This window comes from Anguilla anguilla, chromosome 14 (assembly GCF_013347855.1).
Source record: "Anguilla anguilla isolate fAngAng1 chromosome 14, fAngAng1.pri, whole genome shotgun sequence".
NCBI lineage: Eukaryota > Metazoa > Chordata > Actinopteri > Anguilliformes > Anguillidae > Anguilla > Anguilla anguilla.
The window spans coordinates 15,370,754-15,514,932 of NC_049214.1; the positions used below are offsets into that span (position 1 = coordinate 15,370,754).

The 144,179-nt window shown below is 39.3% G+C and overlaps 4 protein-coding genes across 12 annotated transcripts; all 4 read left to right on the forward strand.

Moving 5' to 3' along the window:
• The first annotated feature begins 569 nt into the window (after window positions 1-569).
• On the forward strand, window positions 570-40,688 carry LOC118212674 (death-associated protein kinase 1-like). Of its 3 annotated transcripts, XM_035390829.1 has the most exons (26): window positions 570-726; window positions 1,328-1,491; window positions 13,376-13,597; window positions 14,947-15,085; window positions 15,482-15,611; window positions 16,174-16,222; window positions 16,307-16,333; window positions 18,207-18,359; window positions 19,149-19,194; window positions 19,339-19,428; window positions 20,057-20,149; window positions 23,803-23,922; window positions 25,231-25,329; window positions 25,631-25,729; window positions 26,185-26,283; window positions 26,595-26,792; window positions 27,115-27,312; window positions 27,812-27,910; window positions 31,077-31,154; window positions 31,512-31,734; window positions 32,564-32,749; window positions 33,370-33,567; window positions 34,056-34,194; window positions 34,556-34,676; window positions 35,416-35,604; window positions 37,153-40,688. In XM_035390829.1, the coding sequence occupies exons 2-26, from the start codon at window positions 1,403-1,405 to the stop codon at window positions 38,395-38,397; spliced, it is 4,329 nt and encodes a 1,442-aa protein (XP_035246720.1). In that variant the 5' UTR covers window positions 570-726; window positions 1,328-1,402; the 3' UTR covers window positions 38,398-40,688. The 3 variants fall into 3 exon arrangements, with proteins under 3 accessions (XP_035246720.1, XP_035246721.1, XP_035246722.1); XM_035390830.1 differs by lacking the exons at window positions 570-726; window positions 1,328-1,491; window positions 13,376-13,597 and having other exon boundaries at window positions 14,970-15,085; window positions 15,486-15,611; XM_035390831.1 differs by lacking the exons at window positions 570-726; window positions 1,328-1,491; window positions 13,376-13,597; window positions 14,947-15,085; window positions 15,482-15,611 and adding an exon at window positions 15,630-16,067.
• Window positions 40,689-41,621: 933 nt separating this feature from the next.
• On the forward strand, window positions 41,622-45,580 carry LOC118212152 (cathepsin L1-like). Its single transcript, XM_035389787.1, has 8 exons — window positions 41,622-41,775; window positions 42,545-42,680; window positions 42,936-43,058; window positions 43,171-43,323; window positions 43,552-43,776; window positions 43,892-44,060; window positions 44,410-44,527; window positions 44,696-45,580. Exons 2-8 carry the CDS (start codon window positions 42,555-42,557, stop codon window positions 44,793-44,795), a joined length of 1,014 nt encoding a protein of 337 aa, XP_035245678.1. The 5' UTR covers window positions 41,622-41,775; window positions 42,545-42,554; the 3' UTR covers window positions 44,796-45,580.
• Window positions 45,581-51,079: 5,499 nt separating this feature from the next.
• Window positions 51,080-58,050, forward strand: zgc:193801 (uncharacterized protein LOC564476 homolog). Its single transcript, XM_035391408.1, has 8 exons — window positions 51,080-51,254; window positions 52,612-52,810; window positions 53,022-53,212; window positions 53,835-54,011; window positions 54,167-54,322; window positions 54,838-54,975; window positions 55,904-55,996; window positions 56,214-58,050. The coding sequence occupies exons 1-8, from the start codon at window positions 51,240-51,242 to the stop codon at window positions 56,637-56,639; spliced, it is 1,395 nt and encodes a 464-aa protein (XP_035247299.1). The 5' UTR covers window positions 51,080-51,239; the 3' UTR covers window positions 56,640-58,050.
• mzt2b (mitotic spindle organizing protein 2B) lies at window positions 56,521-64,504 on the forward strand. 7 transcript variants are annotated; one of them, XM_035391413.1, is made up of 5 exons: window positions 56,521-56,659; window positions 59,115-59,348; window positions 59,486-59,637; window positions 60,633-60,770; window positions 62,931-64,504. In XM_035391413.1, the coding sequence occupies exons 2-5, from the start codon at window positions 59,164-59,166 to the stop codon at window positions 63,080-63,082; spliced, it is 627 nt and encodes a 208-aa protein (XP_035247304.1). In that variant the 5' UTR covers window positions 56,521-56,659; window positions 59,115-59,163; the 3' UTR covers window positions 63,083-64,504. The 7 variants fall into 7 exon arrangements, with proteins under 7 accessions (XP_035247304.1, XP_035247300.1, XP_035247301.1 ...); XM_035391409.1 differs by lacking the exon at window positions 56,521-56,659 and adding an exon at window positions 57,406-57,544 and having other exon boundaries at window positions 62,931-64,501; XM_035391410.1 differs by lacking the exon at window positions 56,521-56,659 and adding an exon at window positions 57,406-57,544 and having other exon boundaries at window positions 60,636-60,770; window positions 62,931-64,501.
• Window positions 64,505-144,179: the final 79,675 nt, after the last annotated feature.

The window sequence follows — 144,179 nt, forward strand, 5'->3', positions numbered from 1 at the left end:
CCAGCATCTTATCATGAGCAAGGTAAATGTGACTGTGTTTGGGGGCCGGACACAGAAAATGCATCCATTTGTTGTTCACAATAATAATCCATGCATCGATCCAACAGAGTCACAGGCAGGCTGGAGCCTGTCTCAGCAGGCAAAAGGCAGGAATACACACTGGACAGGTTACCGATCCACTATGGTCCACACACCATACACTCACACACTCACATCCCAAGGACAAACACTCTCCAGTTTACCTAACGTACATGTCTTTAGATAATAATAATAATAATAATAATAATAATAATAACAATAATAATAATAATAATAATAATAATAATAATAATAATAATAATAATAATAATGTATATGTTATCAAAATGCGAGCCCAACAGGTACATATGCTAAATTACTGAGAAATTTACCGTAGCTGGTATTCCAGCATCCGTTGGCATCTAGTGTGAACGTTACCGCTAAACGTTGAGTACCTATTACTGTTGAGCATTCTGAATTTCCTTCCGGCAAACGGTAAAATGCTGCCTCTCCAGGACTGAAATATCATTGCACTTAGTATAATATTATACACGGATTTATATGTATTCACACACCCACACACATGCAGAGCGGAACATCGGCATTAAAGCGAGCATAGTCTGTAGCTTACGTTATTCATAATTGTCCTTTTAAATTAAATGTGATGACTTCTTGTACCCACTGGAAGCTGTGCAGATTTTTCCAAAGGTAAATTTTCTTTAATGTTGTGTTTATGCCCTGCTGTGTTTACCTTTACAAGTTCTTATGGAGAGAAAACGTAAAACTTTGCTAGTATTTGTAATCTACCGAGTTGGCTACCAGCATTTTCACGAAGAAACATTCTTGTGTATGTTTGAGCCTAAGGCTTGAACAACAACCAATTTCCGATTTCCTTGAGGAAGCATGAAACATTTGGCTAACTGGGGCTTACAGAACTTACCCACTTCCAAATCCTCCTCTGTTGACAAGGCAACAACAAGCATGCATGCACCTTGGAGTGAGAAGTCATTGTGTCATTGATTGAATGCTGCTGTCCGGAAAGTCGCTGTTTAAACTTGATTTTTGAAAAGGCGAACTTGCGAGGTTTGTAGTGTTTCCAAAACTCCGCTGTGTTATTGGTGTAAAGTCACGTCAGTGAAGCGCTCTAGGGGGTGAAGCTGATTTCTACCGAGTGGTGGTTGCTCGCGCTTACCTTTTAATGATGATGCACTAGCTGCAATTCTTACTTTACATAGCATGTGTTCAATTGTTTTGCTATCATTTATACATATGCGTATGGTTATAACATTATGCAATTTCCCCCTAATAGACTAAAATGAGGGACGATTCTCTACAAAAATGAAAGGTTAAGAGGTTGAAAGATAAACATTGGTGAAATCGACGGATGCTGATTCGGGAATCTCGTTTCATCATGACACCATTCAGCCAAGAGAATGTTGAGGAATACTATGAAATTGGAGAAGAGCTTGGAAGGTAGGTGACTGCATGAGGCACAATAGGTTGGTTGGTCATTTAACAAGTGATGTCGTATACAATTGCCCGGTAGCATTGCTACTTACACTGTTACAACGTGGTATGTAAGTTATAGAAAACCCCTTTATATATATATATATATATATATATATACTGGGGGGGAGTTACTGTGAAAAAAGATACAGTACCAAAATGGACATCAATCATGTGTTCATCTCTGATATCCTTTCAAGCCAACATGACCTCAAGATACTGTTAGTGAAATGCAAATGCATTTCCTGTTTTGCGAGTATTTGCAGTGAAGAGGGAAGAATCTATTGCTAGTCTTCTAATCTTCTATCTAATCTTTTGTGACTATGCACCTCCTTATGAAAATGCACTTCCATTGACACAGTTTGATAAATATTTCTCTCATTAATTTGAACATTTTCTCCATTATGACAAATGACAGAAAAAGGTTATTAAAGTAGCCTGGAACTATTATTGGCAAGACTGTTGCAGTGTACAGTGTTGCTGTAATGTAACAATATTTACGTGTTCTCTTGGGTATCTGCCAACTGAAATAATTAAAAGGGATCTTGAGTGTCTTATTTGAATAGCATGAAAAAAAGTAAGAATTGTGCTTCCCTTGAAAAGGGTATTTGGTTTCAGATGTGAAAGGCAATACGTATAAGACCAATGACTTGAGATGAATCCCTTCTGGATATTTCTGTAGGATATCATAATCAGATTGCCAGTGTTAGATTGATTATTCATTATTTGTACTGCCTATTTATATGTCATACCTTTAATTAGATTTCTAATTCAATTGATTTGCATGCAGATTCGTAAAGAGTGGCATATGATCACAAACTCCACTCATTTCATGTTTAGTTTTTATTAACACTGTAGAGTATCATTTGAAGGAAGGATTAGAATGAACAGGCAATAGCAGGAACTCTTTTTAACTTTCATCCTACCTATAACTCTGGAAAGGTTTTATTATTATTATTATTATTATTATTATTATTATTTTTATTTTTATTTTTTATTTTTTAAACTGTTGGCCTGTTGTAACTTAAATTGATTAAAGTGATAGCATGCAATAAAGCTTGTCCTGCAAATGCAGTCAAGTAGTATAGTGGGAAGATAATGGAGAAAAGCTAGAAAAGTCTATTTACCAGATTATGATACAAAGGAAGCAGGTGCTTGTGCAAGTTACTTCCTTGATTTGCTAAACATGTGGCATGTACCATTAATAGGAGACGAGATTGGTATTTTGCCTTAGCTCTGTTTCTTTGCCTCACTGTACACCTTATGATTCCATGATACAGTCTGTATTACTTTAGCAAGTAAAGAGGATAGTGATTTACTGTTAAATACATGTGGACATATCACACAGTGTGTATAATACAGAGAGCCTCAGTTTTTGTGTGGTTTCCCTTCAATCAGAAGCCTGTTTACTCCTTGGAAACAAGGCATGTGGACTCCTTGGACAATCAGTGGCTTAATTACTCAGCTGCTGCAACACAAACCAAAAACAATCACACACTGTGTCCCTTCAGGACTGGAGACTGACAGCCCTGCTGTAAATGATAAGTAGGGACTATAGAAACTTCCTGACCATGTAACTTGAGAGACATGTGATCGCTGTTTTAACTCTTACTCTCAAAGTGTCACTGTAGGCACTTTAACCTTTTACACTAAACAAAAAGCACTTTAACACTTAAAAACATATTATAATAATTTGATGAACAGCACAGATACATTACAAGTTAGTGTTGAATGTTCTAAAATCATGGCTAATCTGGCTGTTAGTAGCCAGTATTTAGCATTTTGTTCCCCACGTTCTTGTTTTATTTGGGTTTTCACTCACACAATAGCACCAAACACCCCTTTGATTTGATGTAATGGGCCTCACTTTTCAGTGATGAAATGTTAAGGGTTGTGAGGAGTGTGCCACCAGACTCTGGGTTAAACACATAGTCCCTCTCCATGGGGCGGCAGTGCTCTTCATTTAGAGACAGGCTGTTTCCTGGGTGGCCTTTATAATGGAGTTGGGCTGTTGAATGAGATGTGGAGAATTTACTCACTTGGCATTCATGGCAATGTGTAATGCACCCACAGCTCCATCTGCAAATGCGTACACGGCACAAAAGCAGCATAGTGGCACCTTCATTTGCTCATGCCCGACCATATGACTGTGTGATTATTGTTTGCAATAATTTATTGAATTTATTGATTTTATTTTTTGTCAACGCAGAATTTTAATATGCTAAGAATATGAATTTGATTTACCAGCTGTACTCACCAGGGTATATGGTTGAAGTATTCATTTTCCCTCAATGAAATGTCCTTTTTTCTGACCTTGAAAAACAATTTGCTTGCACTGTTGCCCCATGATCTGTAAATTTCCTTATTTTAATAGTTTCCTACAATTTTTATAACTGGACTTCCAGAGAGAAAATATTATCAGTTACCAGTTAAGTATTAAAAGTTAATTTACCATAGCTAAATATAAAATGGTATGGGGTGTATAATTTTCTTATTTACTACTTATTTACTTATTTACTAGTTGGTTTTGAATAGGTTAGTATACAGGTTTGAGTTGATATCACTAGCTAGTGGAGTGCATGTAGAAAAAAAATCAGAAGTTTATGAACAGGAATGGACAGAACCACTGGCATTGCAGTTTTGGATAATTTGGAGGGTACAGTTATTTTTTTCTGGTGGCAGTAAGTAGTAGTATTTGTGTGAATATGTGTTTGGTCAGTTTATGATAATACCCCTTTCCTGAATCTGTTTGAGAATAGTATTTTACTCTAGAAGTTTATATCAAGAATATGTTCAGCAGAATTTACATTATTTTGAGACACACACTACACAGTGTTCAGCCATGGTACAACCTTTTTCTTTGAAGTGATTCTTTGATTTTTAAAAAATATATCTTTATGCACAGTTTGCTTCTTGCAACCTTAGGACCATGTGGAATATATGAAAACTGAATCAACTCTATTATTCACCTGTTACACTACATGGCCAGAAGCATGTGGACACCCGGCATCCAACATCTCATCCCAAATTATGGGGATTAATATAGAGTTGGTCCACCCTTACCTGCTATAACAACCTCCGCTCTTCTGGGAAGACTTTACACTAGATTTTGGATCATTGCTGCAGGGATTTTCTTCCATTCAGCCAGAATAGAATTAGTGAGGATGGGCAATAATTGGGGGACAAGGCCTGGCTCGCAGTTGGCTTTCCACTTGATCCCAACGGTGTTGGATGAGGTTTAGGTCAGGGCTCTGTACTGGCTAGTCAAGCTCTGTGCTGTAGTCAAGTTCTTCCACACCATTATTGACAAAAACATTTCAGTACGAACCTTGTTGTGTGGCCATGGGGTATTGTCATGCTGAAACAGGAAAGGGCCATAGCATTAATATTTTTCTTCACTGGAACCTAAGGGACCTAGCCCAAACCATGAAAAAAAAAGCCTCAGACCAAGGAGTGCCCAGATACTTTTGGTCAAATAGTGTATATCACTCTTCCCTGCCCTTAAATCTCTATGAAATGACACAAACTGGAGATAGTGGAACCTCACTTGTCAAGTTACTCTTTTATTTATTTATCAGTGCAGTCTTTACATCTTTTTAACCCATGACTCCTGTCGGCTCTGCTCATTATGAATTACATTTCCATTAAAATTCAAGGTGTTTATCATACGATGGATTTGCTCTGTTAATGATCTCTGCTTGGTCATGACTAATGAAGAAATCTCTACGATTACATGAAACTAGAATGCTGCTTCTGAATTTGTGATTGTTGTTGGAAGGCTAAACCCTCTTTGCCGAGTGAGCTGTAAATTCTGAAAGTGACAAGAATACATCCCCTAGTTCTGCAATTGGGATCCTCTTGCTTTCATGCACTATGTCTTGTAATCAAGCCTTTTCTCTTCAGTCCTTGGCATTAAATTCCAAGACTTTAATTAAATTCCCATTACATGCTGAGTACCTTTCCACATGTTTATATCAAAATGGGAAAACAGGAAAGGTCTTTTTTATTTATGACATTAGTGTAATCATTTAACATGATAAGAACTTTTGTGCATTGTTCCTCTAAATAAAATAATTGAGAGACAGTTGAAACAGTGTCAGTTAAAGAATGACAGTAGAGTTAAACAAAGGAGTTTGAAGTGAATTAGTGTGCTGCAATGACAGTTTTGTTGCCTGTGGAAAAATAAGAAAATAATCATTTAATCTTAATTGGTGAACACTTGAACAGTGATTATTCTGAGATGAACGCTAGGGGACCACAGATGTGGATGCTTAGTTTCAATGCACGTGCAAACTGTATTAGTTTTTTCTCGAGGAGATGATATCAGCATTTTCTGTATAGGTTTTGCTTTGGAAACACTGCCGTATATATAGAGCTGCATGTGCTCCTATTGACGCAATGCTTTGTGCAACAGAATGGAAAGGTCAGGTGACTATAAGGGCCTCCTGCACTGTTCTATGTGAACCATCAGCTGACAGTGCACACTTTTTTTCTCTTTTCTGGGGGGGGGGGGGGGGGGGGTGGCGGCTTAAATTGGTAGTTTTAATTAGCTACCAATACCTTATACAGGTTTGCTTTTATATTGGTTGAGAACAGATCCTACTGAAAACAAATGTTATTTTTATGGAAAATAATGTCTAATTATTATAGTACAGACAATTATTTCACACCCAGAAAATGTTCATAAAACATAGGCTTATAATGGTAATTATCAGGCTTAAAAAAGGGGACACTACATAATGGGGTCTGTGGAAAACCGAAAGGATCATCCAAATAATAACTACATGTGTATTTCACGTGGAGTTTTTGAATTTTATTTATTTCATATTAAATATAATTTTGTGATAGCAATTTTGGATTTTATCAGCCTGGCTAATTTAAATGCATCAGTGGCTTGCATCAGGCTTGCTGAGCATAAAGAGACAGCTGGTGACAAGAAAAATGTGAGCCAAGTGTCAACAAGTCAAAGTTTGTCACACTACATGTGTCTGAAGGGAACACCATTTCTGATGCCTTCTAGCACATTATGCACAAAACTCTTGTGGCAATAAATACCAAAGACTGAGACATTGCTTTTCAGCACTTAGCAAGCACTCTTATTTAGAACAACATACACAGGTTACATTTTACTTACAAAAACTGGGAACATCTGGATGTTTTGCTAAAGCAATTCAAGTTAAGTACTCAAGGTTAAAGGGTGCAAGAGCAGTTCCTCAGCAGGGTATCAAACCCACAACATTTAAGTAATAAGCCCAGTTACTTAAGTTTAAGTTAAGATTGTTTCTTTCTAGGATAACTGATTTAGATACTTATTGCCGATATATCATCTGATAACATCAAATTAAACTGAAGTCAGTTCTGAATTCAATTGTCTTTCCAGTAATTATTTTGTACATTAAATATGTTCAAGGAATCACAGTATAGCATTAAAGGAGTCATGCAAGGAATAGTTCCAAAACACACCAGTTAAAATAAATATATGAATAAGTTCACTATGTAAAGTGTGACTATGTATTTAAAGGTTTGGTGCTCCTGGCCACATGTAGATTGAATGCTCTATTTGTTTTAACCCTTGGCGTCAGGTATCTATGCACAGATGGCAGTACAACATACACAGAGGCTGGAATATGAGTGAGGTCATCTGCAAATACTCATGCCAGGCTAAGAGAGCATCTCACATAGACAAGTGGTATTTGAGAATTGGGAGGCGCTGATCGACAAATCTGTTCAGTCTGCACTTGTTCTGAATCGAAAGTGTTCCCACCAGCTTTGTAATTAGTGTATACCACCACATATATACTTTTTATTTTAATTTGCTTTTAGTGGTAATGATTCCCTGAAAATCACTTTGGTCAACTAGTTTCAGGCATGCCATTAGGGAATAAAATAACACTTATTTCCAGGCGCAGTGTATGAGAATGGTGGGGGAGATGAATCTTTCTCAAAACTAATATTTAGCCATGGTCTTTCTAATTCTCAGAAAAGATGTACTGAAATATTAATACTTGTGTGAGAGAGATCTTCCAAACTTGAGAAAAGAGGGTGAATCCAGTTCCTTACAATGTTGGGATATATGTAATGGTCAGTATGGTCCTTTAAGATTTTTAGTTTTTATTTGTGTATTGGTTAAAGGGTTTGGACTTTGCTTTGTGAAATGGGATGACATGAATAAGGTACCAATGCCATGTCAAAATAATTTTTAATGTTTTTATCTGAAATAGTTTGATTTAAGTTGGTAAAAAAAAGCTGTTCAGTATAATAATCATATTGCTTGAAACTGTTGTTGTGACTTGTATCACTTGCAGATTGCTCAGAATTCATTCTGAACTGGTCTGTACTTTCATATCAGTTTTTTGGCCTTTAAAATATGAACCAGTTTCATTTCTCCCTGGCTGAGGTTTCCTTTAGTCTTAATTTCTTAAGAATGAAAGAAATGTCAAAGCAGAGTCTCATTTCCTCACAATAGCAAGATGTCATCTGTAAAATCCACCATTTCCAGTTTCACATGGATCTGTGAGAAAATGTTAAATGATCAAATTGTTTTCTGCTTTTTTATTAACCTTTCTTGCTGTGGCTTGGTTACTTATGGGTAGATTTTCCATTTAGATTCACAGTAATTTGCTCATTCCAAAAGTTTCAACTCATTGAGATGTGGGGGTCAACCCTTGGCTTCTCAGTGTCAAGGGAAGAAGTAATGCAAATGCTTAGTTTGTAAAGCAGGAAGCAGCCAGCAGATTATTAGAAAGTCTTTTGTATGCAGCACATGCCATGGTTGCGGCGGTGCCTTATCTGTTTCCACATAGATTCTGTTCAATGACAAAGAGAGAGAGATTGGTACAGAGAGCTCAATAAGCAGGTTGATTTGTCTACTGTCTCCAAAGTGAGACTGGGAAGGTCCTTCAGCAGTACAGTACAGATACAGCTGACTCACTGGTGGTGTTATAGCATTGGCCAGCCGTTCATCTGGACTCAAGTACCAGTTTGATTGTTTCCTGGAACATGCATCCTGGGTCTTACTTTCAATTTGTCTGACCCCCTGAAAATATAGAAACACATTGCCTCAGTGACTTCTGTGCAACCCTGTTGCTTGAATTTGAAGTTCTCATCTTATCTTTAAATTGAGACCATGCATATTATGTCAAAGCCGTGTGATCTCTGCTCCCGTAAACTAAAGAACTGCTAGTGTTAATGCTGTTATCATATTTTAGATCTGTGTGTAGTGTGCTATGGTATGTAGTGAAATGTCAACAACTGTCATGTCTGGAGTTCACTACCCAAAGCCCCCCCCCCCAGAGTTGTTTACAAAAGTAGCCAGTCTGAATATCATTCACTAGCTTAATTTATAACTGAGCTGTGTATTATTTCATATATTAGCTGTGACAAGCTTAGAATTGTCACAATGTCATTCTTTCATAGGATTCATAGTTAATGGTACTGATCTGGGAGTAATCATTCAAGAGAGAGAGTATGTTCTGAAGAAAAAAAACAAGTATCTGATCATTCAAACTCATTATACACAAATGCTTTAGGCCTCGTTGTTCTGGACTATGATCAGATACTTGTTTTTTTTCTTCAGAACAAACTCTCTCTCTTATTCAGAGAGCCAGGCCTTAGGTGGTTAATGAATTAAACTCATTGTGATGGTCCATACTAAAGTATACTATCAGTGAAACTTCTTCTGCATCTTACTTTCTGGCTTTAGGGGTGCTCTGAAACCCTTAGCAAACGACAGATACTCCTGGGGACCTGCAAGCAAATTCAGTTCAATTATCTTCTTTTCAGTCTCTCTTAGTATGCTGCCTGCTAGATTTAGGCTCAAGAGGAGCTGTAGCCATGGCAACACTCACAATTTGTCAGTATTATTGATGCACTGTCATGTCATTATTAACAGCAGGCAATGTTTGATACAGTCATTTGGATATAATGGCGCTGGGATGCCACTGTGCCTTTTGCAGGAACTCCTTTGTATGATGCAGTGGGATCTTGTCATTGAGGAACCAATGTACTGTAATGCAGTTGTGTGCAGATTTTAACATTCCATAACTTTTTTTGGTAATGCCATTGGTTCACAGACTTACATGTAGAAATAAGAGAACTTTTTTTATATATAAGTGTGGGAAGACATTTTATTATTTATAAACTGAGTTGAAGACGTAGACATTTACACCCAGTGGACCAGGAATTGTCATTCTCTGAGGAGCTTACAAACTCCAGTGGTTACTTGATGCATTGCAGTTTAGTAAGCCTCTGGTGCCAAAAAGCAGATTTCCCCACTGAAGTCCATTCAAAACTACAAATTTACCCTGGCCAAATTAAATGACTTTGGACAACACATTCAAACTCTAAAATGTCTTCACACTGAAGTAATTACTCTCCAGATTTATTTAATTCAAAATTGGTCCACATGGTTTTATGTCACAGTGTGTGCACCTACTTACACAGTTACACCTGTCCATGAACAAATATGAGGCTGTGATAAAATCATCGATTGACTATGCTGAAAAAGCTCAAACTGGGAGAGTTGCCTGCACACTATACAGTCTATGATTATAACCACCAGGCTTTTCAACCTTACCTGGGTGGAGTTTTTTTCCATTCATTAAGTGCAGTTCAGTCTCTGTTGTATGTGTGGAGCTGACATTAATTTTATGGAGGTAGGAAGCTTCCTTGGGTAACAGTATCTGCTAAAGATAAATGTTGTGAAAAAGAATGTAATGTGTAGAGTGTAGACCTTTTTCCATAGCTAATTATTTAATGTCTGTTTGCAGACTGAGTGGAATAATAGCTTTGCCAGGATTAAAAACATGTTTTCTGTGTGGGAGGCTGCGTGCACCGGCACACTCCCTACACAAGTAACACTGTGGCGTAATTAAGTGCTTAACATCTCAATCATCACAGACTCTCACTTGAAGAAATTCCCTACAATTTGAAGGCAACATACATGTTTGACTATAATTCATGGGGCTTTGCTGACTGGTGGATTTCTGATCCGTTTGAGACATTTGACAATTTTGAACACAATGGAAAGCGATTTGCTGCTGCATTTCAAAGGGACTGACTGCATTGTGGCTTAAAACTGGCTCTCAGGGCATTTCCTAAGCGTTACACTAAAACAGGATCGTAGTAGAACAAGCATGTGTGATGACTCGCTTGTTTTTACCCTGTTATTGAATTAATGGGCAAGGCGGAGTAGCAGCATTAATGACGTGGATCTAATGTGTGAAATTCTTACCCCTCATGTGTTCTCTATACTTTCAGATGCAAAAAGGAAAATATTTAACTGTGAGAAATTCAGATTTCTAAGCAAACGTCAATGTCCCCAGTCATGCTATAGGACACAAGGTCTGCATCACTGAAAAGCTTCTGAGCAGGATATCAGAATTCAGTTAAATGTTACTGGTTAATAACAGCCTTAAGTTTTTGTCAGAATCTCAGATGAGGCTTTGACGCAAATGTTCTTTTTTGTGTATTAGCTTAATGAAACTATTGTAGTGAGTGTAAGAGAAGCCAAACTCTGCCCAGAGATAAACAAAGATTGTCTTTAGGGACACTTGACACTGTTCACACTACCCAGACCAGTGCCCTACTGCAACAAGTTCTTTCCAAGCACAAAACCCACACAATGTCCTGCGCAGAGCTGTGATTTGGCAAGGATGTAATTTGCCAGTTACTACTGAAACACTCCAACACCATGGCATTTCCGATTTAGGAGCAAAAGGACAATCTGACATTTTGATACGCACATTTGTGTCAGTTTAAGATGCAAGCAGGCCCTGAGAGGACCTTTGTGTTTTTGTTTTTTTTTACCCCCACTCAAACTGCCAAATTTACACAGCCACAGACTAGCTTCCTCTTTGTGGGCTGGTCTTTGGGCTGAATGTGATGTAATTTGCATTGCACCCTGGGATGTGGCTTTCTGGGACGATTTCAATAAGGAATAATGGCTAAGGCTGCCCTTAATACCGCCATGGAAACTGGCAGAGCAGAGGAGCTGCTGATGTCTTATTTACGGTTGTTACTGACAAAGTGGTCTTCGTATTCCCTGAATGGAAAGGGCAGCCTTTCATATACAAGCCTCTGCTCATTTACAATTGATTAGTCAAACAATTCCCCCTCTAATAAATAAAATGTGTACCCTTCAAGTAAAAACAAAATATGATCACTTCATAATTTATAATGATGGTATTAAAGTAAATGACATTTAAATCCATTTTTCACAATTTGGAACAATATGTCTTATGTTAACATTAAAGCACGGAGAATTTTAAAACATGATCATACGTCTTACATGGTAACATACAAAAGTTTGGTCCTTATTTATTTTTATATAGTTCTCATTTTTAGTTATGGGTGTTGCTTCTAAAGGGGACGTTTTGTCATTTTGTATAATTTACTGTTTCCAGATCATGACATAGTTGTTTCCCACCCTGATTTCGTTTTCCAAACATAGTAATGTGAGCATTGAGCCTTAAACTATAAAAAATGGGCCTGGGTGAAAATACAGTACGTGACTCCAGGAAAGGCAGCGCCGTTCATCCGATTAGCATGACTAAACTGTCCCCAGTGCGGTCTTCTTTCCTTCCTGCCATTGTTTGAGAAATATCCAGCTGCTTGTTTGGCTACAGTCATATTACAGCTTTAGAAATTCAAAAGGGCTCATTCCGTAAGTGGTACGGTCAGTATTGGTGCTTGCCACAGGTGGTCTTGTAGCCTGCACACCACAGGTTTGAACCTGACCAATGCCATTAGTTAATAATTGGGAGTCCACAGTGACCATGCATTTGGCTGTGATTTTCATGAGGTTTGGTGGTTATATAAGTCATTAAGGGCTCCTTGGGTTATTTCTAGCTGTTATTCTGTGTGACCTATAGTGTGGGATGAGTGCATTGGAGGTGGTCCTGCATTCAGTATAGTGCTACCTGCACAGGTGAAGGTGGCAGTGTAATGACTTGAACAAAGTTAGCCTGACAATGACAAATTGCAGGGTAAAAAAATGGAGTTATTATGATTCATTTGGTTCAAAATGTGGCATGATTTGTTTGCCTTGCTGAACATTTAAATATATCCTCATAAAAGATATGAACTTGGTTTCATAGCAAATTCAGACTGTATTCAGACCTGTTTTGTGTCCAGGTTACCGACATCTCTTTTACCTGCCTTCAGTTTCACTCCAGCTCTTTGGAGTGAATTACATACGTGTCTTATACTGTATCCCATAGTCCTTTGAATCACAGCTAAGGCTCCATATGCTGCTCCATAAGGCTCCATATAGTGCTCATTACTGTTGATGGGCTGGCATAACGTGGGACCGGGTGGGACCTTCACCATAGTGACAGTACAGACTGCATGAGGAGCACTCAACACTAAATGCAGTGTTTGTTTACTCTTTCTAAAGTATTTCACAGTTGACTGCACACTGGGAGTGTGTGCTTGTGAGAGACTGTGGTTTCTGGTTTCACAATGTAGCCATACTGGTGAGTCATGTGGATTATAGCATTGCTTTGGTGGTGACAGCCAGGAATGTTGAAAGTTGTATTTTGAAAGAGTTTCTGTTGAAATGCTTCATTCGAATGGATATATTGATATGGAAATCTAGAGACTGGGGTTGTGTTTGCCATTTTTGCTATGCATTGGGAACTGGAACCAGTGTTTTTTTCATTTATGGTTTTATTTATTGTTTGTTATTAAAAGTGCCACACTCAGCAATACTGAATTGAAGAAATCAGTCATTTTGTTGTTTATGCTATTTTTTTTGTTTTCTGTAATTGATTGACTGTTTTGTTTTTCTATTTTTTTCATTGATTATTTTTTTAAAAATAGGAATAGACCGTATGTTTGTGTTTTCCCACAGTGGTCACTTTGCAGTGGTGAAAAAATGCAGAGAGAAAGGCTCAGGTGTGGAGTTTGCGGCCAAATTTATCAAGAAGCGGCGTGGCAAGTCGAGTCGGCGGGGCGTGGCCAGAGAGGACATTGAGCGAGAGGTCAGCATCCTCAAGGAGATTCAGCACCCCAACATCATCACATTGCATGATGTGTTCGAGAACAAGGCCGAGGTCATCCTAATTCTGGAACTGTGAGTACAGCTGTGTGTTGCCTTGTCTGACACCATGTGTCATCTTCCAGCCAACACTGCATAATGGCAGCCCCAGCTTTCCATATTGGTTCGTAGTTGGGCCTTGACGCTTGAGCATGGTACTTGAATGCTTTAGTAAATATCCAGCTGTAGATATGGAAAATGAAAGATATGAAAGTGTCGCCTTGGATAAACCAAAATAACAAATACAAAATAATAAAGTAAGTTTGACTTCATGCAAAGTACATTTCATTAATGCATAGATTAACTAACCATTATATTATTTCTGTCATGGGTCAGACAGAATATTGTGTTGCAGTGAAAGTTGCTGTCCTTTCACTTACTCATTGACTGCTCAAGTTACTCATTGACTGCTAAGGAATCTTTTCTCTTTGTATTCACCACTATTCTGCAGTTGTGTCCATTAGAAAGGACCAGGGTTAAAAGAGATATAATTAGTTGCTGGGGGTTTGCCTCAAATCAGTTATCTCACCAGCTTATAATGTGGTTGAACCAGCTGTGCTTGTTGTAAGGGATTCTGGCTTTTCCTAGCACCGCATGGAGGAACCTTTTGATCAGCTGTCTGTGTTAAACCCATGAATGAGCATGGGTGATGCAGTCAAGACATTTTCTCAGATAACTTCCTGTTGGAAACCCCAAAAATGGGCAGTGTTTGTATATTAAGCCTAAGTGGCTATATATAGTGGACGTAATAGTGGCAAACGTTACAGGGTTTGACTAAAACTCACAGTAGCCTGAGACAAACATCAATAGCCTTGCTGACAGCCATGTACAGCGTGTGACAGTCACTGAATATGTTGAAAGTATCCACTAAATTGAATGTCTGTATTGTGGTTGGGTGGGAAAGAAAACATTGTCCCTGCATGTTGTCTTTTGTCCGGATGGCAGGTTGTTTGGAAAAGCCTTGGCTTAAATGGGCTTGTTATCACACGCCATTATCTTGTCACAGCTCCACAGCTGTTTTACTGCTTCTTAATCACAAGCCGCAGGTCCCAAGTACTTGCGAAAACTGTAATTGTTATTTTGTTACTGATGCCATCAATAAATAAGTTTGTTTTGCTTTGCTAATGTATGGTTTTCTAAAAACTGCTCTGTTGGAGAAAACTGAAAGTACTATGACAGTTTTTAAAGGGGTAAGATCCCAGATTGTTGGCTCTAGTGCTGATAGCTGTCTGATATCTCTGCTCACATCTTCAAAAGAACAGGTAAGTTTGCTTTTGAAAATATGGCACATAGTGCATAGTAATGTTGTGCCATGAGTGCCATGACTTAGAGCCCACCCTGAAATCTCATCTTGAGCACTGTCCCTGGTTCTCTTCTCGCCGTAGTGTGGCCGGTGGAGAGCTCTTTGACTTTTTGGCAGAGAAGGAGTCTCTGACAGAGGAGCAGGCCACCAAATTCCTGAAGCAGATCCTGGACGGCATCCTCTATCTGCACTCTAAGCAGATTGCCCACTTTGACCTAAAGGTACAGGACTGCCCCCATTCCCATGTCAAAGGTGCTTTATATTTTGCCTTGACTATGACTTCAGCAGACAATCTGTTACTTCACCATCCTTGCTTATCCCTGTCTTTAGCACTTGGTATTACATGGGACCACAGCACTAAGTACAAGCAAGTGTCATATCTTTTTCATCGTTGTCAGTGATTGAGTTAGCCATATTAGACTGAATATGTGTTTACCAGTGTCCTCCCAAAGAATCTGCCATTGTCCTTTCAGTCTTGTATATATTTGCCTTTTACAAGGCAAAAGAGCTTTGTTATTGACAAATAATGGTAGATAACACAGCAGGGAAGCCAACATGTGTGTAATCTCTCACTCCCTCCCTCCCTCTGTTTCTCTCTCTCTCTCTCTCTCTCTCAGCCAGAAAACATTATGCTGCTGAACAGGACTGCCCTTCACCCACGCATAAAGCTCATTGACTTTGGATTGGCCCACAAGATTGATTTTAGCAATGATTTCAAAAACATTTTTGGGACTCCAGAATTTGTTGGTTAGCGTTTCTCATTACTTGTTTGTCCATTTTTATTTGTTCATTTCTTTAAAAATAAATCTGTCAGGGTGTGCCGCCCTGGTGTTTTCGCCAGCCCTGTTTCCCTGGCGCAGGTTGTAAATTTTGGTGTGGGGGGGAGGTGAGAGAGATTGGTCTTGGCAGCACACAGGTCTGCTTCACAGCGCCGAGTCACTTCCGCCTGATCTCCCCAGGGCAACCTTTATGTGCTGCTGCAGAGAGATGTTCCTGTTTAGTTTAGGAGAGCACTGTCCTGCCGGGCTGCCTAATCCATCCTCTTTTGAACAGCGGCCAGCTGCACTACTGGGAATCACACAAGTGCGGTGTGACAAATAGACATCAGAGACACTGCCGTGGCCAGTGCCCAGCAAGTATGCTACTCTCTATTAGGGCCAGGAGTCGCAGAACTGATGCATCATACAGGATTACTTCATCAAAGTAATGCTATGATCTTGTAGATGACTTACTACCTTGCCAGTGCTGTGTTCCTCTGTGTCATTTTCATGATACATTCCATATACATTTCTTTGTATTGTGTTTGCAGCTCCAGAAGTGGTGAACTATGAGCCACTTGGCCTGGCAGCTGACATGTGGTGAGATATTCTGTCACTCCCTTGAACAACGATCAGATAATCAGCATTCTGCATTACTGTCATTTATTTTGTTTTTCATTGCAGGAGTGTTGGTGTGATCACCTATATTCTGTAAGTACAAACATAATGTTGTCATATTGAAGATTTATGTGAAAAATTTATTTGCAGAAGCTGTTAAAATGCATTAATTCTATGCAATTTCCTCTATGTCTAAAGTAGCACCAAATGTATTGTTAGAAATTTGAAAAGGCTGAACAGTATTCCCCAATAGTGTAATTAGGTTTCAGTGCATTTATGGTGACAATCTCTTCATTTTTCCATATTAAAAAATTGCATGTTTTATACCTTTTCCGGATAGTATTTCTGTAGCAATATCGATTCAGTGTGTTTGTGTTCTGTAATTGCTTCTCTATATGCTATTTTCCACTGGTGGTGATGCGTGCGACAAGTATTCAAATGTGATGGTGCACACACTGGAACATGCATGCCAAGTGCAAAAGAGCAAGCTTCTAAAATCCAAAAGTAGTCTTTAAAATTAGGTTTGTTGGTTGTCTTTTGGCAGTCTACTTTCTCCAAAATATGCTACTGCTTGATTATCTTTCAAGAAAAATAAGCACTCAATGTACAGTAATATCTTTGTTTCAAATGGAACTCTGGTATTCGAAATAAAAATCTTTTGTGACCACTAGTCACTGGAGATGCTGCCAAATTCATCAAAACTGAAAAAATGAATGATGGCCGCTTTCATATATGACCAGAAATGGAGTATTCACAAACTTTATGGAAATTTGTCATTTTAATATGATTAAATAGAATGTATGAATTGTAGAATTGTTACACTATATAGCATATAGAGATGTAGAACTTAAAGATGAATAACTTTACTAGCTGTAGGTTTATACAATGTATCTCATACATGAGATTGTCTCCCTTGAGTGACATCTTATGTACATTGTAAATTATTGTGTGTATTGATGTAGACCATAGGGTGCTCGCTTGCTTTTCCTAGCTGGGCATATGTGTAAACTTAAATGTTTATAGAACTTGTCATATTCCTGTCTCTGCACGAGGTTACAGTGCTGAGAATAACAAATCCACCTCCTGAAATCCGCTCTGTCCTCACCGGTATTCAGTTTGTTTTTTGAGTTATGAGACCCAGGGGTCATGTTTCACCGCTCTATCTATCTATCTATCTATCTATCTATCTGCCTGTCTGTCTACCTGTGTGTGAGTCATGCTGTCTTTCAGCGAGTAATAAAACATTTCACTTTCCCCTGCCCTTTGTGAAATCTTCCCACCCAGTCCACCTACTTCACAGTCACAACTGTAAAGGTAGAGCTAATCAGTTAGAGCAATCAGTTAGCATCACCCCATCTACCTTATTGCAGTCTAACAGTGTGAGTGAAGCCTTATCTCATTAGCAGCACTGGTTTTGATGGCTGACATGTTGCCCCTTTTCCACATTTGCAATTCTAATTCACCATGAGATATTTGAATCATTATGTTGTGGTTTGAGCAGTAATCTGTATTTGCTCCAGACTCCCAACTCTCCTTGTCTGGCACTTCTGCTTTTCTTGGCTGCCTGATTTCTTTTATGCTGAAATTACATTTGTATCATATGCTTGAGAGCAACGTGCATTTAATTGGATGACAGCAAGTGTGAAACTGCTTATCAGGGCATTTTTTTGGACTACTTAGAAATTCCTGCATATGGTAAACACCAAACACAGTCGACAGGATTGTAGCTGGACCTGCTGAAATAATTAGCTGCCTTTGACCTATCATCTTCAATTTCCTCAATAATTGCAATGAACAGATTTCACTGTTTATCCATTAGCTTCCCTGTCACTCATGTCCCACATTGTTAATATTTGCAATTGCTTTACCACTGAAACAACAAACAATGTTTTGACATCATTGTCTTGTCTGTAAAGCTTTGCTCCCCCACCCCCCATTTGAAGTGTTCTGTCGTCTCCTTTGACAGCCTGAGTGGTGCTTCTCCATTCCTGGGTGATAGCAAACAGGAGACGCTGGCCAATGTCTCTGCCGTGAATTACGAGTTTGACGAGGAGTTCTTCAGGAACACCAGCAGCCTGGCCAAAGACTTCATCTCAAAGCTCCTCATCAAGGACCCAAAGTATGCTGCCCTTTGGTGATTGAGGAATTGAGTGCCAACTGTGTGGATTGTAATTAATAATAATAATAATAATCTGCCAAACCTTCTAACTTTATTTGTATAGATTAATAAATATATTTCATGTACGGGAACAATTTTATACAATTGCAGTTGCATGCTATTGTGGAACCAATTCCTACCTTCTCTTGATACACTGTTATTATTCAGCTCATGTTAGTTTTGAGACCCCTTAAATGGATGAATTTAAATGTTACTGAGGAACATTTTCAAAAAGGATCCAAAGAATAACCAGAGAATGTGTGGTAAGCTCAGAACTGTGAAAGTGTTGCATAAATATTTCCATATTGCTGTTTCCTGTTTTTGGTTAGTCACAGGCCAGACATCATTGCTCCATAGGTTTGTTATTGGTTTGGAGGCACTCTCATTTCATCTTTATGTTGTGTGATATTGTGATACCATTGTTCATTAAAAGTGAACTGAAAATGGAAACACAGATGTTATTGTCTTTGAGGTTATAAAGTACAATACCATGGTTACCCTCAATGACTGTGAATGGACAAGATATTTTTATGTAATAATATACTTTATCTTTTAAAAGTGCTCAAAGACGCTTTAAAACAAAATCAAATACAATACAAAATCTATCTGAAGTCAAGAGATCAGTACGCAATTCTCCTCTTAGAGTCCACATGGCTGACACATAAAAAGCTAGATAGCCATTAGTGTAAAGCACCTGCTAATTCATCCTGATTAGATCTAAGTGTGGCTGTGTTTTGTGTGTTCCACCAGGAAAAGGATGACCATTCAAGATAGTTTACAACATCCTTGGATCAAGGTTGACCCTGTTTTTAAATGAATATATCTTGAGCTTATATTCAGTTTTTTTAAATAAATCACAATAAACAAATCATTGCTGTATCAAGAAAAAGAACATTTACAAAATAATAGCGTGAAAGTTTACTTTGCCCTCCTATTATAGCCAAAGGACACACAGCAGGAACTCAGCAGGAAGGAATCAGCTGTCAACATGGAGAAGTTCAAGAGGTTTGCTGCTCGCAGGAAATGGAAGGTGACTTGCCACTGTTTGCTCTTTGTATGTTTTGCACATTGGCTATGGATCATGAAAAGCTTTTCTGTTTTACATTTGTACATTTTAATAAACAAGCAAGATTTCAGTTTTTAAGTTCAGAGCTGTGTTTTCTGCCTGAAATGTGCAGTACTCCTACCAATTGCCTTGTTGGTGTTAGGCTAAACAGAACTGAGGTGTCATTACTGATCTTTCTACTGTAGAGACTGACTGACTATGAAATGTCATAAAAAGCCCCAAAATGTCCATCCTGTTGCTCAGTAAACACCCCCGAAACTCCTCCAGTTTTGCTTCAGCAAGGCGCACAAGTATTTGTGCTGACCTTGAGCATGATGTCATTTGTAGATCAGGAGTTTATCTTTTCAATGATGTCTGACAAGACAACAAACCAAAGGCTGCTAAAGCTTCTGGAACATCACTGGCTGAATGCGTATTAATTTCCCTTGAGTAGATTGTATTGTCAGAAAAATATGGTTCTAATATTCATATCAAGCAGAATATTTTCCAGAGCAAATATTGGAACACTGGTTAGTGGAAAATTCTCACACTGTTATGGACTGCTGCCAGCGCTAGTGAAATTACTGCTGGTCCATTCTCCCCTCTCCTGCAGCAATCAGTGCGGCTCATCTCCTTATGTAATCGCCTGTCAAGATCCTTTCTGTCCAGGAGCAACATGAGCATCTCCCGCAGTGATGATACTTTGGTAAGTGAAGGTGAATCAGTTCTTAGCTATGTCGGACTGCATTTATGTATATAATGACATTTGTCCTTCCAAGGATCTCAAAGTGCTTTATTGTGAGAGGAGGATAGGGGCTTACCACCATCAACAAAATATTGCACCAACTTGAATAAAGCATGGCAGCCCCTTTTCACTATAAACCCACTTTCTAATATTTCAGCTATTAATTATCTGTTATTCCATCTATTATTAATCATTTTATGCTATCAATCTATTCATTCAATATACTACAATATTTTTTTTCTTTTAAGATTAATACATTACCTAATAATTTTACTTTTAGTAACATTGCTATGTGATTGTTGGCAAATACAAAAATGATGTTGATGAAATAATCCAATTATTTTGTTTCCAAGTCAGTGATGTTAATAAAACTTGGCTGATACTTATGAATACATTTGCTTAACACAGATTCATTACATTCATCATTACACCCATTTAAACACGCTTCACATCCAACAATATATTTTTGGTACGAATGAAAGCATCTAGGACAGATGTTATTCTTACTAGTGGGTTGCACTGTACTACGTAATTAATTGCTTGTTAGTGTGTCTGGTGTATTTAGCAATCAACTAGCAACATTACTGTTTGTGTTGATAATTCCATGATGGCCCCTTTCACACATGAGAAAAAAGATGGCATGAAGCCAGTTTTTATTATTATTTTTTTGGCGGGTTTGAGTTATGTGTGAAACGGTCAGACTGACATTTTTGAGACCACCAAAAAGCTGCCTTCCGACCTAGTCATAAATCCTGCTTGGAGACACTTTTTTATGCTGTGTGCAAGGTACCAAATGTCATCTTCCTTGTCCATTAGGCCTACACGTCATAATCACATACTTCAATATTTTGTGGATTTAACCACTCCGAAACTGCCGGGAAGAAACTTTCACTAGATTGATTCTGTAATGTATTTTTTTAACAAAAAGTGCTGAGGAGGTATTTGTAGAAAGCTACGCAAGATAATTGTAGAACTCAGAAGAAAAAGTTCACAGTAAACTGAAAAAAGCTGTAAAGTAGTAAGCTGTAAAGTAGCAGTAAAAGCTGTGTCTGATCAAAGTCGTTATTACTTCTCTGAGGAAAATTACATGCTGTGCCACGTAATTCCATGCCAAACTAGCTCTTACATAATGGTGCCATTGAAGCCCTCATTTTGCCTGCCACTTCTCCTGACCATGGCCAGCTTTGTCAGGAGGCTAGTGTGCTTTGCTAGAAACTGGCGATATAATCTCTATTGCATAAGGGTGATTTTTAAAAAATAAGAAAAGTAGCAAAAAACAAAACTTCCCGTCCAGTTAGCCCAATTTTAAACATCTTAAACAGCTGATTGTGTGTTCCTTGCATTGCTTAGCAACGGAAGCAGTATGTGGTTTGTGTGTCAAAGGGGGTATGCTGGCATACGGATGGCTTCTTAGGCAGTGTGAATGCTTTAGAAACCAGAAATACTGCATTTCCCATGCCACCTTTTTGCCTACTTTTCTCTGTGAAAGGGGTTTAAGGGTAGCAATAACACTTTTATATATACGTGGTTGTGAATAAAAGATTAAAACAAATGATCTGTGACATCCCCATTAGAGCATAGCAGAGTAAGTATCTGAAGCTAATTTCAATAACCTGTATGAGGAGTTGCAGTTTCAATGTACAAAACCTCATCTGTAAGTATATTCCTGCATCACATGCAGAACCTTACTATGAAATGAGATGCAATTAAAATACCCTTTAATGTGTGAGTATCATATTTGCCTTCAAAACTAGTTAAAAAATAATGCATTCTTTGATTGGTCGTGCCCTTAATAAAAATCATAGGGGTGTAACCAAGTAATTTTGTGACGAAGCACAAGACAAGCTTTTTATACTTCACAGAATTAGGACAGACTTTTAAACTGCTAAATTTGCTCTTTGCCAAAGCAAGCCAAATTAAATGACCCTGGTCTCAATTCCACACCATTTTGAATGATATGCTCTTCTTTAAATGCTCAGTATTTCGAATATATGCATTTAAATGTGCATACATATTTGCATGCTTATATTTAATTGATAATATAGCATGCTTGCCTGTTTTAGGTATAGTGTATACCTCTGTGTAAGGTATTTTAGATCTTGTAACAAGATACATTTAAGTGAATTTCAGCCCATCTCTGTCTGTGGAATCTGATTAAAATCCACCTCCCCGCTGACAATTGGTCAATAATTTTTGATGTGAAAAGCGTTGCTTAAATTATTCTGCTTCAATTTAAAATGATTACTTCCCTCCTTAACTCGGGTTGATTTATTTAGGGGTAGAGATTTGGATGTGGAAGGATAATATATGTACTGATGGACAGTGGAATTTTTTAAATAGACATAGGAAGATCCTGTGACTATTGACAGGATGAAAGACGTGAAAATGAATCAGATTCTGCTCACAATGGGTACTGAGTTCATTACATAGTCATGAAAGTCATTTCCTTGATCAGTGTGTAAGGAAATAAACTTTGGTTTCCGAAATAAAGTTTCATAAACAGATTGTTTCAGAAAACAGATTGTGTAAAATGATTTGTAAAGTGTTAAATAAATGTGCTTATCTGCTTCAATGTAATCAATCTGCATAATGAAAATATTTGTTTCTGTACAGAAACATTAAACTTGTTAATAAATATCTCAGATCTATCTACTGTTTTAAGTGTTCATTATGTTCTTATTGCATAATTAGTGCAGTGCATGGATAAGGAATAGCTATTGTGTTTTTCTCATCCATTGGATAATATAGAGGATATAATGCTTGCCATATACAGTGCTTCAGTTAAATTCAAGCCAATCCCCACCTTCGATTTTACCTAAGCACTGTATATGGTAAAAAGGCTTAAACCCAACATCATTGGTTTACTGGGTAATGATGTTGATGTGTGTGCAGCTTTTGCCGTCTGTGGACTGTATATTTTAGCTGTACACTCAAGAGTCTGTTGTCCACTTCTCAAATCTCGAATATTGCTCTGTGAAGGTTACAGGCTGAGCCACATATCAGACTTCACAGACTAAAAGAAACATTGCTGCTTCTGGGACAATAACATTATCTAATTAACATTCTGAGTATGTAAGAAACAGGAGGGCAACAAATATTAAACCAGCATTAAAAATGACTGGTTATATATTGTTTATTCGATGCAATGTTATGTTCTTTGCATTGTAGACCAACAAATGTTTTCATCTGTTCCAAGTTAAAAAATTGAAACACTTTTTCTCATCACAGGTTGAAATATTATAAAATACTATTCATTTCAATTAGGCATTTAATATCCTGATCAAGAAGAAATGATGATTCACATTTGTATTGCAATACAATGCATCTATTTACCTATTTTGATTGTCAGTGCAATGCTAACTAGTATAGAGAAGGATATTTCCCCTCGATCCAGCAACATTAACTAATCAGCAGCTTTATCTTGACAGATATTAAACTGTCCTGTTAACTGTTAACATATCCTGAATGAAATTCAGCCCTGTTGAAGAAGTGTTAAGAAACAGGGTTTTGAGTCTAGAAGCAGTCTGGAGTGATGTGATTTGAAACAGATGTGAGAATAATGCACCTTGTATGAACATGTGAAAAAGTTAAATAGACCTGTGCTGTGTGTTCAGGATGAGGAAGACTCCTTCGTCATGAAGGCAATCATTCATGCCATCAATGATGACAACATGCCAGGACTGCAGCACCTTCTAGGATCCCTGACAAGCTATGACGTAAACCAGCCGAACAAGGTCAGAGTTCACAAACTATCTGAGATTCTGCAAACACAGCAAGGAAAACAAATTGTCTGTTAATCTGATATAGACTCTGCGTCTGGAAGACTAGCCAGGATTTTGAAGACCATTCTCCTATTACCAATGTTTAGTTTATACTTATGACTTGAAACTTGTTATTACAGGCCCTTGTTCTTTCAATTTATAGTGATAATTTATCTGCCTATAATAAGGTAAACAGCACTATCTTGAGATAGGTTACTTGCCCACAGATAAAGATTAATCCAGGAGTTCAGTGGTACCTTAACCTTTTCGTAATTATATTTTGCCTTAACATGCCTTAAAATGTCTATTGAATGTCCTGATTTGTTTTCTATGTCTGATGAATGTAGACTTCATTACCTGTTTACAGACAAAGTGTTTCACCTAGCTCAATTTGTGTTAGATGCTTACCAACAGCGTGCAAGGGCGCTTTATGTTTGATGTGTTTAAGGCACAAGCTGTGCCCCAGATATGCCTAAATTATGTATTATAGCTGTAAATGTCTAAGGAGCAGGATTGTGTTCATATTTGGGCTGACATTAATTGACATGAATGGAATTATATTACATTTGTTTTTTTCCGCTCTCATTATGCTATGTTATTGCTCTTGTTTGTTATTTTTGTAGTGTCTTGTAAGCCCATGTGGGCTGGGCACCTTTTGGTGCATGACACTTTGAAAAAATAAAAACCTTAAAAAAACCAAGAAAAAACAGACACACACTTACACACACAGAGCTATACTATTCTCTCTCTCTCTCTCTATATATATATATATATATATATATATATATAAATTAGCTAGCAAATAGCATTGTGCCATGTGAGAAATTAAAATGGTATTGATTTAACCATTGAAGTATATATGTATGGAATAGAGGCATTTCTATACTGTGGATGTGTCCAATGATGGAAAAGAGACTGTCGGCTTGATTGCTTTGAGGCTACAGTAGTATGCTTGTTTCATGAAATGAGCTCTGAACTCATGCATTTATTCATATGAAGCCATTCCCCCTTGTGTAAATTATTTAAATTGTTGTCTGTTAGAGAAAACATTTTAACCTCTTCTGAAACTGGGAGAACCAGCATATGACATTTAAAAAGCAGAATATTGCTGAGAAAATTAAATGATTTTTCCAATGAATTGATTTTGATGGAGCTGATGTTTGATGTGGACTGCTTTTCTGAACATGGCTGCTTGAACTATAACAGGGAAAACAGAGGGACAGGCAGCATGTAGTGTTTGATAGTGTAATATTTTGTGTGTTCATCTTGCCTGTGTTTCAGCATGGTACACCTCCTCTGCTCGTCGCTGCCGGCTGTGGAAACATCCGGATCATAGATGTGCTCATGACGAAAGGGGCAGAGATCCAGGCCCATGACAAGGTGCGCACTTTCTGAATGTGCACAGAACTGTTCTGTCATGTATTGCAGTGTTTTGTTTTTTTTTTACCATTGATTGCAGGTGGTATGGTTTGTCTTGCACTGAGATGCTCAACTAACCTTTGTCATCCTCTGCTCCATTTAGAGTATATTCTGCAGTTTCTTTGTAAAAATATATCATTGGTTAAAGCACAGGTAGAAATTAATACAAGACACTCATTACTGCGATGCAACTGCAGAAGCCATTTGGTCAACAGAAAGTTAGCAATCATGCAATGGACTAATGGCTTGTTCTGTTTTGCAGTCAGGAGCAAATGCCATTTGCTACGCTGCAAGAAATGGCCATGTGGAAACCCTGAAATTCCTGCATGGAAAGAACTGCCCTCTGGATACCCAAGATAAGGTGACCTCGTCACCTGCATATAGTACACACATAATATGCAGTCACAACACACCACATCAGGGTTGCACCAGAGATGTCTCCACTTGCAATTTATTTGATTTATCCCTCTTCAATAGGCCCAGGCTAATGTTTTGTGTGATTGCACCCTTTATCGGGTTATTTGTGGTTACCATGGATACGAATCAGGCAGCAATGCAGCTCGGTGATGATTCTAAGCTTTGTGTGCCTTGCTCAATGTGTGAACCAAACCAGTGAACACCTCTCACAATTATAAGACACTGCGGTACATTTCTCAAAATGTGTTTGCTGTCTATTGTCTACATTTGGGTCAAAGTGCGCAATTTAATGTTTAGTTTCGTGTGTAAGTTTGAAACTGTCCTCTGATTTCTTATGTTTCTTTGTTAGTATAGTAACGTATGGTTACAAGGAAGTAACACTCATTTTTTTTCTCCCAGTCTGGAGAGACTGCCCTGCACGTGGCAGCCAGGTATGGCAATGTGGATGTAGTCCAGTACCTCTGCAGTATTAATGCCAACCCAAACCTTCTAGACAGGGTATGTGCCTCCTTTGTGTCTAGAATCACATCAGTGCAAAGTGCTTCAACTGCACTTGTAATAAAGCTTGGCTAAAGCTAACCAGTAATCATATTGCAGATACTCCTATATGTTATTCAAACCCTTCAGTCTTATTCTTCACTATTATTCAAACTAGGTAGGAATATTATACACATCAATTTATATTTATTGCATTCAAATGAAGAGGTATCATTTATCGCTTGTGATTGCGCATAATGATGCTCTTGGTGGTACCGGTGTATAATTTTCTTAAGTGTGTGTGTGAGAGCCAGGGCTTACTCTCCTTTCAGGAACACGAGACGCCCCTGCATTGTGCGTCCTGGCACGGTTACGCCTCTGTGGCCAGGGCACTCTGTGAGGCAGGCTGCCATGTTGATGTGCAGAATCGGGAGGGGGAGAGCCCGCTCCTCACGGCCTCTGCCAGGGGCTTCCGGGATATCGTGGAGCGTCTGCTGGAGCACGGGGCTGATCTCAACTCAACAGACAAGGTAGGGCTCCTCTCTGTCTGCTGACTCCAGGAAACAGAACACCAGCAGCTGGAACGGGAGCACACCCGGACAGCCTGAGGTACACTCCTGATTGGATCCTTTTCATATCCCACACCACAGGTTTTGTATAGTTCACTCAATTGTGAATCACTTAGAGACAGAGTGAGATCACTATGTGAACCTTGCATAAAGACTAATTGCTCAAATGGCCTTATGGGACCAAAAGGCCATTGCGTGAGGGGCAGAAGGGCTTCTTGTTGATTCAGTGGTAGAGTGACCGAGCTGAGTGTAAGTAAGGGGCGGGTCTTCGTGTTTGTTTCAGGATGGTCATGTGGCCCTGCACCTGGCTGTGCGCAGATGTCAGACAGCTGTCGTCAAATGCTTGCTCAGTCACCGCTGCTGTGTGGATGTCCAGGATCACCATGGTAACACCCCACTGCACATTGCTTGCAAGGATGGCAACCTGCCCATTGTGTCATCCCTCTGCAGCAGCAGTGCTGCGCTGGACATCCCCAATAAGGTGGGTATATGTGGCCATCTTCAGTGAGTTGTAAATAGCTGAAATGATAAGTCATTTAACTCTTTTTCTACAGTGTAGTGCTGTTCTATCCCATCAAACCTCAGAAATAAAAATTTCATATGCTGATTTTTCTCTTTGTAACTTTCAGGTAAAATTATTTTGAAAACAGAATTGTTCTACCAGTAGTGATTTCAGAAGTGTAGACATGTTTTTGATTGCTGAATTTATCATCAAATTGCAGTTCAGTACTCTGAGCCACCAAATTTACATCCATATTTTCCAGACACTTCTGTTATTCTACATCTATGCTTCCTTCTTCTACTTTGGCAATATGGGATGATGTTGTACTTTTTTTTTGTGAAGAAAATTGATAATTAAAATAATAATTTCTCCATGCACTCTTTATTGTGTAATTGTGTTGGAATTATTTTACAATTTTTTTATAATTATTTTGCTTATATATATATTCTGATCATATGAGTCCTTTGTTTCCCTGTAGCATGGGAGAACACCTCTTCACCTGGCTGCGAACAATGGGTGTCTGGAGGTTGTACGATATCTTTGTGCTGTGGGTGCTAATGCAGATGCCATAACCAGTGTAAGTACCGCGTGTATTGATAAATTCAACCAGGCAGACCTCTGAATCGCAAAAATTGTTTTATTGAATGTCAGAACACGGGCATCCATCGTAAGACAGTTTGGCAAGAGCCCTACCTACACACAGAGAGTGCAGGAGGGCCTGAGGCCAATGACAAAGTCCCCAGGTCCTTTCCCTTAGATTATAACCAGTAACAGATACAGTAAACAGGTAACTGAGTGATCTGTTCTGCTTAATGGTTGCTGTCATTCACTCTGACACAGAAATCTCAGCTCATTCCCATACAGAAATTTCAGCACATTCTCTTACAGAGATGCCACCCCACTCTCACACATAGGTCTCAGCTATCACTTATAGAGATCTCAGCTCATTCTCCTACAGTTGAAGCCTGTTAATTAGAGCTGAGGGTGCTGTGTCACTGTAGAAGAAATTGGCACCACTCAAGCACCCACTGAAAGGAGAGCAGGTGAAGGTCCATGTGCTCTGCAGGTGAAGGTCCATGTGCTGCTTCTGTTGCAGCTTTCACTGCAACAGAAGCAAAAAATTACCAATTGGAAAGCAGTAGTGAAATTGCTTGTTGTTGTGACAAGCAGATGTTTGATGAGTATATAAAATGAAAATAAAAATTGTATTTCTTGACTGTAATAAAGTCTTGACAGGACCAAGGTCAGCTGCTTTTAAATGTTGTAATAGTGTAAATGTCATAGCGTATATTTTACGTCTTCAATATTGCGAGTATATTGTTATTTTTAATTAATTTTATATACTCTTTAGAATTTCAGAGACCTCATGTATATACACACACATACACATATATATATATATATATATATATACAATGGCACAAAGTGCTTGAATGTAAAGAAATGGTCTGGAGTCTGGGTGGGTTAAAATGGCAATGATGCCATATTTTCAAGGCGATGATGTTTCTTATTGAAACATCCCCTATGGTGCCTCCCAACCGATGCTGACACAACACCTTTAGAAATTAGCCCTGGATTTTTGCTACTATTGTATTTGTCTCATTATTCTTAGGCAATAACACTGTTTGCCTGTTCTGAGCTACATTTTTTCATGATGTACCTTTTACCTAACCTCTTGAAACGTTTTAGAGTACGAAAAATATGTTCAACGTTGCAATGCGGCTGATGCAGTAAGAGGTTGAAGGCTTTCTGAAGACAATGGGGAGGCAGAGCAGGAGTGGGAGAAGAGAGGGTGCATTTGGGAGAGAAAAGTGGACAGCTCATTCTGAACCCTGTCACTCACACAGTCACACTTCAGCGCACAGGAACTGGCAGCTGAGCTCTTTGTTTTATAACAGTGATAGACAGAGGAATAATTACGGTGTGAAGGGATGATTTCTGCTTCCTGTCTTGAACAATGTGTGTGTTGGGGAAATCATTCACTCAGTCAGTTTCAACAAAATGTTATGTATATTACCTTAATTAAAAAGGAAAAATAATTAATAAGGCAAATAATATTTTTATCAAATCATTGGTAAGTGTATTTATTTTGTGACTATATTTAACTGTGATTATTTAGCTGCTCAGATGTTACTTTGAAAGAGGGAGGCACTGCACTCCTGCTTTTTACACAACTCAGGAAACAAACCCACCATATTCTAACTGTCTTACACTTTAGTTTGACATAGATCTCCTTCTTGCAAATAACTAAGCTCTATTGTTTTCAATTTTAGAGTTTATTTGTGGATTTTACACTTATATCAATGTTGCATGGTTGATGCAGTGTTCATTCATCAGCAAATATAATAAAATATCAAAACTTGACACTGATCTAACATATAATCATTGATCATGAATGTAGAACAATATCAGCTGGAGCAAACTTGTATGGTGAAGAGTTCTCTTTTTACTTTAGTTATAAAAGATGGACAAGTGAGCAGACGTGTCAAAAGTACAACTTGTCCTACCAACCGGCTCAGCCATGTTAGAGGGTGTTTGTAAACTAGACCACCCAGAGGCTAATAAGGCAATAGACCTCAATATATCATTTTTGTATGAAATGAAATGATGCATTGCAGATATGAAACTTTTTCCTTTGACCTCTATCCAGTAAACGAGGGGGATACCAAGTATGCCTCTTCATTCCCAAGAGACCTGGTGAATTTAACTGTGTCTTTAGCCTTCATGATGTTCGTTCCGGTTTACTGAGTACTAAGAAAAATCTTAATATACAGAATGTCTGTATATATATATATATGTGTGTGTGTGTGTGTGTATAATAACAATTATATATAATAATTATGTATTTCCTGATGCAGAGCAAGAGGCAGGCATGGAATGTGAATTTAGTTTACTCATATTTTATTCATATCTGTATTTGATTGTGCATATAGTGGAGTACAAGTGTCTGCTGCAGTCTAAACATGAATGTGATATATCCAGCTGTCAGCTGTCAATTTTGTAATAGTGTAAAATTGAAGACACGCTATGCAGTTTTGCACAGGAAGCTGTTTAACAAACATGTTTTGAGTATGGAGTACACACTCAAATGTTCATTTTTCACCAGAGCTCTCTGTTAAAGCTTTTCATCTGATCACAAATAACTTAGTTATTCAATGCCTAACAGACCATTACATTTTTGCAGGTGTGGCCTTTTTAAAGTATTGGTCACTGGTGGTCTCATTTACGCACTAATGAACTAGTAGTATAATTTTGATCTTAACTTTCGGAATTTGTGCGATAATCAGTTTTTTTAAAATGGTTGTTGATTGTATTTTCTGATATTTCAATAACAGTAAAATCATTTTAGTGACATTTCATTTTCGAAAAGGTTCTGGAGAAGATAAAGCATTGTGGTAATAACTATTGATTTCTACAGGGCCATAGGATAAGCCGAGTCTCAGTGCAGTTTCTTAATATCTTTTTTTCACACCGCTCAGGCTGTGCATTCAGACACCCATTGCGATTCTGTAAGCATAGTGGGGGAAGCAAACACCTCTATTCTCATGATCGAGATCACAGCGAAAGTGTGACTGTGCTGCGCCATCAACACCTGGGCTGCTGCTTACCAAAGAGCAAATTAGGAGACGGCGAGCAGAGGGTGTGAGTGCGGTGTCTGATGCCCCTCACCCGTCTGTCGACAGGAACGCAGTCACATGCCCGCTGCCCTGTCTTAATCACATGTCTCCTGCTGCTCTCGACAGGATGGGAGCTCTGCCGAAGACCTGGCCAGGATGGCGCAGCATGAACATGTCGCCGCCCTGCTGGCGAAGCTTAAAAAGGTAGATGAGACCACCGAGTTAGAAGAAGTCTGGTAACACTCATTTTTATTCATTAGTTTTGTCTTCATCCATATTTTCCACTTGATTGATATTTAATTACAATGCATATGACTATTCCTGATACACTATGTTGGAATAAACAACATAGTGACAGTGACAATTGAGTATATACCTTGTGAGACATAGGAATGCCTGTTTCTTATACCAATCATATGCAATAGCTCACTTGTTATGGAGGTGCCACAACACCAGAGATGTTGGGATATTCAAGTGATTTAGTGCCACTCACATATGCTGAAACATTTGTCCATATTATTGGAGGATGTGTTTAATTGTTTCATCTGATTGGTCCCCCAGGATACGCACAAAGCCAGCTTCCTCCAGCAGCTGCGGCCCACACAGTCCCCTCAGCCCCGGGTAAAGCTCAAGTTGTTTGGGCACTGTGGGTCAGGGAAGAGCACCTTACTGGAGTCCCTCAAGTGCGGACTTCTCCGGAGCTTCTTCAGGCGGAAGAAAACCCGAATATCTTCCAACAACCTCACCCGCTTCCCCCCATCACCCGCATCCGCCACACCCACTGGTACAGTGCCGATTTCAACAAAGCTTCTCAGTCTCTTATTTATGTGTTACACTCTTTTGACTCATCTCTATGGTTTTGTGCATGTTAACTTGCTAAATGGTCAGAACTGGAGAGCTTCTGATATGTGCTCTTTTGAAATCAAAATAAGTCTATTATTGAAAAAAAAGACATAAGATTCTCCTGGTTCTCAGTTGGCATAAGACAAAAGACAAAAAAAGTCTAATAGATATGTGAGAACAGCAGTGACAGCTGTCCTTGTTCCTGTTGTAAAATCTCCCTGGTCTCAGCCTCCCTGTTCACAGTGATAGATCTGTCTGCCACAGTTGGCTCCCCACATTCTCCTCACTCCCCAGACGGCCCAGTTTGCTCAAAATAAAAGCGTATCGTTTAAGGAACAGTGATAAATCAACGGCTGCTAGACATGTTCAATGCTGCATGACAAGCACAGACTTGCTCCTGGGGTACTCATTCACCCAGTTCATCTCCAGTCCAGGACAAATGGGCTTTTTACATGTTATTACATCCAATTCCACTTTTGAGTCATGACTTTTCATGGATGGAAATGTACTGTTTTTTCTTTACCGAAGTGGGTAACTGACATTTAAAAAATTTTGAAGGTTGCATTTTAAATTTCTGAGGTTAGACTGCCCCCCATTGGTTAAAACTGGAAGTACATTTTTAAGAGTGCATTAAAAAATCCAGATCATGAGAAATGTTCAATGGAATGTGCCATTACTTCATAGCAAAATGCAAAGTATTTAATTTCCTGATTTTGGGGAGAAAAGGACAGGATTGTAAAAATGAACTTCGGGTTTGTGTCTTCGAGCAGTATCCCTGAGCATTTCCAGTTTATACCCGGGGTGTGAGAACGTGAGCGTGCGCAGTCGCAGTATGATGTTCGAGCCCAGCCTCACAAAGGGTGTCCTGGAAGGCTGTTCCCCCACACATGGCTCCCTCTCCACCAGTGATGATCAGTCCACCAAGGCCATTGACATCCAAAATGCCAACATTAACGGTGAGTGGCTCATCTGGGTCGAGCAGAGCACACAGGAGTCACTGTAAGGCTATACAGGATACAGAGGTATAGGAAAGCATACACCAAAATTATCAATGCCAGTGAACCTCCTGATTCATTATGAAGAGGTACCCTAATATTCAATATTTTGTAATTGGATTTGTAAAAAACGTATGTTACTACGGATGAGCATTTGGAATAGTTTGATATTTTGGTAATCTGTGTCACCCAGTATTAAATATTTCAAAAATAGACATTGTTTTTTTTTCTCTCTAAGCACTGTATGAATCTCCAGTTACTTCTATCTGGATAACAAGTCTGCAAAGAGCTCTGTGTCCACATTCAGGCGTGGAAATTAATGATACCAGGATCTGAATGCATATTAATGAGAAACAGTACAATGATTTTCCATAATCGTTTTTTAATTGACAAGCATTTGCATAGTGATTAGATGTCTAGAGCGCACTGGGTATTTGAATAAACCACAAATTATCACCACACACCATGTTATCATTCATCTACAGTTTGTTTCTTTCTTCCAAAGTGGAGGCCCTGCAGTTCTATGTGTAAAACCGTTGAGCACTCGTGATGATCTAAACGTTGTTGTCTTTGTCTATCAGGAGTGGGAGACTTCAGCGTGTGGGAGTTCTCTGGTAACCCAGTATACTACTGCTCCTATGATTACTTTGCTGCCAATGACATCACAGCGGTGCACCTGGTGCTCTTCAGCCTGGAGGAGCCTTACGAGACGCAGCTCAGCCAGGTCACCTTCTGGCTTAACTTTCTCAAGTCCATCCACCTTCCGGAGGACGACATTGGTGCGTATCTGTGAATGCACATGGTTTCCATCTACCCAAATCACCTCTCTCCTCGTGCTAAGTATGATTTTCTGATTAGCTGTACTACTGCTGGTTACACCATTGGTCGGCTGGAGAGGTCCAGCCATATACTAGGTTTTGACCTGGTCTTGTTTTTATATTTTCTGAATAGCACTGATAGACACATTGTTCGATCCAATGAACCTACTCAAGAGAGCCATCTGTAATTAAGCCGTAGTTGCTTTAAATAATAATGGATGATCTATTAGTTATGCAGGTATAGGAGAGAGCAAATTCATACCACTGTGTGTGAATTCTGGCTGAAAATAGAGATTTAGAACACTTTGTTTTTTTTGTTTTTTTACATTTATTGTATTCAGTTTGTCTAGCTGTAGCCACGTCCAGACATTTTTCTTTAAGGGACAATCTGTTTTATTTTGACTGTGTCATGTTTTCTGTCAGCTAATGGTGTGCTGCTTTGTTACCAGCCTTTGGTGGAAGGGTAAAGAACGCTCTTCATGTTGTGCTGGTGGCCACGCATGCAGACATTGTGAACGTGCCACGCCTCCATGGGGGGGAGTTTGGCTATGACAAGGAGGTGTCACTGTTGAAAGAAGTCAGAAGCAGGTGACTGATTATTACGCTGGAAGAAAATAATTTATTAACTGATATCCCAAACTTATGGATAATTCACAGTGTAACATGCATGGAATCATCACATTGAAGAAAATATTTAAATATAACCCAAGGTGATATGTTTAATTACACCACAGTATTAATTACAAGTCACCTGCGCTTACATGGTGAATTTATAAATAATATAAATGTCAAACTAAAGAGTTTCTCTGGGACTTATTTAAGTAGAATTATGGTTATGGTTTTTAAGTAATTGAAATTAATTTTATTTAATTTACATAGCAATATGATGTATTTGCTGTTGAGTGTTAAATTTTGGTTGTTTTGATAATCTCCTGCTATGTATTTGCAGGTTTGGGAATGATTTTCAGATCTCTGAGAAGCTGTTCGTGATGGATGCTGGAGCGTCCGCCTCCAGGGAAATGAAACTGCTCAGAAATCACCTGCAAGAGCTGAGAAGCGCCATTATATCAGTTAGTCCTCAACATGTCGCTGATTGTGAAAGTGGATGTTCTGCTTGTAAGCGTTGCTGTTGCAGGGAACATGTTATGACATGTCCCACACAGACTCTGTGAATGCAGGCCTGCTTGCTAACTGAGGGCTTATTATCTATTTTCTGTAGCGGGTTAATGCTCCTTATCCCAGGATCCTTTTATATAATGTTTTTTATATATGAAAATGTGCATATATGACGAAGGTATGTACAATAACACCACAGAAAGCCAATTCAAGGTGTCACCCTTTCACTAAAATCTTGCTCTGAAATACCAGATCCCTCCCCTGAGAACATAATTCTATCATTTCATAAAAGGTCTAGTATTCCAGTATTCATTCTTGTTTACATTAGTCATGAAAATGGCTTATTTGATCTAAATGCATAATATTTATCAATAATGTCTACAGCAGGGGTTCTTAACCCTGGTCTTGGAAGGCTGCTAATTTTTTTTTTTGCTGTTTCTCTCTACTTATTTGATCTGTTATAGCAGTTTGTTACACAGTTGGCTCACCTCACCTGGCTTCTTGGGTCTGAATTAGTGAAAACCAAAATTAGTAAAACCTACAGCCATCTGGGATCAGGGCTGAGAACCCCTGCTGTACAGGATGCTGGCAAAACGGCTATAACATGAGAATAGGGAGACCATTCCCCCTCATTGTACTCCAGTGAACAATAGGTTCAAGCTGGCTTTGTGCTAAAATCCCCTCTGTCCTCAGACGTGCCCACCCGTGACTCAGCTGTGTGAGAAGATTGCCTCAATCCTGCCCTCCTGGAGGAGGCTCAGGGGGTCCAACCAGCTGGTGTCCTGGCAGCAGTTTGTGCTGGATGTTCAGGAGCAGATTAACCCTTTGGTCAGCGATGATTCTCTGAGGGAGGTCGCCTTTCAGCTGCACAGCATGGGAGAGGTAACCAGTGCACATGTTGCCCTGACACACAGACCAAATACTTACCCTGACAGGCCTGACCTAATACAGTACACAAACAAGGGCGATAGCTTACTGTCCTGGTTTTACCACTAGAGGTCAGTGTTTACATATTGACCAAAAATGTCCTGCAGTTGGTGTGTGTATGTACTACTACTACTGCTATTTTATTAAAAAATTAATTCACTCATATTTGGTTTTATATTGTCACAGCAACAACAAAAGCAATAATAATCACCATTATTGTCATCATTCTGACAATAATGGCTTGTGTGTATATATATATAGGCACAGTTCTCTTGGCTGTTATTTTCTTTAAAGAAATTAAAGAAAACTGAGTTGGAGAAACATCTTCTGTTTGTACAACACTATTATATTAGAGGACTCTTAAATTTAACAGCGTGGACATATAATCCTTTCTTCCCTGACAGTCTGGAGGATTTGTGTGTATGTGATTGAACTCTAAACCTCACTTCCCTTCTGTGGACATTGTAGCTACTTTATCTGCCAGTTGTTTCCGTAATGCAACAGAATTCAAAAGGCAAAGACAATTCGATGTTCCCTAGAGGCAAATTTGCGAACAGCGTGTGAACATGACCTCAGGGTACCTTAGGGTGTGACAAGTACCAGGAGACCTAGAAATAGTAACTTGTTTACAGCTGAGCTGTATATAAGGAATTACATTACATTTGCTTAGCAGATGGTCTTATCCAGAGTGACTTACAAATGTGGAGCACATCAGCGTTAATCTCAAGAATGCAAAGGCCCAACATCACCAAGAAGGCACAGAAGGCCTATTTATAATCAATAAGTTACTCAAACAAACCAATCCAATTAGTCCAGTAAAGAAAAGTGAATTCCATTGTACAGCTAACCTATTTTTAGAGCTATTACATTATTATCCTGAAGGAAATAATAAAAAAGAAGGAAGATAGCTAAAGATGGGCAGGGGAGGCATGGTGCAGACGTGTTGGAAGTGTTGGATCTCCAGTGTGCAGAAGGGTTTATGCTGTCCTGATTACAGTTGTAAGAATCCCCTCAGGAACACCAAACAGCAGAAGTATTAGAGTGGCAAAGGAATGTGTGTAGTCTTACCAAGTACTACTGGAACAGGATTCATAACAGTCTTACATAGAAGGAGACTGCAAATGATCCGCCAGTATTGTAGTTCTATACGGATCGCTGTCTATCTTGGTAGATGCAGACGTGCTTCTATTTGGTGAGGAAGGAATGGATTTTCCAGACGTTGTACATGAAGGATCTGCACAGCACTCTTTGCAGAAATATTATGTATATCTAAGATGCATTTCTGAGATGTATGTAGTGCCTTGCATATAAGGAATATGTAGATGGTCTAGTAAGCTGGGTTATGTCACCATCGGTCGGCAGCAGCCATACACCCAGCCTTGGTACATCAAACATCATGTGACCCAGACCATACATCATATGACCCTGACCATTAATCATGGGACCATGAATGTGTATCATGTGACCCTGACCACACATCATGTTACCCTTTCTCCCAATCAGATCAATATTGCGCAGAGTGAAACGGTGCAGGACATGGTGCTGCTGGATCCACGCTGGCTGTGCAGCGGCGCTCTTGCCAGGATCCTTTCCGTTGACACACCCAAGGCCATCCACCACTACAGGGGGCGTTTCCTCCTGGAGGAGGTGCAGGGCTTGGTGGCAGAGAGCGATGTGGACGAGCTGCTGCAGATCCTGGATGCCATGGACGTGTGTGCCCGAGACCTCAGCAGCCCCACCATGGTGGACATCCCCGCCCTGGTCCGGACCAACGGGCTGCGGCGCTCCTGGACGGAAGAGGAGGACGAGGAGGTACTGGTCTACGGCGGGGTGCGCGTGGTCCCTGCAGAGCACCTGACTCCCTTCCCCTGCGGCCTCTTCCACAAGTTGCAGGTCAACCTCTGCCGCTGGAGCCACCAGCAGAAGCCAGAGGACGGTGACATCCGGCTGTGGGCTAACGGAGCCAGAGTATTGCACGGGCGCGCCGAGGCAGTGGTGCTGCTGGTCAACCACGGGCAGGGCGTGGAGGTGCGGGTGAGAGGGCCCGACTCTGACAGGGCCGGCTGCTACACTCTGCTGGACCTGATCTGCGGCATCATTGATGGCCTGTTGGCCGCCACGCTCCCGGGCCTCCTGACCGTGAAGCATTACCTGAGCCCCCAGCAGCTGAGGGAGCACCACGAGCCCATGATGATCTACCAGCCGCGTGACTTCTTCAGGGCTCAGGAGCTGAGGGAACACTCGCTCACCAACACCATGGGCGGCTACAGGGAGAGCTTCAGCAGTGTGCTGAGTTTCGGCTACACCCAGGTCTACCAGCAGGCCAGCCTGGGAGCAGACATCCACGCATCCGACATCAGCCCCTTGGCCAGGAGGAAGCTCTGCCGGCTCCTGGACCCTCCAGACGCTATGGGCAAGGACTGGTGCCTGCTGGCCATGAACCTGGGCCTGACAGAGCTGGTGGCCAGGTTCAGCACCCCTAATATAAATGGACCCCCTGGGGAGGGTGGCTTCCTTCCGAGCCCCACGGCCTTACTGCTGAAGGAGTGGAGTGGGCGTGCCGACAGCACGGTGGGCATTCTCCTGTCCAAACTGCGTGAGCTGGGGCGCAGGGATGCAGCCGACTTCCTCTTAAAGTCATCACCCGTGTTCCGGGTCAACCTGGAGGGGGCGTCACAGGATACCGATGCTCCTACCTTCAATGGGGGGACCTCCCATAACTCCATCAGTTCTGTCATATCCAGGTGAAAGGGCACAGTTTAAACATGATGCACAATCTAACTAAAACTTCCCTTTTCTGTCCATCTCCCATGTTGCAAAAAAAACCCTGTTTATTCACACTGCTACCATTCCTGTGATAAGCACAGGTTGTTCCTTCACCAGAAAAAACTGAAGAAAAATTCTGAAAAAAAATTGTGAAAACTGATGACCAATAGTATTTTTCTGTTTGAGTGTTTGTATATTTAACATAATATCTTAGCATATGGCTGTATAAATAAACAAAATCTATGACATTGAAAATATGACTCCAAGAAAATATTAACAGCTGTAATAATGTATGCATGTGTGTGTGAGTGCACTTATGCTCAGTGTTACAATTTTTGTGTCTTCAATCCTCATCGTCTGTAATGGTCAAAAGGTGGGTGTCTGAGAAGTTAGTTTCTATGTACAGCACACCCCTTGGTCAGGAGCAGTTTAGCTCCCTCCCTTTGACCACATAAATCTGTGTAAGGGCTTAGATACTCTAGATAGCTCTACTTCACCAATAAAATACACCCTACCCTCTGGATCAAAGATAAAGCATGTCCCACTGGTGTTATTATGCAGTATGCTTTTGTAAAAGACTGAGATAAGCTTTCAGGAGGAGTATTAATTCCCTTATAGTAGAGCCATGTTTTAAATTGCATAAGGAATTATAGCAAAGGTGCACAGTAAAGTTGAAAAGGCTGGTTAATTTTATATTGACACCCAGAACTTATCCAGTCAAGTTGGAACAGACCACATTGGTGATTCCTGTAAGAGGGTGGTCTCTTCTTCTGTGAAGCATGTAAAATGCACAAATTCCACGTCAATTAACCATTCAAAAGAACAAAACAAAATCCCTATATACTTTTAAAGATTTCCATTCTACGTGCTGGTGGTATAACTGACCAGCTAACACCATTTTTGATTGTTTTGTATTTTGCATAGTACAAGTACAAATCAAAAACTTAAATAGTAAATGTATGGACATTTTTTTGGGGGGTTGGGATGTTTTTTGGCATTTGATGCAATAAATGATGGTATGATACCATGCCTTAGATAAATACTCTATTCTGATTGGTTAACAAGCCTATTGGTTGTATTTTATTTGTGTATAAGCATGGTAATCCGGGTACTTTGCCTCATTACAGTTTTACATAACTTTCAGATTGTCCTCTTAGAAATCCTGAATTAAAAGGAAACATAATCATAGCAACATGTTATAATAGTTCATTCACAAAACCAATCTATTTATTACATTTTAAACATTCTCAGCCAACTAATGCTTGAATATTCACTTCTTTTTATGCTATATCATGTTTGGAAATATTATGGAATATTTTTTAAATTATTATTATTTTAATCCAAAGTGTACATCATGAAGTCATTTATAGTGTCTGTTTATAATGTATACTTATTAGTATCTTGTAAAAAAAAAAAAAATAGGCTTGAACAGTTGTGCTACTATATTTCATTGGCAGCACTTTAGAATGTTCCGACCAAAAGCAAATGTTTTTTTGTCAGTCAGGTTTTTCAGAAGTAAGAGGTATGGTCAAAATGGATAGGAGAAGCAGTGGATTGAGCACATTTGGAAATTTAAGTATATTCTTAAAACCCATTTGGAGTAAATCAAATCACAAGAAGAACATTGCTTTAAATGTTCCTTCTATTTTGGAAAGTTTGTGGCAGGATACTTTGGAGTCACGATAACTGAAAGCCAAATATCCAAAGTACCTGAAAACATTTTACTAGAAACAACCCCAATTTAGTAACACCCTCAAATTGATGTCACTTTCATTATAATCATTTCATATTACACATCCAGAATTCAACAACTCACTGTTATCACTAAAAATGTGTCATAATTAGAAAAGCAGCCCTTGATAAAATGTTTTACTCAAATAACAAAAAGTGCATTTCAGTAAGACCAAACAAAAGTGTTTGAAAGGGAAATCAGCTATAAATATTATGTAATTTAAACTATTTTCCCCTCAGTGGATTTACCAGTTACAGCAGTTTTTCAAATCCCTTGGCTTCAGGAAATTTTTGGAAGGCATCATCTTCAGGTTTGTTTTTGTTTTTTTTGTTCTGATATGGCAGTATTAACCAATCTAAGGAACAGGAAGCATTTTATTTAAGACGTGCATTTTTACACACAAGTCTTTGCACAAGACAATTGTTTTAAATATATAAAATATGTTATTTAAGCATGCAATGTAATTCCATGTCATTAATATTGGTTTAAACGTTAAAATATTGTACATTTTTATAATAAATTGTTTACCTGATTAGCTTGACTTTTTTGTTTTTTCTTTGAAGAGTTATAGAAATCATATCACAGACTGAGTAGTGTAATGTCAAATATAGCTAAAATAGCTACACATATTTCTAAAGGAATAGAATATAGTAAGTTCATGGACGTAGTTCATGTCATTGACTTTCCTGTCAACATTATTAACAGATGCCTGAAAACATTGTTTAGAGAACTGTGACATGCCTTAACGTGTGTACAAAATGGGGAATGAAAAAAAAACAAACAAGAACTGTGGGGAATGAGTATGCTTTCACCATATGGACAAAATGTTAAACTCCTTAACAGTATTATATGGAGGGTGATGTCAGAATAAAACAACTTGTGACATGACATGAGAGGGTGTTGTACGTTAGTCACCATTTCCCCCATCTGTCAGATGTTCATGTCTCGCTGAAAATTATGCTCTTAGAAAAAATATAAAGCCTATATTTTTGCCATTTATGTTGGGGGTTTGCATGATTTATTATGGAATTCCAAACAATAATCAATAATCATCTTCATGTGGAGTAGGCCCCTGTGTCAGGGTAGAATTGTAAATAGTTGAAGTCACATGGTGTAGTAATATTTAAATCATTATTAAGACACATTGGAAATGAAAATCATTAAATCTTATGGAAATTTGGTCTAATGATTAGTTTTGAAGCCACTTACATGTTCACTGTCTGTGATGTCCTTCAGTAAACTATTGTAGAGGCAACGTGTACTGTTTGAGAAGGCTCTGCCACCAACCTTAATCTTTCCTTCCATAAAAGTTAAATATACAAATGACTCTGGCGTTTTGCTATAGTTGGTGTCAAAAGATGGTTTGGTCCTACAACACCAATCAATCTTGAAAGCCATTTATGAAACAAAAGCATATAGTTACTGTAGGATGTTGCCGTCACGTGGAAAGCATGTATTTATATGGTGGAGAGAGATCACATGCAGGGATGAGTTTACATAGGGGCGGACCTTCATGCGACGAATGGTCACCTCACAGCCAATGAACAACACTTCTAGTGTACAGCGAGCTGTATAAGTTCAGAACCCCAACAAAACCTTATAATTTCTTCGGTCGAAGAAAACGTACGGTGGGTCGTGCTTTACATACAAACAATACATTGTAGGTATCACGTAGATATTTATTTCGGTGTACAATTTTGTGCACTGCTGATCTACAGCTTTTGTGTGTGTGATTTAAAAAAAATCATTTTGAAATCTATTCCTAAATAATTTTCTAATATTTAAGCAGCTATTTATTTAGTGTCATTACAGTTGTATGGACGCTATTAAAAGCTTTATTTTTCTTTGTTTTTTTTAATTCGGTTATATTTTTTCCAAATGTATCAAATGGCTTCTGTTGGACTTGTAATGGTCCGCTCCAGATTTTCGGAATCTTAGACTGGGAGTGTCTTCATGAAGAAAGTGATTGCAGTGTTTACATCTTGTATCAAGCTTGTTGCACCATAGAGCAAACCTGCATAAACAATGCAATGGATTGTTTTTTTTTTCTTCTTTTCTTTGCTTTACCTGGAGAAAGGGCAACTGTTTTTTCGCTAGCTTGCTAGCTGCCTAGCTGCAGCGCATCTTGTACAACAGCACATCTTGAATGTACATTAAAGAAATGGCTGAAGTGCATTCGTTCATATGTTAACTGTAAATATAATTCATATAAAACGGCGTTTGTTACGTGATGTATTTCGAAGGGAGAAGCATGTTTGGTGCGCGTATATTTTCCTGTGCCATTCTCCTGTATGATGTGTCCCTGCCCATACGAGCAGTTGTTTTGCAGCTAGGCCCTACCATTGCACTATTCATAGCACTGTGACATGGTTGATACATGAAACTCTCTCTCCCCAGTTGTGTGACCATGACGCTGTATTTGACGGTGTTTACACTGTACCTGAGTGCAGTGTTGGCTGCTCCTAATTTGGACCCTCTGCTGGACGAGCATTGGGACTCATGGAAAAACTGGCACAGTAAAAACTACCATGAGGTATGGCTTTCTAAACAGTGTTGGATTGGATGGTTACTGCAGTTGTATTGTAATGCAACTGGTGTTCATTAAATGTAGTCACAGGAGGCTCCTTTTTAACCTGAGGTTTATGACGAGGTAATGGGAGCAATATTGTATTTTTGTGTCACACTTGTGGTGATTGTTTATCCCGTAGCTTCGCTCAAATTTGGATGTTAGCCAGTCTTCTACTGAGTGACCACATGAAATATGAATGTCTGTTCAAATGTTTTGTAGAAGGAAGAAGGCTGGAGGCGAATGATTTGGGAAAAGAACTTGAAAAAGATTGAATTGCACAACCTTGAACATTCCCTTGGCAAGCATTCATTCCGTCTAGGAATAAACCATTTTGGTGACATGGTAGGTGGCATTTGTCATGGACAGAAAATCTCTGGACTACCAGCTATAGTACACATGGATAGTGTTGTGAAGAACTGCAGAAAGCAGCGACTTACGGTTATTGTTTCTACAGACGAATGAGGAGTTCAGGCAACTCATGAATGGCTACGAGCACAAGGCTGAAAGGAAGTACAAGGGGTCTTTGTTCCTTGAACCTAACTTTCTTGATGTTCCAAAATCAGTTGACTGGAGAGAGAAGGGTTACGTAACTCCTGTGAAGGATCAGGTAAGAACCTGGAACCTCCATAGACTGCGACCAGAAAAATTGCTTTAAAAGGCGCCTAACATTTACCCCAGCCCTTTCGGGTAGTGTATTACCTCACGTCTCTGTATGGTTCAGTGAAAATTACACAATAATACATACTACATTGTATTAGCCACTTATTATGATTTATGATGCCACTTGTTATGAAAGGCCATAAACTGTACCCTTTCTCCCCACACTGTTGCTCAGGGTCAGTGTGGTTCTTGCTGGGCCTTCAGTAGCACTGGGGCCATGGAGGGCCAGCAGTTCAGGAAGTCAGGCAAGCTGGTGTCCCTCAGTGAACAAAATCTTGTGGACTGCTCTCGACCTGAGGGGAACCAGGGCTGCAATGGTGGGCTTATGGACCAAGCCTTCCAGTACATTCAGGACAACAATGGCCTAGACTCTGAAGAATCCTACCCATACCTGGCAACTGTAAGTTTGTACTGCCATTAAAAGAACACCTATGTACCCATTTTTAAAGTGGAAAATGGAGGACGGGGGGTATGTTGTAATTGGCCGATGTATTATTATTGTCGTAATTTCCTAGGATGACCAGCCCTGCCACTATGACCCTCAGTACAACTCTGCCAATGACACTGGCTTTGTGGATATTCCCAGTGGGAAAGAACGTGCTCTCATGAAGGCTGTGGCTTCAGTTGGTCCTGTCTCTGTTGCCATCGATGCCAGTCACGAGTCCTTTCAGTTCTACCAATCTGGTGAGTATTGCAGCACTTTGTAGATTTTTCTTACTGAAATAATATTTTTTTATGAATCATAGCTGTAAGATGGCATGGTGCAGCAGTAATCCAAGGAACCCTGGCTAACCCTGTTTTGAAGGGAGGCCATTTGATTGCCACCATTTTTGACTTTCAGTCATAGTCTATTAATTATATGGCCCAGGCTTTAACTTGAAACTGCTGAATTCAGCCTGCATTCATGGTAAGCCAACTGAGGCATGAAGCTGTGCCAAATTGGTTGGCATGTCCAAAATTGTGAGCAAATTTGGGGATTTCTCCACGTGCTAATACATCTAACACAACCACTTGTCTGCTATCCACCTTGTAGGAATCTACTATGACAAAGACTGCAGCAGTGAGGAGCTGGATCACGGTGTTCTTGTTGTAGGTTATGGCTTTCAAGGCCAGGATGTAGATGGCAAGAAGTACTGGATTGTCAAGAACAGGCAAGTCAAAGTAGCAGAAATGTATATTAAAATTGACTTGAAGGGAATTCATTCCAGACTTCATGTGAAAGTGTTGTGCTTGGTCTCACTGTTGTGCTTTGTCATAACCACCACAGTGCTATCTTTGTATCTACTGTGCATTCAATGGTTGTTTGTCCTTCCTTGTAGCTGGAGTGAGAAGTGGGGTGACAAAGGATACATCTACATGGCCAAAGACAGGAAGAATCACTGTGGAATTGCCACAGCAGCAAGTTACCCACTGGTGTAAATGCAAAGATGAATTCAGTTTTAGGATATCGGAGTGGTTTGACAGGGCCGTACCAACATCCTAGCCTTAAAGAGGCCTGGGTACAAATGTAACCATGTATGATTAATGTGGTTTAATGAAACACTGTAATAGGGAATGTACGAAATTCTGCTTTGTTTTTACTGATTTTTATTTCATCATTTTATTTTTGTAGTAATTGCTGCTACTACTACTGCTACTACTACTGTAAGTCTTTAAATGTGAATGGCCTTTTTAATTTTTATAAGTGCAATGTAAAAATGTTCATTTTTATATATGTGTACCAATGGAATCTTTTATAAATGGATTTGTTTTATTATGTTGCTGCACATTTAAAATGGCAGAGGTGGTCCTTTGGCATTCCATTTACGAATTGCAGTACATTTGGATGGTGTGGACATTTTATTTTCATAAGAATGTCCCTTTTGTTAATTTGCACAATTGTTTTCATTCAGTGTACTCTCAAGTCAAAAGGCCATTTCAAATATCAGGGATAATCTGATGCCCGTATGCCTAGTTTTCACTGTGAACTATAAATGACCTGCATGTGTTGAAGCCTGATCGTATAAGTTTACAGGAATTATCTGTGCGCTCATAAGTGTGATTTTTTTCTGGCCCCTTTAATGGAGACACATTATTGTGGGATATGACAATTATATTGCAAGTGAGCTGTGATGCAGTCCATTGGCATTACCTGTTTGAATGTATTGACTCTCCGTTTCCAAGGAAATGTGAATAATACTAATAAAAACAAGATTCACAAATAAGTTCATTTGGCAGCAGTTTTTTTGTTCTTGTGTGTCCAGTATCCCCTTTTGTGTTTAGATGTATGTGGAGAAAATGTATTTCAGACATGAAATTATGGTATGGGAAAAATGGTTTGCTTTATTCTTATTATACTTATTCAACTGGTGACCTACTGTACTGAATAGCAATGCCTGTATCTGTATGATTGGATGGTGGTGTCATTACATTGACTATTGATATTAATAGAGAAAACTCAATAGAGGTTTTTTATTTGACATTACCCTGGTGTGCAGATGAACATTAAGCTGCCCACATCCAGCCATGCTATTTAACCTTACTTTTTTTTTCTTTTGTTTTTTTCATAATGGTAAACAGATTAGAATGTACAACAAATGGAGTCCATTGCTATTTCTGCACTATTTGCACCCAAAGGAAAGTGCCTGTGGTAAAGATAAGGTGCTCTATGTTGACAAATTATTGACAGCCAGCAGAGCTATAGAGCACGTGAAAGTCACAAATTCTATGAAGTCTTGTTAGAAGGTATGTTTTTATTATCGGTAAAGTAGGCTCCAGTTTTTTTTTATTTTTTATTTTTTTATTTTTTATAGGTGTAGTCACAACTGTTGTGAAACTGCAGGCTGTTGTGAGCTAGGAAGTTTTTTTTTATTTAAATTTTTATATGTAACTGAAAAGCAGTTCCTTGGACAGTTTATGGACGACACTGACTCCAGGTTATAGAATGCACGTGGTTCATTGACACACTGATACCAGGTTTGCAACACAAGCAAAATGGCGCAAGCACTCTCCGAGCCACCAATCTGCCTCTTGCCAGCTGCATGTATGTGTCTCCTCAGAATTCCTGGTCTCACTGCAGGTGAAACTGATAAAGGTTACTGCAGACTATCTACAGCTGCGGCTGCACGGCAACTTAACCACTCCCCCTGCTCTATGCCTGCAGCCAGCGCCATAACCACACCCCTCCTCCACAGTAATGGAGGCTAGTTCTGAAAGTCTGTATGGATAACGGTCACCAACGCATCTGCTGTACTGCCGATGTGTCTGTACAAGACAATACTTTCTCCTCTGATTTTATTGAACCTCGTCTTAAGATTTATAGGTCTTGGATCCTTTCTAAGACGCTGACATTTCCTTCACCTTAGCTGCATTTATTTATTTATTTATTTATTTATTTATTTATTTATTTATTTATTTATTTATTTATTTGTTTGTTTGTTTGTTTGTTTGTTTGTTTGTTTGTTTGATTGTTTGCCATTGCTACTCCCATGTTCAAGTTGACTGAAAGGCATGACAGATCAGATCGAGGAGAGCATTCCAAAAACAGTTAGGTCTGGGGAGGGGGCTGTGCTCACACTGGGCCTTCTCCCTGTGCCAGCAGCTCTATGCTGACACAGCACCACATGTACACAATAACTAAAGGCCTGCTCAGCCAGACCTGCCACAGCCATGTCTTCAGATACAGCAAGAACTCTCTGTTCTACAAAACAATCACGCCACTCACTTGTGAATGTTGATTTCTCAAGTGTGGGTAAGCTGTTCTCATATTACAAACCAATAGGCTCATAGTGTGGGGGAAAATGTGCTTTTTGTGGTTTTCAGTTTGAAGTTGGTGTATTTGAAAATGAGGGCCCCATTATTTTTGTTCTTTTGTTTAAAATATAAATAAAAAAACTACAAACCTGAGAATAGTACTTTTTTCCATGTGCATTTCTGTGCTCAAAGAATCTCATGTCATGACCATTTTACTTTCTTTGATAAATTGTGATTAACATCAGCGTGTATAATGTCTGCTCAAAGTTATTTGGCTTAGAATTAGTTAGTTCTCACAATGTTGTTTAATGCTTTTTAATCTTCATCTTGCACGATTTATATAGTATCCTGCAAAAATGATAAATTATGTGTATAGGTATGGTCTCTTTCTAATGTGTAGAGCAGCCCTGACTTAAAGTTCTTAAATTTTATTTTAGCTTTTATTACAACATAGTAAGTCCTCGTTATGCTTAATGTAATATGAATATGCAATAACTCGCCTGCTAATAAAGTTTTTTCAGGACAACCCTTTAACCTTTAGCACCTACAATACATATTGCTACATTTTATTTACAGCTAGTACCTTATAACCCTCTATTTTCAGAATTCAAAATCAGGGATCCAATACAATTTATAATATAAGCCACTGTTCCTAAATGATCCCACATTCTTGGCTGTAGCCAGTCTGCTCTAACAGTACTATTTGCATCAAACTGAAAAAAAAGCACTTCTTGGGTCCAGGAATGACAGCTGCTCATTGGTAAGGCAGGTAGGCAAACACTAAATAATAATCTTTTTTTTTTAAAAAGACCAATGCTGATCGACACCAGGACTTCATCATAGCTTCTTTGCTTATTACTTGTTAGCTTCAATTATAAAATTTTGTCTGTGAAATATCTGGTACTTAATTTGGGAAAAATCTCATTCCTAAATGATTCAAGCCTCACTTTTGCTTAATTAAATTAAACTTAAACTTGAATTAATTTAACTGTGACATATCTGATTCAGTCCAAAATATACTGTGTTTTCAGAAATGGGTTTTTTGGCAAATGAAAACAGCATCTCCACTTTAAAATGTGATAATTAAAATTATAGCTTAAAGATCTGTCCTTAGAATTGGATATGAAAGCAAATGTGTGCTGCTGTCATATGAATGCATGTTCAAATGAGCTCTTAACTAACAGTTAAGAGCCACAGTTTCATTTGGCTTCAAAATCAAATATTTTATTAACAGATTGATTAAATGAAACAGTGCTACAATTCATGAAGTGCAATGTGTAATTAAAAGAATTTGGCTGACATTAACTTATATAGTGTGTATCTGTATCATCAGACAGGCGGGACCTGAGTATGATGTCCTCACAAACCTGGTCGAAGTAACATGGTATTGCTGAGTAAAGTTATACTATGTGGAAAATTCTGCAACTGTGGCATAACCTACTCTACTGACCAATAATGAGTAACAAGGTTTGGAAACAGGACACTATAGACCACAGATGTCCACATGATCCAGAAATTTGGTACACATTGCAGTTTTCATCTATGTTTTGAAGAGCCACAACATGTGAAAAGAAAAATTGGGTTCACCTGAAACACGGAGGGAAAATTCTGCATTTACAAAACTGTTCACTCATTGAAAATGACAAACCCACATCTTTTCAGATTTTTCTTTGTTTTAGCAAGAACATTATTATTTTTCCAAACTATCCACCTGTTGTGCATGCTGATCAAAAACCTGAGAGCCCTATTTTGCTTGTGACCGAAAACCTAACCACAGAAAGTATGACTCACTAAATGTGTCTGAACAGGTTGCTAACATGGGGAACATGAGGTGATATTTGCTGAATGTATGCATTCTATGCTGGTACAGAGACATGAGTTTCTAGCTCAGCTTTTCCCATGCATTGCTTCCTCTGTAAGAAGCTAACTAAGCAAGCCCAGCAGCGTAGCTTTGGTGGTGTTGCCATCGGCGTGGGTCAGGTGATGCAATTGAAGAACAGTCATAAGCAGCGTCTATTCTCAAGTATCAGATTCTGAAATATGCCATGTGTTTGGTCATTCTGTAACACATCAAGCAAGTTCCAGTTTTGTCTGCTGATCAGCATGTTTCCTGTGGTTATGTTTTACTTTATTTAGTACATCCATCAATGGTGATTCTTTTTAAAATGAACAATTCATTAAAAAAAAGTTTAGTTGTTTTTGTGTTTGTACAAAGCCATAGTTTCGTATATTGTGCTGCATTTGAAACTACCTAGAATGTTCAGTTTCTTAAGTATGTTTAGACTGCATCCCTTCCCCTTGTCCCTGAGAAAATACATTCACACGCAGCAGGCAAATGAATAACATTCTGCCTGAGTGTTAAATGGATGATTTGTGTAGGGATGAATCAGATAAATCAAGTCAAATTGTCAGAAAAAAATTACTTTGTTAATTAGAGCAGCACTAATAATATAATAACGATAAGCATTTTACTACTGCAATGACTGTCCAGACTACTCCACACCATGTAAACTCTGACCTGTTCTATGACGGAGCGTAGCACAGTGGGTAAGAAACTGGGCTTGTAACTGAAAGGTTGCAGGTTCGATTCCCGGGTAGGACACTGCCGTTGTACGCTTGAGCAAGGCACTTAACCGAAATTGCTTTAGTATATATCCAGCTGTATAAATGGATACACTGTAAAAAATGCTATGTAAAAGTTGTGTAAGTCGCTCTGGATAAGACCGTCTGCTAAATGCCTGTAATGTCAATTTATCATGTAGTTACCATTCTACACAATGTAAACTCAGTGCAGGTTATATGTGTTATATGAATTACAATGTCATGTCTTTGTCCTTGTAATACTGAGTGTCTTACTACTGAAAATCTATGACTTCACACTATTATTTTTCCACATTAACTGTAGGATCCCCCATATTACCCTCGAGAGTAGAGACACCTGATGGTTATTATCAGAACAAACCATTTCCAGATTGAGAGTGAGATATCCAGTTTAGCAGCCAATTGACTCTCGTGTCACTTGCTGTAGCCCAAGCAGTGCTTGTGCTTCACCTAGTGGTGATAGATCATACATTACTTTCAAATAGCGCTATACAAGTACTGTATCTGTTCTGTTTTCCCGGGGCTAAAGTAGGATATCCATCCGTATCAATTGTTTCTTTGGTTTTTTCTTTTCTTTTTTCTTTTTCTGTACACAACCTGAGAAGTCTGCTACATTATGCTTGCCCTTAAAATGAGTGTTTGCAGTGTTTTGAATAATGCAGAACATAGGCTATAGATACTATTGTGAACCGTTTAAAAAAGTTAGGAGACACGTGCGTAGGTGAACATTAGTATGGGTGTAGGCTAATAACGAAATCAAAGATCTATATTTTTGCATGGAAAATGAACACAATTAATAATGTACTTTGAAACAAAATTCATAAGCAATAAGAAATCTCAATATGTTACATGCAATAACCACATGCCAATAAACAAATCTGCAATAAATTACGGAACGATGACGTTTGCATAAAAATCTGCACATAGTTACGTACGTTAGCAAAATTGACGAGCAAGTAATGTGCATTAGTTCATTCGGTTTTTTTATTGTCGGGCAATTCTTCATATAAACGTGGAATATTAAAGGCAGAAGTCCACACGAGCCGTAGAAATTGCTTTCCATGTTAAAATACAGCGGAACTGAGAAACAGACATTCATATGCTCAAACATAGGCTAGCCTACCGCTTAAAATCAACGCAAAATACGTAGTTACATTCGCTTACATTACGGCTCTGATTACGGCCAATACGCAATCATTACCACTGCTTTATACAACTGACTAACAAAATATACCCAACGCACTCATCGCTGATTTGCCAAGACACGACATGTGACGCTCGTTTGCCTTAGAAGTCGAATGCGTTGAGTTTAGGCATAAAAAAACGCCCAATCCTGTACGACAGTGTCGTAACCGCCGAAAACCTCCGACGTAAACGCCTCGTGAAAACCGTAGGTGAGAACGTGTGCATCCACCGATGACGAACAACACAGAACCTTTCTCAAATTAGCAATATGCTACAGTGTTTTAGACCAAGAACATGTCGTTAGAGCCTGATTTCTGGATTCTGTAGTAAAACCTTTTGTGGAAAATGGCGGCTTTTATCGTAAGTATGTGACTTGGTGCCTTAAGAACAGCATAGAGAGCTGTATAAAGTATTCGTTCTCCAATATTACCCGTGGACAAGCAAGGCCTCTTTGTTGTTACATTTAGCTTGGTGGCTACGATTCAAAGAGCAGTGGCATTAGAAGGAGGGTAAAATGTCTTGTTTAGGAACTTAGTATCTATGCATATCAACAGTAGTAAAATGCACCTATTATACTGCGCAATACATGCAGTTATAAACAAACTAGATCAGCAGACACTGTTGAAACTTAGACCCTTAATGGAGAGCGCAGTATTAGCCTTGCTACGTCAAAACAGTTCTAGTTGCAGGAGTAGGCTACTTGCAGATGCGTGTACTTGCCAGTAGGGGATAACGTTAGTTATGAATTTGCAGATTCCACAAGTTACTTGATTAAGTTTCTGGTGAGACTGTTTTGTACATTCTGATACAATTGCCCCCAAGTACGTTTTTGTTTGCATTGAAAGTACAATATTTCAGTGGAACGAGCCAAAATTTTAAAGGAAAAAAAAAAGAATAGGTATTACACAAAACGAGGGTCCAGTTGCCCCGTGAAAACTGTTGCATTTAGACCTGTCAAATGTATTAATTTTCCCTTCAATATTACGGAAATGATTTAGCTAGTAGTTGGTGTGTCTTCATTTGATTGTCCTGTAGCTAAGCATTTTGTGTCATGTTAGCAAAGACATTTATTTAGAGTTTGTGGGTTTTTGGTTACTGCTGCTAGTCCTAATTTGTAGTCGTGGGCAGTGGTGTCCAGAGGCCTGCGTCTGGCAGTCTTCATTTTCTCCATACCAGTGCTTTTTTAAATAGACAGTATCTCATTCACTTACAGGTGTCTGTTTTCAATTGTATCCATATATTGTTAATAAATAACCTGGTACCTTCATTTGTATGAGTGAATAGAAGTAATTCACATAATTAATACTGAAGGCTGTCTGTCTTACGACTCTTTTCATTCTTTGCATACATAAAATCCAGTGATTTCCCCTTGGGTGCAGGATATGGAAATTCTAGGACAGATATTAATAACCAATTATTTGGCCGATTCACTTACCGCAGTGTTTTACATTGTAGCACAGATGGAAAATGGCATCCGAAGTTTATTTAAGAAGCAGAAGAGCACAAACATCAATTTAGGAAAAATGTGACATTTTATTTCTATGATAGAATATTGAAATATAATTCCCTACACTGTCCTAAGTTATTTTCCCTTGAGGATTTACTGTATTCTAATTAATAAGAAAAAAAAAGAACATAATTTTTGTTGTCTGTTAACAGTGAACAAAATTGTGATGTTATGTGATGTAAAAAGGATTCCATCACTCTGCTGCTACAGGCTCATCCATCGGTGAGGATGAAAGGTACAGAGCACAACTACAACCCGGTCCTCTGCCAGGATGAGACGTGCTCGGCCAAGGCCAAAGAGAGCCACATGCACTGCCCGTTCTGCAGCATCACCGAGGCCTACCAGGACCCAGTCATCCTGCGGGCACACTACCGGGTCAAGCACGTGGACAAGGGCATCGATTTTGCTGGTGAGTTGCACCTCTAACTGACCAAAAACCAGCAACAGGGTTCTGTTTTTGGTGTAGGAGTAGGTAGTGGATTATTTTATTATTTAATTATGATAAACATGTTACTGAAGCCTATTCTTACATTCCAACATTAATTTTATCATAGATTTCTGAAATATAAGCACATGTTTTGGTCTAATATTTTCACGGTTGTCTCTTCCTTCCTCCTCAGGTTTGAAGGTACTGCGGTGCTGCAACCACTGCGAGATTGTAGGCACCATCAAAGGGGAGAAGAAATTCAAAGGAGCTCACTGGCACTGCTACCGCTGCCGAAACGGCTTCAATCGCCGCGACGAGGCCATCAAACACTACAAAACCCACTTTCGGAACCCACACACCACCTTCCAGATCCAGATCACCCAGGTTTGTCGCCAGGATTAACATTGGGGTGGGCTTCAATGTGTTTGACTTTCATTCCTCTTTAGCTGGTTATTTGCTCTCATGCAGAGTAATTCAGCATAAGTGACACTGGGCTTTGTTTTTAGCGTGTCCATTTAATCAGCTATTACTCTTTTAGATGTGCAAGAATAATAATTAAAAAAAAAAAAAAAAACATATCATAGTGGTACAGTAAACTAAATGCCACATGGACTGACCACCCATGCATTAATTGAGTATATGGTCTTACAAATTGCAATTCACAAATGTGTGCACATGAAGAACTGCAAAAATATAGTGCAGAAATCATCTGCAGCACAGCCAAAACAAAACATCACTGAATAAACTGATCTAACTACTGCAGTGCAAAAGTGTCATAATGAAGAGGACAAATTAAAAAGAGGCAATAGTGGAAGTTCTGTAATGGCAAATAGAAAATGCTCCAGTGATCAAAGCTGAATGCAGGGGAGTTGCTTGAAAACGTGAGGGTTGTGTAATAATGATAAAATAATGTGACCGTTTCGCAATGCTGGGACATTTTGGAAAAACGTTACTTTGTATTTTGTATGTGTTGGCGAGGTTAACCTCATTGTACATTTGTTCTTAGGAGGTAAATAGCCGACAGTATTACGAGCAAAGTGCGGAGGCGCACCCAAAGGCCTACAGTGGTCTTGCCATCGGTGCCGGCTCAAACGGGGATTATAGCGCCATCGGGCCTGTGCTGACTCAGACCATCATCGCCACGTCAACAAGCACCGACACCCTCCTTACCGAGGGGCCCAAGGTACATTGCATCTCTGCTGAACCAAACAGTCTTTTTTTTTTTTTTTTTTGTTAAGGGGGGGGGGGGGGGCGAAAATGTTTTTTTATTCATAATCACCAGGGTTGGTATTTTGGTGCCATTTTGAACATGCTGATTTCTGGGTTATTTGACTGAAGGACAGCAGTGTGAACAATGGGATTGCGGTGGGAGCTGAGGAGACAGTGGGGCTTTCCCAGCAAGCCACAGGCCAGCAGACGCTCGTCCTCATGGATCCTGATGGGGAGACTGGTAACCTGATATACGACACAGCAGCCGGTATTATTACTGAGCAGGTACTCTATTATGATTATGACCTTTAAAAGAAATGTTAAAAATATACGGCACACATCCTTATTAAGTTGTTAATTTGGTATTATTTCATTCATAACTATAATAGTTATTATAGTTATAGTTTAATGACAATATAGTATTCTAATTTAGAGAATTGTTATTGCCCAGAATAGGCAATCAGGTAAAAGAAATGGGCAGTAAATATAGAAAGTTTTAGTGTATGCGATGCAGTCTGTGAGCCTGCCACTCACTTCAGAGTCCTTTTATGAAGATTCTTAATGTTACATTACTCTTTTCATCTAGTAATCGCATTAGGCTACACAGTCTAAATGACAACGTAATTATCAAAAAGAGAATCTTTCTCATTCTTATCTCCTGAGCCTGTTTTGTTAAACAGCACAAATGATGAAAGAAGTGACAGACCAAGGATTGACCTATACATTGCAGTATGCTGTAGGTGCAGAGGTGCGGGCAGCATTCTGCAGGATTGTAGTCTGGCCTGTGATGTATGCTGCAGGGTGGAGAAAGCCTGGACCAGAGCCTGCTGCTGGAGAAACAGCTGCTCGAGCTGCACCAGCAGAACCAGGTCCTCCGCACAGAGAAGGCCGCCATGGAGAAGAGGCTCCGGGCCGAGATCCAGCGCCTTAAAGACCATGTAGGCAGCTGGGTTTAAATGACTGGGGCCTGTTCATTTGAGTTGGGTATGGCCATTCATGTTTTCAGGTGTTCTTCATCAAGGGATACTGCTAGAATTCTAGCCACCTTACCAAGTGGTTAGAAGTCAAACTCGTTACATACTATAAACAAACAAAAAAAGCTGCCTCAAATATGCAATAAGGAATGCAGGGGAAAAACTTAACTGCATTTACTTATTTATCTAGTCTTAATGAACACTTAAGACTGAAAGAAAAAAAATTGATTGCACTGGGTCCTTAACCTCCCATCATTTTCAGTAATGTCGTGTATAATATTCCCATGTTTCCTCAGTAGTGGAATGAGTTTCCTAGTTTTCTGAATAAAAACAACTAATTGGCCTTTTTCTGCTAGTCCCATTATTCATTTTTGCTTGCATATGGGGAGAAAAATAAAACAGTGAGCTCCATTATGTTTGGGACATATTATTTTTCTTGATTTGGCTCTGTACGCCACAGTTTTCCATTTGTAATCAAACAATGTCATGTGGTTAAAGTGAAGAGCATGAAGGAATAGTTTCACAGTTAAAGTGCACATTCTCTGCTTTTATTTAAAGGTATTTTCATACACTTTAGTTTCAGCATTAGTAGAAATTACAGCACTTTTTATGCATAGTCCCCCCCATTTCAGGGCCCCTTCACAGGTGTTTCTGATTAGTCAGATATGTTCAATTGCTTCCTTGGTGCAGGTACAAGACAGCTTTCAGTATCTGGTCTGGATTCTTGGCTTTTGATTGTTTTTGGAGTCTGTTATTGGCAAATCATGGGGGAAAGCTACACATATACATCCTCTTTTACTTGGCCTCTTGTTGCCTGTTTTTTCTTTTTTCTTTTTTTATTAAATACGTGAATGTGTGTGTTGGAAATTAAATGTCTCTCTGGTGCCCTCAGATGGCCAGTTTGGTGCAGGCCAACGTAAAGATGTTTGAAGAGCTGCAGTTGTACCGTACTTCAGAAAGCAGTGAACAGAAGATCAAAAAGCTTGTGAGTCTGTCCTTATGTGGTATGGGTAGATGTTTGTCCACTAAACTAGTGTCAACATAGTGAATTGTAGTCACATTAAATATGTTGTAGATGGCCGTAATTCTTTAGATAACCAACAAAATATGGCCATCATTCACTATCTCACTATATATGGTCTCATCAGCGGTGGTAGGGCAGAGTTTTTAAGTTGTAAAGTGGGCTTGTGCACTGTGCGCAGGTGGAAAGTCTGGAGGCCCAGCACCGCGAGCTGCTACAGACGCAGCTGGGCACCTTGAGGAAAGAGCTCCTGAATCGAGCCGGCACGCTTCCTGTCAATGGCCATGCCGAGGTTCTGCAGCTCAGCCTGCCCCCTGGTGGTGAGGAGGGGGAGGGCGCCATGAGCATCTCCTTCCTCAGCGAAGATCAGACCAGCGGGCCTGACAGCCAGCCTTCTGCCCTCACAGGACTGGAAATAGTTGAGGTGCAGCTTCAGCCCGACCAGGTGGACCCTGAGCCCAAAATAGAGAGCCCTGTCCCCGCCACAACTCCAGTCTACTCGGTGGAGGTGCTAGAGGGGGAACAGGACATGCTATTGGCCAAGAAACGCTCCCCTGAGGCAGAGCCACAGGAGGAGGAAAATACCAAACGACAGCGCACCACCTGAGATGGCAGAACCATAATACAGTCAGTCACATTCTCTCTGTCTGTCTCTCTTTCTTTCTTTGGCCTGTCTATCCAAGGCAGTGCTGAAGAGATCTTGCTAGAACATTTCAGTTCTAGATCATGAGGATGGCAACAGAAGCAGAAATATGCTATGAAAATGGACCTGAACCACACTGAAGTATCCCATATATGACTGTTAAGCTACATGCTATTCCACTGTACTGCCATTTAGCAGGGCAATGCTAACTGGACCCATTTTATATGTGCTAATATGGATGGTTTCCACTGGGTGAACATTACCTGGACCACAACCAAAACTATTTATGTTATTGTTTTTTTTTTCTTTCTTTTTTAAAAATTGATGCTGGCATTATGCAGACAGATTTTTAGTTATCCCTTTCACCTGAACCTTGAAGCAAAAACATGAAATCAACTCAGCTAAGAATTTTCCTTGATGTAGATCCATTGCAACAAAATTCATCCATTTGATAGCCATTGCAAATTATCATATGCATTTAAATTCTTTAAACCATAATTGCAAACTAAATATTCAGAATTTTAAAGCTACATTTTCAGTAAATTGTGTTAGCTATGTAACTGCCACTTGTAGTGCTATTTAGTACATGTAGGATTCAGCTCACATTTAACTGATGGCAGTGCTATATCATTAAACCAGACAAAGCTCCTGAGCACTGGAGATTATTTTATTTTTTAAACCTGCAGTTACGATTTCTTCAGATGTCATTCCAGACGTGCAGTTGTTGAACTGCAGTTTAAGGTTTTCGTTAAAGGAACAGAACTAACGAGAGTAAATGTCTGAATGAAGGAAAATACATTTTCTCTGCAAATTGGATTGGAATACTACCAGTGTTTTCCACTGATTTGTGCTGCTTAATCTGTGATGAGGTATGCTGCTTTGCATTCAGCTAGAGTGGGTGAATACTGTAAAAGACCTCGAGTGAGTTATTTTTTTTTCTGTTTTAATGAAGTGATCGAATGTTCTCAAAGCTAATCAAATACAGTTTTAATTTGGGAAATTACACCATTGGTAGTATCCAGAGGAAGATATACACGTTAATCTTTTAACAGACGCTTTTCGCCATAGCGCCCGAAGTGCATTTCGCATAGTGAACAAACACCGCTAGAAATAGGCCAAGTTACAATCGTATTGTAGCACAGTCAATGTGTAATGTGCATTCTTCAAGATTTGCAAGGTAAAAGGATAGAAGGGTACCAGTCAGGAATTTTACGTTCGATTTTTATTTTTAATAAAGATACAGTAAGTTGCAACTTTGCAGTTCGGAATACCTTGTGGACGCGCTTTTCCATTTTTGTATCTGAGAATTTTCGCTAATAGCTGCTATAGATGGCAAATACCTTAACAACACATTAAAATGAAAATGCAAATTAAACGCTTTGAAATTATTCTGTGTCATGTTTAAAGGTGTTGTAAACCTCGGAAAGAGTTGAGAGGGTGGAAGTAATAATGTGCTTGTCTTCCACCGGGGTATAAAAAATAGAAAATAGATCGGTTTCCTACCGGCAGTATTTTCTAAGCACACCGTTCAGAAAGACCCGCCCACCCGCTTCATTCCTTATGAAAGCTGCTATCATTAAGCTAGTCTTCTGAGCTCTCATCACAACAATTTTTTTTATATTTAATTGTAAAGTCTGTGAAGACGTTTGACGTGTTTTCCTAACTTAAATTTAGGTAGGTATCTAGATAACTCATTACCTAACGACTTATCTAGATGTTCTAGTGAAGAAAAAATGATGCTAACTGTCGCATGGCCAAATCCTAGCGGTACTAATCTAATGTTAGGCTAAGTTAGCTAGGTAGTCCGTGTTCTTTGCATTTGTAACGAAGTAACGGATGACTGTGTTGCTGTTAGCGAGTCTATTTTGTTTGCTGTGTAGTTACCTATTTTTTACAGTCTCTGGTAGTTACAGGTTAAGGTCTTGCACAGATGATAGTTTCAATATTGGCTAGCTGAACCCGTGACAGTCTGCATTTTCTCTGTACATGTAGCTAATTCGCTACGTTCACCAGGTAACGTTTGCGTTGAATTAACGTCGGTAGACTAGTGACAGTAGTATAACATGATTTTTTCTCACGGTTGTTTAAACAAACACCCGCAGCAAGGATTAGCTACGTTAGCTAAAGTAGACCATTGCAGTCATGTTGGGCTACGATACATTGATGGCTACGTCGGTAACTTGGCTAGTCACATCCTAATGGGGAAAATGTCCGTCTGTTCCAATTGCAATTCTGTAGTTAGAAACATGTTTGTTATTTGGTAAATAACGAAATAATAGTAAATAAATTGGCGATGGAAAGAAAAATAATGTTCGCTTGCTATATCATTTCACCCTACTTTAAAGTGCGTGGTTGAATTTTTGCCTAATTTTGGTCACGATGAGTAAAAGCCCATTTTCACTGACAGCACCATACCTATAACATTTTCTTTATTTTTAGCTTGTCGTCATTGGCCTTGTCTCCTCCCCTCGGATCTCCTCAGCCAGGTATGGCTCACCCCCAGCAGACCACAACACTGCCAACAGCCCCAGAATCCCCTGCTCTGGGTGTCACCATCAGCGGCAATGTTCAGAAATATGCCATGAAGAAGAAGAAGATCCTGAACACAGAGGAGAACGAGCTGTTCGAGCTGACGCAAGCTGCTGGGATTGCAGTGGACCAAGAGGTCTTCAAGTGAGTCAGGCCAGGCCAGCACATGCAGTCCAACCCACCATGGGCCTTCCATTTCAGTGTTACAACTTGCTTACCTTCACAGTTGCTGTAACCAAGAGCAAATGAGATAGTTATTGAATGTATGTTTCATTCTCCAGGATCATCGTGGATCTACTAAAAATGAATGTGGCCCCACTGGCCGTCTTCCAGACATTGAAAGCAATGTGTGCCGGGCAAAGGATTGCGGACACGTCAGCATCAGACGTCTCCACAGCGTCGCAAACGGTCACAGCCCCCACCGAGCCCAGAGGTCAGTCCCTGAAGCATGGGGGGGGGGGCTTGGAATAGATATGGAGGGAACGTCACAGCGTATATTGCAGACCGACACTCAAGACATTCGTACAGTTGCATCCTGCATGTGTACTTAAACTGTCTAGGTTCCAGTGAAGCTCTGGCATAGAAGAGGTTTACTTCTTTGGGCAGTAGGCTTAATGGTGATATTGAGAGCCTGTTGCATGAGATTTGCATTTATTCTGCGAGTAGATCTCTCATATTGTAAGTTAATTGTGTATATTGCCTGGGCTGCATACATTTACTCCTGCCAGACTTTGCATAATTAGTCTTTCAACAGAAATCTTTTCTCTTATTATTTGCCACTTCCATTTTGCAAACTCAAAAATATAGTTATCACTTTAGATGTCACTACTTGTAAAGATACTGACAATAGTAAAATAGAGGAAACTTTGGTTAACCAAACATTTTTCTATGATCAAACTTTGGATTTTAATGAGAAGCTTTCTGTCTGAAATCCCCGATCGCCTGTACAGAGTCTTTCTGTTTATAGGAGCTTGCTTTGCTTGTGTCATAGTCCTTTGCTTAAGATCTACCGCTCCCGTGCAGCTTCCTCCTTTTACATCATCTATGTTGTCTGCCTCAGTAGTGTTGCTTATAAATGTACCTGATTGATTTCACGAGCAGGCGATTAAGAATCCCTATTCATTCCATTCCAGAATGCTAGCTAAACTTTGCCTCACTTAGCCAGAATGAAAAGCTCATTAGGCCTTTTTGCAGTAGTCCACGTGGTCTTTGACATTACTTGTGCATGAAATTTGATAAAGCCAAAATGGAAGCGAGTGTCCTATAATTGGTATTCTAATGCCGAACACGCATTTCTTGTGTATTTCCTGACCGCGTATCACCGTCCGTGTGCGCTAATGTCTCTATTATTCTTCCTGTATGTGCACGTGTGTATCCTGGTCTCTGTGTTGTGTGTGTGTATGTGTGTTTCTTTTCCCTTTCCTGAAGTAGAGGACTCACTTGTGTCTGGCAAGAGCAGTAAAATCCCCGCACCTCTCCCCCAGCCCTCTGGCCTGCGGCCGGCGAGAGTAAACACAAAGATTGTGGTCTACAGCCCGGCCGACGCTTGCCCTCCTCTCTCTCAAGGTCCCCCTGGTTCCTTCCGCTTTACTTGCTGCCTGTTCTCTCCCTTCGCAGGTTGTGTTTGTTAGTTTATTTCCTGGGGTCACCTTTGTCTGCATCTCACCGGGCGCCAGGCACAGCCGCAGCTCCCAGCATGCTCAGCGCTGCTTTGTGCCGCTCGTTCTTTATTGGACATTTAAGGGAGACGGTTGACAACTTCTCTCGCGGAGACCTGGGGTAGATCTGGGTGTTCTTTTGATTTCAGATCATTGTGCGGATTGTAGTTATCACTTGTCTTTCACGCTCTGTATAATTTGCCATGAACTTACTTGATTTCACATGATGTTTCAATTATTGAAATGGCTGGGTTCAGCCAGACCTTCATGATAGCTGTGTGGAATTCACCAGGTTAAAGTACAGTGAGTATGAATAGGTTTTCTCTTATTGTTAATGAAGGTTGACAGATTCACCTTGCTCAGTTGTTATTGTGCGAGTTAGTTATTCTGACACCTCACCCCGTTCTCTATATCAGCCCGTCTAACACGCCATAAAGATACACAGTATTGTACTAAACAATACCCTGAAACTCAGCTTCATTTTATGCCAAGCAAATGGTTCACCATTAAAGCGGCTGAAATTCTGATTTCTTCCAAAACCTTCGCATCTTTGTGGGTGATGCCGAGCTGAGTTTCTCACAAAGCCCGTCATCAGAACTGAAAGTCGTACATTAGGCTGTGTTACTTATTAAAAGTTATGGTAAGATGTAGTGTGTGACGGCCTGTGCATGTCAGCGATACAGTGCTAATCTCCTGCCATTTCCTTCTGAACTGTGCTTAGTAGCTTTGGCAAGATGGCAGTGCCGTGTCAACTGCCTGTGGCTGTGGCTAACCTGGCTGTGTATCCAGGCTCCGCGGTGACACTTTGTCCTGTGAAAGTGATACTCCTGCTTGCCTTTGATGTGCTGTGCGTGGGACGGGTCCACTCTTGCCCAGTCCAGACCAGACCCTGTCATTCAGTAATATGCCACATCTTAACATGTGGCATATTACTGAACTGTACTTAGCAATGTGTATAGTTTTGTGAAGTCACAGTCCATATCATGTACCAAAACAGTGTGAATGTATTGTATGCATGGTTTTATAGCATTTAGTCCATATTTGGGTTTTCTCATGCTTTTCACCAAAGTTTGCTAGTTAAGAAAGTGGCAGGTCTTTTCTAGTGGTCAAGTATTGGAGACTGGCAATGGTTCTTCTGTGTTCCAGAGATAGAAGGAGAACAGATTCTCGAAACCACAGCTCATAGTAGGAAGGTCACCGCCTTCCCAGAGTCTGTGTTTGACTTCACCAGGTCATCACTGTTATCCAGCTCTCCTGTCATCAGTGTCTTTCACCTGTCTGCTGCTCGCTGCCACATTCTCATTTGCTGGCTCGCGTGAATGATCTTGTGTAAAAGCAAAGGCCTGAAGCATCAAAATGTATTGGGCACGTCTGGGTGTTTATGTGGAAATTAAAATCATTAACCACACTAATATCCATGGCACTCATTAGGTGGCTTTTTGTCGGGTATTCTAGATTACGAAAGATGCTCCGGCCATTACTAGGTTTATGAGCGCTAAATTCAGCTGGGGCACAGTTTGCATCACACATATTTTTATATATAAATTGTAGGCGCCAGTTTTGCTCTTGCATAAATTAAACCCGTGGGATTGGCTGTTCGTGTAATGAGACAAAATATAAACCATTAAATAGGTTATATCTTGAACTATGAGACTTGGACCAAGTTTTTCAACAAGGAATTTTGTGACGATGGCCCTGGCCTGTAATGCATATGAAGGCCTCAGAAAATCATGGATATTTTTGCCAGAGCCGAGTGCACATTTATTGTGAATTAAAACTCCTTCTATGGAAATTTGTAGAATACTACTGCCGCTGTATTGCAGGAGTAACTCTTTCCCCAGTATTTTGCTGCTCTGGGCCTTGTTTTTTCCTCAGGCATGTGGCTTGTTGCTTCTGAAATTAGAATCTCTGCTATCGGTGTTTGTTGGCCCCAGTCTCTGAATCTCAGAGACCGTAAAGCAGGACACGCGTGTGCTAGCGAGCTGAGTGTACACCTTGGTGTGCTTGCATTCTGGGGCGGGGCGGGACGTGCCTGGCTACGGAATAACGACCGGGCTCTTTTCCCCAGTGCGCAGCAAAGTGGGGCAGGGCCACGTGGAGAAGGGGGGCCGGGACGGGTCCAGCCAGCGGGTGCCCCGCCAGCCCAGCGCCTCCCGCGGCCAGAAGAGCGGGAAGAGCTCAGGAAGCAGCAGCTCATCATCACAGCTCACCTCCAGCTGAGGCCGCGCCCACAGCAACGGCTAAACGCTAGAGATCGGGACGCACTGGCACTAACCCAGAGGGACGTATCAGGACAGTTTGCATACGTAACCATGCTCTCTGCATTCTTCTAATCTTGTCTTTTTTTTAAACTCTCTTTTTGTGGTTACTTGGCAATTGCCTCTGACCCTCCTATAAAAATGTGGAAATTGTAAAGCGGATTATATTATTTTTTATTTATTTGTTTCCAATAAATGTGTTTTTATGGTTATTTCAGGTTATGGAGCTGTGAATTTTGTGCCAGTGTTTCCCCCTCACAGTGTTTCCCCCAGACTGAAACTGAGATGACCATATAAAGGACCCAATAACAAATGGGTGGGGTAATTGGGGCGGGGGTCGGGGGGGGGGAGCTTTTGTGTTGACCTCGGGTCAAGGTAAGAAATTGTACCAGGGCCACTTTTAGCATGTGTGTTAAGAAACCAATATGAATGTGCGGGGACAGATACGACAGTCATGATTTAAAATGAAGAAACATCATTACATATTCCAACCCTCTCACACATCAGTAGAACCCTTAATCGGTTCTTTTTATGGACTCTTGCGCTCTCTGACCAGGAGCAGCTAACCAGTGACATTTTGAATTCCCCAATATCTGGAAGAGCTGAAAAAAGACTGTTAGGTTGTCTGATACATGGCCAATGGAACAAGCGCACCTGAAAGGTGCACTTGTTCAGTAAGTTTGGCTTGCATAGACCTGAATAACCTTGCAGGAAGTTGTTTGCTGATAAAGTATGACGTCAGTGGCCTGAACATGGGAAAAGGCCATGCCAGGGCCAGTCTAAATGAGAAGTGGGAATCTCGCCTTGCTTAATGTGTAGTCAAGCTGTCACATAAAAGCATTCTGTCTTCTGATTTGCCTTTTAAATCTGTTGTCTGGGCAGCACATGTCGTCTTTAGCACAAAGTAAATCAAAATCCCATGAATCCACAGGTGAATTTTCCAGTTCCTTCCCCCTCCCCCCTACTGTAGGTACCCCATTTTTTCTATTTCATTTGTCTTTGAAATGAAGACAGTGTTCATTTTCCTTTTTACCCAGGTACATTACATTTTCATGGGATGTTAGGTGAAGGTTTCCCCCCCTAGTCTTATTTTAATAAACGTGGGCGGTCATGTTAAAAAAAGGTGAAAAGCTTCTCGAGCAGAATTGCTTGCACCTGTTGACTGTCTCTCACTTAATTGGGAGGGTTAATAGGAGATGCTGCTGTAGGTTAGCTAAGTTCACACACTTTCAGGTCACGCTGCACAAAATTTCCAGTAAATGTTTTGAGATGCTGAAATAATTGTTTATAAGTGCTTCTCATTCTTTTGGCTAAGATCAAGCTTTGAAATGCCCTGTACCTGAAAGTCTTCTAAAATAAATCGCCTGATGCATTTCCCTTATGATTGCGCTTTAAAAATCTTCCAAAACAAAATGTCTTTTCCTCTTTTTAATAAATTCAGTGTGTTCCGATCTCAACTTTTGCATACACCTTTATGCCACAGTAAGGGCAATCTATCCCATGATAGAGCATTCCACGAGTATATGAAAGCCAAGCCAGGAGAGTCAAGTCCGGCTCTGGCTGAATTGGCTGATGGCTCGGCTGAGTAGCGATGTTCACCTATCACAGTTCATTCACAAAACACCAGTCTATTTAAACAGCCTCCTCCTCCTCATTTGGCTGCTTCCTCCTTTATGCATGCTTGCTGCATGCTGCCAGTCTAAACCTGCTTCCTCCTTTGTGCATGCTTGCTGCATGCTGCCAGTCTGAACCTGCTTCCTCCTTTATGCATGCTTGTTGCATTCTGCCAGTCTAAGCCTGCTTCCTCCTTTATGCATGCTTGTTGCATTCTGCCAGTCTAAACCTGCTTCCTCCTTTATGCATGCTTGCTGCATGCTTCCAGTCTAAACCTGCTTCCTCCTTTGTGCATGCTTGCTGCATGCTGCCAGTCTGAACCTGCTTCCTCCTTTATGCATGCTTGCTGCATGCTGCCAGTCTAAACCTGCTTCCTCCTTTACAGTATGCATGCTTGTTGCATGCTGCCTGTCTTAACCTCCTCCTCGGTGGAGGTGTTCTGTCCATGCTTGCATGGATGGGCAGGAGGGCTTTCAGAACAGACCCATACCGCCAAACATTACTACTGCCTTTAAAGATTGTTAATTAAGATTCTAACTTTGACGACGGTGGTCCTGACTGAATAATATATTTAATTTTTATTATGCTCTTTATTTTACAGTGAGATGTGCTTTGCAGATGTGCCACATCCTACTGCTTAGTACAGTCCTGGCCCATGGTGTTTGCTTGAAATAAAATGTATTCCTTTGTGTTGCAATGACTGTCAAGCCCAAACAGCATCTCTGGTAGTTGTTGAGAATGTTGTGACTCTTGGAGAGTGTGAAAAGCAGAGCTGAGCATGCTTGTTTTCCCTGCTCATTTCATCAAAGACCCATAAGCCTTTGGCCAAGAACACTGTTGGGAGAGTGATACCTTTCTGGCAAAGGGCCAGTTCTCTTTATTTTCTTTTCCATTTTCGCAGTCAAGGCAGTTCAGAGTCAACATTCAGTTGGAACCCTGAAGAAATGTTTTTTTTTTTCTCTTTCCACGTCAATTCAGTGCACAGATCCGTTATAAGATAGAAGTTAAAGAACACAAGGTCTACATTTTGTGGATATTTCTTCCCCCCCTTTCATTGTGGTTGATGAATAAAATGTGTTTTTTTTCAGTTATTCAGACTACATTAATCACTTGGTGCTGTGATATAACCTTGAGGTAGATTAAAGCTTGGAAAGGAAAGCTGTCTCTTGAATCCAACCTCGTGTTCTACATAGATATGTCAACAGAATCCTACGTGTGTCTGTGTGTAGAATCTGAATCTGGTAGAGAAGGCTCAGGGGAATGGTTGCATACTCATATCTGTATGGCCATTGACCTCTTGAGCTTCTAAAGCTTGAACACGGTTTCCTTACAAAAGGGCATATACACATTTTAAGTGTTGTATAATGTCTAGTGGCATAAAGACTGTAGGTTATCGTATAGTGATATTTTCAAATACCTCTGACTGTACAAAGTAACTCTTCCCCAGACACCCGTGTTTCTATCCCCCCACAGCATTCAGCTGTTTACCATATAGTGCCTGTACATAATGAGTGTAAACAAATAACTGAATATATGTAGGAACTAATGAACCAAAATGGCATCATTGTACGAGTATTCTTCTATGAGTTATATTGTTATAATTATTTTATTTCTCCTCCCCTTTTCCCCCCGTATTTGGAATGATTAGCTGTACCTCAACTGTTCCACTTCAGGATCATGGCGGATCTGTGATGCACTTGCTCTCAAGCCAAATACTGTTTTACACAACTGAATTGGAGAACTAGCTGTGATTGAAGGAAAGGTATATCTCACCAATGACAAATGAGGCCTGTGGGTGTCCTGTGTTATTGCTAATGCAGTAGTAACCCAAAGAACATTATAAAATGTAACCCCGCCCCTGTGACTTGTAAAAAAAAAACCGCCATTGTAAATAAGAATTTGTTCTTAATGACTTGCCTGGTGAAATAAAGGTGAAATAAAAAACTGATTACTCAATGAATGATGTAGGAGCCCAGTTAAGTAGAACCATATTTAGTTATGGAGGTGCCATGTAACTGCTGCACATACGGATAGCAAAATAAACAAAGGAAAGAAAAAAAATGATGTAGTCTTTTGATAGGGTGTCGGCTCGCGACAGGTGTCCAATAAAGCCTCTGTGCACTGTGGTATAATGTTCTGTGAGAGGAATATGGCAAAGTCAATACAGCAAAGTCAATTAATGCACATTTAGTTGATGGAAGGGGAAAATGCCTTCTTGGGAGTCGTTCCAGAATATCCCATACATGCTTGAATGGGCTCAGGTTTTGTTACTGGGAAGGCCATAACACATGGATGGCAAGAGTGCTTTAAAATGTTGTGAAGGGAATCACTCATTACCATTATGAAATCATTAAGGTGAACCATGCCTCACAGCATTACAGAACAACCAGAACCCCTCAATACTGGGCCACATGTCTTTTTTTTTCTTTTTTTTTCCTTTTGTTTACTATTTCATATTTCACTGAAGATGAGTCGTACACGGTTGGACAACCTTCAAAAATGAGAAATGCTGAACATTAGCTGACTATTAGATTAACTATTAGGGTAGATGAACTATCAAAAGTATATGTTTGTTAGCATATGCAGATTGTTTTTAATATGAAACCATTGTGTTTGAGCAGAACCAACTCATGGTGCTGGTAAGGAGGTCAGTAATCTAGTTGATAAAGTGTGTATGCTTGTGAGTTTGTGTGAGGAACCTTTTCTGAGAGGGAGAAAGAGAGGTGCAGATGAAGTGCCTCTGACTAGCCAAGCGCGTTCAGAGGCAGGCTGGGGGTTTTATGCTGCGGTTTGTCATGTTTATGTGTGCCGGCCTTGCCCCTCTACGCTCTATTGATGGGCCTGATGGTGTAATTGATGGGGCTATATTGCTGTGGTATAGCAGGGTTAATGGGGCTTGACAACGCAAAAGGAGAGCATTGCATGATGGTGGAGGGGACTTAACCCCTTCCAGACATGCTGCTGGGTCTTGCTGCATAGAACCCTCTTCGTCCCCTGCACATGCACAGTGCGCTCCCCTACTTTCCTATAGGTCTAACAGACAGCACCCTCCTTTTATCTTGTGGACCTCTGCATTCCTGTGCTGGCTCGAGTTCACAGAATCTCAGTGCTTGCTTCACAAAGTCTACACTGAATTGTGTTGATGGTTATAATTTTAATACTGGGAGGACATTTCTCTGTTGCTCCCAGCTCCCATTGCTCCTTTTACTCTTCCCACAAAGTAGAAGGGTTCTAAGTGTGTGTGTGTGTGTGTGTGTGTGTGTGTGTGTGTGCGTGTGTACGTGTACGTGTATGCATGTGTGTGTGCATTTATTTTTTGCCAGCAGGGGGCAGTATGGCTCTAAATTTTCAGGGAGGAGGTGGGGGTGGAGTGTCCGGTGCAGTACGAAATGGGAAAGCTGTATTTCAACAGTGCAGAGCCTGACTGCAATACCAAACTGATATTAGAATATTTTAGTCTTACAGTAAATATATTAATCGGAACAGAGCGTGTAAAGGTGAATGGAATGAGGGGATTTGTTTACTAAATGTGTTCATATATTACAGCCATGTTTTATTAACATAATGTTAAATGAAGCTTTGATTGATTTTAACTCTGCTTTTAACTAAATGCAGAATTTACAATACTGTACATTTAAAAAATCTTACTAATGCAAGTTTTTTTTAATGTTTGGAAATAATTTTCCAGCACACAAACAACACTGCATCTGAACTTAGGCTAAATGTACTGGCTACATGGCAGCACAGTATACCCTATGGAAGCATACAATATATGAAATTTTACTTCAACCTATTTTGAATATCAAAAGAAATCTTACTCGATTGCTGACTTACTGTAAATGTATACTCAAAAATGCTACTTCTGCCAACTAAATTTTTGATCATTCATGATAATTTGTTGATAATTTCACATTTGGCAGCAATCACATAGAAAAATTGCTTGACCATTTTTGATGTGATCAAACCTGTCTTGCCAGTGCATATTTTCTTTCAGTCTTGAGTTTTGAGAATGTAGATCTGGGTATATCCAAAGCCTCAAAGTGGTTTTTGTTTTAGTACTCGTATTGATGAACAGACATATGAACTTGGTTACCTAAACATTTTATGTGGGTCCGTGTTATATAACTTGGTTACCTAAACATTTTATGTGGCTAATTGACAGAAAAGAGAGAGAGGGAGTGAGAGAGAATGTTTCTGTGTTGTGTGCATTTGTATATGGTCGAGGTTTTTGGTTTTTATGGTCAAACATTTGTGTATGTGTGTGTGTCTTTGTGTGTGTACAGTTATAAATGTGTTATTTTCTGACAATACCATTGAATTTTCAAAACCTTGTGACTAAATGGCTGATCAGACTCCATATACAGGGTGTTCTTCCTGGTTATGCTCTTGCAGGTACGTCCTTTTCCTGTGCCAAGTCTTTGTACTTCATTCAGTAGTAATCACTGTGTTATAATGCTTTTTACCTACAAATTAGAAACATGTAAGAAGAGCACTATATTCTTCATTGATCACTGGCAGTACCAACAGGCAAGCAACCCTGTCTTTACAGTGCCACATCTTTCAAAATTGTAAAATATATAGGATATAGCATATCACATGCATGGCCTTCTGTTGTATTTTGGCCTGATAATTGTGCCACTTATGTAAATAAGTGTTTGACTGGAACAAAAAGCCAGAAGCATTCAGGACCAGGATTGTCCACACTCATGCTACCTCATACCACTCCTGAATTACATGAGGTAAATAGGTGGTGCACCACTTAGCAAAGCCTTTGAAATCTAGGCTTTGCTGGGAAAAAAAAAAAAAAAAAAACACACACACAAAATTGCCATTCTTACAGTTTTAAATTTACTCCTGGGACAGGCTAAATGGCATGCTGTCTGAATGGACTGGATGATACTATAAACTGGTGATATTTGCAATGCAGTATCAGTTGCCATTCAGCTTTGAAAGATGTTTCTTTACTAGCATGCTCTGTAATGTGTGGAGGTTTAAATCTACCCATGATGCCAGTCCAGCACTGTGAGGGAAAAGTTATGTTTTCTTCATTTCTGCCCTCTGCCTCCAATAAAAGGCTTTGTCCCCAATGGACAGACTTCTCCGCTAAACTGGTGCCAGGGTGTCAATTGCTAGGCAAAAAGCAGATGTCTTTTCTTGAGTACATACCAGAGACAGGATGTCTCACAAGACCTATCCCGATGGCTCAGGGAGGTTTGTTACTTTATAAGCCAACATCACGGCTCCCTTTCCTTTTCTCTTTTTATAGGAGCGTGCTCTACAGTGTATTCACTTTTGCAGCTGGAGTCACCTAATCTATTGACTCATCAAGCCTCTCATTTGAGGATACTGCTATTCCACCTGGAGTCAGCGAACATCTGTTGACTACAGAACCATATTGCTCCGTAAGTATTTTAGGATAATTGAAAAATCTCTTATTTTTGTTTTGTTTATTTTCTCCTAGTATTTTCCCTTTGTCTCCAGCTCCATGGCCATTTTAATCTAGCTCTTTGGAGATTTGTATGGTCATTTAGAGTATCTCTGTCTCTCTCTCTCTCTCTCTCTCTCTCTCTCTCTCACCCTCCCTCCCCCTCTCCTTCCCTCCCCCTCTCCTTCCCACCCTCCCTCCAAAGGATGGTGCCTGAATGTGAACATATTTTCCTGCACATGCTCAGTAGCCTCCTTATCAGGATGCATTTGCTGATTGTCGGCCTGTCTCTCACTGTGAGTGACAGCTCCGGTGTTGCTTGTGAAATGGCTGATTTTGTCAGTGTTTGTCTGTGGGGCCTTATCTCCAGAACTTATATTAACTGCCTTGTCAGCTGGCAGAGCTAGTTCTCCCTTTTCCTCTCTTTTTCCATTCCACTCTCTTTGCCAATGCACCAATGTTTATTTAAAAACAGAGGAATTAGAGTCAGAGTCATCACCATTGGAAATAAGGCATCTGTTCATTTAAAAAAACTGGTGCAACTACAATTAGCACACACAAAATGTGACAAAAATAAGGGTCAGTGATTTGGGTGGGGCAAGACTTAATGCTTACGCATTTTTTGGGACTTCCAGTGCATGACTGCAACAAATTAGAAGGACAGAACATAAATGGATATGAATGACCTGATGTGATTTATCAAGGCTGACTATAATTGCAGGAAAAAACAATAGTGTATTGTGATGCTGGGGATAGCTCAACATGAGAGCTTTGCCATGACTACTGTAATTGCTGCTAGAATGAGAAGTCATCAGAATTAGAGTATACACTCTCAAAGGAAGAATGTACTTTCTACCTTGCAATGTCAGAATAAAACTGGCTAAATTCTGTGGGCTCACACAAAGTAATATTCAAGATATTTCATCCTGGAACTGCATACTAATCACACACTCGCTGTTCCAGTGTGCTGTCCCGTGTTTTGAATCAATACGCTAATGCTTGCCATATTAGTTGATGGTGTCACCACCTGCATATATAGTTTTAAATAGTGCCAGCACCATTTATATGAATATACTGTGGATATGTTTGTCTTCATAATTAGCATTAGTACATGCCCTGTTAAATTCACACATTTGTGGCCAGATTTTAAACTCTTTACTGCTCTTGTTAATGTTCGTGTCTTGCTAATTTGTGACAGTATGAGTAAATTCTCCTTGTAGTGCATTGTCAAACTAAAGCAGTTATTTAGAAAAACCCTAACACGACAGAAAATAATTTCAAAGAGTAAAGCATCTTCCCTCTTACTCACCTGCTTTGAAAATTGTCCTTGATTTCTTGCAGTATTAAATAATCAGCTGTCTCACTTCACCAATTTGCTGATTTTATCAATTGAACAGTTTTGGATTAAAATAGTTTAATTGATTTAACTGTGTACTGTTTATAAGTGAATACCATTGATGTTACATCATGGCTTGAGAATCCACTCATATAATTAAGTACAGTGACACTTTCAGTTCAAAATAACTTCAAAGCTTTAAATTCAACACCTTTGATGTCATTTTTTTTCTAAGATGTGAATTTTTAGCATCAATTATCCTCTCTTAAAATATACAGTCCTTCTGTAGAGCACACGGTTCATTCTTCACACCCTCCATCCTCTCTGTTTTCCTTTCCCACTTTGTCTTTTCTTCTATTTTGTCTCAACCCTTATACATTTCCCCTTGCGAGAGGACCTGTTCTTCTCTGCTGTTAGCCTGCTCCACAAATTTAAAACATTAGAATTGAACGGCAGAGCACAAAAGGCACACTGACTGAATAGGAAGTACACCTGTTTTAGTTGGCCTACTGAAGACCCTCATCATTCTATGTTTTTTATTTATTTATTATAAGTCACTATTATAAATATATAAAATTGGAACATAGATATTTATTTTGATGAGTTCATTTTTGTTAATCGGCCTCTGTCATTTAAGACATTTAAATGATCATTGATCATCATAACATTGTTGTAACAATAGGTGTCGGTAATTTTGTTATAGAAAATTTAGGCTCAATACTTAGATTTAGAACACAATAGAAAAAAAATTTTTTCCAAGGAGGAAATTCTTTACTGTACCATCCCAGTGTTACTGATGGACATGGCACTTCAGATGCCAGGCAGACAGAACCAAAACACACCGTGTGCACAGGCAACTTATGTGAGCTGTGAAGTCACAGCTGAGCTTGTCCCATGATGTTTGTGCCATGAACCATTTAAAATAAACGGTGTTTTTTCTTTATTTATTTATTTTTTAAAGGTGGCTTACAGAAAGCTCATTATGATTTTCTGTTTAGAATAAAATTAATTATGTGACTGACAGGGCCGCAGTGACTGATGACACAAACAGTAATGTCGTATCTAATCAGGGACAGATAATGAAGTGGGAAGTGGGAGGTAAAAGGATTTCAAAGGTAGAAAAATTTTGATTCAAACAAATGAGCTTCCTGTTCAGTATCATTTAAAGATCTTACATGATCAATTTTAAACTACTCTGTTCAATTAATGCCATGGTTCATGTTGTAATTGGATGCACCGTGCTGTAAATTGTAACAGAATAGGAATAATTGGAAGGAATTAGGAGTTTTGTATGAATTGTCATGTTTGCTCAGGTCCCTGGAAACCCAAGGAAACCAACTAGAGAAGGAGGCAAGGACAAGAATTTGGTATCCAAGGTTCCTGGAAAATATATGAAGATAAGGTTTATATAGTATACACAAAAAAATCCCGATTTCCATGAGAAGTGGCTGGTATGTGCAGCAGAGTTCATTTTTTCTTGTATGTATAGCTTTCAAATTCAAGCTGTGAAGAGGTTTAAGGACTGAATTTAAAAAGTAAATGCATGTTTTAAGTTCTGATAGTGACCAGGCAAATGCAGCATTGGATACAAGTTAAATTGCCATCTGTTTATTTATTTATTTATTTATGTATTGAGAACAACTGAACAACATCTTGTTAAATATGCATGTTGGATCAAAACCAAATACACCTGGATTCATTTTTGTAAGTTGCTAAATTTACTTTTCAATTTTTTGTGGTGCTCAGCAAAACCAGTCTTCCTATTTGCATGGTAATAAAATTCCAATCAACGTGTCAACCGGTTTTCATACATATCATAAACAATGACTTTGCAATGATCCATTGGAGTTCGAGTCAAGACGTCAAGAGTTCTATCTTGTGAACCAGGGTAATAAATATATCACGTGCTCTAATTGCCTGATTTATCATCCACAAATAATCATTTAAAAATATATATTTTTATGTGAACTATATTTCCATTACAAGTAATTATTTCTCTTGTCACAAGATATTTTCCTTCGCTGGCCTCTATTTCACACAAGTAAAATCACAAGTAAAATCCATCCCTCACCAAATGGTAAGGCACATAACTGATAACTAAAAAGACAAGTGGTTATTGAACTTTAGGAGGTAATAACAAGCAAATAAATTAAAAACTAAACAATACTTTCCAGATGCCACCACTATTGGTTCGATATTCCAGAAGTTTAAAATGACTTGAACTGTGGTAAACCTGCCTGGTAAAGATTGCAAGTGTGTCTTTCCCCCACACATAGTAAGGTCAGTGGTTTGGGAGGCCGGGACATCTTAAAGACACAAATTCTCAAAAACTATGTCAGATGCGAACTTCATGCCAATAGTTCCTTGGAAGTGTTGCAAATAAGCCTCAATTAAGGGTAATCAACAAAAATAAGCATCTGGAGTTTACAAAACTTTTTGATTGGAATCCCTTTTTATTGTCAGATGAGACCAAAATTTCATTGAATCGTGGTTAAAGTATTTTCCACGTTTTTATTCATCTGTATCAAGAGTTTGAATCTGTTGCTGTATATTTGCATGTGCTAAATCCTGCCTAAACATGTTATGTCTTGAAGAAAAGATACTAGCGTCTAGCTGAACGCTAGTGGAATTATAGCAGCAGTCTCAAAGCAGTGCTTCAAATGAAAATCTGATGTGTCTTTGATGTAAAAGAAGACAAATAAATTGTTGAATGGAGCAATGATAGTTTTTGTCCCCTTTTCTGAGGTACCAAATAGCAAAAACAAAAACCCAATATGCACTCAAATCTGAAGCACAAAAAACAAAAGGGACTGAACTGTATTGTGCACTGCATGTCTGCCCATGAAATTCTCTCCCCAAAGCATGGCAGACGGTGCCTTTATAAAGGACATAACAAAGGAAACTAGAAACACTTTGGTGGATTTCTAATCAAGAATTTATCCTTTGTCAAGTCCACCCCAAAGTCCTGTCGTCTTGGAAACAGTGCACAAGCTGTAGGGTTTATTGCAGGCTGTATTTAAATATAATAAAATTCATCTCCAAAAAAATAGTATTTTTATCAGGAGACTTTCAGGTGCACGATGGCCACATCACATTGTTGCTATCATTGCTGTTTATCTTATCTGTGGTTAGCTGTCTTGCATGGCTAGCACCAGCTTCCGCTCACTGATGGAAGTGTTCGCTTGGCACACAGTTGAAAAGTGGTAAAAAAAAAAAAAAACAACAAAGGGAGCAATCATTAAAGATAGTAATCATTGATTTCTGTCTGACTTGCAAGTAACATGCTAGCTAAATTAGATCATTGACAGCGTTCATTCAAAATAATTGACGATATAGCTTGCTAGCTAGCTGGCTTACATCATTAATAAAATTAGCCAAATAAGCTGTTACATTGAATGATCTAGAGTTGGCAAATTCTGCACACTAATGAACAAGCAAAGCTATGAGCCAATTTAGTATTTTAAATCTGCAACCTATTTATATCAATGAAATGATGGCACACACACACGTATACTGTATATATATATATATATATATATATATATATATATATAAACGCACACACACAGTACATGGCCAAAAGTATGTGGACACGTGACATCCAACATCTCATCCAAAATTATGAAAATGAATATGGAGTTGGTCCACCCTTTGCTGTTAACAACCTCTACTCTTCTGGGAAGGCTTTATATTAGACGTTGTAGCATTGTTGCAGGGATTTCCTTCCATTCAGTCAGAAGAGCATTAGTGGGTTTCCAATTGATCCCAAAAGTGTTTGATGGGGTTGAGGTCAGGGCTCTGTGCAGGCCAGCCAAGTTCTTCCACACCAATCTCGACAAAACCATTTCTACATGGACCTCACTGTGTGCTCAGGGGTATTATCATACTGAAACAGGAAAGGGCCTTCCCCAAAGTGTTGGCACAAAGTTGGAAGCACAGAATCGTCTAAAATGTTATTGCATTATGGTTTGCCTTCACTGGAACTAAGGGCCCAAGCCAAAACCATGAAAAACCACTCCAGACCAAGGGGTGTCCAGATACTCACTTACTTACCAAAATCAATTACTTGGAACAACAGTAAGAAGAAAGAGAGCATTGCTAAAATATCTGTTAGCAATTTTAAGTGGTTCGCGACCCGTCACACAATTAAAACATCACACACAGGGCTATATTTCCAGCTACCATTCACACGAGTAAGCTGTTTGCTGTAACCCGTTAGTGGAATAAATTTTTTGTTTTGTTTTGTACAGTTGTATATATCACTTAGTCGTGGTTAATGTTGCCATACTCGTTAGTAATTTCCTTAAGCTATTTGAGTACTTTCTTTAAACTTCTTGCTGGCTAATGGTAGCTTTCACCAGGTTGAAAAGCCACTAGGCTAGCTGTGACTTAACATTCGTAGCAGTGTTCACTTGCTGTTAGCAAAACAATTATATTGGTTGGAAAGCGGGATCGGAATTTGGTGGATCCAGTGTTGTTTGAGAGAGAAATGTGATCGTATAAAAATGTACAAGTATTAAACGTCAGTTTAAATCACAGACTGTGACAGGGACCGTTATATGAAACTGCCATTCATTTTTTCCATAGAGAATCTATGCTTTGATCTGGAAATCCACTGAAAACCTGGTGTTAGCTAAGGGGGAAAACAAGGGCATTTTGGCACAGGCTTTTATACGTTTTTTTGTTTGTTTTTATTGTAATCATTTAAAAATGTTTTGCAGCTGTTTGTGAATGCAAAAAAGTATTAGAACAACACATCAGCAAATAATTCACTGGTTTTAGTTTCCTGAACCTTTAACACCAATTTCTACATAAAAGTGCGGCCAGATTAGTAGTCAGCTACTTAATCAAAAGGCTAATGAATGTACATCTGTTTGTTTTAAAGCTATATTCGTTTTAATTGGTGGTGTCATAGCAGTCTTATTGAAAAGGTTTAATTAATTTAATATGACAAAGTTTTGATTACTTTTTGGGCCATAATCATTTTTATGGGATGGATTTAGCTGATAATGCTTTAGTGAAGTGAAACCTATGTCTCTCCTCTCAAATCTATGGGACTGACCTCTCTCATATCTCAACTGTCATTATAGGATCACACTTCCCTTGTGTCCAAAGCAGTGGACCAATGCTTCCTTACTCTCCTGGACTGCCCAGCTTGTCTCTGACACAGCAGGGTTCTGCACCCAATTTCACCTGTTACATGTGAATCACTGGTCTTACACCCTGTGTGCCATCATCTTCCCTGCTCTCTGTCCCCAGAGGTGTTGATTTCACCACCTTTATGGAAGGAGAGGGAGGTCAGAAAAGGTGCATGTGGCTGAAAGGCACTTGGGCGCCTTCCTCGGTCATGCTCCCGTTATGCCAAGTGATCGTTTCAGAGGGTTCCTTGCCATTTTCTTCTGCCTGACATTTGGAGGTGCCATGTCAATCAGTCATCACAGTACATGTCAAACCATAAGCCATCAGTTGCAGAAACAAGGTGAGAGAGTAGTTTGCCTTCATCAGGCGGAAGCAGTCGGACTCAGCTGAATGCATCTCTGGTATCGCAATCCATGTTTATCAGACTGGCTATGCCTCCGACACTCACAGGAAGTCCCATCTCCATTTGTTTCTTTTTTTTATCAACCCAGTTTACAGCCCTGACTGAAGCATACTGAGACAGGCTGGCTGAGAATATAAACATGGCTTTTTTCACTTTATTTATTCAGCGAGAGCTGTTCAGACTACAAGTGGCAGCTGTTTGTGAGTGCTGTGTTCACACCTCTGACATACCTCCACCCCCTCCTCATTAGCACGGTGTGCTGTCAGGTTAAATAAACAGGCAGCACTTTACAGGCTTAAATGTTGTTTCTTGGTATAAGGTGGCAAAGGACAAATAAGTCAAGGCAATAAATCCACTTGCATGGACAATATTAAATGTGAGCTCTAGGCTGCACCAGAGAAATAAAGGGGAGAGGGAGATGGAGAGAGTGAGTCAGGACACGGCTGTTATGAAAAGCAATGAACGCAGATGGTTAGCAGTGGCACTGAAAGTTGGTCCACAAGTGCCACAAGATATGCAGGTTTTTGTTAAAATCAGCATTGAATTCAGACCCACAAAACAATTTGGGCTGCGTTATCTGTGTAATCATCTTCTAATTTTTCTGTCTATTGCTGAGTAACTAAGAAACCCACTAGACCCTGTGGCTCTCCAGTACAGGGGTTTAGGACCACTGGATTAACACATACAGTGCTTACACATGAGACTTGTAAATCTGCATGTAATTGACTCTGGCTATACACATATGTACACTAAATAAATAAATAAATAAATAAATGTTTGATGCAATGCACAAATTAAGGAGCATTTCCTATCATGTAACTGGAGCTCAGAATCCAAATGGGAAATAATCATTTCAATGGATATTTTCTTCACAATTTCCATCTGCATTTGAGTGTGGTATGACACTCACATATTTACCAGTACTGTTTAATTCTAGAGGCAAATGTGAACATACATTTGCGAAGATGTACATGGCGCATCTGTTGAGTGATGACTGTGTGTCACTTGCTGTGGTGCTGCCAGGTCTTTGTGTGACCCAGGAGGGGTGCTGTGTCATCATTAGGGGTCTCTGAGCTGGAGGATCAGTCAGCAATCAATCCCCTCTGTACATGTTTGTTTAGAGAGATCTGTGTGGAGCTTGCTCCTCAATCAATCTGTCCCAATCTGTCCCTCTTCAGCATTTTACACATGGTGATCAATGATACTTCTCATTGGTTCTTACTAAGGTTGACAATATCTGACAGGACTGCCCCCACACATGTATGCACACACACATACACACACAGAAAGAGAGAGATATTAATGAAGACTGTACGTTTTGTTCCCGTTCTGAGATACTCTAGACCAAGCTAAACTGTAGAGCCTTTTTACACTGAGGATAAAGAAACTGGCAGGAAAACCTGTTATAGCAGTTTCAGATATTCATGTTGACAGGATTGCTATAGAATAATGAACCAACAATGATATACAATGAAGTCTTGAACCCATAGACATCACCAGACGCTGGTGTTTCTTCCCTGGTGATGCTCTGCCAGGCGTCTACTGCAGTCTTCAGTTCCTGCTCGTTCTTGGGGCGTTTTGCCTTCAGCAAGTGAAATGCATGCTCAGTTGGATTCAGGTCAGGTGATTGACTTGGCCATTGCAGAACATTCCACTTCTTTGCCTTAAAAAATTCTTGGGTTTCTTTCACAGTATGCTTCGGGTCATTGTCCATCTGCACTGTGAAGCGCCGTCCAATGAGTTTTGAAGCATTTGGCTGAATCTGAGCAGATAATATAGTCCTATACACTTCAGAATTCATCCTGCTGCTTTTGTCAACAGTCACATCATCAATAAATACAAGGGAACCAGTTCCAGTTGCAGCCATACATGCCCACACATAACACTACCTCCACCATGCTTCACAGATGAGGTGGTATGCTTTGGATAATGAGCAGTTCCTTCCCTTATCCAGACTCTTCTCTTCCCATCATTCTGGTACAAGTTGACCTTTGTCTCAACTGTCCATAGGATGTTGTTCCAGAACCGTACAGGCTTTTTTAGATGTTTTTTTGGCAAACTCTAATCTGGCCTTTCCATTTTTGAGGCTTAACAGCAGTTTACATCTTGTGGTAAACCCTCTGTATTTACTCTGGTGAAGTCTTCTCTTGATTGTTGACTTTGACACAGATACGCCTACCTCCTGGAGGGTGTTCTTGATCTGGCCAACTGTTGTGAAGGGGTTATTCTTCACCTGGGAAAGTATTCTTCTGTCATCCACCACAGTTGTTTTCTGTGGTCTTCCGGGCCTTTTGGTGTTCCTGAGCTCACCAGTGCGTTCTTTCTTTTTAAGAACGTACCAACTAGTTGATTTGGCCACACCTAATATTTTTGCTATCTGTCTGATGGGTTTTTTTTCAGCCTAATGATGGCTTGCTTCACCGACAGTGACAGCTCTTTGGACTTGATATTGAGAGTTAACAGCAACAGATTCCAAATGCAAATGCCACACTTAAAATCAATTCTAGACCTTACTTGTAAATGAAATGATGAGGGAATAACACACACCTGGCCATGGAACAGCTGAGCAGCCAATTGTCCAATTACCTTTGGTCCCTTAAAAAGGGGGGGACCACATATAAAAAGTGCTCAAATTCCTACACCGTTCACCCAATTTGGATGTAAATATCTTCAAATTACAGCTGAAGGTCTGCACTTTGAGCTCATACAATACTCATTGTTTAATTTCAACATCAATATGCTGTGGTAGACAGCTAAAATAACAACAACTTTGTAACTCTGACAATGTCCAAATATTTATGGACCTGACTGTGTGTGTATATAAATATATATATATATATATATATATATATATATATACTGTAGTCAGGGGAACTGGTTTCTCTCTAGCTGCATTGAGTTCTTCCTGTAGTTGTGGTGAAATATCACAATGGTTTCTTTTGCTAGACACCACAAGGTATTTGTCTACTGCCTTCCTGGTCTTCTCCTGTAAACATATTGCCCATCAGCTAGACCCTGTACGGAACACTGCACTTAAAAATTTTAAACTTCTTTGCAATTTCTCTCAGGCAATAACTTTTCAAATATTTTCACTTGGCCCCGCACATCTAAGCCTACTGCCTTCTTCTTTGCAATATTTCTTGTGCCTATTTGACACTAAATGATTGGACCAATAATTTTTAAAATTATAATTAAAGCCAAAGGAGACTATTTTGAGGAAAGTTTTGTCTAAGATTTGTCTAAACTCGTCTTTTTGTGAAATTGGTAGAAATTGAAAAAAGTTTATAATTTGATATTCAATGCATGCACATATATTCATTGAATTCTTCTCAATTTAAGATCTTTTAAAAACCACAGGTGACCTCGCGGCAAAAAGGTCTTTGGTCCAAATCCCAGCCGGGGCCTTTCTGTGTGCAGTTGGCATGTTCTCCCCATGTCCCGTGGGGGTTTCCTCCAGGTACTCCAGTTTTCTCCCACAGTCCAAAGATATGCAGCTTAGGTTAATTGGAGAGTCTAAATTGGCCATAGGTATGAGTGTGTGAGTGTATGGTGTGTGTGTGCCCTGCGATGGACTGGCAAACTATCCAGGGTGTATTCCTGCCTCTCGCCCAATACACAGCACCTCCCATGACCCTGACCAAGAATAAGTGGATACAGATAATCATTGCTTATTTGTCACAATGTATGGTTTCAGATTTTTAGACAAACTATAATATTAGACAAAGGGAAAATAAGTAAACACTTTAAAATTGTCAGTTCATTTATTTTATAAAATAAAGCTGTCAAACATCCATATCACCTATGTGAAAAGGTAATTGCCACCTTAGTTATTCAATCAACCAATTAGCAAAATTTAATTGATAATTACATTCAGCTGATTGAACACAGCCAGGCTTGATTGTAGCCAGCCTGGTTGATTCTACATCATATTGGTCATATTGAACCTTACCATCAGAATGAAGTAGTTGCCACACAGTTTCTACAAGCACACTATGTCATGATCAAAGGAAATTCCAGAAATAAACTTGAAATATATCAGTCTAAAAAGGGTTACAAAGCCATTTCTAAGGCTCTGGGACTGCACTGATCCACAGTGAGAGCTATTATATATTCAAATGGCGAACACTTGGAACAGTGGTGAATCTTTCCAGGAGCGGCTGTCCTGCCAAAATTTCTCCAAGGGTGCAGCGACAACTCATCCAGGAAGACACAAAACATCCCAGAAGAGCATCCAATGAACTGCCAACCTCTCTAGCCTAAGCCAAGGTCAGTGTTCATGACTCCGCAATAACAAAGAGATTGGGCAAAAATGGAATTCATGGGAGAGTAGCAATCCATGAATTCTGCTCTGTACCAGAAAATTCTTAAGGACAATGTCATTTGTCAGTGAGATGAAGCTGAAGCATAATTTGGTTATGCAGCAAGACAATTAATCTAAACACAAAAGCAAGTCCACATTTGAATGGCTGAATAGAAATAATATGAAAGTTCTGGAGTGGCCTGTTAGCAATAGGTTTGGCTGAAGTAGCCAAACCCACTAATTAGACGGGTGTCCACATACTTTTGGCCATGTAATATATATACTGGGCACATTCATCCATCCATCCATCATCTATACCCTGAGCAGGGTTGCGGGGGGTGCTGAAGCCCATCCCAGCATGCACTGGGCGAGAGGCAGGAATACACAATGGACAGGCCACCAATCTATCGCAGGGCACTACTGGACACATAACTTTTCTAAATACATGTACTGTGCATATAAAAGTTATTTCGCTTTTTTATTTGTTTTCACCTGTCTGCAGTATGCAATTGGCTGCTGTGTGCAGATGTGTTTTGGGTAGGGGGCGGGGTGAGACTTGATAGCTCATATTTTTCTTGTGAAATTATCAAATCATTAAATTTTTTTCTGCCAAGATACATGTAAAACTAACAAGCTTCACTGGTGATAAAATATTCCCAGAGAGGAACTGAATATTCCTCAAAATCAACTTACTGATTTATCTGTGATTATCAAGTGTTTTTTTCTGATTTTCAGTGCTAATACAAGAGATTTGTACACTTACAGGACTGAAGATAATTGGACTAACCAGCCTGTGGTCATAATATATTGTAAACTGTAGAAGCAGTAGGAAATCGTAGAAGCAGCAGAGAGAAAATGCATGAGTGTGTTGTGCTACGTCAGGGATGTCAAATTCCAATCCTGGACAGCTGCAGGCTCTTCTGGTTTTTGATGTGTTTCAGCAATGGTGATCAATTGTCATAAAATGTCATTTATTGGCTGAAGAGTCCAACTAGCTGCTGACTGAAAGAAAACCAGAAATACCTGCAGATATTGTGGACCTCCAGGACATGATTTGGACACCTCCATTCTAGGGCAATGTAAATCCATTCTGGTCCTTCCATCCATTGTATATGGGATTACAATTGACCCATTTAGGTGTGTGCATTGTAATTAATTCCAGACATGGTTTTTGGCCTTGAAACAATTGAAAACAGAATTTAAGTGCACATTGTTCTGAACAAGGCAAAATTTGAATGGTGTTGATAACTTAAGGAACATGGCCGCAATTTAAAAAATTGCATACTTAGCATTGTAGCCCATTGTCCTTCTGAGAAAATACAGAAAAATCTTCTCATGAAGCATGAATCTGATTAACATGCAATTTGGTAAATTAACACTTCATTCAACTGCTGAACTAAATTAAGAAGAAGTGTCTATGTTCAAAAATGGCAAAATGTCAACCATGTACAGTATATTTAGCTAAGCATTCACTGCTAAGCCACAACCCTGATTCTCGATACAATTAATTCCAGGCTTGGTCTTTGGTATTGAAGGCAAAACTTGAATGGTGTCAACAGCATGAACGACATGGCTGCCAGTAGGGCCGCCATTCATTGGTGTTCTGGGATGTTCAGGTTTATGGCTTGCTGGACATCAAAATATAAATCCATGAAAATGGATGGTGTAGTTAGGACACGGTTTACTTGCAACAAGTCAAATTTAATTGTGTTGATTGCTTGAAAAATATGACTGCTATAAAAAATGAATATTCAGCTTTTTCAAACATTTTTTCCATAAGTCAGATCATATGACATTTGGAACATGAACTCTTTGTTCAACGAGCATGGACATGGCTGATTGCACCATCATGTTGCAGTAGCTGCTTGGATTCTGGAATTGCTACTACTATTATTATTATTAGAGAAAAATGTATCTATCAACTTTCATCCAATCCCATGATACCTTGCTGGTATTTATTTGGCATTTAACATTTCACGATTGAATACCTCCTCAGACACGTGGTATATAACTCTATCTTTCACTTCCTTTCTCCCATCCACTCCTTCAAGGATCCAGACACTACAATATTTTTCATGTCTGTTTCAGACTGTGGAGTGGAGAAATAGACAACCAGACGATACTGTGAAGCAGTCCCTCCAGTTTCTGTAATGTAGATATGCACTGATTAATGGGCTCATACCTTCAATAGATGAGGGCCTGTGATTAGAAACTATTTCTTTGGCCAATTAATATGTTAACTATTGATCACCCCCAACTGGAGTGTGTCTCAAGGAATTCTTATTTGTACTTTCCCCAAACATGTCTGATTTCAGAGGCTCTGCAATGAGGAGCAAAGTGTCTGATGTCACAGATTCAAAGTAAAAGTTCATCACACTGTATCTCACTTCATAGGCCATTAATTAAGGTTAGTTTACAAACAAGGCAGAACAGTGGGGATTTAATTGTCTACCAATTACAAGGATTTTCAGGAGGTGTTCGCCATTTAATAATTTAAAAAAACACTTCAGATGTGTGCTTGTTTAGTTGTTAGGTACAAAAATATACTTTTGTATTGTTTATCTGTCAAATTAGAAGGATTGTATAGACATTCCTAAGTACTTTAAACTTGCTACCCTAAATAGATGATGCCAAAGGCCTTTTTTCCACATTCTGAATGAAGTTTAGTTCCAGAATTAGTTTCTGTTGGTATATTCCCTTGTGTTTTTGTTTGTCTGTGTTCAGCTTTCTGTGTCCACATCTTTCTGTATGGAAGTGTTTGCCCGTGTCTACTGTGGCTGCTTATGTGTCTTTACGGGTGTTCTCCACAGCCTCTTGAGGTCTAATTTTTATTTTTTTTCACACTGAGCCAAGATTGCCCCCACCCCCTGCTTTCTTCACCTCTACCAATTTAGAAAGTCTGAAAGAGGATTCCAGAAACATGTGCCAGGCAATTAAACCTGTAGAGTACGAAGGCAAGATCTGATTAGTGTGATTTGACTGCCTCCATCCTGCTGAATTACTGAAGTTGCACTTAATACACCTGCTCTGACATATGGAGGCATCTGTGTCGTCCACACTGCGCTTCATAATAAAAACAACCTGCACAGACGTCTTCAAACACACCCCTCCCCCCAATCAGCAGAGTGGTAAAGTGCACGCTGTATGTACTAGACCCATACACATACACTTTTTTAAAATAAAGTGAACGTTACGCTAAGTGGATGCTGCACTTGTCTGATCGCTTTTTCTGTTCTAGGGAAAGATGCAGTTTTTATGTATGTGGTTGTGTATTTATTTATAGGTAGGTGTGCGTGTGTGTGTGTGTGTGTGCGTTCTGTGTGCAGTGTTTTTCTGCTTTGTGTGTAGCCTATACATCTCCAGAGAGAGAGAGAGAGAGAGAGAGAGAGAGAGAATGGGTGCATGTGTTATTTTCTTATGTTCATATGTATTGAGGAATAGATGTGAAACTCTGGCCCCATACCATGCCCCTGCCTGGTGGGCATAAAAGCCCCACAGCCAGCCTCTTCCTCACCCTGCGTGCTGTAATTGTCGCTGGCCGTGTAGAAGCACACTGTGTACCGTCTGGTCCCACAGAAGTATTAGCCCCCTGATGGAAAAACGGCATTGTGCTGTACACTGCCTTGGCTTCAACAAAACCCCAGCTGTGACAAGATGGTGGGACTTCCCCAATCCTTCTGCAGTTATCTGAACCTGCAACAGCCCTCAACCGAAAGACGATTGTAACATTGACCTCTCCAGACATCCACAAACAGTCCACACTTCCTGCTGGAACCACAAAATAACAGCTGGGGTCTTTGGTCTGGTATGGTTTATGTCAGTACTGACAGTTTTCAATAATTTTCCGTCGCCATTAAAATTAATATCAAAGCTTTATACACATTATATGGTTAAATGCATTGGGACATTTGTTTCAGATTGGTTGTTTTTCCTCTGCACTAATCAAATTAAGTTTCAAATCAAACAATCACTATGAGACAAAATTCTCAATGTCATTTATTTCATGTGTTTCTTTAAACAGACATTGACTGATATTACAACAATGCCATTCAATTAGTTATGTCCCCCTATCTCAAGTCAGCATAAGTACTGGGACAAAGTGAAGTTTTGAGAAATTTATTGACTTGCAAGGTCAGTATTTCATTGCTTACCCCTTATATTTGATGACTGTCTGCAACTCATGGACAAGACTGGATTCATGATGTGATCCTTTCAAATGCTCTGCCAAGCTTTAACTGCTGCTTCTTTCAGTCGTTGTGTGTTTGCTGGGTTTTGGACTTCAGTTTCCTTTTGAGCAAATGAAAAGCATCTTCAGTGAAATTTCAATCTAGGAATCTACTGGGCCACACAAACACTTCTACCTTTTCTTCCTAATAAGCTCCTTGGTTAAGTTTTCTGTATGCTTTTGGGTCTTTGTTTTGCTGCACTATAAACGTCCATCCAATTACTTTGGTGGCTTCTTTCTGAATATTGGTGGACAATATGTTTCTGTACAATTAAGCTTTCATTCTGTTTCTGCCATCAGTGGTTACATCATCAATAAAGACCACTGAACCAGTTCCAAATGCAGCCATACAGGCCCAAACATCACACTACTTCCATCATGCTTGACAGATGAAGCAGTCTCTCTTTCTCTCTCTCTCGCCTCCATAATTTCCATCTCTCTGTCTTCTGCGCAATGTCCTGCAATACTTGTATGTATGGAGATTGTTAGTAATGACTGAAGCTGACCATTTAGTATTTTTTTAAAGCTCCAGTAGTTAGTTTCTTCTTTAGGACATTCCATTCTGTTGCTTTGGAATGCACAAACAGTGTGCAATATCTGTAATTGATTTTTTTTCTTTTTCTTTAATCCTCACAATAAGCTTCTGTGGTTGTCAGACTCAGTTCTCTGGCCCTCATCTACGGTTTTTGTGTCTTGTTCTTTTAGATTACAAAGTAGACTCTATAAACATTTCCAAAGGATATCACCCATGCCCTCACACTCACAGCTTTCCATTTATGAATAATATGGTAAACCTATGAAATTTGGTACAGCTTATGGTCTTTTTTCCCAATACCCATGCTAACTTATAATTGTGGGCCTCATTGAATGCCATTGTAAATGTACATTTAGAAAAACACATGAAATAAATGCAGACATTGTGATTTTTGCCTCACAGTCATTGTTTAATTTGAAAATACAACCAACGTGACACAAGTGCTCCAATATATTTGCATTTAAGCAATAAGGCACGAGAGGCTGTGCTATATTGTGAATATAGTCACGGTAAAAGAGTGATGGTAGGCACAGCGCAAAGTGAAGTAATATCATTATGTTATGGCCAAATAAAAAAGACACCAAAGTGCAATACATGCGATCATATTGAAAATACAGTAACATTATTCCACCAAGTAATACAGTTCTATAACATTACTGAATGGTTGCCAAGCAACACAACATGGGGGAAATATTAACACAAGTTAGCTATTGCCTCGAACCATGCATTTCTGTGGGTCAGTGGTTAGAGTAGCTACCTAGCTAACTTTGCAAAGCAACATTAGATGTAGAACGAGGGGACATAAATGGAAATGAGCAAAAGGTAAATTCCTCACAGATATTAGGATGCATTTTTCAGTGTATAGTCAATGTGTGGAATAGCCTGCCAGGTCATGTAGTAGAAGCAGGATACTATCTAGCCTGCAGGTCATTAGAGCACAAGGTACAATTTAGTTGAGAAAATGGCAAGCGTTGTTGGGCTGAATGTTCTCGTCATTATGCCATGCTATGTGTAGACTGCTTTCTACATAGTTTACATAAGCTTATTGGAAACAATACATGAGTCCAATCAATCTCTGGACATGGAGCCTAAAATTATTGTTTGTGTGGCAATTGAAAGCACACAAGATAATATAATATCAAAGTGATTGTTAAGTGGCTGAAAATAGTTGAAATAACCATTCATTATTGCAGAGGGATGTATCCACTAAACATCCACCAAATATCTATTCAAAGTGACGTCAATAACTATCATAACACATGTTTCAAATCAGGCATAAAATCCATATTGAAAAAAACCTCAGGATTGTATGGACATGGTCGGCAGTGCCTCGGCATCCCTCCTCCCAAATGGCCCCACCCATAAAAACACACGTGGCCAAACAAACACACATGAGAGATATGCAAACGGTATCCCCAATGCTCAACAGCACCAAATGCAATGCCTAAAATTTACACAAAGATCTCACAATTCTGTGGCATTCCAGTTTTGCCTCAAACTATCGAAGAAGATATGCAATCAGACTAAAACATTTATTGGCCATTACATCAGGTCCTTCATAATGTCATGAAGGACCTGGACCCAACATCTCACAGCACAGTAATAAAGTCTATACGTTTTCATCAGTTCCACACATAGGAACTGATGAAAATGTATAGACTGATATAAGTCAATATTGTGATGATGCTTAATACATACCATAGTAACCCCATACAATATAGTCTGAAGCCATTCACAGTTTTACCTTTACAGTCATTTAACTAATGTACAGTCTAATTAAAGTCACTTTAGCTAATATTAGCTAAAATTCTTGCTTACTCATTTTAGCAAACTAACATAACTTCTCATGAGATTTTTAGTAGTAGTTACATTACACCCTCACATACCTGCTTAGACTCGACAAGCAGCCTACACCTTTCTTACTTGTCAATCACTCTACTATATATCATTAGAGACCAAACTGAATTATTACTTAAAAAACAATAGTATTTTAACTGATAGTCAGCATGGGTTTCGCAAGGGGAGGTCATGTCTAATGAACCTCTTAGACTTATTTGAAGAGGTTACATTTTTCTATGACCTGAATCAGGCCTATGGCATAGTTTATTTTGATTTCCAAAAAGCTCTTGACAAAATGCCACATGAGGGGTTTATAATAAAATTGAAATCAATAGAAATCACATGAGTCAAATCAGACTGTGTGTGGAATTGGTTGCACAAAGTGTCATAGGAGATAGGAGAAATTGCAGCTGAGCATGTTCCTCCATTTTGCACTGGACTATGCTACAGAAAACAAATCAATAATAATAATAATAATAATAATAATAATAATAATAATAATAATAATAATAATGAGGAAAAAATTGACATAAACAAGACATAGACAAAGCAACCACAGATGACAGACATGAACATGGGCTCAACAACCATGGGGAACAAACACATGGATAGACCTGACACAAACTCATTCACTTTTTCCACCATCTCCATCTTTCCCCCCTAATTTCTTCCTTCCTTCCTTCTTTTGGTCATAATAATAATAGTGTAGAAAAAAAAGTAGTCAGCTGTGATGATGATGTCATACATAATAAAAAAGTCAAAACAGCGAAATGAATATAAAAAATTGTTTGACTGTTACTAATACCAGACATAATAATGGAGACAGTTGAGAGAGAAATGAAGAAGAAAGACATGAAGAAGGCATATGTGGGAGAGAGGATGAGATATTTTTGTCATGTCTGTATGTGACATGGGATATGAAACATGTTTAAGTAGTATGCCGGAGGGATTTGGGATAGGTGTGAGTGGTGGAGTGTGAATGTGTGACTGTGTTTTTGTGTGAGAGTGTTTGTGTGTTTGTACAGGGGGTGTACCATGTGATTTGCAAGATATATATTATAGTGCTTGGAATTCAGGCATTTGAAGTTTTAAATTTAACCAGATGTTATCAAATTCAGTCATTTTGTTTTTCGAAGAAGGGGTAATTTATTTAATTGATTAATAGTTCATTAGAAGATTTTTGCATTGTACACTATTTATGCTGTCTTTGGATTTCCTGTTTAGAAAGGTAGTTTTTTGGCAGTAGTGAGGCAATGTGAGGAAGTTTTACAATTAATTGTATTTTATATATTATTATAAAATGGGTAGTTGTGGTCCAGGATTCTCATTGGTCAATATAGTGTTCTAGTGATGCTATAAAACACGATATAGTAGCAGCTATGATGTGACACACCTGTTCACCTTACTGTGTATAATCAATAAAAATGTTTAGTCAACAAACAAAAATGCCAAGTTACTCATACATACAAAAATACATGGCCAAGTTACATTAAATATTTTAGGAAACATTGAGTAGCATTGCTTCAGAATTCAGCTTTTCTAATTTATGTGAGCTAAGATAACCAATATTGTTGGTTGTAACTTTGCCTCATTTGGATATTGATACTTTTAATGGCAGGCCTAAATTTTGCAAGTTTTAATTAATGACATAGACAGTGCTTTGTATGTGTGAACAACTTGACATTTTTGTATGTTGAAAATGTTATTTGTTAAGATATCATTTCTTTTTTTACTGTGTTTGTTAGGAGTAACTGATAATGCACATATACTTATGAACCATACAAAAATTAAATCTAGAGAGAGACTTGCATACACATACATACATGCATGCAAAACCACATACATTCTAGCTAAAAGAAACAAATAGGCATGGATTCAGTCATTTTTCCTTTACCATGAATTACAAATAAATTTAAGTTGTTTGTCATATTTTTAAATTGACTTTCTGTAAGTGTTTTTAATAGGGTATTGTATACATGATAGACCAACTAATTGTTTGTATATTAGTAGACAATCTATAGGTCTAGTTATCATTCATTTAGAAACATGGCGTATGCAAGGTAGCTGCAGTAGCCAAGTAGTTAAGAGAAACGCCGCAGCGGCCAATTTGGCTGTTGTCACTTTATGAAAATAAATAAACTTGCCATCATGAAACTCATATGGATACCCATCGGGACTTTTACAAAACATATGTATTGAACATTCTGATATAATATGAATTTCAATATTCCACAAGGGGCTAAAGTTCTAAACACTTACTTAAATGGCCATGAATGGTCAAATTGACCATAATTTATCTTACCTGTATGCTGGGTCATATCGATGCTACATGTAATGTTGTTGCTGCAGCCCCACAGAATAAGCTGCTTGTTGGGCAAAGCCTGCAATAGTAGTCTGAGGTTTTAGGGCCAACCTAGTAGTCATGTAGTTGTCAGGTAGAGTCATGAACAGGGTTGGGTAGCAAAACCAGGTAGCACTATGGCACCTGTTCCCATATGACCGGTACCAAATCGCAATGCAGATTTTGGTGCTTAATTTTGGTGCCATCTTCACTAACATCACACTTGCTCTGTCAACTTAGTCAGTGACAGCAGGTGCAGTTAGCAAGCTAACTAACGTTAAACTCAATCAAAATGTTTCCTTGTTATTTTAAAGAAGATAGAATACTAGTTCAGGTTTCAAAAGTATAATTTTAACATGGAAATCATCTAAATATAAACGATACCCATCCCTAGTCATGAAACGATATTATGTGGGGTTTGTGAGATGATAAAGAATGCATTATAGAATTTTCCACATCAACTATAAAGCTGCAAAAGCAATGGTTACATTTTTTTGGCAATGATTAATTAGTAAGCAAGCTAGCTTCCCCACAAAACAAAGATGGCAACTGCAAAGTACTGGCAGCGGTACTTCCGGCTTGGTAAGACGTTCCTACGAACACAATTGGCAGTGTTCTCGGGTGGGAAGCCGGTGAGGGTAGGAGTCCTGATCGTTGCATTAACGACTCCTACTGGTTGGTCAGGATGCCTGTTCAGCAGGGAGGGGATCTGGTGGAGCGCGTTACACTCTCCCACTGAAACTCCTCGCTGTCAGGTGAAAAGAAGCGGCCGATGACTCCACATGTATCAGAGGAGGCATGTGATAGTCTATACCCTCCCCAGACCGACAGAGGATAGCGCATCGACCAGGACCGTGATACACCGGGAATTGGTATAATGACTAAATTGGGGAGAAAATGGGAGAAAATGGCAAAAAAAAGAAAAAAAATGTGTTCTGTTGGCTGAAATAGCATCACGTGTGCACTTCCTTATATGTCCATTTTGCCTGTGTATCCGAATATCCTACAACTGACCATTAGCTAAAAATCCAGAAGTCCCACCCTCCCTCGTGACTGTTGCTATGTACAACAAAAGGAGTCAGCTGATAGCATCCAGTTGGCTTGAATTACCTCAAAAAATGATGCATGGTTTTTGGATTAGTGGTGGGCGGAGCGATTCTTTTCACAGTATTGGTTCCTTCGAGTTGATACATGTAAATGTATCGAACCTTTCAAACCTCTCGAGTTTTGATACTTTGTCAGTTTCTCCGTGACACTCCGTTATAGTACATGCGCGTTCGACAGCCAGTGCCACACGCCCCACCAAACTTCTCTTCAATGCATTACCATTCATCATGTATAAGTTTACATTAATAAACATTAAATATTCATTTTAATACATTGTTTCTGCATCCTACTTGTATTTAGGTAGGCTATGTAAGCCCAATACGATGTTACAGAAATGTGACTTGACTACATCAATTTATCATTCTTCCTGGGCAAGTAGCAGACATCCTAGTTCGAGAGAACAGTTCATTCGATCTCGTTCAGTGAGTGCAGGCTGCCTGTCTCGAGTCAAGTCCGATTCAACTTGCTCATTCATTGACGTCCTATAGTTCGAGACAACGGTTCATTCGATCTCGCTCATTCATTGGTTGTCCCATTGACGTCCTATAGTTCAAGAGAACGGTTCAGTCGATCTCACTCATTCATTGGTTGTTCAGCTTGCTATGCCTTGAGCGCTGCACCTACCGTAGCAGGCAGCAGTTTTGAGTGGAAAAATACATGGAGAGTCCGATTCATGAGCACTCAAACGTTCGACAGGCTGACCCGGTACATACCGGACACTAAAAAGAGTCGTTCAAAAAGATTTGTTTGTTCATTTTCGCCCATCACTATTTTGGATGTACAATCTTTGAAAGTTGGCTTGATACAATCGTAAATAATGTATAGACAGGAAAACATCAAACTTTGGAAATACTGAAAAATGATTATCCACCTTTCGCTACCGAATAGTGGTTGGTATAACAATACTATGGCAAGGTTTAGAAAAAAAAAGTAGCAGCCCAAGAAGCGGTCGCTAATGTTAGCTATGCTTCTACAGCTACTTTGGTCTAACATTCACTACCTGTACGGCATTCATGCTACACTGTTTTGGGAAACTGAACCTACAAAGTCTAATTATATGCAGTACCTATCTATTCTGGCAACCCTATTTTCACTTACTTTCTCGTCTATCTTATCTTTTCTTTTCTCAGTGTATTATTTCTTATATTGTTTTACTAGGTTTTCCCTTCACAAGCATAACGACGCTGACAGGCTAATGTTAAGCACTTCACTGCATATCTCCTGTTTTGTTTTGTTAACTGCATTTGACAAATAATTTGATATTATTTAATCACTCAATAACCCATAGCTTACCTTCGAGCAAATGTGTGCCTGTCAAGGGTATTGACATTTAGCTGAGAGTTTGATCCACAAAGTTTCATTCACAACAGACGATTTTCCAAGGTTGTCTTCATCTTGGGGAACTGAATAAAAATACAATTCAGGAGAAGTGGCGTTAGTTTGCGTGAGTAAGCAAGCATTTTAGCTAATGTTGGTAAATGTTAGTTAATATTACCTCTTCTGTCTATTTTAAATCTCCAAACAAGAGATAACATTAGGCTCCATGTCCAGGGAGTGAGCAGACTCATGGTAAAATGTTTCCAATAAGCTTACATTAACTACTGTGTGTAGAAATCAGTCCACACATCTAACATAGTTTTACATAGTTTTAAGTTAGCTAGATAGCTACTCTAATCACTGTCCTCTTAAATGCACAGCTGTAGGCAGTGAATGCTAGCTAACTTGTGTTAATATTTCCTCTGCATGGCTGTGTTGCTTGGCAACCATTCAGAAATGTTGTTATGAAACTATATTTCTTGGCAGAAGAATGTTATTGTATTTTTGATGTATAATTAATGATAGCATGTATTGGCAACACTGGTGTCTTTTTTATTTGATATAATATTAATGATATTACCACCATTTTATAAAAGCAATAAGGCACAAGGGTGTGCTATATTTTAAATGTAGTCATGGCTAAATGGGTTGCAGGCTCTCTGCTTCGCATGATGCGTAACAATGCCCTTAAGCCATGACTATATTCACAATATAGCACAGCATATTGTGCCTTATTGATGAATTATATTATATTATATTAGACGGCCGCAGAACATTTTGTGGTTCTTTAAGGTGGAATTTGTTAAAGCTCTCTCACTGGAAACTGTGTGGTGAAGATGCAGCAAACAGCAGAGGAAGATGGTGAAATGTGTGTAGCCATGACCTTGGCGGTGCACATACACACACTCAAACACGCGCAAACACAATGGAACAGGCAAAGGGTTCGACGCGGGCAGCGCGGTCGGCGCAGCGAGCCGCTGTTAGTTCACCGTGTCGCTGAATGGGAGCGACGGCGGCCCATTGTTTGCTCCCTGGCTGCATCGGGAAGCGTCCGCTGCATGGACATGTGCCAGCAACGCGCTCCATTGTGCCTGCTGTGTTCCTCTCCTCTGTATGAATGGAATGTCAGTCAGTACAGCATGTCTTTCATCCCATGTCTCCTGACCTGTCTCATCTGCGCTCTCTCGTCTCGTGCCAGTGTGTGTGTGAGAGTGTGTGAAGCGTTGTTTATAGGGCTGCCACACAGCTTTTTATTTTCCTTTTATTTGTTTTGCTTGGATGCGGGAGACTGCAATGTGCAGCTTTACATTGACTATTTTAAAATAGCCCCATCACCAAATGCCATGAGGCAGTCTGCCACAAAGAAAAAATATTGTTTTCGCTTCTTGTTTCACACCTCCTTGTCTTCTAGATTGTCCTTAGGGTGGGACATAGTACTGTTTGTGAGGTGGCATGTTGACATAGGCCTGATTCCTTACCTGCAATGGTAACTTGAACACAAAGGCTGGCATGATGTAGTCAGTTCCACACCGGCTGTTGTCATGTCAGTCCGTGAATTTCTGTACAGCTTCTTTGCTTTCTTTGGAGACCCAGTGTCCCCTATTTCAGATTCTACAGTAGGTGCATTTGGCCTCATTAAGGGGGATGTGGTGGCAGGTTAATCCAACACTCAGGCCCCTGTGAGAGGGAGACCATGGTGTTGTGGTGGGGGCGTGAGGGTGGGGGGAGAGTGTCGATTGAGGACCGTGCTGTGAAAAATATGCCTGTTTCTCCTCTTCACACCTCTGTACATTTGCCATGGTAACATGGTGGCAGCACTCCTTTTCCCCACATGGCTTAATTTTCAGCCCCCACCCTTCTCTGCCTCCCATAGCTGTGGCAAAACAAGCTTTCTATTATTTTTCCTAATTCTTTTCCAGAAGTGAATGTGATTCACTCACCCCTTTGATCCCCAATTTTCTCCTTTTATTCATTAGTTATCTGATGCTTCCCTTCTCCATTTCAAACACTCTGACCAGCCTCCTCTGACTGACATTCATAACCACTTCATTAGCTCCAAATAATGGCCATATAACCCTTTTTTAAGCATACATAAACATTATAATGGGTTATAACAACTGACATAAGGTCATAAAGCATATAATGATAAACAATATGACGCTAATGACTTGTAATAGTATGTTAACGTATAGAAATCTGGTGCTGTAAATTGGCATTTATATATGCTTATGACAGTGGTTGTGACAGTTTATTCAATTGTTCTATGGCATTATGAATGCTACACAAGTAGTGTTACCCCTTCTTCTGTTCGCCCTTCTACTATATTCATCTGTTCTCTTTTCACCCCTGTTCTTCCATCCTTCTCTGTTACTCTGTCCACCACTCTTCTTCTCCTTTCTCTCTCTCACTCTCTCTCGATCTATCTCTCTCTCACTACTGTCAGCATGGTGATTGACACTTACAAATTATCCAGCAACGCAGGCATTGAGTGTGACCCCTCTCTCGTCTCCAGCAAGCCCCGCGCTTGCCGTCGTTTTGTCATCTAATTACTGCAAATCCCCAGCCCGCTCCCCACCGCTGAATTTTTAATGCGACTGCCTGCCTGCCTGCCTGCCTCCCTCCACTAGCTGACTCTCCCTGGTCCTAGCCCACACAGACTTCTTTTTAAAATGGCCTTTTTATTTTCCTCCCACAACCACACCACATCAATTTGGTGCCTCCTTGCATTCGTGTAGCAGTGCGTGGCTTCGATATTACAGTCTCATAATAGTACTGCGGTATTATATGGGAGCTGATTGGTGGCCTTGCTTGTGCCTGTTCTTGTATTGTTGGGCTTCTCCTTGGTGGAAGGTGCCTACCCATTCTGCGCGGTGCAATGAGGAATTGGGAATGGCATCTGTGCCCGGCTGAGCACAAATATTTGAAAGGAGAAACATTAGAATAAACAAATAGCCCAGAACTCCCCGCAGACTCGGGCACGCCGGCGCTGTGGCACGGAGGGCACCGGAGCGAGGAGCGCCGCTCGCTCAAACTCCCATCGCTCTCATTTCATAGCTAGAAATCAGCAGAGCTTATCTGCCCACCGGCAAGTGAATCACGCATGGGGGCAGGGGAGAGGAAAAGAGAGAGACTTCTCACCTGTCAGCCAGGCCTTAAGGCTGTCACACAGGGGGGATCTGAGACGCGGCTCCTGTAAAATAATTGAGTTCCCTTTTTTTCAAGTGCCATCCACGTCACTGCCCGCTCTACAACTCTGTTCGCCCTCATGCGCGAGATTGCAAACAGCCTTATTTATTCATTTTATTTGCGGCATGAATTTGTTCACCTCCTAGTTAACCAGGAAGGTCAACTGAGATTTAGATTTAGAGAAACTTTATTATCCACACATGTGGAGATTTGTCTTGGGCTACATGTGCCATATAGAACAGATTACAAACATAAAACACGTGTGCCATGTACTCATAAGACTGTCCAGCAAGATCAGCTAATTTGCAACCATACAGTACTTTGCATTCCAAGTTTAGGCATTCAGAATGCTTGCTGCATTTGGAACAAAATGCCTCTTATAGAGATTACTGAGAGGAGTTGCACAAACTGTGAGAAAAGGGGATGAGATTTTTTCAAAAAAAAATTTTTTTGTGCTTTCCTCGAGCAATATAGAAATCTGTGAGCTGTGTCTGTGTTTTCTGTACAAGCAAACCTATATTCACCACTCTTATAAGTTTACCCTTACTCTTACTATTGAGATAAACAAACCAAAGTCATATTGTAGCACACAATACTTTCAATAAGGCTCTTTTAGCTAACCTCAAAATCATGCAGTGACCTTATTAGGTGTAGCCGCTGTGGACACTTGTATATAAAATCACAGTTCTTGTCAAAACATAGATAACTGTCAAAAATTGTTTCAAGGTACTTAAAACTCATTACCCTACTAACAGTTTCCCCCATTTATTGCTGCTGATGTCAGGTGATGTAAAACATGCCTTTTATTTGTAAAAAAACCATCGACATTCATTTCCAAAGTATTTAGCTGACACCAGTTCTGGAGGACAGTAACATAATTAAAATATTTTGTGTTTCTGTAAGGGTGTTCAGTTCAATAAGAAGACTGAGTAGAACCATATCATATGCATATTTAAACAAATAAAAATCAGTCTCTAAAATGCTAAAATTATTTGTTTATAGGGAACAGTACAGGAGATAAAACACAACCTTGAGGTGCACCGTTATTTAAAACTGACTGATTTGACACAATTCCATTTATGGAAACCCTTAATGGAATTGTACCAATTGAAGAACAATGAGATGATGAGTGAGGGATTGCAACAATATTTGTATGGATCATTTATGCCCACTACCAGTAGCCGTCTTTATCCAGGATGTCTTCTATCGACATACTAAGGCCAGTCCCTAAAATGGGCCATCAGGCCAGAGGAAGCTACACAGTTTTAGAATTGCCCAATCTTTTTACTGGAAACTGGTTTGGGAAAGCATTGTCATGTGTTCAGGTGTCCATTATGAGTAGTACTACTATGTTATGAGAGACAGAGGTGGGTGGGGCTGAGCCCTGACACACACACACACACACACACACATATATATATATATATATATATATATATATATATATATATATATGGAGAGAGAGAGAGAAAGAGAGAGAGAGAGAGAGAGAGAGTAGAAGAAGAGGTTTGGGGCAAAAAGACTGGGAGGAAGAGAGAAGGAGAGGGAGAGACAAAACAAATGGCCTTGTGCTGAGAGACAGCACTCAATCAATCATCTTTAAACAAAAGCTCTGGGGCCCAGGAGCCCTCTTAAAGCCTGCTTATTTAATTAAAAGTCCCATTTTCCATATTTATGGCCCCTTTCTTCAAATATTAACCTTCCAGGCTGAGGCGGGTTGATATTCAGAGCAGGGGGAGTTTCCCCGCTCTTCATCAATAGCATCTAAATATGTCAGAGCTGGGCTGAAGGGACGTACTAATTGATCGATGGGGAGAGGTAGAGGCTGACACAGAGAGGGGAAGAAAGGATGTGATATACTGTTCACGGCTTCAGTGTTCAGATTGTTTTGGGCTTGGCTTTATGTCTCTGCATTTATATGGCCTAAATCTTTGGCGTTACATCCAAGCCCTTGCTATGTTCTTTCTTCAGCTCATCCTTGGGAGCACAGTAGCGCCCCCTATGGCAGGTCATGAAATGGTCTTACACAAGCTTACAGCCAGAAGTATGTGGATTTTACAACATGAAAAAGTCAACCATCTAGGTAGGTGATAAAGCATGTTCACACAGGAAAAATGTACATCTGTGATATATTTTTTGCATATGCAGAACAATAATTGGCAGTCACTGCTTTCACACCTCTGAAAAAACTAGCACCTATATGCATATTATAATAATAGCTGCAGCCTTTGAATCCTGAGTTGTTAAAGCATTTAACCTGCATTTCTACTTTATTCAAAAAAATGGGAGTGCTAAGAAAAGCAAAAAAACTTATTGTTTATGTCAATACTTTGCAATCCTCATTGAGAAGGCCTCACCAATCACGCATCCATTCACACTTGCTTACTGTGGAGTTTATAGTGGTTGTAATGGATTATTCAATCAATACACTACCCACCAGCCTACTAATATCTTACTGCTCTCCGTGCTTGTATGCACTCCTTGAGTTCCTTTACACCTGGTATTTCTCAAAGTATTTACCAAATATGTTTATCCTACTTAATTTTTTTTTTTTTTTTTTTGCTGGACAGTTTCTTATATATTCCTAGTCTGTGCAATGAAGTACAAAGGCACATGGATCACACCCACAAATTTGCTTGGAATCATATAACAATGTACAATATAATAAGAATGGTCAGCAAGGCACAATGTGTGACTGTGTGCAGTGCCTGTGCTGTGAAATATGATGATTGAAAGGCCAATGTGGTTGAATGCCATCCCTTTAACAAAGCTTAGATGTGGAAGTGCTGTTTTTAGAAAATGAGAATCAAGGACAAGAGTAGAGGAGGTGAACAGGATGTGTGAAGGCTGTATTGATATGAAAATGAAATATACAGATTTAATTGAACATCAAGTCAATTGCTCCACTAGGTCTATTCCAGAAAGAAATATTTTTACTTTATACACACGTGGAGACTTGCCCAGACAAAGTAATCCTGCCTTTGATGCAACAGTGGCGTAAGTGGGAAAATAAGCTTTGTTCCTCAGAATAGTTGTTCTAATTGTGCACACCAATGCTTTCTGCAGCTTGTAGATAGCAAGAAGGATCCTAGAGGCAAGGTCGGATTCAGAGAAGGATGTTCATAATGTTCCTTTGATGAATACGTAAGACAGGCTTACAGACAAGATCTGCTTGAAATTACAGACTGCGCAAGTGACTCTTAAAACTTGAAAGAACACGAGAAACATGCAAGATGTGCAGTATTTCAACATTGTAAATGACTGTACTTCAGTATATATCTCAATTCCTTGTTATATAAAATTGTTGTGAAGTACGCTCTTAAAAATTTGTGAACTCTTGCAGCCCCTCAATATATTAAGACAATGAAAAGGAAGTCGGGATTTTATTTCTTGAAAAGGGCATAGATTCCTCCATCAGCATGAAGTCTACACTGCTCCTTCACATATCTGACTAACACATTTCTGTCAGAGTGAGAAAGCGTTACCTCTGGCACCCTTTGGTTGTTCACTTATTCAGTTCACCTCTGTTGGTTCCCTCATTTATTTGCGCCTATTCAGGGAGACATTCGTAGGCTGACACATTAGCCATTTATGCAGCTGGATGCCTTACTGGAGATATTTAAGTGATATATTATGGGTCCCAGCAAGGATTCAATCACTGGGCACCTGTCTGTACTGCTGCCCATTCCACCTTACAGTTACACGTCTTATAAATTGTAAAATGTATGAGTATTTTTGGAATTATGCCAAAATGTATTGTATACATTAGAAAATATTACAAAAAGGGTATGATTGATACATTTTTACAGTATCATTTTAAATGTGCATACATTATTTCTTTGTGTTTTGGATTTTACATGCTAGCATATGTAATTTCACTACTTTGTGAGGGACATTCTGTTACAGAGTAGATCAGCTTGTGTATCTAAAGGAGACCTGTGTTTTGAACCCATCAGCTACCAGGCCCAGCTATGCAACTGATGGAACATCAGGAATGGGACTGCGCATTTTTCCTTCTACCTCTCCCCCTTATCTAAATTTTCCACTGGCTCCAGGGTTGCCCCCTGAGTTAGTAGAGAGCGCAAAGGAATTCCTCTGGAGAGATGCTCAAAGCTTGCATGCTGTACCATCTGTGTGCAGTTCTCCCTGTATGTGTAAATGAAGTTGCAGTGAATTCCTCTTGGAGGGAGGAGGGGGCCACTGGCACGCTAAGAAATACGTGCTGTATGTGTGTGTTTATGCACTGTGTGTATGTGCATGCATGTGTGTTTTATGTGTGTGTCTGTGTGTGTTGAGTGCTTACGTGTGTGTGTGGGGCTGGAATGCATGTGTGTGCATGTGTGTGTGTGTTGGTTGCTTATCTGTTTTTGTGTGGGGGCTGGTATGCATGTGTGTGTGTGTGTGTGTGTGCGCGGTGTGTTCGTGTGATAGAGAGAGTGTGTGCGTGTAAGTTAGAGAGCCTGGTGGTTGATAGAGCTAGTTTCTCTGGGGGTGTAACACCGGCTGAGGTTATCACTGGGAAGCGTGAAGACAATAATGCAAACTGACACTTCTGAAATGAGACAGTGGTTGCCTGGGCGACAGGCGACAGGGTAGGGGCTCCCAGGAGAGTACTCAGAGATGGAGCCTAAATGATGTTTGATTAGAACTTAGATCATTTAGGCCGGCAGAGACAGGCCTTTTGTTGTCAAGAGGTTGGTCACCTGGGGCCAGGAAGGGATTAGAGAAGTATGTATGATTCATGTGTGTACGTATGTGTGTGCATGTGTGTTTTGGGTGAAGGGAGCAGGAGGGATGTAGATGGATGTAGAGGGATGTATATTCCGAAGAAGAAATATAGATGATGACAGTGGAAATGAATAGAATCTCGATATTGGACTATTGTAGGTATTGCATTAGCTATGAGCCATTACAATGATCGAGTCTTGAAATAACACTGTACTACCATTTGTTGATGTGGACACCATACTTCACTGCAGTATTCAATTATCTAAATAGCTCAGAAACCTACGTTTGTTCCCCTGCAGTTCATGTTTGTCGGCCTGAATCACATTTCAGAGGACACTAATCAATTGACTAAATGATGTATTTCAGTTTCATACATGCAAACAGACAGTTCACATTTTAATACTCAACTGGAACCCAATTGTGTGCAGTTGTACCAGAGCAGATTCTTTAACAACAGTTGTACTTGTGCACCGCTTTGAGTCCTGCTGCTTCTGCTCAACCCACAGCTGGTCCATGGAGCTTCACACAAGGAGAAAGGAGTGAAAATTATATCCAAAATAGACTGAGCAGAGCAAACAGCAGGGGTACGCTACACATTGCCAAAACATGGTGTGTCTGCTGTTTATCTAAAATCCTCAGAGTAATGATTAGACAAGTGTCCTGGATCCAGGGTCCTCTGTCCAACAGCAGCAGAGGAGGTGCCAAAGTCAGTATTTACCTGTCACATAACAGCGTAATATCCATGATGGTATTAACTATTTTCTTTGGTCTCTATCACCACATGCCAACTAAATCTACAGACATGATGGTAATGAGGCTCGTAATGATTAGCAGCTTTGTCTGTGGTGCACGGTGTCCCAGTAGCACAATGGCAATGTCAAGCTTGACAATGATGGTAAGCATAAGAGTGGATGAATGAAGAGCTGTTTGTTGGCCTGTCACCTATAGGTCATGTAACAGAGGCCATACATTTTCACCTGCAGATGTAGTTTATTTCCAAATAATTCTGACCGGATTCATCTGCATTTGATTTCTTTTCATAGGAGTTATACCTTTGGTTTACAACTGAAGAAACACTGCTGGACTGATAAGGGGATACTTAGGTATTCACTTAGCTAGCACGTTACATTATTGTGCCTTTTAACAATGTTGCAGTACAGTTGTAATGTATAAAAAACACATTAGCACTTCCGAATCTCAACTTTCCATGTATATTGTGAATTGGTGTTTTCTACAGAGGTTACCATTTTTAAAAAAGATTTTCTGTCTCAAACTCACCAACTTATACATGTATTTCAATTAACACAACATAAATATTCTCCCCACTTTTCAATGGAACCACATTGATGTACAAGTTAAAAGAAAAAAATAGACCCTGAGGTTCCTTTTTCAATGAAAAGTTTCTTCTTTGTTTATCATCATTTAAGATGATTATTCACTTCAGATCATGTCAACGCCTGTCCATCATCACATATTGACACTTCACAGAAATTACTTATGCTGTAAACCCAGAATTTATATCTTACATACATTTCATCTGCCAAGAAATGCTTAAGATAAACAATTTCTAGTCAGACAGGGAATTATGATTCATATTGCATCTTTTACATAAGTGTTATTATTTATGAGGCTTAACAAAGAAATGGGCTTGTTCCGTGTGGCCTCGGTCCGAGCTGGATCAGGAAGGATGGACGGAAGCTCTGGCGAGAGTGATAGATGGAGAAACGAGAAGGAGAAAATCTGCAGTAGTAACCAAAGATTTCCTTAAGTGAGCAGGCTTTGCATTTTAATGCCAGCTGCTCCACTGAGCAAGGAAGAGTTGCGCCGGCCTTGTGTGAAAGCAATTTTCTCTATGCAAATGGGACCCCTCCCCCCCCCTCCCCCGGCTCCCACTCAATTTAAACGCGTATGATTAAAACCATTTCCAGGACTTAGCTTATGCAGCAGAATAAATTGAAAGTTTGTGAAACATATAAAGGGTATGTGTGTGTGAAAGAGAGGACGAGAGAAAAATAGAAAAAGAAGAGAGACCAGTGGGAGAAAAAGAGATGCAAATGGAGGATAAATTTAGATTGGGTGGCCTATTGTTACTTTACTACTATAGTGTCTGATATCACTACGTTTTGACCCCAAAGACAAATATGACAGGACACAAAACACATTAAAAAGATATTACATATATCTTTACACACCTTTATCTTTATTGTATAATATATAGACAGACTGAAATTATACTACTGCTCTTATTTTAGGCAGCTATGCTGATATGCACACAGAATCATCTGTACAGAACTACCGGTTAGCGGTAAAACTATTTAGATTATTGTATTTGTTTTTGTCCCACACCCTCTCTATATATTTCTCCGGAATATCTCTTTGATAGTAAGACAGAGAAACGATGGAGTCAGCATTCCCCCATGCTAATCTTGGTCTGTCATTGTCCAGGTCCATTTTTACATATTACCATTCAGTGTGTAGATGCCTGAAGATCCTATTGATTTTTATTTCTCTTTCACTGTCACTGCTGTAGCTAACAGATAGAGGCATTGCAAGTGCTTACACTTTAAATATTCTCTGATAAAAAGGATAGATGTTGGAAGGGTCTGTATGTATTTGCACTGTGCCAGATAGGGAGATTAGTCACATCCTGTCTTTTCACCACTGCTTATAGGTAGATGGATAGATAGGGTGGCAGTAATGTGTTTCTGGCCAGCATCGCTTTTGCTGCTGTCGACATCAGCTGTATCCCATCTGTCATGTGGTGCTTGGAGTGCTGTGCTCTTTGCACATTTGAAAAGAGCACACAGGCATTTTGCATGACGCCTGCTCTCACAAATCTGGTCAAGGTGACCAGTTTTAAGGAGTGGTCCTTCCTCATTTTGACCGATCTCTCATTTTGAGTTTGATCTCTCTCTCTCTCTCTGCCATTTTCAAGACATACAAAGCTAAGCGTGAGCAACAAGGGCATCAGGATTGTGTCACTATGATAAGAATAATGAATATCTTTATTTTTAAAATTTTCCTGGTTTGGCTATGTGTTCGCTATATGTGTTTCTTTTTTTTTCATGTAATATGTTGATAGTCATTTTAACTCATCTGCTCGGTTTAATAGGATGTTAAAGGGCTTTTAAAAGACCACATATGTATTATTATCTGCCTTCCTGCCCTCATTCTTTACTGTCCCTCTCTGCCTGTGCTTCTCTATCCTTCTCTCTACCACATCCCTTTCTCTCTCATATTCCAGCCTCTCTGTCTTTCTCTCCCTCTGCCTTTTCTCCCTGGTACGCACACTACTGGATTTGAAACTCTGAACAATTAGGTGGTGTTACATAGCACTGCCTTGGCAGCACAGGCTTTAAGTACAGCCAGATGAGCCAGAAAGGCCAGATTAGAATTACACTGAACAGGCAGGGGTCTGCACAATGCAAAAGCACCTATTTTTCTGTTCAGTGCCCCAGCCCAGCTCATTTCAGCCTGGTCCAGTCCAGTTCAGCCCAGTTGAGTTCTGGTCAGCACCACCAATCCTACGTCCCCTTAAATTCTTCATTACCCTATCCTACCCTTCCCCATAGAAGATTTGTATGCTTCATCATAACTGGGTATGGACTGAATATATCCAGTTTCATTAATAATATTTATAATAATTAAAAGATTGTTGATTTATGGTATTCTTAATTTCTATGTAATTTACCTATTCACATATAACGTAGGCTTATTCAGTCTGCCCCCCCAACACACACAGTCTGACAAATATACACACGCACATACATAGCATACATTTGTTTTCACTCATGAAGAGACACACACACACACACACACACACACACTCATTGTGAACCACACTCTCACATACAGTGTGGTATTGAATGTGATTGAGAAGTAAAAAATGATTAACCCTGGGTCAGCTCTCTGCCTCTATCTGTGTTGAGTTCTGCGCTCATCTCTGCCTGATTTACAGTCGTCATGTACCGCTGCACACATTTGCATATATCTATTAAATTCAGGTTGTATTATAGAATAAAAGGGAAGGGAAAGAAACACTTGTGAATTGTGGGTGGTGATGGCAGGGGGGAGGGGTATTTAAAGCAATAGTGTCCTTTTCCTAGCAGATGTAGCTTGTATTTGTACCTATACAGATACTCAGACACCATTTTAATTTTTTTTGAGCAGGTTTTCTCACGATCCATACTAATGAGTATATATTTGTTATTGTATTTGTCTGCTTTTCAGCTAAGTTGAAATGAAGGTGACATAGATTACCTTTTTTAAAATTACTCCAGCAAAACAGCTGAATTTTGAATAAAGGTGGATTGAGATCTCTAGCCACGTGCTGTAGCTGATTCCTCTGTGATAGGACACTACTTTACAGGTGTGTCCATGTTTCTGTCTTTAAGGCAACTTACGTCTTGATGCTGATTGGCTTTGATCCCCACGTCCCATTCTTTTCACTCTTAAGCATTGCATCACAGATTTTAATTTAATTCAAGTGACAGAGGAAAAACAAAGCGACAACAAAATAAAACAAAGCAAGAAAGAAAACAAATGCCGACTGGGCATACTCTTGGAATAAAGCACCAAGCACTTGTCTGGGAACAATGCCAAGAGCCCGCTTCCTCTTGCCAGCGATAGGTGGCAGAAATGCCGGTGGAGATGGCAATAGAACACTTCGTCCATGCCCAGTGTGACAACCATGGAGCCTGCCAGGTCCTGTCGCGCTGGTGTGCCTGTCCCCAGCAGACAAGCCTGGGGTCATATCCAATAGCCACCTTACACACACATACACGCGCACGCGCGCACGCACACACACACACATACACGGCTCTGATATTATGCCACATCTCTCAGTCATGCCAGCTCTGGGAGGCCCCGGGCCAGGATGCCCCACACGAGACTCCTCCTCTTTGTGTGCTAATTAGCAGTCTGATTGGTGAACAGCAGGCTGCAGCACATGTACAGACACTTCATGCACAGCGAGCTACACTTTAACTCTTGAAAGGCCCTGAATTCTGTGCCACACAAAGGCAGCGAGACCAAGAAGGCCACAGGAAGCCCATTCGTTTGAAAGCTTTGCAACTCTCTCTCGCGCGCTCTCTCTCTCTCTCGCTCTCTCTCTTTGTTATCTTCAGTGTTTCCGGCCTTGTTGCACACAAGCTCACACAATATGCTTTTTTTTCTTTTTGCATTTTCCTTTTCTCCATATACTACATAATCAGAGTCTGTGTAGCACCAATATTGCACAGTCATGAGTGATCTGCTGTACCATTATTAGTTTTTTTTTTGTATTTACAATATCAGTGTCTATGAAACTGCTATCTATAACCTTCTATACATTATGTAACATAATATTGTATGTTCACTACTACATGCAATTGATTGTTTGTGGAAAAGAAATGTTTGTGTTTTAGTTATCTGTGTGTATCCTATACTTAAGACATATGGAGTTTCCTGTCAGATCAAGAAAAAACAGTCCTGTGCGCTGTGGAGAGGGAAGGATGTGCGAGAGAGTAATAAGTATGTGCTAAGTTTCTAATGAGCATACTGAAAAAGGTGCACATTTCCTGTGGATCACACCTATTTTGATATTAAGAGCTGGAATTAAAACCATGCTATGCATTAATGATTCCATGTTGATAAGTGGTAATTACAGAGGGTGTCAGACAAAGGCAGTAGACCTGTCCACATTCCCCTGCAGGTGAGATGTATGAGGCACCAAAATGTAACGTTCAATTTTGTGCACAAACTGCATTTTGTGTAAAAATGCATGTCATGGACAATATGTTAAATGTGTTTTGCATTTCATGCTCAGAATGTTGAATGTGCTTTGAATTTCGTCCACAAAATCTAAAATTTGTTTTGAATTTTGTTCATGAAATTCAAAACGCTTTCGACATTTTGTGCTAGGAAATGCTAACTGCATTTAGAATTATTGTAATAGAATATTATAATTACCATATAAATTATACACTAAAAGCATTTTGTGGTACAATAAAAAAATTTGTGGCTACAAAAATGCACTTTTGTGATACTTGGCGAGTATTTTGTAGCAGAAATTGCATTTTATGGCCACAAAATTCACTTTTGTAACATGAAATATATTTCATAGCGACAAAATTCAATTTTGTGATACTTGTGATCCTGGCACAAAATGGACTTTCTTGGCCACCAGGCCCGATCCGACCACATCATAGTTGGAGTCGGATTTATATTCGGAAGTCCAGCCTGAGTAGTCATCGTCACTGAATACAGGCTGCTCTATATGTGGCTTACGCATGTTGTTTTTGGAGTTGTTTCACTGTAGAATGGCATATGAACATTGTTCTAAAGATGTAAGAGTGAAGAAGAGGAAACAATGAATTAACCATTCTGTAAGAGCTTGGGAGGCAGTTAAACACAAAGCAGACGGACGATGTGCTGCTCCATCGCAACAAAACAAAAAGTCCTATTTGATTCTGCGCATGCCTTTTGTATTTTGCTTATTTGATCTTTATTCTTAATTAATTAGCTAGATCATTCTTAAAGGCAGCCAGCCAGTCATAAAGGCTCACACACGTATGGATCATTAGGCTATGATCAATGTATCATCCCATCCCATCCCATCCAACATGGAAGGCTGGCTGCACCATGATAAACATGAACTCAACTCAACCAAGATATGATCAAACACAACAGCTTTATTTGTTTCCTGTTTAACTGTTTTTTTTCTTCATTTTAACATTTAATGTGCAAATATTGGATTACCATTAATGTTCATGTCGTAGATGATGTGCTACACATTGTACTGTTTGTATCTATTTTGTAATAAGCAGCTTGGTTTGTTCTGTCTTTCACTGTGGGATAGCCAACAAATCTGAGTTGTAGTCAATGACTTAATTCTTAATTCTAAAGATGCAATATGTAATGAGAAGAATGACAATAAACACAACTTTAACTATCTTTTCACTTTAATTGACTGTAGCTAAAATGATAGCTACAGTACTGGCTCAAATTAGGGTTTGATTGCCTTTATAATTTTGTGATTAATGCAGTATATTTTTCAACAATCTCTGTTTCTGGCTGAACAAATGTAATATGCAATAAACATAATATCAACATAAAAAATTATTAAGAAGTAGCATTTGATTTAAACAAGTAAAAATCTGTAAAAAAAAAATTATTAAGAAGTAGCATTTGATTTAAACAAGTAAAAATCTGTAAAAAAAAAAAAAAAAAAAATCCTACATGTATTAGCTCATACCGACATAAACGAGCATTGTAACGTATTTTACTGGCACACATTTTATAATCTACTTTTATAATCTACTAAAAAATGTATTGATTTGTCCAGTATTTTTCTACATAAAATTACAACATTCATTACCACTCGTGGTCAAGAAGATATTTCAAATAGGGCAGAATTGTGACAGTTTTCACTGTTTTTATGAATTACTTGGAAGTAATGTGATGAAAAATGAAACTGTACAGTTCGTGCACAGTTTAAACAAATGTGAACATAGACTGATGTTACAATTGCGAAGAATGTGCAGGCCATTTGTAATCCACATGTGGTGTAATTGTAACAATGAAAAAATAACTGCATAAATCTTTTATATCTGCAATATTTACAGGACAAAATGTGGTTCGTTCAAAAGAGCATACTGTGCATGGGTGTTTAAATCAGCAACCAATTAGGAAGGTCATCTTTTTTTTTCATTTATTGGCAAAAACAGTACGCATGTAGCATTAGATGAATTGTGGTTTCGTCATGGTATACTTATTTTGTCTGTCATCATGTGTATAGGGGAGAGCAAAGAAACCTTTTCCAGCCAATCTTCTGTAGGTTTTATTTGTTGACCAGTTACTTACTAGCCATGTATGAGGTGGAAACCTAATTTTACCTCTTCTGTACCCTTCTATATGTATGTTCTATTTAAATTCTATATGTAGATGTGACAACCATGCCACATGGGGATAGACTTTCTCTATCGTTACTTAGTAATGTCTATGGGTAATGCAAGTCAAACCTATGCTGATTTGGAACCGGGAGATGAATTATCAAGTAAAGTGGTTTTTAAAACATGATGAAACCACAACTCATCCAATCCCACTCAGTTCAGTTAAGGCATGGCATTGTCATGAATTAATGATCGACTCATGCGTTATGATTTTCTTTCTTACATTTGAGAAACTTCTGGAGTCTATCCCAACATGCATTGAGCAAGAGGTTGCCTCACTCACACACTAGGGGCAATTTAGACTCTCCAATTACCCTAGACATGCTAACCTAATTAGCATGTTTTGGTCTGGGAGGAAATCCACACTGACATGCAAACTCCACACAGAAAGGCCCCAGTCTGCATTCAAACCAAGGGCCTTCTTGCTACCTACTGCACCACCATGCCACCGCTTGCACCACACCCACTGATAATATATTCAGTATACCCCAGGTGTGCCTCATGTTTTTCACAGTACGATCCTGACCTCTAGTCTGAAAATATCAACATTCACTGGCCAGGTCCCAAAAACCATGGTTGTTTTGATTATTTATCAAGGAATAATGCAATTATAATACTCCAGTTTCACTTTTCACATACATTCGAGAATACATTATACATTATTATAATATAATAATGCATTAGAAAGGGAGCTTAGTAGGATGGCACTCCCACCATTGTCAACCAATCAAACCCAAATCAAAGTGGGAGCAGTTAAAGAAGGAAAAGGCCAAACATCAAGTAACATCAACAGATCACCTATGGGAAGTGTTGAGAAAGAGTTGGGATGAAATGGAAGATGAGGTGTTGCATATGCGGGTGGAATCAATGCCAAGTATTGTGAAGGTGGTAATTAAGGCAAAAACGGACACAGAGTACTACATTTTTTACCTTCAATAAATATCCACTTTTTAAAACTTATATTATTAAACAATAATGCAGTATGAAGTATAAACACATTATTATAATTGCATTAGCCTTTAATGAAAATGAAATAATCAGTTGGTGGTAGTATCCCCAGACGGTGCCCACTGAATGTTTGTAAATGTGTGTGTTTGCATGTGCTTTCTGTACCGACAAAAATCTACCTACCTCTTACAGCAACATGGGTAGGCTTGGCTAACTTGGTGCAGCCAATATAGCTAGCGACAACAAGTCAGCCAAGACATTTTGATCATTTAAAATTTCTCTCTGCACCAGCTAACATCAAGCCAGTGTTTGCTGCAGCACACAAACTCCGCTTGCCTCCGTTGATGCACCCCACATTACAATACAGGCTAGTACTGGCTACAAGCCAATACTTTTTTTAGTTATTCACAGTAGCTATATTTAAAATTAGTTAAAATTCAGCTATTATAACACATATTTCTTGCCTCATTTTCATTCTTAGAATATTGTAGTCACATTCATTGGTGAAATGAGAACTACAAGAAGTTCAATTCGGCTCGGCTAACACGTAATACTATCCCTCTAGCTACGAGTTAGTCTCTAAGATAACATCTGATGAAAAACATGTTTTCAATGTGCAAAAATGCCAAGTTACTCACACATACAAAGCACTGTCTATAAGTGACTGATTAAAATCTAGGCCTGCCATTAAAAGTATCATCATCAAAATTGTGCTAAGTTACATGAAACTTTGGCTATCTTATGCAAAATAGCCCAAGTTATTTTGGAATTGTGTGAAGTAGTATCTGAATCCTGTGTGTTTCCATGAGGTCAGAAGATACATAAGTTAATGTTCTTGAGGGCTCTGTGCCAGACTCTCTGTGTAGTTTGGTATGGGATATGCCCCATCAAGTCGTAACTTGGAGGATGGCATGTCTGCCAGTACAATGGTAAATTATAGCTTCTGTGTTGGGTAATGGCACCTTTGGCTATCTCTGTACCAGGGAGGGTGACAGGAGATGTTTCGGTTTCATTTCAGCGCTGCACAGCTAATGCCAGGAATAAACAGCAGTTAGAGCTAGGTGCCAGTGCTGTCATCACCAGCACAACAACCCTTGTAAACAGATTCATGCAAAGGCTCATTAATTGGTATTGATGATATAATTAATGGGGATGCTATTTAAACTGATATTTGTTTTTGCTAATGCAGCAGCACTTCTACTCTAGATGCAGCTGTACGTGCTAATCCATAATTTAAGGGGAACTGAAGTCAGTTTGGTCAAAATAAAGCAATGGCAAGAGTAAAAATAGGGACAGTTTGATCTCAGATTAGCCTGGAATTGTAATACACTTCCATTTGTTTGATTTATAAGACTTCATTAACCTTTGTAAATGTCCTAATAATGGGGACTATAATACAGGGACAGCAGATCTTGGGATCATATGAGAATAATACTGCAGTTAGACTGTTAGAAACCTCTACAGGAGATTCATAGGAGCCATGTGTTTAAAGGAACCCCTGAAGAAAGAGCAGAACATATCTGGTATGTAATGTTAAGTGTATTAAAGCTTTATAACATCACTGCACACTGGGTAATGATCAATGACCTGTCTCTTCTGATGGCTAGCATTTTTGTAATAAGACTTCATTTGACAGAACTAGATAGCATTGTTACCATTATTTGTAATAATACTTAAACTAAGCACTATGTCTACTACTACTACTAAATAATAATAATAATAATAATAATAGGGCATGCAATAACCACATGTTGTCTGTGTAATGCATGTTCAGTTATAACTGAATGTTCTTTAAATGAGTACGGTTGCCTTTTTAATGAAAATATAGCCACTACTTTCTTTACTGGACCTTACCTAAACCTTTAACTAGGCTACACTTTCCCATTGAACATTTTGCCATAAAGAGTACTTGATCTGAGTATCCATAAAGCAAACTGACAGGAAAAGCACAGGCTAGTACTGACCCTGGTCTTCATTTAAAAAACTAGAGGAGAACTACAAAGTTGAAAATTTATTTAAGATAACATTTCATTTGTCCAGAACTCATAAATGGGAGACCAGATTAGAGAGTTAAGTTAGGGTTCACCCAGTGCAAATGTACTTTAGACAAAAATGATTCATTTAGATGGTTTGAAATAAACTGTTATAAAACAGTTTATAAAATATTCTTTGGGCCTTGTACACATACATGACAAAGATCTTAAGAGCATAATAACATTTTCATTATAATAACAATATTTCATTATGCTGTTCAGTCCCTCTTGGCTTGTCATTTTGCCTATATATTAACTACACTAATTTGCAAAATACGGGGATCTTTTGAAGCCTTTGCTAAACACAGCCATCCATTCTGTCAAGAGAACGTATGGTCAGAAACAGTATGCACGTACAAAGGCCCACAATGGTGGAGGTGAATCACAAAAGGAAAAATATCCAATGGATAGTATTCTATTGGCTGCATGGAAAATACCATAAAATACAGCAAGTCCTCATGATGCATATGGATTATGTTCCTGGGACCACTATGCAATTCAAATTATACAACGTAAGCTATCGTTTGTTGTTTTGGCTATCAGTATGAGGTTTTTTTTCTCTGAAAAAATTTATGTAAGTCTGGATTTATGTAACTCCATGTTTATGTAGATCATGGACTTCCTGCACAGGTGAAACAGCCTACAAATGCGATCAAATAGAAGAGAAAAGGCTGCTGGGTAGCTTGCTGTAAAGCTCTGCTTGCAGTGCGTGAGTAAGCACCACGGTCTCGGAATGAATCTAACTCGTGCCAGGGCTGACTGTGGCAAACAGCCCTGCAGGGGGGTGCACAACTGGCTTTGCATTGTCCAAGGGATAGATGGCCGGGGATAGCAATGTTCATTGCTTGAGTGACTCCTCCTTGCTCTCTGCTCACATGTATGATTAGGTCTCCTCTGCCACCAGTCTGCACGTATGCAGTTTATAGGAGCTGGCTGACACCGCATGTTTCTGAGGAAAACCGCATGACCGCATGTTTCCTTTACACTCCCACGCTGGAAGCAGGGGTCATATATGAGCACGCTTGCAATTCATTTGGGATTGGAGATGCCGAATAACATAAAAGCAACAGCATAAAACGCATAGAGATGCTACATATCATAATTTACAAGCATGACAGTGAACTAAAGAAGGTTCAGTATGTACTGTGGTAAATGTAACCATTGGTTCTTTCACAACTGCTCTATATTGTATTAGCTTGTGTGAAACAGCATATTGCAGTATATTTGGTGCCATATGAGCAGATTTTTTTTCTTCCAAGTAGATATGACTGACATGGCCAGTGAAGAATTTTCCAGAATTTGGCTTTGAACTGCTTTGTTGCTTTTCAAGTATGTTTGGGATCATTGTCTTGCTGTGTGATGAAGCGCTGTCCAATGAGTTTGAAGGAATTTGGTTGAACTTGAGCAGATGTTTCTGTAGACTTCAGAATTCATTCTGCTGCTATCAGCAGTTACATCACCAATGCAGACAAGTGAGCCAGTATCTGTGGCAACCAGACATGCCCAAACCATAACACTCCATTATTTTTCAAAGATGAGGGGGTTACTTTGGGTCTTGGGCAGTTCCTTTTTGATTCCACTTTGCTCTTGCCATCACTCTGATACAAGTGAATCTTGGTCTCATCTGTCCACAAGGCCTTTTTCATGAACTCTGCAGGCTCTTTCAGGAAATTCTTAGCAAACTGTAACCTGACCGTTTTTTGTGGCTCGCCTCGTGGTTTGCATGTAGCGTAGCCTCTGTAGTTCTGTATGTGCATTCTTCTCCAGACAGTAGTCCATACCGGTCTCCTGATGAGTGTTGCTGATCTGTTGAACAGGTGTTTAGGGTCTGACTGTTTTATTCTTTTATTTCTCAGCCATAATAGCTTTCTAGACTGCCTACTTAAATCTATGTTATACCTGTACTAATGAAGCAAATGAACTAATGACTAATCAGAAAGACCCATGAAGGCATTTGTCCCAAACATGGTGCCCTGAAATGTGGGGGGGGGGGGGGGTGTTGTATTTATAAAAAGTGGTGTAATTTGTACATGGTGAAACCAAAATGTATAGAAATACCCTTGAACAAAAGCATTGTTTGATTACAAATCTAAAATTGTTTATTGAGTACAGAGCCAAATCGCTGTATACCCAAGCACTGTATATATGAGAATAAACAATCAATAGATTGTAAGATAAAGAACCAAAATGAAAAGGAAGAATTTCCATTTGTCACTATAAATGCCCATCATCTGTCTGAAATGACAACAGGTGACAGATGCCAGTGTTGCCTACATTTATCTGGTGCCTTCACCATAACCACCATGTATAGACTGGCCATGGGGGAGTGAGCAGTTGCTGACACCCACTTCCACACTACTTTCCCCTTTGAAGTGTCTGGCTACTGACTTCCCCTAATTAGATTGTGCAACAATTTTGTTACCCCTTGTAACCCCCCCCCCCCCCCCCCCCCCCCGCACACACACACACACATACACACACACACACATGCACAGTAAAGCTCCCCAGGGTCCGGCAACCTGCAAACACATCACCAGCTCAACTCCTGCTCTGGATGCAAAAGACTGCAGCTCAACCACTGCGACCTTTCTTTCCATCCTCTGGTTCCCACCCCCTTTTTTCCTCCTCCTCTTCTCATCTGCAGCTCTTTCTCTCTCTCCTGTGTCTGTCTCTTGCTGTCTCATACACTCTTAAATTCACATTAACATGTTTGAAAGGGGAGCTGCAGCTGTGCTCACGTGTTAAGGGGAGGAGCGGGTGAGTCAAGCCCCTGTTAATAAATCATGTGTCCACTGGCAGAGGGGCAGTTCCAGCCAGTGGAGCTGCGTTTATCTCGCCCTGTCAGTAACGTGTGGGGATCTGAGATACTTGTACACTGTGCTCTCACTCTTTCCCTCACATTAATGTGCTGATTAGAGCTGCTTCTGTCCCACTAGTGCTAATGGACTAAGAGATGGGTGAGTGGACGCACATGCATACACATGAAAGCACAAACACACACACAGACTCACAAATTCACATTCACGCATGCAGTGCATGCATTTAAAAATATTCTATCAGCGGTACAGTGGAAGAAGATTATGCAGCTCAATCTTGGCAGCATTTATTGGGCTGGGAAAAGAACAAATAGCAACATGTGGACAATTTAATAACGAGCATATTGCAGAGAGCAGAGAAGAACCCCAATGCAAAACACAACAAAAACAAGGCGTGGGAGTCAGAGGCAAGCGCTACTTCTCTCCGAACACTCGATGCCATTCATTCTCACTTTGTAATGAGGTGTGAACAAATGAAATAAAGAGCAAGGGAGAGAGGGAAGGGGAAAATGGAAGGGACTCAGGCGGCCAGTCACGCTCGGGCCCGGCTCGTGCGTACGTGCGCGGGTGTGCGTGAATGAAGGCCCACCAGGCAGGCGGAGCAGTGACAGTTGGGAGTGTCGCTGTGACATTGTGTGCCTATTGAAAAGACAAGGGCCGCTCTGAATGGGCCAGTGGGGAGAGAGACAGATTGCGTTTTAACAGCCATCGCTGTCATCTCAAACAGATGTCAACTTCCCATCTTCCCTTTCACAGGGCTATATTTGCATTGTTCCCCAGACCCTCTCCCAAAAGACTGGACAAAAAGAGAGAGAGAGAGTGAAAGAGAGAGAGAGAGAGCTCTGCATCTTCTCCTTCCTTTTCTCCATCTCTTACACACTGTCTTTCTTGCTGTATTGAACATTGTTATATCCAATGACGTTAGTGCTGTAATATTTTTTGTTCATTAAGATTGAGGTAACAAAATTATATATTTTCTTACCAGGCAGTGCTTTTATTCATAATTTCAAAAGAGGCAATAGTGTTGGCACTTTTAACCACAGATAATGTATGTATATGTGTACATAATTCTCACAATTATCTTAAATGTAAAATGTATCCTTTAGCAACAATCATATATATGTACTGGATATAAAAGATGTATACAATAAGGGGACATTGGAGGGACTCTGATGGTGAGGCTTAGTATCAGAGCCAGTGCCTCACAGCCTCTGTGCAGATTTTCCTCTGGGAGGGGGTTAGACCAGATTTTTCTCTGGGGGCTGAGACAAGATTTTCCTCTTGGGGGGCTGTGGGGGTTCAGGGGTCATCCCTGCGACAGTGCCTGAGCCCAGAGATAAGGCAGCTTCGGAGGGGAATTACAATGCTTTGGGGAAGCTCGGGAGAGGAGGGGGTCTAATCGGCCATCGTTTCAATCTCACAATGCAGCGCCGATTATCACCCCCTCCCCCACCCCCATCCCTCTTCCCCTAATCATCTCCTCACATCCAAATATCGGCCTTGCGCAGGAGTTTCGGCTGCTTTGCACCCTCTGCACTTGCACGGTCAAGCTAAAAATCGCTTTGAGGATTGGGGTCCAGTCCATGGCCTGCCCTGATGCTGGAAGGGACAGTGCTGGTCAGTACGGCTGCAGCCGCTGTGTCCAAGGCTGATCCACTGTCTCAGATTTATGCATTGTGTCCCTGAGCCGTTCCCTCCACTGTTGCACAGCAGACATCAAATACTTTTCTCTCGTCAATCGAACTTGAAATGGTGCTTGATTACTCTGTTCCAAAGATGCTGTATTATTTAGCTGCAACATTTTCCCCTTGAGAAAAAATGATTGATTGAGAAACAGTTACACTTGCTTTGCATGGTAACTATGCAAACTCTATCAAAACAAACAATCATAGAATCTTAAAGGTTATATGTGCATTAAAGTTCACCCTAATTTGATTGTATTGTAAAATTTTATCAGTTGCAGTACTGGTGTTGTCCTGCATCAGAGACATGCTTCTTTGACTTGTGTTATGCATTACCACTGCCCCAATTTTATTATGCTCTTGAACAAAGCTATTTATGAGTAGATATAGCCTAACTTTATTAGGTAATGTATAACTTGCTATATTTGTTTTTCATATTCAGACACTGGTCTTGTTGGTACATAAATCGTTACGTATGTTTAGTGTGGTAATAACCTAATCACATATTGCTTAAGTTACAAAACATACATTTTTAACAGTCTTTCAAGCTTAAAATCCTGATTTAATGCTGAAATTCAATTCCGTTCTAGCTCTTTACCAACATCTCATAGACATCAATGGTAAAGACCTTATATATTCCTATATATATTTCTATGTATATTTCTAATATTTTCCTACTGTTCATTCTATATAGGTGTCATGCATGCATGTGCTGTGAATTCTCAAAATAAATCTGCCAACATTAGCTATTTGTGTGCTGGCATGGTTGGCCCAATCCAGAAAACATTTTTTTTGGCTATCTAACATAACATTTTTCATTTAAGGATGTTAGTAACTTAGCAGTAACTTTCCCTGCTAGCTAAGTTTGAAACACTTAATATTAGATGATGTTACTAGCTAGCTACTTTACCTTGATCTACAATTGCTTGTTTACTTACACTATCTGCTTTCACTGTCATGTTTCAAGTGTCTCTGAAAAGCAATATGCAATGATAAATGAATATATTGTAGATTACCTAGTCAGATATTTAAATGTCTCTAAGAGCCAAAATGTAGATACAGAGTCAAAATTTGAAGTCAATTTAGGTGGGAAAATATTACAAAGTAGGAAAAATAATACTGCACTAGTGACCTTTACCAGTGACCTTTACTTTGCTAGCCAAAATGAAGCAAAATCATAATAGCACACGTGAAATTATTTCACATAAATATTAGAGAACATTTAAAGTGCAAATTGCATTGTACAATACTAAAATGTATGGCTTGCATAATCATATGAAAGCTAGTCCATTGTTAGCACAGAACACAGAACAATTGTCATTTCAACAATCAGCTCTGGTGTCAGTTGTTCAGAAGAGGGGACGAGATCCGATACATACTGACGCATGTTTTGCAAAAGATATGCTAAACTTAATGCGGTAACAGTCAGATATTTATAAAATTTCCATTATCAGTGATCTGAAGTTTAGCCTGCTGTCATTTCAGCTTGGTTAAAAGCCACTGGTGTCCATTGTAAGTGTTTTATTTTTAGGTGAAATATTCCTTTACAGTATGATCTGTCTGTTGAGGTAAATTTATAAAATGACAACAAATGTGTGCTTTGTTCTTAAAGCTGAATGATGTTATATCCTAGCAAGTGTTATGATGTTTTAGTTCTTTGTGTAGCATTATAAATTTATTTTAGCTTGGTTAAAAGCCACTGGTGTCCATTGTAAGTGTTTTATTTTTAGGTGAAATATTCCTTTACAGTATGATCTGTCTGTTGAGGTAAATTTATAAAATGACAACAAATGTGTGCTTTGTTCTTAAAGCTGAATGATGTTATATCCTAGCAAGTGTTATGATGTTTTAGTTCTTTGTGTAGCATTATAAATTTATTTTATGTGATGACTGATACCACAATTATAATTATGTAAGTTACATCACAACTATATGTGCAAGAACAGCAAAATGATGTAAACTCACAATGTGGATGGCCAATAGTAGATCAGTTTGGTGCTCAGTGAAGAAAAATATTAGAAAAACGTGAATATTAATGCTATCACAATTTGAGATAATGGACCTCAGCATATCACAATATGTGTGATAACCTTAAAGTGAACTGGTATGTCAAGTACAAACAATACAATAGCCGTCACTGCTTCTGATTCTAGTCTAAACAAATATGAATCAATTGTGATCATATGTGATATGAGCTGAACCATTTAAAAACCACAACCGTGGGAAAATATAGCAGCTTTACTATTTGGCAGTATCCCTCCTTGAAAACGAACCAAGCCAGAGCATCGCTCTCTCTTTCTCTGTCTATCCTTTTCTCTTGGCAGTGAGATTTCTCCTTATGAGTGTTCCCTGCTTCTCTCTCTGCCTCCCCCCTCCCTCCCATGCTCTCCTCTTGCTTGGCGGCACACACTGAATTAGCCAGCATGCCGCCTCCCCGCCTGCTCTCTTATCTTCAAGCCGCCGTCCCGAGTAATTATTATTATGTGCTGCAGAGATAATTTGAAAGCTGTGAGAAAAAAAGGAAAAAAAGGATAGAGGAGTTTAAAAAAAAAATACTGTGGTGGCTTCTTTGGCTGTTGGTCCTTATCTGACCTTGGGCAGAGGGGCTCATTGTTAAGCAAATCTCGTATGTGTGGGGAAAATGGAACGATTGCAAAAATGGGAGGGAATGCATTATGGAGTGATAGTGGCAAGGGAGGAATGAGAAGAAGGGGGTAGAGGAGGCAGAACGCATGAGGAAGGCGTGTAAAGATTTAGGATTGAAAAGGATGGGTATTGTTATGGAGAAAGGGGGAAGAACTCGCATGACGTTTACTGGGACTGTCAAACAGCTTGTCATTCAGCCAGACCACAACATGGTTTCTGTACACTAGTGTAATTTACAACGTGAGTCATCTTTTGCATTTGTGCCAGATGACTGTGTCCAAATTAAAACAACCGATGGGTAATTGCTGATGTATAGACCTTCAACAAAGATGTACTTGGTTCTTTGTTTTTATAGGCTGCACCAACAGTTATTTCTATCGCATTCATAAACTAGTCTCCTAACTCTCTATATACTGTAGATGAAGTCTTAAGATCTACACCATGCATGCCATGTCATGGATGCTCAGACAGCCCCCTCTTGACTGGTCCAGGTCCCACTCTGTCCCATGTTTCCTAGAAACACATTTCACTCCATCCATCCTGCTCTTGCAGAGAACTGTATTTTATCCTGGTTTATCCTGAGTTACTCTGCTTTATTAAACGGCATCAGGGTTTATATTGAAGATAGGAAAAGTGCGCATCAACCAGCAAAATTAAGAGGAGTGCTGAGCCCAAATATACATCAACTGATCAAACAACTCATAAACATGAGTGAAGTAGCACAATACAGATTCCTTACTTTTTCCTATTTATTTATAGGCACACATTAAAATAACGCTAACGCATTTCAGCATTACTGCCTTCATCAGAGCATCAGAGTTTGTCCTAATCTGAATCGTGCTTTCCAACATCAATTCCAATGCTAGGATGCTGTTGCCTGATGACCTGTACAACTCACATAGACTGACATCTTCCAATCACCTGTAACTGAAGGAATAACCTCACTCTCTGTGTCAGTGCAAGTGAGAGTTTAAACCCCTTTGGGTACTTATAAACATAAAAAAAAACTGGAAAATCGTTTGTTAGATGCATCACAGATTTATAAATCATCCTTATAAGGGCCATTGATTTGATTGATGCATTCTTCGAATAGAATTTTGGATTTATTTTAAAATGCCAAATATTTTATTTTGTTCCGAAACTTTCCTTGTTCTGACCATGAACATATACTCTGTAATGCAAACAACTGATAATGCGTCAAAGAACAGCTCTGGTGGTCCTTTAAATAAAGACCATATGCAATGTTATGATTGCTCAAAATTAACAACTACCCATTGTTTAAGTTAATAAACCTGTCAGTTTTTACTTTTAATTAACTGCAGTATATGATCTCACAAAAAATGATGTGCACAAGCCCTTTTTGAAAGGCAAATGGGGTAGACACCTGTTTTGTGTTTGGACACAAGGCACAAACAAGGGGCACATATTTATATTTATTTATACTGTAATTTATGGTTCCCCACTAAATATTATCCTCAAATGAATTTCAATTTAGCTACTTGTCCCCATTGGCTGGAGTGGAATCCCTTCCTTAGCCCTTTGGGAGTGGTTGGTGGTGTAGACAGGTGTGGGATTTGTGCTTTGCCAGCAGAAAGGGGGAACAGCAGGGCGCGAGCTGTGCACAGACTCCTGAAGGAAGCCATATATTTCAATCAGCCAGGCCTGCCGCTGCGCTGGTGAGGCTCCATTTCTAGAGAGGCAGGCTCCTTTAATTAGATCCCATTTTGATGGAACAACAGTTCGTCCTTCTGTATGATTTAAATCTGCCGATTCCGGTAATTAATCGTTTGCCTGCCCTTCGTTAGGAGAGAGGGAATGGGGGAAGGGCTTATAGGAGACAGGAGACCCATATGAGGAGCAATTACAGTGAGGGACTGCACCGAACAGAAATATGGCATGATTAGATGATAAAGAATTATGCAGGTAGCTGATGATTTAAGGTAGGTGATGCATTTTGGTGAACTTGAGAAAAAGGAAATGTAGCGCATGCTTACACAAATGAATGAATTAAAAGTATAAAGGATGCCAATGACTAGTGATTACAGACTGTGCACATATAATATATTTCTTTAAAAACAGATTGGACATTGTATTTATTTAGGCCATTGAGTGACACAGTGTCCAATAAATTAAATATCTTTTTTTTTCTCTTCAGTTGATAGTCGTGCTTCTGGAACCACCGCTGTGCCACCTGAACCCATGTAATGAGCATTTCAGCCTTAGCATGTATCCTCTTACAACTACTGTATTTTACATTCCACAGGCCAGCACCAATCTGGTTATAATATTAAAAGGGTTCTATGCACCACTAGCAAAGGCTTTTGTAGTTTTCCTTAGTGTATTTGCTTTGCAGCTATGAGCATTTAGAGGGTGACATTTTTCCAGATGAAGTCCTCAGGTATTTTTTCTGTTCAACAAAATACCCAACACCATTAAATGTCACACATACATAAACACACACATACACACAAAAATCCTTCATTACATTATCTCCTTCTCTACCATTGAATAAATATCCATGTCGACAGGACAGCAGTAGCCTCCACCGTTTCTACACCTTAGTTATGCGTGGGATCTTCCCATTTCCCTTGCAACTTGCATCCACTCCAGGAGAATGACACAAGACAGATATGGCCTTCTTCAGAAAAGGCCAACAGGACATCTTCATTATCCCTGGCTGAAGTGGTATTGAGCTGGACACAGTGTGTGCCAGCGGTCAATAAAGGGAGGTGAGTCGGTGGACCGTGGAACTGATGCTCAGAGACCTGGCGCCACTGCTGTTGTTGTCCCACCAAGGACCCTGGGCTGCCCCTCCAGTCACCTGCCACCTCTGAACACAAAAGCAACACCTTCTCATCTCTCATCAGAGGAAAAAAAAGGCCTGCACTAATGAACACAGGGAAGGGAGTATAAGCGGTGGACTCCTGTATTGATAAAATGGGATCAGTGAACTGTAGAAAGATTTTGGTAGTGTGAAACTTGGATTTGGTGAATGACATAATATCATTCAGGCCAGTTGCATATCAAGCTGATGACATCAGGTGAGTCATTTGTAAGGTCCTGATTTTCCAATTTAATAAGACAGCTGGAAGAAAGAGGGAGCCATTTCCCGAGGTTTTATAAATGGAGCCTAGAAGACTAACCATGAGCCAATTGGAGATGTTTTGGGTGGGTTTGGGATGAAGGGTACCGTACCAACTTTAATACTGAGAAGAAAATGTAGAAGCAGACCACGCCATTCTATAGTAATGGATGAACTTTATAATGGCTTTATAAAAGACTGGCTTGTGTTTGTTCAGTTGAAACGGAAATGTAGGGTTGAGTTATAAGACAGAGCAGATGGACCTGGTGGAAAAAAAAATGTACTAAGCTATTGGAACATAAGCACAACGTTTGACTAGAGAAGTAATCAGTAGTAATTACACTTGATTTTGTGCACAATTTAAACAAAAAGATAACCTTGACTTTAAAATCAGTCCTTCTGTTCAATATTGTATTTTCTGTATCTGTCATTCTCATACATTTTGGTGAGGCCAATTTTGGCAGATGTGTATGTGACTCGTGAGTGAAATTAAAATGCTAATTTATATTCTGCAAATGGAGCCATAGAGTCACCAGGGGTTGGGTTGTTGTACTACCAGCCTTAGTCTCCATGCTTTCATTTGGTTCTGTCCTAAAACTTGGCTGTTACCTTCCTCTTTAAACCTGTATGTGGTCATCTGGCCTTCCATAGACGCATTCCATAACAATGGATGATTTTCAAAAGATTAAAAAGACATACACTTGAATGTGATAGTCCATTACTATCTTCACTCTTCTACATGATTTGTCACACCTCCTTAAAAAGACGAATAAGACTCATGATTCAAATGTGCAATCACAAATGCAAAAATCCTCACACACATAAATTCATTGATCCATGTGAATTTTGAATAGGCATATGTCATGTGTTTAATCATTTCCTTCCATTGTCCCCATCTCCTACTTTTGACTCATTCATCTCCATTGCCTACCGGGTTTTTAAAAATTAAAAATAAAAAAATATCAGTAGCCTCAGACCCCATGTGAAAAAAAGTGTATTTCTTCGAGGTGTATCACAACCCAATTATCGTATTTGGAAATGCCAAGATAATGATGTGTTATATACAGATATTTATTATTTCTTCCCAAAGTTGACCAATGATACTTGTAATATATCTGGAAGATATTCAGGAAACGTTAACACCAGACTATGAAAAAAGCTATGGACATTTGTGGTGCGGAACACAATGTAAAGTGTAAAATTGTACACTTCAAACACACTTCATACTATTTTTTCACAAGGGACCACTTCATAAAGATAACATCATGATGATGTTTTTTAATTGTTTTTTTTTACAGATGTCCAGGTAGTGGATTGTAATAAATATGTTGTTAGGTTTCAACCTTTCTTGTAACAACAAAATTTGCAATTGCACTATCTGCAAGAGTTTGCATGCGGTGTCTCTCTCACTTAAAGAAGTTTCGTTGAAAATGCCTATAATCAGATCACAGTTTCCATAAAAGGAAGAAAAATTCCAAAGAATACCCTGTAGTATATACAATTGTGGGATATACTGGATCTGAGGTCCCTGTACCTCTGTGCCTTTGAATGTTTCCCCTCAGGCAAGGAAGCACTTATTATTTACATTTCAGACACAGGCAAGTGCGTCATCTCTGGGATCTCATGTCTTTCATGGTTGGTTTTATACAGTGCTGTTATTAGGCAAAGCTTAAAGGACACTGACACAACAGGCAGTCACCTGTTAGAGACACAGATCGGGTGTGGGAGGGGGGGAATTAACAAGTTGATGAAAGCAGGGTTAATACAGGACAAACTGACAGCATTGTGTTTGTATATTCCCCTCAGATGGATTCCTTCTACAGCCAAAAAAAGGAAAAAGTGGCACAAAATGTGTTTTCTTAATGAGCACATAATTATAATACGTCTGTTAGGATTTTGGCTGGATAAAGGCATTAAGCAGCTCTATACTGTCATACTTTTCTCCCACTATGAGTGCTTATTTACACAATCAGCAATCAATTCATAAAGAGTGCAAATTCCTGATAGGCACACAGTTATTAGGCACACAGTGCCTTACTAAATAGTTATATAAATAATACAAATGTAATCTGAATTTTTTTGTCAAATTGTATCTATGTCCATGAATTCTCAACACATTTGTAGATATTTTCATAAACATATAGCCTGTATTCTTTTACACCTGAGTATCTCAGAGTGCTGTCTGTCAGTGAAATCAGATTACACAGTACCAGTTTCCAAGCTAACATACCTATGATTCAAAATTAACTGCATGACATCAAATTACTCAAGACAGAGCAAGAGACTGCCTCCATTGCAGTTGCCTCAAAGCCTGTGTGGCCTCACAAAATGACTTGGCCAAATAGCCCCTTACGGTAATTACCTAAATTGGCTCATTCAAAAACTCTTCATTGTAGAAGCAGTTAATTAATTAACAGCTTGAGTGACAGGCGGATGGAGAGAGCATGTTAAATAGGTTGTGTTGGAACTCAATGTATTGTTGAAATAGATCCCTTGCTCTCTGTATCTGTCTACCTTTTTCCCTTCTGTCTTTGTCCCTGACCTCTGTCCATTTCCATCTAAATTAACTATTCCCTTTTTCTCATTTTCGAGCATCATGCTTTGCAAGCATGTTTGTGAACATACGATGAGACTGAGAATATGAGTATTTTTATTCAACTACAGTATGTCTATGTACATCTGGATTTCAGATCCCAGGTTTAATGTTCAATTAATATGTATTCATGATATATACATACTGTAAATATGAAATACATATTATAAAATGTTCAGTATTTGCATTTTTGTCTACTATCAAAAATAAATCAAGCTTATAAACAGAGAGAGATAATTGCATTTACACATCTATTTTATTTACCCTTTTCTAAAAGCAAAAATATTGCAAAAACCTGAAAACAAGAATGAAATATCATGAGAAATAAGATATAATATAATAAGATATACTTTTTTTTAAGAATTGAAAAAAAAACTGTACAACATCAGCTACACCATTTTAATATAATTAATTTTAGTGGAGATGTTACTGTCTTACTGATCGACAATGTGGAAGGTATGACACAAAAAAGCATTGGGAATGGATCACCACACATTTTGGAAGAAGTTTTACATTCACAAAAAGTGGTGAAAAATCCAAAATATGTGGTGATTCATTATTCTCTAAATGTGAAAATGAAATAGCAAATTCACAAAAGTAAACACTTGTTTAAAACAAAAATAACTTTATAACTACTCAATAATTTCACTAGGACCACTATAATGTTTAACAATAAACCACTATAATGTTTAATGAATAAAAATAAACCTTGATAGATTTGTATACAGGCTGTGTTCATATTGTGTGTTCAGTTTGGGGTTTCAGAGTAAATGTATGAATGCATATGGTCGTCATAGTTTTAATTTCACCTCAGACTTTGCTTGCTCTTTTAATGTGACTGCGGTGTAACTTGTATCACCTGCTTTTAAAGATGATAATCAGATTCAAAGAAAAGTCTAAATTTTACATGACTTTTAAAACATTTTTTTTAATAACACATTTCATTGTAGGCCTACTTTTAGCAGATTATTATTGAGGGGCATGCATAATAATTACACAGGCCAAATAATTAATAATATTAAGATAATTAAAATCTACTATTAATCCAACTGTTTTTATTCTCCCAAAGTAATTTTGAAACATTTTTCCAATGCTTGTATTTTACAAAAAGCTAAATAAATAAGTAAATAAATAAATAATATTGGCAATTAATTTTTATGACATTGTCATTTCAGTGGAAGTGGATGAGTTGCTATGATGATTTGTTTGCACATAAAGGAAAAACAATCTCTTGCTTGGAGTTTGCGTCTCCTAGTTGAACTAGACCAGGCTTACCCCATCACATGGAACCACCCATATAACAATGCCCAACACAAAATCATGATATGACCCACTACATAAGCTCAGGTTCCTGGTCAGTGAATCCTCTTTAAGAAACCTCTGATCAGATCCTTTTTGTTTGACCAGAACCTTCCATTTTTAAAGTAGTCCCAACTATTATGGTGTTTGTGTAAAACACTCTTTAATTTGAATAATATTCTTGAAATGTGACTGATACACAAGTAAAATTTCACTGGGGGTGTAGTTTGTGCAATCAAGGGTCAATAACATTAAATTACTTTTGAGCATTTGATTCATGAAAGATGCGTTTGACACCCTCTTCTACAGCTGTCACCTTATCATACAGTTGCCACTGCAACACTATTCAGAGGCCATGAGCCAACCAATGCTCTGAAGATGTTTCCCCTAATGCAGAGATTCTTCAGAATCATATACATTTTTATAAAATCATTTTGTGGTGGTGAATGTGGAACATTGTCATATAAACCACACACCATCTCGACTTTGGGAGCAAAGACACAAAGGCCACTGCACAGTGAGTAGATCGCAATGGAGGCATTGGTGTGCAGTCTTCACCCTCATAGTGTTGGATCTGTCCAGCGTCTTCAGGTGACATCAGTTAAATATTGTTGTTTAATATATTTGTTTTCCATCCTTGTGCCCTTGTTAGCCTCTGTAGCTTGTCCCCTGTGAGGGGTCTTTCCAAATAACTGTTGTCACCTGCCTAAATATTCCTGTGCAATTACAGAGCCTGGAGAAAACTGTATATGAAGAAGCACTTGGCATTCCTCCAGTACATTCTGAGGAGCAGGTGAATGCATGGTGGTACAAACAAAACACAGCTAAAAAACAATAACAATCCTTTGATTTGGAAAAGGAAAAAAAGAAAGAAAGAGGAAAATAATAAACACTCTGAGTAAAAGAAAATATGTGGTCAATCTGTGGGCAAAACAAAGGTCTACAGATTGATTAGGGCCCAGATTGCAGCTCTGTGCATGCTAAATCCTCTTGTTGCTACAGGAGGGTTTTAAAGCCAAGAGGAGAGTGCTTTATTGTCTGCACAAAGGCAACTTAACATGCTTTCACACCGACAAGAAAAAGGAGGGTGTATGTATCGGAGGGGGGGTGGGGGGGTGGGGGGCGAGGAGGGGGCTATTTCTGGCTAAAATACGGAACAAGAGGTGTGAATGAGACGTGATTCTCATAGGCTTTACCTAAATCCTGTCCGTCTTTCTTTCCTTGTTTGTTCTCGAACAAAACAACAAACAGTCAGAGGGAGTGAAAACAAGGGGTTTGGGGGCTTATGTGTCCTGTAATCCTCAGCACTTCTGATCCACTGTTGGCATGCAGGAGCCTGACCTCCTCATTGAAGCTTTCTGATGTGTTTCTATAGATGGGAGCACCCCAACCCCACCCTGAAAAAGCTAATTAAATGACTACCAGTGCCCAGGAATTTGAGGCTTTGAAACTCGGCAAAGGAATAAAAGGGTGCTACAGGGAGCAAAAGAAGGGAAGGGCCAAACACGCTCTTTTATTCTACCTTTTTAATTCATCCTTAGACGCATTCTCGTTAGTATGATCTACCCTCGATTTAAAAAAAAAAAAAATCTCTCGCCCTGGCATCAAAGCCCCCGCTGGCTGAAAGAAAAGTCACCCCTTTCTTTCTCCCCCTCTTCAGTTTCTTTGGCTTTCTTCACTCTTTGCATCACCCCCCTCCCAAGGACCTCTGGAAAAATCAGCTCACTTTCTACTTTTTTCTCTCATTTTAAAAAGAGAGCAATTAACCCCAGGGGAGTGGGTGGCAGAGTAGAAGGGGGTCTGGTCCCCCTCGCTCCCAAAATCCATCCTGCTCCAGGGCCTTACACATACTAGATTTTAATTCTCCTCTCTCAGAAATGCTCTTCAAAAAACAGAAGGAAAAGTGAGACCACATACGTACATGCCCAATTCACAGCATCAGCATTCTCAGTGTATCTGACTATAGTGCTGAAACTTGAGATACAATAACTGGAAGAGAAACCAGGTTGTATGTAACAAAGCAACATTACCAGCTGAATGTATGATCTTCCTTGTGCAGCTCAGCTTGAACCTTCAATGGGATGACCTATACAGATATAATATATATCTGTGTATGTGTGTGTGTATGTATATGTATATATATATATACATATACATATATATATCACATATCACACACGTGTGTGGGTGTGCGTGAGTGTGTGTGTGCACGCACGTGTGAGTGTATAGTGTATGTTTTATACAGCACTCTTGTACATATTGTGAACCACACAAATGAGAAGTTTGCCGCCAACTTGGTTCATGTCTGTTAACAGAAGGATAGGTTTTGGTATTGCACCAAAACCGTTTAATTTACATCGCCTTTTTTGTAATTCCCTATAATAACAGAATATCACAATAATACGCGCAAACGTGGACGTATACACGCACCAGTTGGAATTGATGCCATATTTAGTAGACTTGCTAATAAGCGGTAGCAACTGAGAGTGAATGTCAGAGGTTTGATTTAACACTGTGAGGCAGCTTCAATCAAAGCATGAAAACACTTCTTTAATCCAGGGATATGCAAAGCGATGGGCCCACTGCCTCTGTGTGGGGATAATTTATTCTGCTCCTGTTGTTGTTCCTCTGGTGCTGATGTAGCTGATAAGACCTTGGCGTTATCGCCACAGAGCAGGCAATTAACAACCTCGCCCCTGCCTACCCACCGCACAAGCTCTTTGTGCTGTGCAGATGAAGGTCAGCAGGCAGGAAAGCGGACCCCCCGTGTGCGCACACCCCTCATTCTGAAGCACAGACGTTACGACTCCGGGCCCTGCCTATTGTCACCTCAAAACAGAGCTGTGCGCTGACCTTCCCGTCAAAACCCCGAGTCAAGCATTTTGTGTGCGTGGTGGGTTGTACTTTCCCTGAACAATGGAGGACATGACACGAAGCCACCGTACGAGAAGGGAGCCAGTACCCTGCTTTCTCCCTCGTCCGCTTCTCCATCACTGCTGCGGTCTCTTATTGTTTCACCCTCCTCACTTCTGTCCCACTTTGATATCATGAGCAAGTTCTCCCACCCTGCAATTTGCATGTACTGCCAGGACACAAAGAGGCAATGCATGACTGTCTGAGTGTGTGAATAATTAATATAATTGTGTCCCCTCTAACTACTTAGTGGTTAGGGTTTGAGCATGATAAGCTCTCTAAATGTTTGGAACCCCCCATACCACACCCCTATAAAATAGGTGCATCCATTTTACACAGTGAGAGCAAATGCCACTGCGTGGAAAATGGATTTGGGGTTTTAAAGAGCTGACCTCCCTTTGTCTCAGTGGGAATGCCCTGAACGAACTAGAGCACTTATCATCACTGTCTGGCTGCATGATGTTTATTTGTATACCATAATGCATTTTTATTTTTTAAAACCATGACCCCTGTGTGTCTACTGTAAATAAATCATGCAAATAACCAGTGGGTGTATATTAACTAATAGACCGTATATGTATATACTGTGCAACAGTTTTTTTTTTTTCCTTTCCCTGGTGACCCATCTCATGATAGGAGAGTTGATGGTTGTTGCTAAGAAACAGGAGGTTAATTAAATGTCCAAACATCAGCTGTTATGAGAGGGATTCATAAAAAAAATGAGAGGGTAAAATAACATGTACAGAAGCATGTGACATTGAATCAGGGCTCCTTGTCAGCTGAAGTGTGCCTGCATTCTCTACTCAAGCAGACCGCAGTGAACCACACACACCCATAAAAGCCTATGAGGCTAATTTTGCTGAGTACAAAGCAGCAAGGACCCCATAGTGAATTTCATGTTATTGTGATTATAACTCTTAAGCCTCATATACATATTATGATATTTTATAAAATTGCAAGGAAGTCTGCTACAAGTAAATCTGACAAACTTTACAAGCATGCTAACTGTGGAATCCATTGAGTCATGACTGACACCACAAAGAAGTAATTAAAAGTTGTGGGGAGAAGTGGGGGGATGTATTAGGGACCACTGCTTCAGGGCTTGCAATCTGAGCCATATCATACCACTGCTTAATCGGAGGTACTGATTTATAAGAAGGATATTAATTATTAAGAATAACTCCTGAACACACACAAATCCCTTTCTGCCGAACTGACTGTTTATTCCACATATTGTGTTTTATTGTTCATTGTGGTTGGAAGACATGAATGAATTTGGGGGACGTCCTACAGATGTGTGGCCCCTCCAGCAAAATTACAGTTATGGACATTACAGATGAAAATATATCCATATAGTAAGTTCAATAATGTTTGGGCAAAGGAAATATTTTCTCTTAATTTGACACTGTTCTTCACAATTTTAGATTTATAATCAAACTATTTACGTGTGGTTAAATACACAGCTTTGTTTTTGTACACTTTGGCTTAAGTTTCCTCTTCAGCATATAAAACCCATGTTCAGTGGGATTCAGACTGGGTGAATGACTTGGCAGTCAAGAATTTTCCAGTTTTTTGGGTTTGAAAAACTCTTTTGTTGCTTTAGCAGCATGTCTAGGATCATCTGGCCTCATTCACGAAACGTGTGCAATCATATTTGATCATCTCATTTAGGCGTACACCGGCCTCAATAACACGCACAATCATCAAGGTCAACAATTGGCTGAAAGTTACACCTCAGACTTGTGTCTTTACCGCTTCCTGGTTACAAAGTCCAATCAGAGCCAGCCAGAGACGTTTTGGCCAATGGGATGCACCCAAGTAAATGTATTCCTAGCGTGGAAACTATAAACACAGGGTGCTTGTTATTGAGGCCAGCGTACACCTAAATGAGACGCTCTTGAACTTGATATTATGCGCAAATTTGAATGGCTTGTATTAGAGTAATACAGTAATTTTAGATAAAATAAATGGCGTAGTAATTTTCAAAAGGGTGAATTACCTATACCTAGCAACTTTCAAGTCTCGTAGTGTTTTCCACACTGTTTCAACATGAATGGCAGTGAATGACGTCTGTCTGGACAAAATGTAAACAAACACGATATCTCAAAAATAAATCAATTTTTGGAAAAATGGTCGAGGTTTATATAAACTATGTGGCCGATGTTGACAATGGACAATGACACGTAGTAACACTGGTATGGTCCTTTAAATTAGGGTATGGTTCCAGTGCGACCATGGTGTCAATACCAAATTACTCAAAAAATACTGATTCATTCGCTGCGTGATTCTGGTTTTTCAGGCTTTCTTTCACACTGAACTGTTGGCAAATTTGCTGCAAGCTTAAGTGCAACACACAAAGAAGTCAGTAACTTCTGGGTCACACAAATCGGACAAATTAAATATCAAAATCAAGTTTGGGCCGTGGCCCGTTTTTTCATTTCCTATTTAGGATCTGAGCATAAAATTGAAAGTACGAAAAACAAACCATTATTTGTTTTTTGGTATCAGTTTCATAAATGAATAACAAAATAACTAATAGTTTTTTCATTTTCCGATTTTGGATTCTCAATTGAATATGAAAAGAACAAATGATAAATGGATTCAACACCACCACCATGTTTCACAGATGAGTTGATATTTACATTGTGTGAACCAATACTGTTTGTGGTAACTTGGCCTCATTTTGATATCAATACTATTAATGGCAGGCTTAGATTTTGCAGGTTTTAATTCATTACAAATAGACAGTGCTTTGTATGTGTACTTGGAATTTTTGTACACTGAAAACATGTTTTTGTTCAGATATAATTGAATTTGACTTTAAGTCTTAGCTAGATTATTGTGAATACATATAGCCACTCAGCCATTCCTCTGTCACACAAAAATAAAAAACACGTGTATGTATTAGCTAGCCAACTCTATGTATTGCTTGCTAGTGACATGCCTATCTCTTGTCAGCTAGCTTGCTGTGTAAAATAGATCACCAGCTTGCTAACAAGTGGGCTAGATGTCTACCTATCTAGCTAGTTAGCTAGTGTATGTGTGTGTGTGTGTGTGTGTGTGTGTGTGAGAGAGAGAGAGAGAGAGAGAGAGAGAGCTAGCTGTTGCTCACTAGATATCTTTTGCTAGCTAATATGACTGGGGCGACATAGCTCAGGAGGTAAGAGCGGTTGTCTGGCAGTCGGAGGGTTGCCGGTTCGATCCCCTGCCCTGGGCGTGTCGAAGTGTCCCTGAGCAAGACACCTAACCCCTAATTGCTCCCAAAGAGCTGATTGGTACCTTGCATGGCAGCCTTTCACCGTTGGTGTGTGAGTGTGTATGGGAATGGGTGAATGAGAGGCATCAATTGTAAAGCGCTTTGGATAAAAGCGCTATATAAATGTAGTCCATTTACCATTCTAATACAAATTCTGTCGGGATTAGCAGGGTTAATGAATTTCCTTCGATCATGGCTGTCTCCTGGAATGATGACAGGAGCTAGGAAGGAAGCGTCATTATTTTGGTCCAGCACTCAAACGTTTGCTTAATTTTTTATTTATTATTCAGCTAGTGATTGTGACATTAGCCATTTAGCATGCTAACTGGATAGTTAAGATAACCTTTAAACCTAAATTCATCTTTAGCACTCCTGTCAATGTACCGGGTAGACAGCCATGAAGACCTAGTGTTAGCCAGCAACTGGACTTGCTATTGGCTAGTTAGCAAGTAATAGGTTCTTAATCAGATGGGTTCCTGACTAGCTCATCAAATGTTATCTAGTTCTTCCCGCGCTATGTGGCTAATGTTGCAATCCCCAGCTGAATAATGACTAAAAATGTTTGCAAATGTTTGAGTGCTAGATCAAAATAACGGTGCTTTCATTTTCTAATGTGTTAGTTAAAACTAGCATTAGAGAAGGCAAAATGGAGCTTTAGAAAGGAGACAGCAGTGTGTGCACATGAGCTTGACTGTACATTTCTCATAGTAGATTATCTGTAGGCCTAGCTAATACTAAAAGTAAAGACTTGGCATTTGCAAGGTAGCTTCAGTTCAAGTAGTTGAACTGTGGACTATTACTGTTATTTGGGGTTTCGGTAACTTACAACAATAGCTTAGGTGGGGGAATTTCATGACCAGTGACGACAAAGATGATGTGATAGCTAAAATTGTCATAAATATTGTTTCCTCCCCCCTATTAATACTCCTGAGGTTAACATTTTTCTTCAGGGTTGCTAACCTCAGGGTTACAGGTAGCAAGTGGAAATTGCTAGCAGCTAGCTGATTTACTGTATTTAATCTTTAACTATAGTTAATGTTACTGGCTAGCTAGCTATAGTTCATTGTTTTTAGATTTAATTATAAGTTAACACCACAGAAAGTTGCTAGTGTGCTGTTGTACTAAAACATTCAAAGAATAGCTTGGGTGAGGGCACCTATTATCAACCAGGTCAGTGTGATAGATGGCAAAATGTAAACGTATTTTCAACCATGCATAGAAATACGGAAAATATCGCTAAGACCCTGAACCTAGTTATGTAGAAAATGTTGGAAGTCGCTCAGCACTAGCATTAGCCACTAAGGGGACGTGTATCGACCACCCATAGTGATTAATGGAACTTGTCTTAACTTGAGACCGTATTGTAGAAGAGTCCTGTCTTGTGTATTTAAGGTTAATATGAGAAAGGTTGATTCCCTATCAGCATTTCTAGCAACCCGTAGATATTCACAGTTGTAACCCAAGTCGCACAAATAAAGCCTAATAGCCATTAGGAAAGCGGTTGGAAATTGTGAAGTTGTTCGCTAAGTTACATTTCATTGCCGGGATTAAGAAATGTTCATGTTCCAACTGTGTTCCTTGGATATCGTGTGTTCTTTGGATTTACAATATCAAGTCTGAAAGTTGATATTGTAAAAGAGGCTGTGTTAATATAATTAAATGTATATGTATGAAGTAAATTTTTCATTTGGACAGTTTCTTATGTGTATTTTACAGAACTTAGCCTACATTTTAACAGGTAACAGCTTTCAGTCCTCTTGAATAAATATGTAATAAATACCTTTGCATTTATGGTGGCCGATACCCATACCCACTAGCCCTAGGTGGTCAATAATAGGTGCTCTCACTACAGTTACGTAGCTGTACTAGTTAAGCAGGCAGCTAGTTAGCCTTCCAGCTAATGTTAGTGATTTCATTTGTGCCATATGCTAGTGCCCGCTCACTAGCTTGGTATACTTCAGTAACGTTTGTTTCATTTTTTTCATTTTAAATGAACAGAGCTGAAGTTAGAAAGCTAGCTAGCCATACACCTAGATTAATGAAGCTGTGTAGCCAGTTGCCAGCCAGTAGGCCTATGAATGAAGCAAATGTGACTATGTGGCTGGTTACACCATGTTTTAATTTCAGGGTAGTCTAACGGCTACAAATTCAGTCGAAGGTTTTATAACTTTGTAGCCATGCGTATAATAATATATAAATGAGCTTCCCACAAATATTATACAGCTTTTAAAGGAAAATAAGTATTTTTTGGCCCATTATTACTTAGCAAGCGAGCTAGCTTCCAGATAAAACAAAGATGGCGACCACAATGTTTTTACAGCTATTTGAGTGCAATTGGCTACTTTGTTCAGTTGTTGTTATTAGCAGATGCAGGTAAATGTCCAATGGGTAGACTTAGGATGGGAGCATTTGTGATGATGTAATCAGCAGTAAAAATAAGACAAATAAAATAAAAAACCAAGACTGGGACTTTATTATGGGGACGTGTGAAGTTGTTTGTGAATTCTTCCTGTTTACATAAGGTTAGAAGGTACAGAAGTTGATGTTCTTAAGGGCTGAGAGTTTGTGCTCATTGTGGTTATTTCTGTAGAAAACCCTGAACTCTTGCTGCCAAACTCCCAGTGCTGTATAGGTATGGGGTATGCTGTATAAGTATGGGCCACACCAAGCCCTAACTTGCCATACCAGCCATAACCAATACAAAAAGCTATTATACCTGCATTAAGAAAGCAATTGGACACACCTGACTAATCAAATACACTTGTGAAACCATTTGTTTAAACACATCTGGTGCCCTGAAATGGGGGAACTATGTAAAAAAAGTGCTTTATTTACTACATGGTGAAACCAAAATGTATAAAATTATTATATAATAATAGCTGAGAATCTGCACTTTACCCACACGTGAATTGTTTGATTACACATTTAAAATTGTACAGAGCGAAATAAAGAAAAAATATGTTTTATTGTTGTTGTCCCAATTATTATGGAGCTCACTACATATATAGTGCAATAACCTAGCTTTAGGTACTTTAACCCTGCACTCTCAATTCATATTTAACTCTCAGTTCACATTATAATTATATGAGAAGGCATCATAGGTACTGATATAACTTAGGGATTTAAGAGAAAAACAGAAGGTGTATGCATGTCTTCAATTAAGTTTTGAAACATCTTTAATTAAAAATAGATTTTTAATTATTCCTGCTATATTTCTGTCCCTAAATTAAGATTTTATGTCAATCACTATATAAAAGAAATTAAATTTTTTATTTTCTGTAATTGACTAGTTTTAAAGCTTAATTTTATTAGCTAAATGAAGATTTTCTGTTTACTATGAAAATGAGACCGTAATAAGTAAGAGTTCAGAATGTTTTAAACAAATTTTGTGAGCGTGACAACATTGAAAAAATCTATATTTGTGCTTGAATGACAGCAAGATTTAAAATAAAACAGTTCTAGAGTTGTTCACACATGGCATAGCATTTAATAACCTACATTAAAATTGCATAATTAAAGTCAAAATAATTTTTTTAAGTTTGATATATTCTCAGTATTCCAGCATTCATATATGTAAGTCAATTCATGCAATTCATTTTGTAGGCTATGGAATTCAATTAATCAATTTGAAATAAAAAAAATAAAAAAATTTCTTTTGATCAAGTCCATTATTGCAACTTAGTTAATGAACTTTTACAACAAGAACAAAAGTCTTCTGCAATCCTCATTAAAAATCTGGAGATATGTGCAATTTACTTTAAAATGTGGAAGTTCATGGTGGGTCATGTGTGTACATTAAATAAACACTCCTTCTGTTGGTACAGCTTAATAAGTTCCTTATCTTTTGATTCAATTCATTGTATATTTTCATCAAGTGCCTTTCTTATGTGCTATCACTGCTTTTTTCTGTTTGAAATAGCTTACAACAAAGCTTTTTTTGTGTGTGACATGATTTAGTAGTGATTTTGTCATTGAATATATTTGGCATTGTTTAGCTCTGAACACCAAACAGGATTTTATGAAAATATTTTCCCGGCAAACAAAAAATAAAACAATGTATATGTGTGTGTGTGTGTGTGTATGCCTGTGTGTGTAGATAGAGAGAGAGTGTATGCATGTGACATTTTTATGCCTGTTGTTTGCAAAGTATTGTTGAATATTTAAGCAAGTCAGTATGCTGGATTCTATACATGAGCAGATTTGATTTGAGGGTGCAAAAGCAGGAGTGGACAACAGTGTTAACTTTAATCCTTAAGATGAAACAGAACTACCTTCAAAATAGCATTGACACATTTGGAGCTCACAGCTTATACTGCCCATAACTGTATGATACAGCTTTATATTCTTTATGCACAGTACTTTTTTACATGTAGCAAGTTGCCATCTCGACATCAGCTATTACAAACTTCCTCACTCTACATTGTTACATATAGCAGTAATTCCAGTTGATGCAGACAAATATTGTCTACCTTGCTAGCCAGCCACATCATTAGCTAATTAGCTGCATAGTAAGATTGCATCCTTATTTGTATAAATGCACCTTGTTGTGTTAGTTATAGCATCGTGCTCGCTAAACAAAGTGTGTGTTAGTAACTTAGTTTGGCTCTGATAGATAGCTAGCAGTATCATGATAATTGGTCAACATTAGCTAATAGCTACAAGCAAACTAGCTTGGGAAGTGGGAGGGATATCAGTTGTTTTGTTACAAAAAAACCCCACACAATGCAGATGTATGCATTTGCAATCAAAATCTTCACACACATCAAATGATACTGATTGCTCAACAATCCAGTCATGAAGTAAATATGCATGATTAGTTTTCCAAATATTGCCATTAAAAATAAATAAATAAATAAATAACAATAATAATAATAATAATAATAATATGACTAGTATTCTCAATTGCAGTAGATATGCAGTAAACAACATATCGAGTTTTCATTTGCATTTCACTTAAATTAAATTATATATTAGCAGTATTTCATTACGTCAAAACAGAGTAATATTAATTTTTCATTGAGGCCCAAGGGGCAGCAAGATCTCATATAACAAAACTCCATTTCATTTTCTTTTGTAAAAGTTTTTTGTTAATGTCCCCTCTGCAGTGCATTTGTAAAACAAACAACCTTGATCGTAGGTATGTGTTATGTCTCAGTAAAATGCTTCGCAAGAGGAGAATTCATATTTCTTAACAAACTTTTGTGCTCATTCATCCTGAGGAGTGTTTGCTTTTTCGTTTTTACGATGTACTTTAAATAGTTTAGATGCATAACAATATAAATTACGTGTGTGTAGCAATATGTGATGGTCTCTCTGATTTTCTGTACTGTTTGTTGTTGCAGAAGTGATACGTTTGCTCCAGAAGTGAGAAGGATGATGTTAAGGTTATGAAACGGAATCATACCATAGGGTGGTATAACATGGGTTTAGGAAATGTACAGAAAAATAACCAGACTTTCATGCCATACTCTTTGGAAAACAGTACCCGATCATACATCTGAGAAGAAAATTGTCTGATGAGAATAGAATAATTCCTAATTACTCTAAATTTGTGCTGTACTACATTACAATATTATCCTTGCTTGACTCATTGTAGAATCTAAACTGATAGGCAGTAGTACAATTTCAGCATTCATGCACCAAATAACCAAAAAATCTAAACATGTGCACAAATTTTAAAGGATGCATTTTACAGGCTTGTAAATATGGGGTGTCAGTTTGGGGGAGGAGAGCTGTTGTGTGTTTAGGAAAATATTGATCTTTGTGGAAGGGAAGACATTAGCAATAGTGCCTACTTGGTGAGATGCATGGGTAAACAGCTTTGTCAGGTCTGGCAGATCTACTTCCATCAAGGAAATAAATAGACGGTGTATTTGCAAGCTGTGTGCAGAAGGCAATTTCAAGAGAGACTGAAGCCACAGACAGCACAACGGGATGTCACTGGGGCCCGGTACTGCGCTGTGGTGTTTTCAGGAGTACAGGTTTCATCTTGCTAGGCTGTGGTATGTCCAATAGCTTTATGTTTTCATTCGGGCCCTGTGGCACAGTGTGCTAATTTGTTACATGCTCTGGTGCTGCTTCGGGGTGCAACCAGATGCTTAGTTTTCTCAGAATGAGTCACACTATTTTCTGTGGTTTCATCTGATATAATATAGATCATAAACATACAGTACACACAAGATTTCTGGTAGGTACATGACCAATAAAGTTAATATGGATAAAATAGAACTGAATACTCATGCAGTCCCATGTAACTGTTTAAACAAAAGATAATATTTCTATATTAGGATTTTCATCGTTTTCCTTCTCTAAGTAAGATCCTAGTGGACAAAAAAGCACAATATGTACAGTGCATCTATATGTCAATTCTATGGTAATATTTAGCAATTACTTTTTCAATCAGAGGTTTATTCTTTAATACAATCTGTTAAAAAGGCTTTATATGTATTTGAGAGTTGGACTGCAGAATTGTATGTCATAATAGTCAGATTTATGTTCTTAATTTATGTTTCTCGTTCTGTGTTTCACAGCTCTGTCTTAGTGCAGGACTGTACTTACTTCATTTGATCAGTTTGATTCCCAGGCTAATGGTGCCTCTGCATGTTACATAGATTGTTGTATTTTCAGAGGCTTTTCAGTTCTAGGCTGTACCGTGTATCACCTTGTTAATTCTTGATGTGTTGTGATCAGAATCTGAGTTTGTAGTTGATTACAAAGCTGGGGTGTCATGGTAAAATGGTATCACTCCCAAATATCAAGACTGGTGCGGCATTTAATGTAGAATCTATCACACGCTTAATGCAGTGTTAGTTCCATTACTCCTTTTTTTCTAGAAATTGAAATGCCCCCCTCCCCCTGCCTGTCTCAGTCTTTTCTGTAGCCAGCTCAGGTGTTGATGTGAGACTGGACATTCCCAGCTCATGCATAACAATCAGGGGCTGTGAGCCACAGCGACAGAGTGAGGTGTATTGAGGGAAAGCCCACCACCCGTCCTGGCCACATACTTTTAAAATGAGTTAAATTTCACACCTTCATAGTGCATTGTTAAACTGCATCACTGCATCTGATCCATGGTCAAGTTTCTCTTGCTTGGAAAATAATTTTTTGAACATTGTTTTATTTTTTCTCTATTTTTTATACCCCTGCCAACTGTGTGTGTACAGAGCAGAGAATGCCCAAGAGTGGAATGCCAATAACACAGACTCCATCAAACATAGTGACCCACGGTAAATATACGAAAGAACATTCAAGTGCAATTGTCATGCACATCATTGGGTTGAATAAAATAATCATACATGATACCATAAACTGATGTACATGTGCACCAATCCCAGAACTGTGGATAGTTTAAGCAATATTCAACTCAAAATGTTCATATTTTATGCTGTCCATCAAATCCATATTCTTTTTCCAAACATAATGTTCTGCGCAATCTGTTGGCAGCTAGGGGTGGGATGAAACAGTTCAATATGGGGGAGGGTAATTAGTTTGCTAGAAATGGGGGAAGGTACTGTTGTTAGCTTGTCTTCCAAAGGAGCCCACCCCTATTAGTGCACTATAGGTTTGCAAATGACTAAACCTACTTTACTCTTGCTTCATGACCCTCCATCCCTTTTAAACCCTCTGCCTGACACACAGACACACACACACACACACACACATGCACGCACACAACAAACCAGACAGGATATGAATATTTAACAGTAGCTCCTTGCAAAGCACGAAGCCTGCCAATCCTTGTCAAATAGTGTCTAATCTTTTCAATTTCTGCGTGCAAATATTCACACTGGCCACTGTTTGTCAGCAAGATTAATGAACCGCGGTCCCGGTAATCCTCCACTGCTAATTCAAGTGGCTGCTAGTGGGGATAGAGCGGGGAGAAACAGAATGATGGAATACATACAGCTCTGAGCTTATTGCTTATTACATACATTACTCTCTTTCTTTTTCTGGATCTGGTGGATCTGATTGTGTGCTCTGTAGATACAGACAAGCATTGCACTAGATCTGGCTATACATGCTGGAGAGACAAAACAATTCAGGAGATATCTCAGAATAATAATAATAATAATAATAATAATATATTACTTTTTTGTAGTCGATTTCACAGTTCGACAGTATTAACAGTGAAGGGGGAAACTCATCTGAAAAATCACCAGTGTGTTTTACTCACCTGCATGAAGAAGCCAACTGTTTTGTGTGAGAATGATCACATATACATAATAATGTCTTCAAAACTGGGCACACAGGACTTGTGACCAACGTGTGACTTCTTTGGTTGGTTTGCATCTTGCCCTGAACTTCGAAAGGAGAGGATCCAGCCCTAGAACATTCCTTAGTGGGCTTGGAGCAGTTTGTTAATGGGGTGACAGTAGCCCTTATGCTTTAACGATTGCAGGAGAATGGAGTGCTTCAGTCTAGTTAGGTGAGTGAATGTGCCACCAGAACATTTGTAATGCACTGGAGGGGACAAATTTATGACAATATCTATCTCTGATATACAAAGCCTATATGATAATAAAAAGCTAAGAGACCAAATTCAGAGCTATGTGTGTTATATGAAACCCTCCTCCCACCAGGAAGTACAGTAATGAACAGAAAACATTCCAAACCCCTTAATATAATTTAATGAAAGCGAAACTGATTGAGAACCTGTTTCACATACCTAGTCTTCATGCATTTATTTTGATACAAACAGACATTTTAGTGCTGTGTCTAGTGAAACAGCTGTCTGGCTGTTCATGGGGAGATATAATTCAATCTCAATATATTTTTCCTTCATTGAAAGTGTTGTAAGTGTGTTAAACACACAAACACACACACACACACACACACAGACACAGTGGTGGGGGAAGTCTCATAATGGTGTCACCTGCATTTACTGTAATACATGGTTGGCTGTCACTGCCTCTTTCCTCCATGTGCTGCCCAAGATAACAAGCTGACCTCTCTCCCCAGGGGTCATGCAAGGGTTGAGAGTGCCTGTTATGTGATGCACCTATTTGAAGAAAGGGAACTAATTGTATGATAAGTCAAAGAATGCTAATACTTGATATTATTACATATTATGATTTGACATTATGTTACCACATACATTTAAAAGTACAACACAACATACATAGTTGTGCTTCAGTGACAGAAATGGTAGCCTCCAGTATGATATATCATATATACTACCTATTCCACCAACACACACACACACACACACACACACTCGCACACACAAAGCCCACCATCTCCCTTGGACTATTTCCTCAATAATCCTTTGAGCTAAAGGACAGTACAGAGCGGGGTATTGGTAATCAAGGAGGAACAAATAGCTACAAGATGACACTGAGACACAGAATGATTTATTCAAAATTTTTATTTGTATTATTTGCGAGTTGCAAACACTCTGATATGTAACAATAAATGTGTTTGTTACAACTAAGTCAGGAGAAACAAAAGCCCACATTCATGTCGCATGGAGAAAAGCCACACATTACACAATTAACAGGATATATAAATACATACATACTTATCAACATGTAAATACAAAGAAAGAAAGAAAAATACAGGTATATAGAATGAAGATATGGATACATATTTTAAGATGCCAATGTACTAGTTCATTTTAATCTGGCTTTTAATGTCCCTTAATGGAGCATTACACACCTGCTATTTATTATATACTTTTGGTTTCCTGCCTTAAGGCACGGTCGTCTTTCATTCATTTTCATAGCAGAAATCATCAGTTTAAAGTACTTACTTTTTATTGGTGTCAAATATGAATAATGCTTTACGATTAGTGCTTAAACTCCTATGGCATTAAACTGTCATGACATTCACTTGCACAACTTGGCCTACAGAGAGGACTATAAATAGATTACAATTCTCCTGTATGATAATAAGTGGGGGAAAAAAAAAAAAAAAGTACCAATATACAGTAATAATAATTTATGGAAACTGAGATCAAAGTCACAGTCTTCTGGTGTTGGGGCTGAGGCTCAAACTGCTTAGCCACTGAAGGAGTAGCAATGTTTTATTTCTGCCCCACCATATAGAACACAATATAGATTCTGCTATGACAATGTCGCTACCAGCTGGGATAACATGACCCTGTACTGTAAGCCAAGCCTCCTTATGAGTACAGCTGAACTAGTGCACCCACTACCTTTCCTTCAGGAGCTGAAGGGAATAGGGTACCTTCAACTGTGGGTCTTGCTTAGTACCTCAGTATCTTGTAGGACTATGCAAGGATCTTGTGATCAAACAAATCAATCAATTGACTATTTTTATATAGTGCTCTTGACAAATAATTTATCACAGAGTGCTGACCAGACTCCACAAAATGTGGGGACAGGCATTTAATAAATATGCATTCAATGTTGTAAATACAATATCGTACAAATAATTAAATCAAAATTGAAATATGAAATTTAGAGAATTAAAGTTTGAGCTGTTTGTGCCAAGCAGGAGTCTATACAATATAATCCGGTGTAGCAATCTACCCATTGTGGTGAAAAACCAGTGAAGTTCTTGATATGGGGAAAATATCCTTTTGACCCTGCCAGATAGTCTGACTTTGCCTTTAAAAACAGTCCCCTTGATTTCTTGGTTGTATGTAGTTAAATTGAATGTTGCTGGGTCTTGAATGCAAAAACATGTCCTTCTGACAGAGGTTCTTGTCAAAGCAATTAGAGTTGTAATGTATACAAAGGGAGCATCGGTGTTTCTTAGAGAAGCCACACTTATTGTAGACTCACAGTAAGGAAGAACCTATAAGCTTGAACATAACTGGCCGCTAGGTGAGGATTTCTGACCAACATCTGGCCAGACAGCATGGAGTTACACCCAAGAAGCAAATGTTGGCGAAAAATACCACGAGAACGAGAACTGAAGTTCACATTGACGTGAAATAATATACCAGTAACTGTGTACCTTAAGCTCAGTTTTTAATTGGGGAAACTTTGGTCACTCTCTTGGTCTACAAAAGCAATGGGCTTCACCAGGAATTGGCCTTATGGTACCCACTGCTTGTAGTGTTTTAGCCCCTGATCTGATTAATGGAGTTGATGAGGAGATGGAGCTCACTCCATGTCCCCCCTCATTAGCACAGGGCATTTTCTGGCGGCTGCAGGTAATTTCCCTCATTATGTGTCAGTAGCAGGGTTTGCACTATGCAGAGGAGCCTACTTGATGGCTCTCTCAGACTAATGAATATTCAAATATTCCATTGGTTTGCTTTGGAGGCTGTGCCTTTTGAGGCGATGTCTGGATTTGAGTGTCTTCTTCTCTATCCTGGGGTAGATCTGTGTTTTTGTGGTTGAACCTCCAGTTATATTGAAAATGATCTTCCTGAGATCATTTTGAATATAACAAGCAAGAAAACACAAGGAACCTTCACTTCCTGACTGAGCTGCCTCAGCTGGACATTTTACTGTGTATGTGTGACTGTGTTTGTGTGCCAGTGCATATGTATGTTAGTAAATGTATGGATGTATGTGTGTTTTCTTATATGATGATGAGATTACCTTCATATAATAACTAATAATGTTGGGTGTAAGAAGTGTGGGACTCTCTTCAGACCTGCCTGCACACTACAGCATCAGTCCCCACATACTAAGCAGCAGGTGATAAAAGTAAAGGACAGGTTTTGGTTTTGGTGAGCTCTTATTGTTTGAATGTCTGTGACCAAGGATTTAGTGGCAGGCAAGAGGTTGATGTAGTGCTAATGGAGACAGTATCTATTAGTAGCTATAAGTGAATTGGATGATAGATAAAAGCCCCTATTGAGCACAGTTGAGAAAAAGAGTCCTCTTTATAAGAGCCAGTAGTAGAACCTTCTGGGATGGGGTGAAGTGGAAGGCATTTGCGGTTTTGGAGGGTGGAAAACAAAGGTCTGCCTACCTGGGTAAGAGAATATGAAGCAAAACTTTTTTTCTAAACAATACAGATCTCTCTCTCTCTCTCTGTGCATGTGCATGTGTGTGTGTATGTTTATGTGTGCGTGTATATGTGTGTGTGTATTTGTGTGTATGTTTATATATATATACATATATATTATTTATATATATATATATATATATATATATATATATACACGTGTGTGTGCACGCATACGTGTGTATTTGGGGAGCGGATACCCTACAGGCTCCCCTCACTGGGACCCCCTGAAGCATGTCCCCAGCCCTGATGGCTCCCCTGACAGCCTGCTGTAATAGCCTCTCAGTGCTGTGAAATTGCAGACGGGCGCCTTGCACCTGAGGGCTCGGCTGCACCCCCTCAGAGGAGACAAACAGCCTTTTAATCGGAGCACAAGAGGTGAAGGAGAGGGGTCCCGAGGAGGGCTACCAATCAGACATCCATCAAACTAACCTCTCCCA

Bases quoted from the DNA above. Each gene is read 5' to 3' on its own strand.
- mzt2b (XM_035391409.1), top strand. The intron at 59,349-59,485 runs GTGAGTCAGGCC...TTCATTCTCCAG, and splicing joins GTGGACCAAGAGGTCTTCAA to GATCATCGTGGATCTACTAA. The intron at 59,638-60,632 runs GTCAGTCCCTGA...CCTTTCCTGAAG, and splicing joins AGCCCCCACCGAGCCCAGAG to TAGAGGACTCACTTGTGTCT.
- LOC118212152 (XM_035389787.1), top strand. From the start codon at position 42,555: ATGACGCTGTATTTGACGGTGTTTACACTGTACCTGAGTGCAGTGTTG. The intron at 42,681-42,935 runs GTATGGCTTTCT...AATGTTTTGTAG, and splicing joins ACAGTAAAAACTACCATGAG to AAGGAAGAAGGCTGGAGGCG. The intron at 44,528-44,695 runs GCAAGTCAAAGT...CCTTCCTTGTAG, and splicing joins TACTGGATTGTCAAGAACAG to CTGGAGTGAGAAGTGGGGTG.
- LOC118212674 (XM_035390829.1), top strand. From the start codon at position 1,403: ATGCTGATTCGGGAATCTCGTTTCATCATGACACCATTCAGCCAAGAG. The intron at 16,334-18,206 runs GTAAGTACAAAC...CTCCTTTGACAG, and splicing joins GGTGTGATCACCTATATTCT to CCTGAGTGGTGCTTCTCCAT. The intron at 34,677-35,415 runs GTTAGTCCTCAA...CTCTGTCCTCAG, and splicing joins TGAGAAGCGCCATTATATCA to ACGTGCCCACCCGTGACTCA.
- zgc:193801 (XM_035391408.1), top strand. The intron at 53,213-53,834 runs GTTTGTCGCCAG...ATTTGTTCTTAG, and splicing joins TCCAGATCCAGATCACCCAG to GAGGTAAATAGCCGACAGTA. The intron at 54,323-54,837 runs GTACTCTATTAT...TGTATGCTGCAG, and splicing joins CCGGTATTATTACTGAGCAG to GGTGGAGAAAGCCTGGACCA.